The sequence below is a fragment of the Hyperolius riggenbachi genome, chromosome 7 (genome assembly GCF_040937935.1).
Source record: "Hyperolius riggenbachi isolate aHypRig1 chromosome 7, aHypRig1.pri, whole genome shotgun sequence".
Lineage (NCBI taxonomy): Eukaryota > Metazoa > Chordata > Amphibia > Anura > Hyperoliidae > Hyperolius > Hyperolius riggenbachi.
The window spans coordinates 324,381,520-324,525,698 of record NC_090652.1 but is presented as its reverse complement, the minus strand read 5'-3'; the positions used below and the strand labels follow the sequence as shown (position 1 = coordinate 324,525,698).

Below are 144,179 nucleotides of genomic sequence, written 5' to 3'. Positions count from 1 at the left end.
GCCCGCCTGCTCATGCACAGTAGCCCCCACATCGGCTCCACCTCCTTATTCACTGCCGTTGTGTAGCCGCGCTAGCCCGCCTGCTCATGCACAGTAGCACCACATCGGCTCCACCTTCTTATTCACTGCCGTGGTGTAGCCGCGCTAGCCTGCCTGCTCATGCACAGTAGCACCACATCGGCTCCACCTTCTTATTCACTGCCGTGGTGTAGCCGCGCTAGCCTGCCTGCTCATGCACAGTAGCACCACATCGGCTCCACCTCCTTATTTACTGCCGTGGTGTAGCCGCGCTAGCCCGCCTACTCATGCACAGTAGCCCCCACATCGGCTCCACCTCCTTATTCACTGCCGTGGTGTAGCCACGCTAGCCTGCCTGCTCATGCACAGTAGCACCACATCGGCTCCACCTCCTTATTCACTGCCGTGGTGTAGACGCGCTAGCCCGCCTGCTCATGCACAGTAGCACCACATCGGCTCCACCTCCTTATTCACTGCCGTGGTGTAGCCGCGCTAGCCCGCCTGCTCATGCACAGTAGCACCACATCGGCTCCACCTCCTTATTCACTGCCGTGGTGTAGCCGCGCTAGCCCGCCTGCTCATGCACAGTAGCACCACATCGGCTCCACCTCCTTATTCACTGCCGTGGTGTAGCCACGCTAGCCCGCCTGCTCATGCACAGTAGCCCCCACATCGGCTCCACCTCCTTATTCACTGCCGTGGTGTAGCCGCGCTAGCCCGCCTGCTCATGCACAGTAGCACCACATCGGCTCCACCTCCTTATTCACAGCCGTGGTGTAGCCGCGCTAGCCCGCCTACTCATGCACAGTAGCCCCCACATCGGCTCCACCTCCTTATTCACTGCCGTGGTGTAGCCACGCTAGCCCGCCTGCTCATGCACAGTAGCCCCCACATCGGCTCCACCTCCTTATTCACTGCCGTGGTGTAGCCGCACTAGCCTGCCTGCTCATGCACAGTAGCCCCCACATCGGCTCCACCTCCTTATTCACTGCCGTGGTGTAGCCGCGCTAGCCTGCCTGCTCATGCACAGTAGCCCCCACATCGGCTCCACCTCCTTATTCACTGCCGTGGTGTAGCCGCGCTAGCCTGCCTGCTCATGCACAGTAGCACCCACATCGGCTCCACCTCCTTATTCACTGCCGTGGTGTAGCCGCGCTAGCCTGCCTGCTCATGCACAGTAGCACCACATCGGCTCCACCTCCTTATTCACAGCCGTGGTGTAGCCGCGCTAGCCTGCCTGCTCATGCACAGTAGCCCCCACATCGGCTCCACCTCCTTATTCACTGCCGTGGTGTAGCCGCGCTAGCCCGCCTGCTCATGCACAGTAGCACCACATCGGCTCCACCTCCTTATTCACTGCCGTGGTGTAGCCGCGCTAGCCCGCCTGCTCATGCACAGTAGCACCACATCGGCACCACCTCCTTATTCACTGCCGTGGTGTAGCCGCGCTAGCCCGCCTGCTCATGCACAGTAGCCCCCACATCGGCTCCACCTCCTTATTCACTGCCGTTGTGTAGCCGCGCTAGCCCGCCTGCTCATGCACAGTAGCACCACATCGGCTCCACCTTCTTATTCACTGCCGTGGTGTAGCCGCGCTAGCCTGCCTGCTCATGCACAGTAGCACCACATCGGCTCCACCTTCTTATTCACTGCCGTGGTGTAGCCGCGCTAGCCTGCCTGCTCATGCACAGTAGCACCACATCGGCTCCACCTCCTTATTTACTGCCGTGGTGTAGCCGCGCTAGCCCGCCTACTCATGCACAGTAGCCCCCACATCGGCTCCACCTCCTTATTCACTGCCGTGGTGTAGCCACGCTAGCCTGCCTGCTCATGCACAGTAGCACCACATCGGCTCCACCTCCTTATTCACTGCCGTGGTGTAGACGCGCTAGCCCGCCTGCTCATGCACAGTAGCACCACATCGGCTCCACCTCCTTATTCACTGCCGTGGTGTAGCCGCGCTAGCCCGCCTGCTCATGCACAGTAGCACCACATCGGCTCCACCTCCTTATTCACTGCCGTGGTGTAGCCGCGCTAGCCCGCCTGCTCATGCACAGTAGCACCACATCGGCTCCACCTCCTTATTCACTGCCGTGGTGTAGCCACGCTAGCCCGCCTGCTCATGCACAGTAGCCCCCACATCGGCTCCACCTCCTTATTCACTGCCGTGGTGTAGCCGCGCTAGCCCGCCTGCTCATGCACAGTAGCACCACATCGGCTCCACCTCCTTATTCACAGCCGTGGTGTAGCCGCGCTAGCCCGCCTACTCATGCACAGTAGCCCCCACATCGGCTCCACCTCCTTATTCACTGCCGTGGTGTAGCCACGCTAGCCCGCCTGCTCATGCACAGTAGCCCCCACATCGGCTCCACCTCCTTATTCACTGCCGTGGTGTAGCCGCACTAGCCTGCCTGCTCATGCACAGTAGCCCCCACATCGGCTCCACCTCCTTATTCACTGCCGTGGTGTAGCCGCGCTAGCCTGCCTGCTCATGCACAGTAGCACCCACATCGGCTCCACCTCCTTATTCACTGCCGTGGTGTAGCCGCGCTAGCCTGCCTGCTCATGCACAGTAGCACCACATCGGCTCCACCTCCTTATTCACAGCCGTGGTGTAGCCGCGCTAGCCTGCCTGCTCATGCACAGTAGCCCCCACATCGGCTCCACCTCCTTATTCACTGCCGTGGTGTAGCCGCGCTAGCCCGCCTGCTCATGCACAGTAGCACCACATCGGCTCCACCTCCTTATTCACTGCCGTGGTGTAGCCGCGCTAGCCTGCCTGCTCATGCACAGTAGCACCACATCGGCTCCACCTCCTTATTCACTGCCGTGGTGTAGCCGCGCTAGCCCGCCTGCTCATGCACAGTAGCACCACATCGGCACCACCTCCTTATTCACTGCCGTGGTGTAGCCGCGCTAGCCTGCCTGCTCATGCACAGTAGCCCCCACATCGGCTCCACCTCCTTATTCACTGCCGTGGTGTAGCCGCGCTAGCCCGCCTGCTCATGCACAGTAGCACCACATCGGCACCACCTCCTTATTCACTGCCGTGGTGTAGCCGCGCTAGCCTGCCTGCTCATGCACAGTAGCACCACATCGGCACCACCTCCTTATTCACTGCCGTGGTGTAGCCGCGCTAGCCTGCCTGCTCATGCACAGTAGCACGGTGCGCGCAGCTCCGGCTCACTGCGCATGCGTGGGCGGGCTCAGTCCGCTACTGCTGGGCCATGAACAAGGAAGAGGAGCTGCGAGGCCCCAATCTAATTAGCAGCAATGCCTTGCCGCTAATCTTCCGGGGGGGAGGGGCATGCTCAGCGACGGGGGACAACATAATACAGAGGGAGGCCTCAATAGGATCCTGAAGCTTCCCTCATTTTAGGTACCAGGCTTCAACTCGAGTACTCTTTAACCTCCGAACACACGCTCAACTGCCATCACTTAAAACGAATGAGGAGCAATGAATTGTTTAAAAAAAAGTCCCCAGGATGATAACAGACAAAGATTGTCATCTATGTAGACCGGACGATAATCATTGATAGTCATTCCTATCCTACGATAACAAAAGATCGCTCCGTTCAAAGTACTTCAGCTTGGCTTGTTCTGCACTTCCGGGTCTTCATTTCAGTGCTTCCGATTGGCAGACTGTCATTGTGCCGTCACTGAATTCACACATCCTCAGACGTCACTTGTTTGTTGTTTATTCAATAGTCGAGGGTGTGTACTGAGCTTTGAACGCAGCTTCCATCGTGAAGACATTGAGAAGATGTCAAGTGTATGGATGTCAGTCCAAAAAGGAGGAGACCAGTTCCTGGATTGTCCATGAGTATCGTACATGAGGACCATTCCGGCCATTTCCATTCACCGGTGAGTGATCAGAAGTCCAGAAAGGAGGTGACCAGTTCCTGGATTGTCCATGAGTTTATCGTACATGAGGACCATTCCGGCCATTTCCATTCACCGGTGAGTGATCAGAAGTCCAGAAAGGAGGAGACCAGTTCCTGGATTGTCCATGAGTATCGTACATGAGGACCATTCCGGCCATTTCCATTCACCGGTGAGTGATCAGAAGTCCAGAAAGGAGGAGACCAGTTCCTGGATTGTCCATGAGTATCGTACATGAGGACCATTCCGGCCATTTCCATTCACCGGCGAGTGATCAGAAGTCCAGAAAGGAGGAGACCAGTTCCTGGATTGTCCATGAGTATCGTACATGAGGACCATTCCGGCCATTTCCATTCACCGGTGAGTGATCAGAAGTCCAGAAAGGAGGTGACCAGTTCCTGGATTGTCCTTCAGTATCGTACATGAGGACCATTCCGGCCATTTCCATTCACCGGTGAGTGATCAGAAGTCCAGAAAGGAGGAGACCAGTTCCTGGATTGTCCATGAGTATCGTACATGAGGACCATTCCGGCCATTTCCATTCACCGGTGAGTGATCAGAAGTCCAGAAAGGAGGTGACCAGTTCCTGGATTGTCCATGAGTATTGTACATGAGGACCATTCCGGCCATTTCCATTCACCGGTGAGTGATCAGAAGTCCAGAAAGGAGGTGACCAGTTCCTGGATTGTCCATGAGTATTGTACATGAGGACCATTCCGGCCATTTCCATTCACCGGTGAGTGATCAGAAGTCCAGAAAGGAGGTGACCAGTTCCTGGATTGTCCTTCAGTATCGTACATGAGGACCATTCCGGCCATTTCCATTCACCGGTGAGTGATCAGAAGTCCAGAAAGGAGGTGACCAGTTCCTGGATTGTCCATGAGTATTGTACATGAAGACCATTCCGGCCATTTCCATTCACCGGTGAGTGATCAGAAGTCCAGAAAGGAGGTGACCAGTTCCTGGATTGTCCATGAGTATTGTACATGAGGACCATTCCGGCCATTTCCATTCACCGGTGGGCGGCCAGAGCATATTCCTTTAGTCCGGGTATAAAATGAATCCAGAGAAAGTGCTGTATTTGTTGTTGTTTCCTCCATGGGCTTTCCCACCATCCAGTTTCACAAATATCTCATCTCCAGAGTCCAAATGGAGAACCACACTGTTACTGGCATAGTCATAGTTCTGATCGGCATCTTGAGCAATGGCACTGGCCCGCACCTGTGGACAGAACACAAAAATATTCCAATGAGGCACAAATCATATAACACAGCGCACCCTACAGTCATGTACTGCATACTACAAGACTGACAGAGGTCAGAGATTTCACACCAAGGGCTTGATTCACAAACCGGAGCTAACTGTTATCACGGGCGTGCTAAACAGTTAGCATGTGAAGTGCCACTCGTGGACTTTTGCACGCGCAAAGTTTGCTCACGATAACGCTGACTTTTGCGCGCGATTGCTGGCTGATCGTGCGCAAAAGTCTTCGGTATTGCGCATATGTCTGCAATTGCGTGATCGCGGGACTTTGCGCATGCAAAAGTGCACGAGCGGCACTTCACATGCTAACAGTTAGCTCAGGTTTGTGAATCAAGACCCAAGACTGAGATCAGAGGTTGAAGGTCAAAGATCAGAGATATAAGAGACAGAGGTCAAAGGTAGCAGACACAAAATGAGATCACAGGTAGCAGAGACAGGGATAGGAGAGACAGAGATCTGAGGTAACAGAGGCAAAGATTGGAGGTAGCAGAGTAAGAGATCAGAGGTAACAGAGGCAGAGACAGGGATAGGAGAGACAGAGATCTGAGGTAACAGAGGCAAAGATTGGAGGTAGCAGAGGAAGAGATCAGAGGTAACAGAGGCAGAGATTGGAGGTAGCAGAGGAAGAGATCAGAGGTAACAGAGGCAGAGATTGGAGGTAGCAGAGGAAGAGATCAGAGGTAACAGAGGCATAGATTGGAGGTAGCAGAGGAAGAGATCAGAGGTAACAGAGGCAGAGATTGGAGGTAACAGAGGCAGAGATTGGAGGTAGCAGAGGAAGAGATCAGAGGTAACAGAGGCAGAGATTGGAGGTAGCAGAGGAAGAGATCAGAGGTAGAGATCGGAGGTCGCAGAGAAAAAGATCTGAGGTAGCAGTGACAGAGATCAGAGGAAGCAGAGACAAAATCGGAGGCAACAGAGATGGAAGGTAACAGAGACAGAGAACAGAGGCAGCAGAGACAGAGATCAGAGGCAGCAGAAGCATATATTGGAGGCAGCAAAGACAGAGATTGGAGGCAGCAGAGATGGAGATTGAAGGAAGCAGAGGCAGATATTGAAGGCAACAGAGACAGAGATCGGAGGTAGCAGAGACAGAGCTCAGACGTAGCAGAGATAGAGATCGGAGGTAGCAGAGACAGAGAACATGGGTAGCAGAGACAGAAGGTAACAGAAAACAGAGACTGGTGGCAGCAGAGACAGAGCTCAGATGTAGCAGAGACAGAGGTCAAAAGTAGAAGAGGCAGAGATAGAAGGTAACAGAGACCAGATGCAGGAGAGATGGAGATCAGAGACAGAGATGAGGGGCCTCAGAGGCAGCTATTGAGGCAAAAGAGACAGATATCAGAGGTAGCAGAGACAGAGAACAGTGGTAGTAGAGGCATATATTGGAGATAACAGAGACAGATATCAGAGGCAGCAGGGAAATAGGTTGGAGGTAGCAAAGAAAGAGGTTGGAGGTAGCGGAGACAGAGATCAATGGTAGAAGAGGCAGAGATAGAGGCTAACAGAGACAGAGATCAGAGGCAGCAGAGACAGAGATCAGAGGCAGCAGAGAAAGAGATCTAATGTAACAGAGACAGAGATCGGAGGCAGCAGAGACAGATATCTAATGTAACAGAGACAGAGATCGGAGGCAGCAGAGACAGAGATCAGAGGCAGCAGAGACAGAGATCAGAGGCAGCAGAGAAAGAGATCTAATGTAACAGAGACAGAGATCGGAGGCAGCAGAGACAGATATCTAATGTAACAGAGACAGAGATCGGAGGCAGCAGAGACAGAGATCAGAGGCAGCAGAGACAGAGATCAGAGGCAGCAGAGACAGAGATCAGAGGCAGCAGAGACAGAGATCAGAGGCAGCAGAGAAAGAGATCTAATGTAACAGAGACAGAGATCGGAGGCAGCAGAGACAGATATCTAATGTAACAGAGACAGAGATCGGAGGCAGCAGAGACAGAGATCAGAGGCAGCAGAGACAGAGATCTAATGTAACAGAGACAGAGATCGGAGGCAGCAGAGACAGAGATCAGAGGCAGCAGAGACAGAGATCAGAGGCAGCAGAGAAAGAGATCTAATGTAACAGAGACAGAGATCGGAGGCAGCAGAGACAGATATCTAATGTAACAGAGACAGAGATCGGAGGCAGCAGAGACAGAGATCAGAGGCAGCAGAGACAGAGATCTAATGTAACAGAGACAGAGATCAGAGGCAGCAGAGACAGAGATCAGAGGCAGCAGAGACAGATATCTAATGTAACAGAGACAGAGATCGGAGGCAACAGAAACATAGATCAGAGGCAGCGGAGGCAGATATCAGAGTCAACAAAGACAGAGATTGGTGGCAACAAAAACAGAGATCAAAGGCAGCAAAGACAGAGATCAGAGGTCACAGAGACAGAGATCGGAGGCAGCAGAGACAGAGATCAAAGGCAGCAGAGACAGAGATCAGAGGTCACAGAGACAGATATCAGAGGCAGCAGAAGCAGATATCAGAGGTCACAGAGACAGAGATCAGAGGCAACAGAGACAGAGATCAGAGGTCACAGAGACAGAGATCAGAGGTCACAGAGACAGAGATCAGAGGTAGCAGAGACAGAGAACAGTGGTAGTAGAGGCATATATTGGACATAACAGAGACAGATATCAGAGGCAGCAGGGAAATAGGTTGGAGGTAGCGGAGACAGAGATCAGAGGCAGCAGAGACAGAGATCAGAGGCAGCAGAGACAGAGATCAGAGGCAGCAGAGACAGAGATCAGAGGCAGCAGAGACAGATATCTAATGTAACAGAGACAGAGATCGGAGGCAGCAGAGACAGAGATCAGAGGCAGCAGAGACAGAGATCTAATGTAACAGAGACAGAGATCAGAGGCAGCAGAGGCAGATATCTAATGTAACAGAGACAGAGATCAGAGGCAGCAGAGACAGAGATCAGAGGCAGCAGAGACAGAGATCTAATGTAACAGAGACAGCGATCGGAGGCAGCAGAGACAGAGATCAGAGGCAGCAGAGACAGAGATCTAATGTAACAGAGACAGAGATCAGAGGCAGCAGAGACAGAGATCTACTGTAACAGAGACAGAGATCGGAGGCAACAGAAACATAGATCAGAGGCAGCGGAGGCAGATATCAGAGTCAACAAAGACAGAGATTGGTGGCAACAAAAACAGAGATCAAAGGCAGCAAAGACAGAGATCAGAGGTCACAGAGACAGAGATCGGAGGCAGCAGAAACAGAGATCAGAGTTAGCAGAGACAGAAACTGGAGGTAGCAGAGACAGAAATCAGAGGTAGCAGAGACAGAGATTAAAGGTAAAGGAGGAAGAGATAGAAGGTAAAAGAGACAGAGATCAGAGTCAGCAGAGACAGAGATCAGAGGTAGCAGACACAGAGATAGAAGGCAGCAGAGACAGAGATCAGATGCAGCAGAGACAGAGATAGGAGGCAGCAGAGATCGGAGGCAGCAGATGCAGTGATCAGAGGCAGCAGAGACAGAGATCAGAGGCAGCAGAGACAGAGATCAGAGGCAGCAGAGACAGAGATCAGAGATAGCAGAGACAGAGATCAGAGGTAGCAGAGACAGAGATCAGAGGCAGCAGAAGCAGAGATCAGAGGCAGCAGAAGCAGAGATCAGAGTCAGCAGAGACAGAGATCAGAGGTAGCAGAGACAGAGATCAGAGGCAGCAGAGACAGAGATCAGAGGCAGCAGAAGCAGAGATCAGAGGCAGCAGAGACAGAGATCAGAGATAGCAGAGACAGAGATCAGAGGTAGCAGACACAGAGATAGAAGGCAGCAGAGACAGAGATCAGATGCAGCAGAGACAGAGATAGGAGGCAGCAGAGATCGGAGGCAGCAGAGACAGAGATCATAGGCAGCAGAGACAGAGATCAGAGGCAGCAGAGACAGAGATCAGAGGCAGCAGAGACAGAGATCAGAGGCAGCAGAGACAGAGATCAGAGGCAGCAGAGACAGAGATCAGAGGTAGCAGAGACAGAGATCAGAGGTAGCAGAGACAGAGATCAGAGGTAGCAGAGACAGAGATCAGAGGTAGCAGAGACAGAGATCAGAGGCAGCAGAGACAGAGATCAGAGATAGCAGAGACAGAGATCAGAGGTAGCAGACACAGAGATAGAAGGCAGCAGAGACAGAGATCAGATGCAGCAGAGACAGAGATAGGAGGCAGCAGAGATCGGAGGCAGCAGAGACAGAGATCAGAGGCAGCAGAGACAGAGATCAGAGGCAGCAGAGACAGAGATCAGAGGCAGCAGAGACAGAGATCAGAGGCAGCAGAGACAGAGATCAGAGGCAGCAGAGACAGAGATCAGAGGTAGCAGAGACAGAGATCAGAGGTAGCAGAGACAGAGATCAGAGGTAGCAGAGACAGAGATCAGATGCAGCAGAGACAGAGATAGGAGGCAGCAGAGATCGGAGGCAGCAGAGACAGAGATCAGAGGCAGCAGAGACAGAGATCAGAGGTAGCAGAGACAGAGATCAGAGGCAGCAGAGACAGAGATCAGAGATAGCAGAGACAGAGATCAGAGGCAGCAGAGACAGAGATCAGAGGTAGCAGAGACAGAGATCAGAGGCAGCAGAGACAGAGATCAGAGGCAGCAGAGACAGAGATCAGAGGCAGCAGAAGCAGATATCAGAGGCAGCAGAGACAGAGATAGAAGGTAATAGAGACAGATTGGCGCCAGCAGAGACAGAGATCAGAAGCAGCAGAGATCAGTGGCAGCAGAGATCAGAGACAAAGATCAGAGGCAGAAATTGGTTGCAGAAAAGATAGAGATAGAAGGCAGCAGAGACAGGGGTTGGAGGTATGAGAGACAGAGATCGGAGGCAGCACAGATTGGTGGAAGAAGAGACATAGATCATAGGCAGCAGAGACAGAGATCAGAGGCAGCAGAGACAGAGATCAGAGGCAGCAGAGACAGAGATCAGAGGCAGCAGAGACAGAGATCAGAGGCAGCAGAGACAGAGATCAGAGGCAGCAGAGACAGAGATCAGAGGCAGCAGAGACAGAGATCAGAGGCAGCAGATGCAGAGATCATAGGCAGCAGAGACAGAGATCAGAGGCAGCAGAGACAGAGATCAGAGGCAGCTGAGACAGAGATCGAAGGCAGCAGAGGCAAAGATTGGAGGCAGCAGAGGCAGAGATGGAAGGTGACAGAGATCGGAGGCAGCAGAGATCGGAGGCAGCAAAGATTAGAGGCAGCAGAAACAGAGATTGGGGGCAGCAGAGACAGAAGGTAACCGAGACAAAGATCGGAGGCAGCAGAGACAGAGTTCGGTGGCAGCAGAGATAGAGATCGGAGGCAGCAAAGACAAAGATCGGAGGCAACAAAAATCGGAGGCAGCAGAGACCAAATTTAAAGGCAGCAGAAATCAGAGGCAGCAGAGACAGAAGGTAACAAAGATCAGAGGCAGCAGAGGCAGAGATCGGAGGCAGCAGAGGCAAAGATGGAAGGTGACAGAGATAGAAGGAAGCTGGGGCAGAGATTGGAGGCAGCAGAGGCAGGGATGGAGGTGACAAAGATCGGAGTTAGAGATTGAAGGTAACAGAGATAGAAATCGGAGGCAGAGATCGGAGGCAGCAGAGACAGAATGTAAGAGAGACAGGGGTCAGAGACAGCAGAGACAGAGATCAGAGGCAGCAGAGATTGGAGGCAGCAGAGACAGAATGTAAGAGAGACAGGGGTCAGAGACAGCAGAGACAGAGATCAGAGGCAGCAGAGATTGGAGGCAGCAGAGACAGAGATCTGAGGCAGCAGAGGCAGAGATCAGAGTCAGCAAAGATCTGAGGCAGTAGAGATTGGAGGCAGCAGAAACAAAGACTGGTGGCAGCAGAGACAGAGATCGGAGGCAGCAGAGACAGAGATCAGAGGCAGCAGAGACAGAGATCGGAGGCAGCAGAGACAGAGATCAGAGGCAGCAGAGATCAGATGCAGAAAAGGCAGACATCGGTGGCAGCAGAGACAGAGATCAGAGGAAGCAGAGATGGTAGGCAGCAGAGACAGAGATTAGAGGCAGCAGAGATCAGAGGCAGCAGAGACAGAGATAGGAGGCAGCAGTTACATAGATCGGAGGCAGCAGTTACAGAGATCAGAGGCAGCAGATGAAGAGATTGGAAGCAGCAGAGATCATAGGCAGCAGAGACAGACATCAGATGCAGCAGAGATCTGAGGCAGCAGAGGCAGAGATAGGAGGGAGCAAAAAAAGAAATTGGAGGCAACAGAGATCAGAGGTAGCAGAGACAGAGATAGAAGGTAACAGAGACAAAGATCGGAGGCAGCAGAGATAGAGATCAAAGGCAGCAGTTACAGAGATCGGAGGAAGCAGATGCAGAGATCAGAGGCAGCAGAGATCGGCAGCAGCAGTTACAGAGATCGGAGGCAGCAGAGATCGGCAGCAGCAGAGACAGAGATCAGAGGCAGCAGAGATGGGAGGCGGCAGAGGCAGAGATCGGAGGGAGCAGAGATCAGAGGTAGCAGAGAGAGAGATAGAAGGTAACAGAGACAAAGATCTGATGCAGCAGAGGCAGAGATTGGGAGCAGCAGAGACCGAGATCGGAGGTATAATAGACACTGATCGAAGGTAATAGAGACATAGATCGTAGCCAGCAGAGACAGAGATCAGAGGCAGCAGAGATCGGCAGCAGCAGAGACAGAGATCAGAGGCAGCAGAGATCGGCAGCAGCAGAGACAGAGATCAGAGGCAGCAGAGATGGGAGGCGGCAGAGGCAGAGATCAGAGGGAGCAGAGATCAGAGGTAGCAGAGAGAGAGATAGAAGGTAACAGAGACAAAGATCTGATGCAGCAGAGGCAGAGATTGGGAGCAGCAGAGACCGAGATCGGAGGTATAATAGACACTGATCGAAGGTAATAGAGACATAGATCGTAGCCAGCAGAGACAGAGATCAGAGGCAGCAGAGACAGAGATCTAATGTAACAGAGACAGAGATCAGAGGCAGCAGAGACAGAGATCTACTGTAACAGAGACAGAGATCGGAGGCAACAGAAACATAGATCAGAGGCAGCGGAGGCAGATATCAGAGTCAACAAAGACAGAGATTGGTGGCAACAAAAACAGAGATCAAAGGCAGCAAAGACAGAGATCAGAGGTCACAGAGACAGAGATCGGAGGCAGCAGAAACAGAGATCAGAGTTAGCAGAGACAGAAACTGGAGGTAGCAGAGACAGAAATCAGAGGTAGCAGAGACAGAGATTAAAGGTAAAGGAGGAAGAGATAGAAGGTAAAAGAGACAGAGATCAGAGTCAGCAGAGACAGAGATCAGAGGTAGCAGACACAGAGATAGAAGGCAGCAGAGACAGAGATCAGATGCAGCAGAGACAGAGATAGGAGGCAGCAGAGATCGGAGGCAGCAGATGCAGTGATCAGAGGCAGCAGAGACAGAGATCAGAGGCAGCAGAGACAGAGATCAGAGGCAGCAGAGACAGAGATCAGAGATAGCAGAGACAGAGATCAGAGGTAGCAGAGACAGAGATCAGAGGCAGCAGAAGCAGAGATCAGAGGCAGCAGAAGCAGAGATCAGAGTCAGCAGAGACAGAGATCAGAGGTAGCAGAGACAGAGATCAGAGGCAGCAGAGACAGAGATCAGAGGCAGCAGAAGCAGAGATCAGAGGCAGCAGAGACAGAGATCAGAGATAGCAGAGACAGAGATCAGAGGTAGCAGACACAGAGATAGAAGGCAGCAGAGACAGAGATCAGATGCAGCAGAGACAGAGATAGGAGGCAGCAGAGATCGGAGGCAGCAGAGACAGAGATCATAGGCAGCAGAGACAGAGATCAGAGGCAGCAGAGACAGAGATCAGAGGCAGCAGAGACAGAGATCAGAGGCAGCAGAGACAGAGATCAGAGGCAGCAGAGACAGAGATCAGAGGTAGCAGAGACAGAGATCAGAGGTAGCAGAGACAGAGATCAGAGGTAGCAGAGACAGAGATCAGAGGTAGCAGAGACAGAGATCAGAGGCAGCAGAGACAGAGATCAGAGATAGCAGAGACAGAGATCAGAGGTAGCAGACACAGAGATAGAAGGCAGCAGAGACAGAGATCAGATGCAGCAGAGACAGAGATCAGAGGCAGCAGAGACAGAGATCAGAGGCAGCAGAGACAGAGATCAGAGGCAGCAGAGACAGAGATCAGAGGCAGCAGAGACAGAGATCAGAGGTAGCAGAGACAGAGATCAGAGGTAGCAGAGACAGAGATCAGATGCAGCAGAGACAGAGATAGGAGGCAGCAGAGATCGGAGGCAGCAGAGACAGAGATCAGAGGCAGCAGAGACAGAGATCAGAGGTAGCAGAGACAGAGATCAGAGGCAGCAGAGACAGAGATCAGAGATAGCAGAGACAGAGATCAGAGGCAGCAGAGACAGAGATCAGAGGTAGCAGAGACAGAGATCAGAGGCAGCAGAGACAGAGATCAGAGGCAGCAGAGACAGAGATCAGAGGCAGCAGAAGCAGATATCAGAGGCAGCAGAGACAGAGATAGAAGGTAATAGAGACAGATTGGCGCCAGCAGAGACAGAGATCAGAAGCAGCAGAGATCAGTGGCAGCAGAGATCAGAGACAAAGATCAGAGGCAGAAATTGGTTGCAGAAAAGATAGAGATAGAAGGCAGCAGAGACAGGGGTTGGAGGTATGAGAGACAGAGATCGGAGGCAGCACAGATTGGTGGAAGAAGAGACATAGATCATAGGCAGCAGAGACAGAGATCAGAGGCAGCAGAGACAGAGATCAGAGGCAGCAGAGACAGAGATCAGAGGCAGCAGAGACAGAGATCAGAGGCAGCAGAGACAGAGATCAGAGGCAGCAGAGACAGAGATCAGAGGCAGCAGAGACAGAGATCAGAGGCAGCAGAGACAGAGATCAGAGGCAGCAGATGCAGAGATCATAGGCAGCAGAGACAGAGATCAGAGGCAGCAGAGACAGAGATCAGAGGCAGCTGAGACAGAGATCGAAGGCAGCAGAGGCAAAGATTGGAGGCAGCAGAGGCAGAGATGGAAGGTGACAGAGATCGGAGGCAGCAGAGATCGGAGGCAGCAAAGATTAGAGGCAGCAGAAACAGAGATTGGGGGCAGCAGAGACAGAAGGTAACCGAGACAAAGATCGGAGGCAGCAGAGACAGAGTTCGGTGGCAGCAGAGATAGAGATCGGAGGCAGCAAAGACAAAGATCGGAGGCAACAAAAATCGGAGGCAGCAGAGACCAAATTTAAAGGCAGCAGAAATCAGAGGCAGCAGAGACAGAAGGTAACAAAGATCAGAGGCAGCAGAGGCAGAGATCGGAGGCAGCAGAGGCAAAGATGGAAGGTGACAGAGATAGAAGGAAGCTGGGGCAGAGATTGGAGGCAGCAGAGGCAGGGATGGAGGTGACAAAGATCGGAGTTAGAGATTGAAGGTAACAGAGATAGAAATCGGAGGCAGAGATCGGAGGCAGCAGAGACAGAATGTAAGAGAGACAGGGGTCAGAGACAGCAGAGACAGAGATCAGAGGCAGCAGAGATTGGAGGCAGCAGAGACAGAATGTAAGAGAGACAGGGGTCAGAGACAGCAGAGACAGAGATCAGAGGCAGCAGAGATTGGAGGCAGCAGAGACAGAGATCTGAGGCAGCAGAGGCAGAGATCAGAGTCAGCAAAGATCTGAGGCAGTAGAGATTGGAGGCAGCAGAAACAAAGACTGGTGGCAGCAGAGACAGAGATCGGAGGCAGCAGAGACAGAGATCAGAGGCAGCAGAGACAGAGATCGGAGGCAGCAGAGACAGAGATCAGAGGCAGCAGAGATCAGATGCAGAAAAGGCAGACATCGGTGGCAGCAGAGACAGAGATCAGAGGAAGCAGAGATGGTAGGCAGCAGAGACAGAGATTAGAGGCAGCAGAGATCAGAGGCAGCAGAGACAGAGATAGGAGGCAGCAGTTACATAGATCGGAGGCAGCAGTTACAGAGATCAGAGGCAGCAGATGAAGAGATTGGAAGCAGCAGAGATCATAGGCAGCAGAGACAGACATCAGATGCAGCAGAGATCTGAGGCAGCAGAGGCAGAGATAGGAGGGAGCAAAAAAAGAAATTGGAGGCAACAGAGATCAGAGGTAGCAGAGACAGAGATAGAAGGTAACAGAGACAAAGATCGGAGGCAGCAGAGATAGAGATCAAAGGCAGCAGTTACAGAGATCGGAGGAAGCAGATGCAGAGATCAGAGGCAGCAGAGATCGGCAGCAGCAGTTACAGAGATCGGAGGCAGCAGAGATCGGCAGCAGCAGAGACAGAGATCAGAGGCAGCAGAGATGGGAGGCGGCAGAGGCAGAGATCGGAGGGAGCAGAGATCAGAGGTAGCAGAGAGAGAGATAGAAGGTAACAGAGACAAAGATCTGATGCAGCAGAGGCAGAGATTGGGAGCAGCAGAGACCGAGATCGGAGGTATAATAGACACTGATCGAAGGTAATAGAGACATAGATCGTAGCCAGCAGAGACAGAGATCAGAGGCAGCAGAGATCGGCAGCAGCAGAGACAGAGATCAGAGGCAGCAGAGATCGGCAGCAGCAGAGACAGAGATCAGAGGCAGCAGAGATGGGAGGCGGCAGAGGCAGAGATCAGAGGGAGCAGAGATCAGAGGTAGCAGAGAGAGAGATAGAAGGTAACAGAGACAAAGATCTGATGCAGCAGAGGCAGAGATTGGGAGCAGCAGAGACCGAGATCGGAGGTATAATAGACACTGATCGAAGGTAATAGAGACATAGATCGTAGCCAGCAGAGACAGAGATCAGAGGCAGCAGAGACAGAGATAGAAGGAGACAGAGACTGGAGGCTGCAGAGACTGGAGGCAGTAGAGATCGGAGTCAGCAGAGACAGAGATAGGAGACAGCAGAGACAGAAGGTAACAGACAGAGAACAGAAGCAGCAGATGCAGAGATCGGAGTCAGCAGAGAGAGGGATCGGAGACAGCAGAGATCAGTGGCAGAAGAGACAGAGATTGGAGGCAAAAGAGACAGAAATTGGATGCAGCAGAAACAGGGGTTGGCGGTATAAGAGACAGAGATAGAAGGCAGCAGAGACAGAGATTAGAGGCAGCAGAGATCAGAGACAGCACAGACATAGATTGAAGGCAGAAGAGACAGAAACTGGCGTAAGAAGAGACAGAGATCAAAGGCAGCAGAGACAAGGGTTGGAGGTATAAGAGACAGAGATCGGAGGCAGCAGAGTCAGAGATCAGCGGTAGCAGAGGAAGAGATGGAAGGTGACAGAGAAAGAGATAGGAGGCAGCAGAGGCAGAGATCGGAGGCAGCAGAGACAGAAGGTAACAGAGACAGAGATCGGAGGCAGCAGAGGCAGAGACAGAAGATAACAGAGACAGAGATCGGAGGCAGCAGAGACAGAGATTGAAGGCAGCGGAGACAGATGATAACAGAGACAGAGATCGAAGGTAGCAGAGGCAGGGATGGAAGGTGACAGAGATCGGAGGCAGCTGAGGCAGAGATCGGAGGCAGCAGAGACAGAAGGTAACTGAGACAGAGATCGGAGATAGCAGAGACAGAGATCAGAGTCAGCATAGATTGGAGGCAGCAGAGACAGAGATTGGAGGCAGCAGAGACTGGATGCAGTAGAGATCGGAGTCAGCAGAGTCAAAGATCGGAGGCAGCAGAGACAGAGAGCAGAGGCAACAGAGATTGGAGGTAAGAGATCGGAGGCAGCAGAGATCAAAGGCAGTACAGATCAGAAGCAGCAGAGATCGGAGGTAGCAGAGATAGGAGGCAGCAGAGATCGGAAGCAGCAGATGCAGAGATCAGAGGTAGCAGAGACAGAGATCGGAGGCAGCAGAGATCAGAAGCAGCAGAGACAGAGATCGGAGGCAGCAGAGACAGAAATCGGTGGAAGCAGAGGTCGGAGACAGCAGAGGCAGAGATCGGAGGCAGCAGAGACAGAGATGGGAGGCAGCTGAGACAGAGATGGGAGGCAGCAGAGACAGAGATCAGAGGCAGCAGAGATTGGAGGCAGCAGAGACAGAGATGGGAGACAGCAGAGGCAGAGAGCGGGGAAGCAGAGACAGATATCGGAGGCAGCAGAGACAGAGATCAGAAGAAGCATAGACAGAGATCAGAGGCGGCAGAGATCGGAGGCAGGAGAGATCAGAGGCAGCAGAGACAGAGGTCGGAGGCAGCAGAGAAAAAGATTGGAAACAGCAGAGACAGAGATTGGAGGCAGCAGAGATCAGAGGCGGCAGAGATCAGAGGCAGCAGAGGCAGAGATCGGAGGCAGCAGAGATCAGAGGCAGGAGAGATCGGAGGCAGCAGAGGCAGAGGTCGGAGGCAGCAGAGAAAAAGATTGGAAACAGCAGAGACAGAGATTGGAGGCAGCAGAGATCAGAGGCGGCAGAGATCAGAGGCAGCAGAGGCAGCAGAGAAAGAGATTGGAAACAGCAGAGATTGAAGGCAGCAGAGACAGAAATCGGTGGCAGCAGAGGCAGAGATCGGAGGCAGCAGAGATCAGAGGCAGGAGAGATCGGCGGCAGCAGAGACAGATATCAGAGGCAGCAGAGAAAGCGATTGGAAACAGCAGAGACAGAGATAGGAGGCAGCAGAGGTCGGAGACAGCAGAGGCAGAGATGGGAGGTAATATGGATGGATGGACATTGGGTTATTGTCTATGTAGCAGTAGTATTTTCTGATTTCTCTTCACATGATCGGCAATATAAAATTATCCCCTGATCTGATTTCATCATGAAAGAAGGATTCACAAATTGCACCATCTTTCCACTTAATACGACACTTACAGCCCTCTTCCCTGTGTGATGAAGAATAATGCCTCCTCCACTCCCCTTCTCTTCCAGTAACCCCTCCCCCTTCTCCTCCAGTAACCCCTCCCCCATCCCATCTCTTCCAGGAGCCTCTCCCCCAGGCAATTCAGGAAAAAAGGGCACATGCGGCCTTAACAGAAAGAAAAGCTAAGCCGTAGGTGCCTATGATAAACGCCGCAATTTGCGGCAACGAAAGGAAATTTAGGCGCACGGTGGCGCCCGATAGCTTCTTTACCGCAAATCACAGCCTTTATAATAGGGGCCTATGTTGTCACATTTCTTTCCTGAATCGCCTGGGGGGAAGTGGGGGGGGGGCTTGGGGGTCTTAGGGTTAGGCACCACGGGGGGTTCTTAGGGTTAGGCACCACGGGGGGTTCTTAGGGTTAGGCACCACGGGGGGTTCTTAGGGTTAGGCACCACCAGGGAGGTCTTAGGGTTGGGCACCGCTAGGGGGGGTCTTAGGGTTAGGCACCACCAGGGAGGTCTTAGTGTTAGGCATCACAGGGGGTGTATGGTTAGGCACCACTAGGGGGAGTCTTAGAGCTAGACAGCACCATTTTGGTATTAGGGTTAGGCACCACCGGGGGGGGGGATGAAAGCGCCTGTTCTCACGTGCAAACGCTAAACGCTACCGATTAGTGCTACCATTTTGCACTGGTAATTTTACCGTTACTATCGCTGTAAAATCACTGTACACGCTCCCGATTTTTGAGTGATCGCGATTAGCACTTTTTTAGCATTGCAATAGCGATTGCTCAAAGGGTTAATCACCACCAGGGGGAGTCTTAGGGTTAATCAATCACCACTGGGGGCCTTAGGGTTAGGTACCACCAGGGAGGTCTTAGGGTTAATCAATCACCACTGGGGGGGGCCTCAGGGTTAGGCACCACAGGGGGGATTTAGGTTTAGGCACCACCAGGGAAGTGTTAGGGTTAGGCACCACCAGGGGGATTTAGGGTTCGGCACCACTGTGGGGGGGGGGGGGGGGGGGAGGGGGCTGCAGTCTTAGGGTTAGGCTCCACCAGGGGGGATTTAGGGTTAGGCACCACCAGGGAAGTGTTAGGGTTAGGCACCACCAGGGGGATTTAGGGTTAGGCACCACTGTGGGGGGGGGGGGGAGGGGGCTGCAGTCTTAGGGTTAGGCTCCACCAGGGGGGATTTAGGGTTAGGCACCACCAGGGAAGTGTTAGGGTTAGGCACCACCAGGGGGATTTAGGGTTAGGCACCACTGTGGGGGGGGGGGGGGGGAGGGGGCTGCAGTCTTAGGGTTAGGCTCCACCAGGGGGGATTTAGGGTTAGGCACCACCAGGGAAGTGTTAGGGTTAGGCACCACCAGGGGGATTTAGGGTTAGGCACCACCAGGGAAGTGTTAGGGTTAGGCACCACCAGGGGGATTTAGGGTTAGGCACCACCAGGGAAGTGTTAGGGTTAGGCACCACAGGGGGGGATTTAGGGTTAGGCACCACCAGGGAAGTGTTAGGGTTAGGCACCACAGGGGGGATTTAGGGTTAGGCACCACTGTGGGGGGGGGGGGGAGGGGGCTGCAGTCTTAGGGTTAGGCTCCACCAGGAAGGGGGGGGGTGTTAGGTGTCGGCTGAGGGAGGGTTCTGTGTGAGAGCAGGGTTAAGGTGGCCACACACTTACAATTTTTTAAATATCTGTTCAATTTAAAGAGAACCCGAGGTGTGTTTAAAGAATGTTATCTGCATACAGAGGCTGGATCTGCCTATACAGCCCAGCCTCTGTTGCTATCCCAAACCCCACTAAGGTCCCCCTGCACTCTGCAATCCCTCATAAATCACAGCCATGCTGTAAGGCTGTGTTTACATCTGTAGTGTCAGTCTCAGCTGCTCCCCCGCCTCCTGCATAGCTCCGGTCCCTGCCCCCGTCCCTTCCCTCCAATCAGCAGGGAGGGAAGGGATGCAGGCGGGGACTGGAGTTCTGCAAGAGGCGGGGAGAGCAGCAGACTGACACTATAGAGATAAACACAGCCAGCTCTGACAAGCTGTTTGTCAGCAGCGTGGCTGTGATTTATGAGGGATTGCAGAGTGAAGGGAGACCTTAGGGGGGTTTGGGATAGCAACAGAGGCTGGGCTGTATAGGCAGATCCAGCCTCTGTATGCAGATAATATTCTTCAAATCCACCTCGGGTTCTCTTTAAGAATTTCAATACATTTTTCTGACTGATTGTAACATTTCAAAAATCTGACCAATGTACCACAGACGTATGTTCAATCTTTCCCCAATTATGATAAAAATGATTGGAAACTCTGAGAAAATTGCTATGGTGTGTATATTAATAAATTGACAATCTAACACACACCATACAATCTTCAGAAAGATTGAAGAAAAATATCTTGCATTCCAAATCGATAAAAATCGAAGAAAACGAGAAAAAATCAGATTTTTCAGGCGAATAAAAAAAAAAGCTTTCGATTATTTCGGGAGATCCGATCGTTTTTATCGAATTGCTGTAAAATCGGATGATTTTATTGTATGGTGTGTGGCCACCTTTAGGGTTAGCCGTAGTACAGTATTTGTAGAGATTACCGATAGTTTACCATCAGAATTCACTAGTAGAATATCGATATATATTTTAGCGAAATTCTACTAGCGGCAATCCTTTTATTCATGTATGCGTCACCCCCCTCCCCCCATCAAAGTGTGCTAAATGAATTAGTAAGTGCCCCTCCGCCATATAATACCCCAGTAACAGTAGTATTTGCCCCCACATGTAATACCCCAGTAACAGTAGTATTTGCCCCCGCCATATAATACCCCAGTAACAGTAGTATTTGCCCCCACCATATAATACCCCAGTAACAGTAGTATTTGCCCCGCCATATAATACCCCAGTAACAGTAGTATTTGCCCCCACATGTAATACCCCAGTAACAGTAGTATTTGCCCCGCCATATAATACCCCAGTAACAGTAGTATTTGCCCCCACATGTAATACCCCAGTAACAGTAGTATTTGCCCCCGCCATATAATACCCCAGTAACAGTAGTATTTGCCCCCACATGTAATACCCCAGTAACAGTAGTATTTGCCCCCGCCATATAATACCCCAGTAACAGTAGTATTTGCCCCCACATGTAATACCCCAGTAACAGTAGTATTTGCCCCCGCCATATAATACCCCAGTAACAGTAGTATTTGCCCCCCATGTAATACCCCAGTAACAGTAGTATTTGCCCCCGCCATATAATACCCCAGTAACAGTAGTATTTGCCCCCACCATATAATACCCCAGTAACAGTAGTATTTGCCCCGCCATATAATACCCCAGTAACAGTAGTATTTGCCCCTACATGTAATACCCCAGTAACAGTAGTATTTGCCCCGCCATATAATACCCCAGTAACAGTAGTATTTGCCCCCGCCATATAATTCCTCAGTAACAGTAGTGTTTGCCCCGCCATATAATACCCCAGTAACAGTAGTATTTGCCTCCGCCATATAATACCCCAGTAACAGTATATTTGCCTCGCCATATAATACCCCAGTAACAGTAGTATTTGCCCCCGCCATATAATACCCCAGTAACAGTAGTATGTGCCCCCACCATATAATACCCCAGTAACAGTAGTATTTGCCCCCGCCATATAATACCCCAGTAACAGTAGTATTTGCCCCCCATGTAATACCCCAGTAACAGTAGTATTTGCCCCGCCATATAATACCCCAGTAACAGTAGTATTTGCCTCCACATGTAATACCCCAGTAAAAGTAGTATTTGCCCCCACATGTAATACCCCAGTACCATTCCCCCCCCCCCATGTAATACCCTTATAGTAATATTTGCCCCATGTAATACCCCAGTAGCAATTCCCCATGTAATAATCCCACTAGTATTTGCCCCATGTAATACCCCAGCAGTAGCAGGATTTGTCCCCATGTAATACCCCAGCAGTAGCAGGATTTGCCCGCCCCCCCCCCCCCCCCCAGCAGTAGCAGTAGAAGGATTTGCCCCCCTGTAATAACTCCAGCAGCAGAAGGACTTGCCCCCCCCCCCACCCGTAATACTCCAGCAGCAGCAGGATTTGCCCCCCAGTAATACTCCAACAGCAGCAGGATTTGCCCCCCAGTAATACCCCAGCAGCAGTAGGATTTGCCCCCATTTAATACCCCAGCAGCAGCAGGATTTGCCCCCCAGTAATACCCCAGCAGCAGCAGGATTTGCCCCCCCCAGTAATACCCCAGCAGCAGCAGCAGGATTTGCCTCCCAGCAATACCCCAGCAGCAGTAGGATTTGCCCCATGTAATACCCTAGCAGCAGCAGGAATTGCCCCCCAAGTAATACCCCAGCAGTAGCAGTAGTTACCCCCCCCCCCCCCCATGTAATACCCCAGCAGCGGCAGTAGTTTCCCCTCCATGCAATACCCCAGGAGCGGCAGCAGTTGCCCTCTCCCCCCATGTAATACCCCAGCAGTAGCAGTACAGTAATTGCACCCCCATGTAATACTAGTTGCCCCCCCCCCCCCCCCATGCAATACCCCAGCAGCAGCTGCCCCTCACCTGGCCGTTCTTGCACAGGTCCGCCCACATGCTGGTGCCATCGCCCCCGCGCATCAGGATGTGGTAGGTGAAGTAGTAGGTGCCGGGCACTTGGCAGGTGAATTTCCCGGTGGTCGGATCGTAGTGATTGCCCAGATTCGTCACCACATCGTCGAACTTGAGCAGCTCATACCCCTCATGGGGGCTCTTCAGGCCGACATAGAATGCGATGCGGGGCCCCTGGAGGGGCACTGAGGGGCCCCCAACCCTGCCGGGCTCCCCCTTCTCTCCTGGGGGGCCCCGGGCTCCTGGGGTTCCTGGCTCTCCTGGGGGGCCCCGAGCTCCCGGCTTCCCCGCTCTCCCTGGCTCCCCCCGGGGCCCCTGGATGAAGGGGGGAGGAGGCGCCCCGCTGAGGGCATCGCCGGGTAGGTGGGGAGGGGGGTGCCCCGTGTAGGGGTCGCAGATCATCCTGCAGGTGCCCAGCATCTCATAATGCCCCTCAGCCAGGGGGGGGAGGGCCAGCAGGGGCAACACGACCACCAGCACCAGCAGCATCACCACCCCCAGGGCAACCAGCAGCACCCTCCTCCAGCGCCGGGGCAACAGGGTGCCAACTGCTGCGACTCACTGCCGACTGCCACTGGATCCGACCGCAGCGCGTGCGGGACAGGAGGAAGCCCCGCCCCCGGCTCCACCCACGCCCATTACTGCATGGAAAGTCATATAGATTAACCCCTTCATCCCCACCATACAGTGTCCTGCAAAGAACTCCCCCCCCCCCCCCCCCCCCCAAATGACTGTAAGCAGGGAGGTGATACAAAGTATATCAGAAGATATTAACCCCCTCACCACCACAATGCAGTGGAGAACTGCCACCCCAACAACTGCCACCCCCCTCATCAACTGCCTCTCATACCCAATCAACTACAAACCCCCCTCCCCCCCCCTTTAACTGCAAGTAGAAAGTTGATACAAAGTATATCAGGAGATATTAACCCCCTCACCACCACAATGCAGTGTCCTGAAGAGAACTGACACCCCAAACTGCTCCTCCAACTGCCCCCCTACACACACACACACACACACACACACACACACACACACACACACACACACACACACACACACACACACACACACACACACACACACACACACACACACACACACACTGTATATACACACACACACACACACACACACACTGTACACACACACTGTACACACACACACACACACACACACACACTGTACACACACACACACACACACACACACACACACACACACACACACACACACTGTACACACACTGTACACACACACACACACACACTGTACACACAGCACACACACACACACTGTACACACACACACACACACACACACACACACACACACACTGTACACACACACACACACACACTGTACACACACTGTACACACACACACACACACTGTACACACAAACTGTACACACACACACACTGCACACACACACACACACTGTACACACACACTGTACACACACACACACACACACACACACACACACACACACACACACACTGTACACACACACACACACACACACTGTACACACACACACACACACACACACACACACACTGTACACACACACACACTGTACACACACACACACACACTGTACACACACACTGTACACACACACACACACACACACACACACACACACACACACACACACACACACACACACACACACACACACACACACACACACACACACACACACACACACACACACACACACACACACACACACACACACACACACACACACACACACACACGAATTATAGTGTTTTAAAAGTAACTTCAACACCACCCTCCTACTGCAGCGTCATAATATGCCCCGCCCCTGACACACCCCTCCACAGTATGCACCACTGCCAAGGTACCTTACCCCTCCTACTGCAGCGTCACAATGTGCCCCGCCCCTGACACACCCCTCCACAGTATACACCACTGCCAAGGTACCTTACCCCTCCTACTGCAGCGTCACAATGTGCCCCGCCCCTGACACACCCCTCCACAGTATACACCACTGCCAAAGTACCTTACCCCTCCTACTGCAGCGTCATAATATGCCCCGCCCCTGACACACCCCTCCACAGTATACACCACTGCCAAGGTACCTTACCCCTCCTACTGCAGCGTCATAATATGCCCTGCCCCTGACACACCCCTCCACAGTATACACCACTGCCAAAGTACCTTACCCCTCCTACTGCAGCGTCATAATATGCCCCGCCCCTGACACACCCCTCCACAGTATACACCACTGCCAAGGTACCTTACCCCTCCTACTGCAGCGTCATAATATGCCCTGCCCCTGACACACCCCTCCACAGTATACACCACTGCCAAAGTACCTTACCCCTCCTACTGCAGCGTCATAATATGCCCTGCCCCTGGCACACCCCTCCACAGTATACACCACTGCCAAGGTACCTTACCCCTCCTACTGCAGCGTCATAATATGCCCCGCCCCTGACACACCCCTCCACAGTATACACCACTGCCAAGGTACCTTACCCCCTGAACACATCCCTCCTCAATATATCCAGCATTCAGGGGCGTAGCAATAGGGGGTGCAGTGGTAGCGACCGCATCGGGGCCCTTGGGCCAGAGGGGCCCCGAAGGGCCCTTCCTCAACTACAGTATTAGTTCTCTATTGGTCCTGTGCTCATAATTATCACTTCTATATATACATTGAGTAGTGGTAAACATTAACAAGCTCTTCCCCATCCCCTTCTTGCACCTCTGACACTGTAGCTGCCATTGGCAGGTTTTGGTGCGCCGTATCAATTGTTATGTATAGAGTGCCTGGGGGGCCCCATTGTAAAACTCGCATCGGGGCCCACAGCTCCTTAGCTACACCACTGCCAGCATTCTCTACCCCCTCTCAATACCCCACCCCCTTAACATATCCTCAATATACCACCCACCCAGCATACCCCACCCCCTCAATATACCCCACCCCTAATTAACCACACCCCCTCAACATAACCATCCCTGATGCATGGAAAGACATCACTTCTCTTGAAAATATTGTCATATCTTCAGCTGTGGGAAGATTGCAGTGTATTCAGTGTAGCGGGCATCATGGCGGCGTAGTGGTTAGCGCTCTCGCCTTGCAGCGCTGGTTCCCTGGTTAAAATCCCAGCCAGTTCAACATCTCCAAGGGGTTTGTATGTTCTCCCCGTGCCTGCGTGGGTTTCCTCTGGGCACGCCATTTTCCTCCCACATCCCAATAACATACGAAACAGATAAGTTAATTGGCTTCCCCCTCAAATTGGCCCTAGACTACAATACATACACTACCCAATACATACATAGGCATAGGACTATGGTAGGGATTACATTGTGAGCCCCTCTGAGGGACAGTTAGTGACAAGACAATATACTCTGTACAGCGCTGCGTAATATTCCAGCGCTATATGAATACCTAAATAAATAAATTCAGATGAAGCTACAACATGAAATAACGCAGCCCCAGTACAGTAGATGCCACTCCCTGAACTGAAGGAGACTATGAGGTCCCAGGAACACCAGATCCTTCTCAGAACTGGAGGGAGAAGGTGGATGAAGAGTTGGTAACAGGTCTGGACTCCCATGCCGTCCCAGGACTCCTGGAGGTTGTACGGTCATACTATGCTGCTTAGTTTCAGGAATAAGCTTGGATAAAGGAAGGGAGGCCCAGTTCTTGCAGGCTGCTCCTGGCCAGTGATGGAATCAGATGAGATAAGGCCCTTGGCAAGGTGGTACCTCTGGTTTCCCCTTTGGTCCTTTTTGGTAATCTGAGATGGGAGAGAGGTCAAAGAAAGTGGTAGTTGGGCCCCTGACACCCATTAGGCCCTCGGTACCTGATAAAGAAGATAGAGGAAGTCAAAGAACCAAAAGAAAGCTGCAGGTCCTGACGGCATAACTGCTGAATTGTGTAAGATAAATGTCTAGAGAGGCATCTAATGGCTCTAGTCTCTATGAGGGTCATCAATGGTCTGGCTGTCTAAGGAGATGTTTGAGAGATGTAAAGCTGTTGGGTATGAGAAATACGTCGTTAGTCTGGACCAGGCCAAAGCCTCTGACAGGGTAGACCACGATTATCTATGGCTTGTTAATGGCTTTCCTGGGATCCTTGTTGATAACTTTATATAGAGAGGCTGAGAACACTGCTGAGGACCAACCAGTCTGTCTGCATGTTGGGTCATTGTGGCTCCATAATATTGCCGAGCTCACATCATTGCATTGCAGCGGATCTGGAGGTGGGCTCTGCAGGAGAGCTTGAGATGTCTCAATAGACGGAAATCACATGCGACAACTCTACCATGTAGCCTGCTTGCCTTGCATGGGAAAATGTTTGTTACGGGTAATGTAACATTCCTTCTGTCCCACAGGAATTGCTGTTTAAGTTGTAACCAGAAAGAATCCATGGAGCACTTTATGGTGGATTGATTGAGGAGGAGTCAGATCTGTGATGGAGTAGTGGCCAGGATCAGGATTCAGAGACTTTATGCTGGATTGATTGAGGCGGAGTCAGATCTCGGATGGAGTAGCGGCTAGGATCAGGATTCAGAGACATTATGGTGGATTGTTTGGGGCGGAGTCAGATCTGGGATGGAGTAGCGGCCAGGATCAGGATTCAGAGACATTATGGTGGATTGTTTGGGGCGGAGTCAGATCTCGGATGGAGTAACGGCTAGGATCAGGATTCAGAGACTTTATGGTGGATTGTTTGGGGCGGAGTCAGATCTGGGATGGAGTAGCGGCTAGGATCAGGATTCAGAGACTTTATGGTGGATTGTTTGAGGCGGAGTCAGATCTCGGATGGAGTAGCGGCTAGGATCAGGATTCAGAGACTTTATGGTGGATTGTTTGGGGCGGAGTCAGATCTGGGATGGAGTAGCGGCCAGGATCAGGATTCAGAGACATTATGGTGGATTGTTTGGGGCGGAGTCAGATCTCGGATGGAGTAGCGGCTAGGATCAGGATTCAGAGACTTTATGGTGGATTGATTGAGGCGGAGTCAGATCTCGGATGGAGTAGCGGCTAGGATCAGGATTCAGAGACTTTATGGTGGATTGTTTGGGGCGGAGTCAGATCTGGGATGGAGTAGCGGCCAGGATCAGGATTCAGAGACTTTATGGTGGATTGATTGAGCAGGAGTCAGATCTGGGATGGAGTAGCGGCCAGGATCAGGATTCAGAGACATTATGGTGGATTGTTTGGGGCGGAGTCAGATCTGGGATGGAGTAGCGGCCAGGATCAGGATTCAGAGACATTATGGTGGATTGATTGAGGCGGAGTCAGATCTGGGATGGAGTAGCGGCCAGGATCAGGATTCAGAGACATTATGGTGGATTGATTGAGGAGGAGTCAGATCTGGGATGGAGTAGCGGCCAGGATCAGGATTCAGAGACATTATGGTGGATTGTTTTAGGCGGAGTCAGATCTGGGATGAAGTAGCGGCCAGGATCAGGATTCAGAGACATTATGGTGGATTGATTGAGGCGGAGTCAGATCTGGGATGGAGTAGCGGCCAGGATCAGGATTCAGAGACATTATGATGGATTGATTGAGGAGGAGTCAGATCTGGGATGGAGTAGCGGCTAGGATCAGGATTCAGAGACTTTATGGTGGATTGTTTGAGGCGGAGTCAGATCTGGGATGGAGTTGCGGCTAGGATCAGGATTCAGAGACTTTATGGTGGATTGTTTGAGGCGGAGTCAGATCTGGGATGGAGTAGCGGCCAGGATCAGGATTCAGAGACATTATGGTGGATTGATTGAGGAGGAGTCAGATCTGGGATGGAGTAGCAGCCAGGATCAGGATTCAGAGACATTATGGTGGATTGTTTGAAGAGGGGTCAGATTGGGATAGAGTAGTGACCAGGATCAGGATTTAGAGACTTTATGGTGGATTGATTGAGGCGGAGTCAGATCTGGGATGGAGTAGCGGCTAGGATCAGGATTCAGAGACTTTATGGTGGATTGATTGAGGAGGAGTCAGATCTGGGATGGAGTAGCGGCCAGGATCAGGATTCAGAGACATTATGGTGGATTGATTGAGGAGGAGTCAGATCTGGGATGGAGTAGCGGCCAGGATCAGGATTCAGAGACATTATGGTGGATTGTTTGGGGCGGAGTCAGATTGGGATAGAGTAGTGACCAGGATCAGGATTTAGAGACTTTATGGTGGATTGATTGAGGAGGAGTCAGATCTGGGATGGAGTAACGGTCAGGATCAGGATTCAGAGACTTTATGGTGGATTGATTGAGGCGGGGTCAAATTTGGGATGGAGTAACAGCCAGGATCAGGATTCAGAGACTTTATGGTGGATGGAGTAGGGGCCAGGATCAGGATTCAGAGACATTATGGTGGATTGATTGAGGCGGAGTCAGATCTGGGATGGAGTAGCGGCCAGGATCAGGATTCAGAGACTTTATGGTGGATTGATTGAGGAGGAGTCAGATCTGGGATGGAGTAGCGGCCAGGATCAGGATTCAGAGACATTATGGTGGATTGTTTGGGGCGGAGTCAGATTGGGATAGAGTAGTGACCAGGATCAGGATTTAGAGACTTTATGGTGGATTGATTGAGGAGGAGTCAGATCTGGGATGGAGTAACGGTCAGGATCAGGATTCAGAGACTTTATGGTGGATGGAGTAGTGACCAGGATCAGGATTTAGAGACTTTATGGTGGATTGATTGAGGAGGAGTCAGATCTGGGATGGAGTAACGGTCAGGATCAGGATTCAGAGACTTTATGGTGGATTGTTTGAGGCGGAGTCAGATCTGGGATGGAGTAGCGGCCAGGATCAGGATTCAGAGACATTATGGTGGATTGTTTGAGGAGGGGTCAGATCTGGGATGGAGTAGCGGCCAGGATCAGGATTCAGAGACATTATGGTGGATTGATTGAGGAGGAGTCAGATCTGGGATGGAGTAACGGTCAGGATCAGGATTTAGAGACTTTATGGTGGATGGAGTAGCGGCTAGGATCAGGATTCAGAGACTTTATGGTGGATTGATTGAGGAGGAGTCAGATCTGGGATGGAGTAGCGGCCAGGATCAGGATTCAGAGACTTTATGGTGGATTGATTGAGGAGGAGTCAGATCTGGGATGGAGTAGCGGCCAGGATCAGGATTCAGAGACTTTATGGTGGATTGATTGAGGAGGAGTCAGATCTGGGATGGAGTAACGGTCAGGATCAGGATTCAGAGACTTTATGGTGGATTGATTGAGGCGGAGTCAGATCTGGGATGGAGTAACGGCCAGGATCAGGATTCAGAGACATTATGGTGGATTGTTTGGGGCGGAGTCAGATTGGGATAGAGTAGTGACCAGGATCAGGATTTAGAGACTTTATGGTGGATTGATTGAGGAGGAGTCAGATCTGGGATGGAGTAGCGGCCAGGATCAGGATTCAGAGACTTTATGGTGGATTGATTGAGGAGGAGTCAGATCTGGGATGGAGTAACGGTCAGGATCAGGATTCAGAGACTTTATGGTGGATTGATTGAGGCGGAGTCAGATCTGGGATGGAGTAACGGCCAGGATCAGGATTCAGAGACATTATGGTGGATTGTTTGGGGCGGAGTCAGATTGGGATAGAGTAGTGACCAGGATCAGGATTTAGAGACTTTATGGTGGATTGATTGAGGAGGAGTCAGATCTGGGATGGAGTAGCGGCCAGGATCAGGATTCAGAGACTTTATGGTGGATTGATTGAGGAGGAGTCAGATCTGGGATGGAGTAACGGTCAGGATCAGGATTCAGAGACTTTATGGTGGATTGATTGAGGCGGAGTCAGATCTGGGATGGAGTAACGGCCAGGATCAGGATTCAGAGACATTATGGTGGATTGTTTGGGGCGGAGTCAGATTGGGATAGAGTAGTGACCAGGATCAGGATTTAGAGACTTTATGGTGGATGGAGTAGGGGCCAGGATCAGGATTCAGAGACTTTATGGTGGATGGAGTAGCGGCCAGGATCAGGATTCAGAGACATTATGGTGGATTGATTGAGGAGGAGTCAGATCTGGGATGGAGTAGCGGCCAGGATCAGGATTCAAAGACTTTATGGTGGATTGATTGAGGCGGGGTCAAATTTGGGATGGAGTAACAGCCAGGATCAGGATTCAGAGACTTTATGGTGGATGGAGTAGGGGCCAGGATCAGGATTCAGAGACATTATGGTGGATTGATTGAGGCGGAGTCAGATCTGGGATGGAGTAGCGGCCAGGATCAGGATTCAGAGACTTTATGGTGGATTGATTGAGGAGGAGTCAGATCTGGGATGGAGTAGCGGCCAGGATCAGGATTCAGAGACTTTATGGTGGATTGATTGAGCAGGAGTCAGATCTGGGATGGAGTAACGGTCAGGATCAGGATTTAGAGGCTGACGGTTTTGAGCTACTCAGACAGAGTGTATGGTGTCCTCAAACAACTCACAACATAGACAGCGAGACCATGTATATCGATATTACAGCAGTGAAGTATTCCCCCTGGCAGGCAAGGACCAGCTGGGCACAGCAAGCTATGTATCCCTGGAAAGGTGATCGATTGAAATACTTCTACATTAAAACCACTTCAGCCTTCAGGCTACAGAAGAAGTCATACTGTGCAGCCTCCATACACGCAGAGCAGGTACTGAGAGCTACAGTCATACTGTGCAGCCTCCATGCATATAGGACAGAAGAAGTCATACTGTGCAGCCTCCATACACGCAGAGCAGGTACTGAGAGCTACAGTCATACTGTGCAGCCTCCATGCATATAGGACAGAAGAAGTCATACTGTGCAGCCTCCATACACGCAGAGCAGGTACTGAGAGCTACAGTCATACTGTGCAGCCTCCATGCATATAGGACAGAAGAAGTCATACTGTGCAGCCTCCATACACGCAGAGCAGGTACTGAGAGTTACAGTCATACTGTGCAGCCTCCATGCATATAGGACAGAAGAAGTCATACTGTGCAGCCTCCATACACGCAGAGCAGGTACTGAGAGTTACAGTCATACTGTGCAGCCTCCATGCATATAGGACAGAAGAAGTCATACTGTGCAGCCTCCATACACGCAGAGCAGGTACTGAGAGCTACAGTCATACTGTGCAGCCTCCATGCATATAGGACAGAAGAAGTCATACTGTGCAGCCACCATACACACAGAGCAGGTACTGAGAGTTACAGTCATACTGTGCAGCCTCCATGCATATAGGACAGAAGAAGTCATACTGTGCAGCCTCCATACACGCAGAGCAGGTACTGAGAGCTACAGTCATACTGTGCAGCCTCCATGCATATAGGACAGAAGAAGTCATACTGTGCAGCCTCCATACACGCAGAGCAGGTACTGAGAGTTACAGTCATACTGTGCAGCCTCCATGCATATAGGACAGAAGAAGTCATACTGTGCAGCCTCCATACACGCAGAGCAGGTATTGAGAGTTACAGTCATACTGTGCAGCCTTCATGCATATAGGACAGAAGAAGTCATACTGTGCAGCCTCCATACACGCAGAGCAGGTACTGAGAGTTACAGTCATACTGTGCAGCCTCCATGCATATAGGACAGAAGAAGAAGTCATACTGTACAGCCTCCATACATACAGGGCAGATACTGAGAGTTACAGTCATACTGTGCAGCCTCCATGCATATAGGACAGAAGAAGAAGTCATACTGTACAGCCTCCATACATACAGGGCAGATACTGAGAGTTACAGTCATACTGTACAGCCTCCATACATACAGGGCAGATACTGAGAGTTACAGTCATACTGTGTAGCCCCATACATACAGAATAAGAGCAGATACTGAGAATTACACCCAGCATACAGGACAAGAGAAGCCATACTGTGCAGCCTCCATACATACAGGGCAGATACTGAGAGTTACAGTCATACTGTGCAGCCTCCATGCATATAGGACAGGTACTGAGAGTTACAGTCATACTGTGCAGCCTTCACACATACAGGGCAGATACTGAGAGTTACAGTCATACTGTGCAGCCTCCATGCATACAGGACAGGAGAAATCATACTGTGCAGCCTCCATACATACAGGGCAGGTACTGAGAGTTATAGTCATACTGTGCAACCTCCTTACATACAGGACAGGAGAAGTCATACTGTGCTGCCTTCATACACACAGAGCCGGTACTGAGAGTTATAGTCATACTGTGCAACCTCCTTACATACAGGACAGGAGAAGTCATACTGTGCAGCCTCCATGCACACAGAGCAGGTACTGAGAGTTATAGTCATACTGTGCAGCCTCCTTACATACAGGACAGGAGAAGTCATACTGTGCAGCCTCCATGCACACAGAGCAGGTACTGAGAGTTATAGTCATACTGTGCAGCCTCCTTACATACAGGACAGGAGAAGTCATACTGTGCTGCCTTCATACACACAGAGCAGGTACTGAGAGTTATAGTCATACTGTGCAGCCTCCTTACATACAGGACAGGAGAAGTCATACTGTGCAGCCTCCATGCACACAGAGCAGGTACTGAGAGTTATAGTCATACTGTGCAGCCTCCTTACATACAGGACAGGAGAAGTCATACTGTGCTGCCTTCATACACACAGAGCCGGTACTGAGAGTTATAGTCATACTGTGCAGCCTCCATACATACAGGACAGGAGAAGTCATACTGTGCAGCCTCCATACACGCAGAGCAGGTACTGAGAGTTATAGTCATACTGTGCAGCCTCCATGCATATAGGACAGGAGAAGTCATACTGTGCAGCCTCCATGCACACAGAGCCGGTACTGAGAGTTATAGTCATACTGTGCAGCCTCCATGCACACAGAGCCGGTACTGAGAGTTACAGTCATACTGTGCAGCCTCCATGCACACAGAGCCGGTACTGAGAGTTATAGTCATACTGTGCAGCCTCCTTACATACAGGACAGGAGAAGTCATACTGTGCTGCCTTCATACACACAGAGCAGGTACTGAGAGTTATAGTCATACTGTGCAGCCTCCTTACATACAGGACAGAAGAAGTCATACTGTGCAGCCTCCTTACATACAGGGCAGGTACTGAGAGTTATAGTCATACTGTGCAGCCTCCTTACATACAGGACAGGAGAAGTCATACTGTGCTGCCTTCATACACACAGAGCCGGTACTGAGAGTTATAGTCATACTGTGCAGCCTCCATGCATATAGGACAGAAGAAGTCATACTGTGCAGCCTCCATGCACACAGAGCAGGTACTGAGAGTTATAGTCATACTGTGCAGCCTCCTTACATACAGGACAGGAGAAGTCATACTGTGCAGCCTCCATGCACACAGAGCCGGTACTGAGAGTTATAGTCATACTGTGCAGCCTCCTTACATACAGGACAGGAGCAATCATACTGTGCAGCCTCCATGCACACAGAGCAGGTACTGAGAGTTATAGTCATACTGTGCAGCCTCCTTACATACAGGACAGGAGAAGCCATACTGTGCAGCCTCCATACATACAGGGCAGGTACTGAGAGTTACAGTCATACTGTGCAGCCTCCTTACATACAGGACAGGAGAAGTCATACTGTGCTGCCTTCATGCACACAGAGCCGGTACTGAGAGTTATAGTCATACTGTGCAGCCTCCTTACATACAGGACAGGAGAAGTCATACTGTGCAGCCTCCATGCACACAGAGCAGGTACTGAGAGTTATAGTCATACTGTGCAGCCTCCTTACATACAGGACAGGAGAAGTCATACTGTGCTGCCTTCATGCACACAGAGCCGGTACTGAGAGTTATAGTCATACTGTGCAGCCTCCTTACATACAGGACAGGAGAAGTCATACTGTGCAGCCTCCATGCACACAGAGCCGGTACTGAGAGTTATAGTCATACTGTGCAGCCTCCTTACATACAGGACAGGAGAAGTCATACTGTGCAGCCTCCATACATACAGGGCAGGTACTGAGAGTTATAGTCATACTGTGCAGCCTCCTTACATACAGGACAGGAGAAGTCATACTGTGCTGCCTTCATGCACACAGAGCCGGTACTGAGAGTTATAGTCATACTGTGCAGCCTCCATACATACAGGACAGGAGAAGTCATACTGTGCAGCCTCCATACATACAGGGCAGGTACTGAGAGTTACAGTCATACTGTGCAGCCTCCTTACATACAGGACAGGAGAAGTCATACTGTGCAGCCTCCATACATACAGGGCAGGTACTGAGAGTTATAGTCATACTGTGCAGCCTCCTTACATACAGGACAGGAGAAGTCATACTGTGCAGCCTCCATGCACACAGAGCAGGTACTGAGAGTTATAGTCATACTGTGCAGCCTCCTTACATACAGGACAGGAGAAGTCATACTGTGCAGCCTCCATGCACACAGAGCAGGTACTGAGAGTTATAGTCATACTGTGCAGCCTCCATGCATATAGGACAGGAGAAGTCATACTGTGCAGCCTCCATGCATTTAGGACAGGAGAAGTTATACTGTGCAGCCTCCATGCACACAGAGCAGGTACTGAGAGTAAGGCACAGTGATGAGGCGTCTGTGGGGATGGGAGAGGCTTTCATCTGACAGCTCTATAGAAGATGTTTAGCTGATTGTAGATAATTTTGGGGGTACACACAGGGAATAACATCTTGTATGATTAATGGATGCCCCCCTTCCCTTGCAGCGCTCTTTCCTGGCCTCTCCGGGGGGATTTCTGCGATTCCGCGACTCTTTATTCCGCTCTCACTTCTGAGATCTCTTTCTAGAAGAAACAATAGAGGAGAGACTGTCTTTCATCTCCTCATCTGCAGCTTAATTAAAACTTTCTCTGAGAATTAGCAAGGTCAGAGTGTGAGTCAAGTGCTGGAGAGCGCCCCCTGCTGTCCAATGCAGAGTATAACCACTGCTGAGAATGAAGGGGTCCCCCCTCTATTCCTGCACCCTACAGAGGAGCACTTCTAATCACAGGGCCAGGTAAGGACACGGTTATGTCACCGGCTTATTAAAAAATGTACACCCGGACAGGAATGGATAGTACTGGAGATTGGGCATGGATTGTACAGGGGAGCGGGCGTAGATTGTACAGGGGACCAGACGTGGATTGTACAGGGTATCGGGCGTGGATTGTACAGGGGAACAGGCATGGATTGTACAGGGGAGCAGACGTGGATTGTACAGGGGACCATGCATGGATTGTACAGGGGATTGGGTGTGGACTGTACAGGGGAGCGGGCGTGGATTGTACAGGGGATCGGGCGTGGATTGTACAGGGGAGCAGACGTGGATTGTACAGGGGATCGGGCATGGATTGTACAGGGGACCGGGTGTGGATTATACAGGGAAGCAGGCGTAGATTGTACAGGGGACCGGGCGTGGACTGTACAGGGGACCAGACGTGGATTGTACAGGGGATCGGGCGTGGATTGTACAGGGGATCGGGCGTGGATTGTACAGGGGATCGGGCATGGATTGTACAGGGGATCGGGCGTGGATTGTACAGGGGATCGGGAGTGGATTGTACAGGGCATCAGACGTGGATTGTACAGGGGACCAGACGTGGATTGTACAGGGGATCGGGCGTGGATTGTACAGGGGATCGGGCGTGGATTGTACAGGGGACCAGACGTGGATTGTACAGGGGATCGGGCATGGATTGTACAGGGGATTGGGCGTGGATTGTACAGGGGACCAGACGTGGATTGTACAGGGGATCGGGCGTGGATTGTACAGAGGATCGGGCGTGGATTGTACAGGGGAGCGGGCGTGGATTGTACAGGGGAACAGGCGTGGATTGTACAGGGGATCAGGCATGGATTGTACAGGGGATCGAGCGTGGATTGTACAGAGGATCGGGCGTGGACTGTAAAGGGGACCAGACGTGGATTGTACAGGGGATCAGGCATGGATTGTACAGGGGACCAGACGTGGACTGTACAGGGGATCGGGCGTGGACTGTAAAGGGGACCAGACGTGGACTGTACAGGGGATCGGGCGTGGATTGTACAGGGGATCGGGCGTGGATTGTACAGGGGACCAGACGTGGATTGTACAGGGAATCAGTCGTGGATTGTACAGGGGATCGAGCGTGGATTGTACAGGGGATCGAGCGTGGATTGTACAGGGGACCAGACGTGGATTGTACAGGGGACAAGACGTGGATTGTACAGGGGACAAGACGTGGATTGTACAGGGGAGCGGGCGTGGATTGTACAGGGGATCGGGCGTGGATTGTACAGGGGACCGGGCATGGATTGTACAGGGGATTGGGAGTGGATTGTACATGGGGCCAGACGTGGATTGTACAGGGGATCGGGAGTGGATTGTACAGGGGAGCTGGCGTGGATTGTACAGGGGATCGGGCATGGATTGTACAGGGGATCGGGCGTGGATTGTACAGGGGATCGGGCGTGGATTGTACAGGGGATCGGGCGTGGATTGTACAGGGGATCGGGAGTGGATTGTACAGGGGATCAGACGTGGATTGTACAGGGGATCAGACGTGGATTGTACAGGGGACCAGACGTGGATTGCACAGGGGATCGGGCGTGGATTGTACAGGGGATCGGGCGTGGATTGTACAGGGGACCAGACGTGGATTGTACAGGGGACCAGACGTGGATTGTACAGGGGATCGGGCGTGGATTGTACAGAGGATCGGGCGTGGATTGTACAGGGGAGCGGGCGTGGATTGTACAGGGGATCGGGCGTGGATTGTACAGGGGACCGGACGTGGATTGTACAGGGGACCAGACGTGGATTGTACAGGGGACCAGACGTGGATTGTACAGGGGATCAGTCGTGGATTGTACAGGGGATCGAGCGTGGATTGTACAGGGGACCAGACGTGGATTGTACAGGGGACCAGACGTGGATTGTACAGGGGACCAGACGTGGATTGTACAGGGGATCGGGCGTGGATTGTACAGGGGATTGGGAGTGGATTGTACAGGGGACCAGACGTGGATTGTACAGGGGAGCGGGCGTGGATTGTACAGGGGATCGGGCGTGGATTGTACAGGGGACCGGGCGTGGATTGTACAGGGGATTGGGAGTGGATTGTACAGGGGACCAGACGTGGATTGTACAGGGGATCAGGCGTGGATTGTACAGGGGATCAGGCGTGGATTGTACAGGGGATCAGGCGTGGATTGTACAGGGGACGAGACGTGGATTGTACAGGGGAACAGGCGTGGATTGTACAGGGGAACAGACGTGGATTGTACAGGGGAGCAGACGTGGATTGTACAGGGGACCGGGCGTGGATTGTACAGGGGATCGAGAGTGGATTGTACAGGGGAGCAGGCGCGGATTGTACAGGGTATCGGGCGTGGATTGTACAGGGGACCGGGCGTGGATTGTACAGGGGATCGGGCGTGGATTGTACAGGGGATCGGGAGTGGATTGTACAGGGGATCGGGCGTGGATTGTACAGGGGATCGAGCGTGGATTGTACAGGGGAGCAGACGTGGATTGTACAGGGGAGCAGACGTGGATAGTACAGGGGAGCAGACGTGGATTGTACAGGGGAGCAGACGTGGATAGTACAGGGGAGCAGACGTGGATTGTACAGGGGATCAGTCGTGGATTGTACAGGGGATCAGACGTGGACTGTACAGGGGATCGGGCGTGGACTGTAAAGGGGACCAGACGTGGATTGTACAGGGGAACAGGCATGGATTGTACAGGGGACCAGACGTGGATTGTACAGGGGATCAGACGTGGATTGTACAGGGGATCGAGCGTGGATTGTACAGGGGACCAGACGTGGATAGTACAGGGGATCGGGCGTGGATTGTACAGGGGATCAGGCGTGGATTGTACAGGGGATCGGGCGTGGATTGTACAGGGGATCGGGCGTGGATTGTACAGGGGATCGGGCGTGGATTGTACAGGGGATCAGGCATGGATTGTAGAGGGGACCAGACGTGGATTGTACAGGGGACCAGACGTGGATTGTACAGGGGACCAGACGTGGATTGTACAGGGGATCGGGCGTGGATTGTACAGAGGATCGGGCGTGGATTGTACAGGGGAACAGGCGTGGATTGTACAGGGGAGCAGACGTGGATTGTACAGGGGACCGGGCGTGGATTGTACAGGGGACTGGGCTTGGATTGTACAGGAGACTGGGCTTGGATTGTACAGGAGACTGGGCGTGGATTGTACAGGGGAACAGGCGTGGATTGTACAGGGGAGCAGACGTGGATTGTACAGGGGACCGGGCGTGGATTGTACAGGGGAGCAGGCGTGGATTGTACAGGGGATCAGGCATGGATTGTACAGGGGACCAGACGTGGATTGTACAGGGGATCAGGCATGGATTGTACAGGGGACCAGACGTGGACTGTACAGGGGATCGGGCGTGGACTGTAAAGGGGACCAGACGTGGATTGTACAGGGGACAAGACGTGGATTGTACAGGGGAGCGGGCGTGGATTGTACAGGTGGCGGGTGTGGATTGTACAGGTGACCGGGCGTGGTTTGTACAGGTGGCAGGTGTGGATTGTACGTGGGGGGCTTGGATTGTACAGGAGACCGGGTGTGAATTGTACAGGGTATCGGGCGTGGATTGTACAGGGGATCGGGCGTGGATTGTACAGGGGATCGGGCGTGGATTGTACAGGGGATCGGGCGTGGATTGTACAGGGGACCAGACGTGGATTGTACAGGGGACCAGACGTGGATTGTACAGGGGATCGGGCATGGATTGTACAGGGGACCGGGTGTGGATTATACAGGGAAGCAGGCGTAGATTGTACAGGGGACCGGGCGTGGATTGTACAGGGGACCAGACGTGGATTGTACAGGGGATCAGACGTGGATTGTACAGGGGATCGAGCGTGGATTGTACAGGGGATCGAGCGTGGATTGTACAGGGGACCAGACATGGATAGTACAGGGGATCGGGCGTGGATTGTACAGGGGATCGGGAGTGGATTGTACAGGGGATCGGGAGTGGATTGTACAGGGGATCGGGTGTGGATTGTACAGGGGATCAGGCGTGGATTGTACAGGGGATCGGGAGTGGATTGTACAGGGGATCGGGAGTGGATTGTACAGGAGGCCGGGCGTGGATTGTACAGGGGATCGGGCGTGGATTGTACAGGGGATCGGGAGTGGATTGTACAGGGGATCGGGAGTGGATTGTACAGGGGATCGGGCGTGGATTGTACAGGGGATCGGGAGTGGATTGTACAGGGGATCGGGAGTGGATTGTACAGGGGATCGGGTGATTGTACAGGGGACTGGGTGTGGATAATACAGGTGGCTGGCGTGGTTTGCACGGTGGGGGGGGCGTGGATTATACAGGGGACTGGGCTTGGATTGTACAGGAGACCGGGCGTGGATTGTACAGGGAAGCGGGCGTGGATAGTAGAGGGGAGTGGGCGTGGTTTGTACAGGTGGGGGGGCGTGGATTGTACAGGGGAGCGGGCGTGGATTGTACAGGGGAGCGGGCGTGGATTGTACAGGGGAGCGGATGTGGATAGTACAGGGGAGTGGGCGTGGATTGTACAGGGGAGTGGGCGTGGATAGTACAGGGGAGCGGACGTGGATTGTACAGGGGAGCGGATGTGGATAGTACAGGGGAGTGGGCGTGGATTGTACGTGGGGGGCTTGGATTGTACAGGAGACCGGGTGTGGATTGTACAGGGGAGCGGACGTGGATTGTACAGGGGAGCGGATGTGGATAGTACAGGGGAGTGGGTGTGGATTGTACGTGGGGGGCTTGGATTGTACAGGAGACCGGGTGTGGATAGTACAGGGGAGTGGGCGTGGATTGTACAGGGGAGCGGACGTGGATTGTACAGGGGAGCGGATGTGGATAGTACAGGGGATCGGGAGTGGATTGTACAGGAGGCCGGGCGTGGATTGTACAGGGGATCGGGCGTGGATTGTACAGGGGATCGGGAGTGGATTGTACAGGGGAGCGGACGTGGATTGTACAGGGGAGTGGATGTGGATTGTACAGGGGAGTGGGCGTGGATAGTACAGGTGGCGGGTGTGGATTGTACAGGTGACCGGGCGTGGTTTGTACAGGTGGCAGGTGTGGATTGTACGTGGGGGGCTTGGATTGTACAGGAGACCGGGTGTGGATTGTACAGGGGAGCGGACGTGGATTGTACAGGGGATCGGGCGTGGATTGTACAGGGGATCGGGCGTGGATTGTACAGGGGATCAGGCGTGGATTGTACAGGGGATCGGGAGTGGATTGTACAGGGGATCGGGTGATTGTACAGGGGACTGGGTGTGGATAATACAGGTGGCTGGCGTGGTTTGCACGGTGGGGGGGGCGTGGATTATACAGGGGACTGGGCTTGGATTGTACAGGAGACCGGGCGTGGATTGTACAGGGAAGCAGGCGTGGATTGTACAGGGGAGCGGATGTGGATAGTACAGGGGAGTGGGCGTGGATTGTACAGGGGAGTGGGCGTGGATAGTACAGGGGAGCGGATGTGGATAGTACTGGGGAGTGGGCGTGGATAGTACAGGTGGCGGGTGTGGATTGTACGTGGGGGGCTTGGATTGTACAGGAGACCGGGTGTGGATTGTACAGGGGAGCGGACGTGGATTGTACAGGGGAGCGGATGTGGATAGTACAGGGGAGCGGGCGTGGATTGTACAGGGGAGCGGACGTGGATTGTACAGGGGAGCGGATGTGGATAGTACAGGGGAGTGGGCGTGGATAGTACAGGTGGCGGGTGTGGATTGTACGTGGGGGGCTTGGATTGTACAGGAGACCGGGTGTGGATAGTACAGGGGAGTGGGCGTGGATTGTACAGGGGAGCGGACGTGGATTGTACAGGGGAGCGGATGTGGATAGTACAGGGGAGTGGGCGTGGATAGTACAGGTGGCGGGTGTGGATTGTACGTGGGGGGCTTGGATTGTACAGGGGATCGGGAGTGGATTGTACAGGGGATCGGGAGTGGATTGTACAGGGGATCGGGCGTGGATTGTACAGGGGATCGGGAGTGGATTGTACAGGGGATCGGGAGTGGATTGTACAGGGGATCGGGTGATTGTACAGGGGACTGGGTGTGGATAATACAGGTGGCTGGCGTGGTTTGCACGGTGGGGGGGGCGTGGATTATACAGGGGACTGGGCTTGGATTGTACAGGAGACCGGGCGTGGATTGTACAGGGAAGCGGGCGTGGATTGTACGTGGGGGGCTTGGATTGTACAGGAGACCGGGTGTGGATTGTACAGGAGACCGGGTGTGGATAGTAGAGGGGAGTGGGCGTGGTTTGTACAGGTGGGGGGGCGTGGATTGTACAGGGGAGCGGGCGTGGATTGTACAGGGGAGCGGGCGTGGATTGTACAGGGGAGCGGATGTGGATAGTACAGGGGAGTGGGCGTGGATTGTACAGGGGAGTGGGCGTGGATAGTACAGGGGAGCGGACGTGGATTGTACAGGGGAGTGGGCGTGGATTGTACGTGGGGGGCTTGGATTGTACAGGAGACCGGGTGTGGATTGTACAGGGGAGTGGGCGTGGATTGTACAGGGGAGCGGACGTGGATTGTACAGGGGAGCGGATGTGGATAGTACAGGGGAGTGGGTGTGGATTGTACGTGGGGGGCTTGGATTGTACAGGAGACCGGGTGTGGATAGTACAGGGGAGTGGGCGTGGATTGTACAGGGGAGCGGACGTGGATTGTACAGGGGAGCGGATGTGGATAGTACAGGGGATCGGGAGTGGATTGTACAGGAGGCCGGGCGTGGATTGTACAGGGGATCGGGCGTGGATTGTACAGGGGATCGGGAGTGGATTGTACAGGGGATCGGGCGTGGATTGTACAGGGGATCGGGAGTGGATTGTACAGGGGATCGGGAGTGGATTGTACAGGGGATCGGGTGATTGTACAGGGGACTGGGTGTGGATAATACAGGTGGCTGGCGTGGTTTGCACGGTGGGGGGGGCGTGGATTATACAGGGGACTGGGCTTGGATTGTACAGGAGACCGGGCGTGGATTGTACAGGGAAGCGGGCGTGGATTGTACGTGGGGGGCTTGGATTGTACAGGAGACCGGGTGTGGATTGTACAGGAGACCGGGTGTGGATAGTAGAGGGGAGTGGGCGTGGTTTGTACAGGTGGGGGGGCGTGGATTGTACAGGGGAGCGGGCGTGGATTGTACAGGGGAGCGGGCGTGGATTGTACAGGGGAGCGGATGTGGATAGTACAGGGGAGTGGGCGTGGATTGTACAGGGGAGTGGGCGTGGATAGTACAGGGGAGCGGACGTGGATTGTACAGGAGAGCGGATGTGGATAGTACAGGGGAGTGGGCGTGGATTGTACGTGGGGGGCTTGGATTGTACAGGAGACCGGGTGTGGATTGTACAGGGGAGCGGACGTGGATTGTACAGGGGAGCGGATGTGGATAGTACAGGGGAGTGGGTGTGGATTGTACGTGGGGGGCTTGGATTGTACAGGAGACCGGGTGTGGATAGTACAGGGGAGTGGGCGTGGATTGTACAGGGGAGCGGACGTGGATTGTACAGGGGAGCGGATGTGGATAGTACAGGGGAGTGGGCGTGGATAGTACAGGTGGCGGGTGTGGATTGTACGTGGGGGGCTTGGATTGTACAGGAGACCGGGTGTGGATTGTACAGGGGAGCGGACGTGGATTGTACAGGGGAGCGGATGTGGATAGTACAGGGGAGTGGGCGTGGTTTGTACAGGTGGCAGGTGTGGATTGTACGTGGGGGGCTTGGATTGTACAGGAGACCGGGTGTGGATTGTACAGGAGACCGGGTGTGGATAGTAGAGGGGAGTGGGCGTGGTTTGTACAGGTGGGGGGGGCGTGGATTGTACAGGGGAGCGGGCGTGGATAGTACAGGGGAGCGGACGTGGATTGTACAGGGGAGTGGATGTGGATTGTACAGGGGAGTGGGCGTGGATAGTACAGGTGGCGGGTGTGGATTGTACAGGTGACCGGGCGTGGTTTGTACAGGTGGCAGGTGTGGATTGTACGTGGGGGGCTTGGATTGTACAGGAGACCGGGTGTGGATTGTACAGGGGAGCGGACGTGGATTGTACAGGGGATCGGGCGTGGATTGTACAGGGGATCGGGCGTGGATTGTACAGGGGATCAGGCGTGGATTGTACAGGGGATCGGGAGTGGATTGTACAGGGGATCGGGTGATTGTACAGGGGACTGGGTGTGGATAATACAGGTGGCTGGCGTGGTTTGCACGGTGGGGGGGGCGTGGATTATACAGGGGACTGGGCTTGGATTGTACAGGAGACCGGGCGTGGATTGTACAGGGAAGCAGGCGTGGATTGTACAGGGGAGCGGATGTGGATAGTACAGGGGAGTGGGCGTGGATTGTACAGGGGAGTGGGCGTGGATAGTACAGGGGAGCGGATGTGGATAGTACTGGGGAGTGGGCGTGGATAGTACAGGTGGCGGGTGTGGATTGTACGTGGGGGGCTTGGATTGTACAGGAGACCGGGTGTGGATTGTACAGGGGAGCGGACGTGGATTGTACAGGGGAGCGGATGTGGATAGTACAGGGGAGCGGGCGTGGATTGTACAGGGGAGCGGACGTGGATTGTACAGGGGAGCGGATGTGGATAGTACAGGGGAGTGGGCGTGGATAGTACAGGTGGCGGGTGTGGATTGTACGTGGGGGGCTTGGATTGTACAGGAGACCGGGTGTGGATAGTACAGGGGAGTGGGCGTGGATTGTACAGGGGAGCGGACGTGGATTGTACAGGGGAGCGGATGTGGATAGTACAGGGGAGTGGGCGTGGATAGTACAGGTGGCGGGTGTGGATTGTACGTGGGGGGCTTGGATTGTACAGGAGACCGGGTGTGGATTGTACAGGAGACCGGGTGTATATAGTAGAGGGGAGTGGGCGTGGTTTGTACAGGTGAGGGGGCGTGGATTGTACAGGGGAGTGGGCGTGGATAGTACAGGGGAGCGGACGTGGATTGTACAGGGGAGCGGATGTGGATTGTACAGGGGAGTGGGCGTGGATTGTACAGGTGACCGGGCGTGGTTTGTACAGGTGGCAGGTGTGGATTGTACGTGGGGGGCTTGGATTGTACAGGAGACCGGGTGTGGATAGTACAGGGGAGCGGACGTGGATAGTAGAGGGGAGTGGGCGTGGTTTGTACAGGTGGGGGGGCGTGGATAGTATAAGGGACGGGGCAATTTGACGCTCTTTAGGCGGATGTGAAGAGTTGGCTCCCCAGTGACATACATCCAAAAACAGCGCCGGTAAATTTGAGTGCAGTGCAGGGCTCCTGCACAAGTCCCGGCGGTGGTAATTACTATTCCCCCTCCAGTCCCTGTGCAATTCGGCTGTAAGCTATTGCTGGCAGCCAAATTCGTTATTTTCGTAATTTGGGTTCCATCTTTTGACGGCACTCAAATTACCTTCTGAGCACCTCTATAGCCATAATTCTCATTATAGCCTATGGCCACGCCCAAATGCTCGGTGCCCTTCTTGCCAGCCTCTTTCCCAGTGTCCTCAGTATACGTGGCCTGCAGGGATTTAACCCTACAGCTAGGTGGCAGAAGAGGACAGTTGGGTGAGCCTGCTCTATCTATAGTAGAATTTGCCTGCAGAGCTAACTCTCTATAGCTGGGTGGCATGAAGGGTGGATGGGGCTGGTGTATGTGCAGCCCCGGGAGGGTGAGGTGGTCTGTAGAGGCCTCTGCAGTCCCCCCCGCAGGGAGCTGTGACCTCATTCTGTCAGGAACAGTCTCCATATTACCAGGGGAGACACAAACATCCAAATCACTTGTGACATTTGTGTTTTACATCTGAGGGATCTGAGCGGCAGTCTGGCCTCAGGTCTTCTGCGATCATTAGAGTCACTATCATGTGTGGTGGAGGGGGGTCCTCAGAACACTGGAGAGTGGTGGCTGTGTGCAGTACAGACAGTTCACGCTGCAGGCACCTGGTGATCAGCTGAGTGATTGTGTGTGATCGGACATCTTGGTGTGAGCAGCTGGAGGAGAGATGGACACATCGCAAGGCTCAGGGCCGAGCAGGAGTAGGCGGTTAGGTGTAGAATGAATCACTAGCCAATCTATTTCTGATCCCGGAGAGACCAATAAGCTTGGTCACGCGACGTACACGGCGGCACAAGCCAGACTTCCAGCTATTACGGTACTTTGCGTGGGGTCGTCAAGGATCTTAAAGGTCCGATCCGCCATGTCAGTCTTTTGTCATCATGCGATGCTAAGCAAAGTTTGCAATCGTGCGCCTGTACCCACCTCGCAACGTTGTGTAAAAATCGCCGGTTGTCGGGTAATTCGCCGGGTGGGCACACAATTTTAGGTAGCGACACTGACTGACAATCAGTTTCACATGGAGCTGTTCTGCAAATGGAATAGACAACAGGGGGAAATTCTAGAATTAGCAAGACATCCCCGATGAAGGAGTGGTTCTGCAGGTGGTGACCACAGACCACTTCTGCTTCTCAGCTCCTGTTTTCTGGCTGGTGTTTTGGTCACTTGTGAATGCTGGCGGTGCTGTCACTCTAGTGGTAACATGGGACGGAGTCTACAACCCACACAAGTGGCTCAGGTAGTGCAGCTCATCCAGGATGGCACATCAATGCGAGCTGTGGCAAGAAGGTTTGCTGTGTCTGTCAGCGTAGTGTCCAGAGCATGGAGGTGCTACCAGGAGACAGGCCAGTACATCAGGAGACATGGAGGCGCTACCAGGAGACAGGCCTGTACATCAGGAGACGTGGAGGCGCTACCAGGAGACAGGCCAGTACAGTGTGAGTTTAGGTGGATGGCCTTGTCTTGGTAGGTTTACAGTTGTGCCATACTCCTTCCATTTCTGAATGATCGCTTGAACAGTGCTCCGTGGGATGTTCAAGGCTTCAGAAATCTTTTTGTAGCCTAAGCCTGCTTTAAATTTCTCAATAACTTTATCCCTGACCTGTCTTGTGTGTTCTTTGGACTTCACGGTGTTGTTGCTCCCAATATTCTCTTAGACAACCTCTGAGGCCCTCACAGAGCAGCTGTATTTGTACTGACATTAGATTACACACAGGTGCTCTCTAGTCATTAGCTTTTGTGTATAGAGCCCATTGTAACAAGAAAGAGAGCATCTCAGTAGGCCAGGGCCGGATTTGCCATAAGGCAGTATAGGCACGTACCTACAGGCGCCTGAGGATGAAAAGGCACCTCCCTCGTTAGCTTCCTATGCAGAGTCCTGAGCAGAGTGTAAGGGCCTGTTTCCACTACACGCAGATTCTGCATGCAGAAAACTGACTCCAATGAATGCCTATGGGGAAATCTGCATCAGAAATATCGCGTTCAGTGGAAACAGGCCCATAGGCATTCATAGGAGTCAGTTTTCTGCATGCAGAATCTGCGTGTCGTGGAAACAAGACCTAAATGAGAGGTTACTCACCCTGCTCTCTGCATTCCACTGATGAGATCTCCACTCAGTTAGGGGCACCTCTAGCTATTTGGTACTGAGGGATACGTCTGGCTACCTAATACTAAGGGGCACCTGTATCTACCTATGAAAGGCCAGAGAAGTAGAAGGCTCCCCCTCCAGCACCCCCCAACCAGTGAGGTCCGCCAGCATTCTCTGTCTCTCTTCTGTAGTCCCGCTGGTGGCTCCGGTAATCCGCGCACCATCACACCAGTCCCCATTAGAGTCCGGGACATGCGCGCTGTAGTCTTTAGAGAACTGCGCATGTGCGAGACCCTTGCAGCGACCGGCGGGATGATGCAGAGGGGGGGGGGCGTCGTGCGCCCGCGATGTCAAAGTCACTGGTTTCCAGAGCCACCAGCGTGACCACGGAAGAGAGGAAGAAGATGTCGGAGACCCTCGGGGGCTGGAGGAAGCCCCAGATAAGGCAGATTTACATTTAGCCCACTACTCAGAGTCCCTTGAATTAGATTATTTCATTCCATCAGATCTACGGTGTCTTATTTTTGTGTCCCCTTTATTTTTTTGAAGTGTATATATAAGAAAATGTAAAAGGCTGCCATTGTCACAGTAATAAAGTCCCCACACCTGGCACAGGTGGTCACTTGCTGACTGCGGTTAAAAAATTTAGGGAAAGTAGGCGGAGCATAAAACAGCCAATCAGATTATAGTCATTAATTTTACATGGGAAAATATAAACTGCAGCCATTCTTACACTGCTATTGGCAGGGGTCTCAAACTTTGCACAGTTGGTCACTGGGTGACTGGGATTAATATTCAGGAAAGTGGGTGGGGCCTTCAACAGCCAATCAAAATTCACCTATTGGTTTTGAAGGGGAATATTTAAACTTCTGCCATTCTTTACACTTCAATGGCAGAAACCTCAAACCTGCTGCAATCGGTCATTGGGTGACTGCAGTATAATTTCAATTGTAAGGGCGGAGCCATACACAGCCAATTTGTTTGATTGATTTCAATGGGAATATTTAATCTGCTTCAATTCACACATTTTTGATGCCAGGAACCTGAAAGCTCACAAACTTGGTCATTGAGTGACTGTGTGTCCAGGTTACAGAAAGTGGGCGGAGCCAATACCAAATACGTACCCGAGCAACGCCAGGCCATCAGTTAGGGCGTGTATATATTTGTAATGCAGGATGTGACAAGTATTTCTGAGCTGCTCGAGGAGGGCCAAAGAAATATTCAACCTACAGCTGGGATGCGTTTACTGGAGGACCCGGCAGAGGAAGGAGAGCAGAGGGAGGGCCGGGAACTCTCTATGGCAGAGCCTCCCTCTACATAGGTGAGTATAGAGCTCTTTTTAGGTCACTTCATGGTTGCTTTATGGGAAAGGGCTGTTTGGAGCCGGAAGCCTCATCCCCTCTGGCGTTGCCTCAGTCTCTGGGTTTGGACATCGGTCTGTGTCTCAGACTCTATTTCCAGGTTCTGAGTTCTCAGTCTGTGGCAGCCACATATGAATTATACAGGTCTAGTGGCTGGTTAGCTGCGTTAAGCACTGGTTATGTGTAAGTAGCCCCAGAACCTGCATAATTTAGATCTGTTGGTATTTACAGGAATGATCAGCGCTGCGTAATATGTTGGCGCTTTATAAATACAGTAAATAAATGAATGATTTGACAAGCTTGCTCTGTAGACACTCAGGATTTTCCAGGTATGGGGCAGTTTATATTCTCTCTGTAGGGACTGGTGTACGGTTAGCTTGTGTGACGGTTTTATTTCACTCCTCCATCCCCCCACATAGTCCTCTCTGCTCCTGGCTGGGGAGTGCAGCATCTGCAGAGGGCTTCCTTCAGGGCACCTGCCTATTCTTGGTCCTCATTGTGCTTTGTAGTAGGGTGAGAAAAACAAAAAATTGCTTTCCTAAAACAGAAAGAATTTAGGACCATTGTAGTCCCTTACACACTCCAATGAGTTCTGGGTCACCATGAGCTTGCTGGTTAGTCTGTACCTCTCAGTAGTAGGGTGAGGCAGGGCTGCTGCTCTGTAGGTGGGCCCAGTAGGGCAGCACTCTCTTCTGTAGGTGGGCCCAGTAGGGCAGCATTCTCTTCTGTAGGTGGGCCCAGTAGGGAAGCACTCTCTTCTGTAGGTGGGCCCAGTAGGGCAGCACTCTCTTCTGTAGGTGGGCCTAGTAGGGCAGCACTCTCTTCTGTAGGTGGGCCCAGTAGGGCAGCACTCTCTTCTGTAGGTGGGCCCAGTAGGGCAGCATTCTCTTCTGTAGGTGGGCCCAGTAGGGCAGCACTCTCTTCTGTAGGTGGGCCCAGTAGGGCAGCACTCTCTTCTGTAGGTGGGCCCAGTAGGGCAGCACTCTCTTCTGTAGGTGGGCCCAGTAGGGCAGCACTCTCTTCTGTAGGTGGGCCCAGTAGGGCAGCACTCTCTTCTGTAGGTGGGCCCAGTAGGGCAGCATTCTCTTCTGTAGGTGGGCCCAGTAGGGCAGCACTCTCTTCTGTAGGTGGGCCCAATAGGACAGCACTCTTCTGTAGGTGGGCCCAGTAGGACAGCACTCTCTTCTGTAGATGGGCCCAGTAGAGCAGCACTCTCTTCTGTAGATGGGCCCAGTAGAGCAGCACTCTCTTCTGTAGATGGGCCCAGTAGAGCAGCACTCTCTTCTGTAGGTGGGCCCAGTAGGACAGCACTCTCTTCTGTAGGTGGGCCCAGTAGGACAGCACTCTCTTCTGTAGGTGGGCCCAGTAGGACAGCATTCTCTTCTGTAGGTGGGCCCAGTAGGACAGCACTCTTCTGTAGATGGGCCCAGTAGGGCAGCACTCTCTTCTGTAGGTGGGCCCAGTAGGGCAGCATTCTCTTCTGTAGGTGGGCCCAGTAGGGCAGCACTCTTCTGTAGGTGGGCCCAGTAGGACAGCACTCTCTTCTGTAGGTGGGCCCAGTAGGGCAGCACTCTTCTGTAGGTGGGCCCAGTAGGGCAGCATTCTCTTCTGTAGGTGGGCCCAGTAGGGCAGCACTCTCTTCTGTAGGTGGGCCCAGTAGGGCAGCATTCTCTTCTGTAGGTGGGCCCAGTAGGGCAGCACTCTCTTCTGTAGGTGGGCCCAGTAGGGCAGCACTCTTCTGTAGGTGACCCAGTAGGGCAGCACTCTCTTCTGTAGGTGGGCCCAGTAGGGCAGCACTCTTCTGTAGGTGGGCCCAGTAGGGAAGCACTCTCTTCTGTAGGTGGGCCCAGTAGGGCAGCACTCTCCTGTAGGTGGGCCCAGTAGGGCAGCACTCTCTTCTGTAGGTGGGCCCAGTAGGGCAGCACTCTCTTCTGTAGGGGGGCCCAGTAGGGCAGCACTCTCTTCTGTAGGTGGGCCCAGTAGGACAGCACTCTCTTCTGTAGGTGGTCCCAGTAGGGCAGCACTCCTCTGTAGGTGGGCCCAGTAGGGCAGCACTCTCCTGTAGGTGGGCCCAGTAGGACAGCACTCTCTTCTGTAGGTGGGCCCAGTAGGACAGCACTGTCTTCTGTAGGTGGGCCCAGTAGGGCAGCACTCTCTTCTGTAGGTGGGCCCAGTAGGGCAGCACTCTCTTCTGTAGGTGGGCCCAGTAGGGCAGCACTCTTCTGTAGGTGGGCCCAGTAGGGCAGCACTCTTCTGTAGGTGGGCAAAGTAGGGCAGCATTCTCTTCTGTAGGTGGGCCCAGTAGGGCAGCACTCTCTTCTGTAGGTGGGCCCAGTAGGACAGCACTCTTCTGTAGGTGGGCCCAGTAGGACAGCATTCTCTTCTGTAGGTGGGCCCAGTAGGACAGCACTTTCTTCTGTAGGTGGGCCCAATAGGGCAGCACTCTTCTGTAGATGGGCCCAGTAGGGCAGCACTCTTCTGTAGATGGGCCCAGTAGGGCAGCACTCTCTTATGTAGGTGGGCCCAGTAGGACAGCACTCTCTTCTGTAGGTGGGCCCAGTAGGGCAGCATTCTTGTGTAGGTGGGCCCAGTAGGGCAGCCCTCTTCTGTAGGTGGGCCCAGTAGGGCAGCACTCTTCTGTAGGTGGGCCCAGTAGGGCAGCACTCTTCTGTAGGTGGGCCCAGTAGGGCAGCACTCTTCTGTAGGTGGGCCCAGTAGGGCAGCACTCTCTTCTGTAGGTGGGCCCAGTAGGGCAGCATTCTCTTCTGTAGGTGGGCCCAGTAGGGCAGCACTCTCTTCTGTAGGTGGGCCCAGTAGGACAGCACTCTCTTCTGTAGGTGGGCCCAGTAGGGCAGCACTCTTCTGTAGGTGGGCCCAGTAGGGCAGCATTCTCTTCTGTAGGTGGGCCCAGTAGGGCAGCACTCTCTTCTGTAGGTGGGCCCAGTAGGGCAGCATTCTCTTCTGTAGGTGGGCCCAGTAGGGCAGCACTCTCTTCTGTAGGTGGGCCCAGTAGGGCAGCACTCTCTTCTGTAGGTGGGCCCAGTAGGGCAGCACTCTCTTCTGTAGGTGGGCCCAGTAGGGCAGCACTCTTCTGTAGGTGGGCCCAGTAGGGCAGCACTCTTCTGTAGGTGGGCCCAGTAGGGCAGCACTCTTCTGTAGGTGGGCCCAGTAGGGCAGCACTCTCTTCTGTAGGTGGACCCAGTAGGGCAGCACTCTCTTCTGTAGGTGGGCCCAGTAGGGCAGCACTCTCTTCTGTAGGTGGGCCCAGTAGGGCAGCACTCTCTTCTGTAGGTGGGCCCAGTAGGGCAGCACTCTCTTCTGTAGGTGGGCCCAGTAGGACAGCACTCTCTTCTGTAGGTGGGCCCAGTAGGACAGCACTGTCTTCTGTAGATGGGCCCAGTAGGGCAGCACTCTCTTCTGTAGGTGGGCCCAGTAGGGCAGCACTCTTCTGTAGATGGGCCCAGTAGGGCAGCACTCTTATGTAGGTGGGCCCAGTAGGACAGCACTCTCTTCTGTAGGTGGGCCCAGTAGGGCAGCACTCTCTTCTGTAGGTGGGCCCAGTAGGGCAGCACTCTTCTGTAGGTGGGCCCAGTAGGGCAGCACTCTTCTGTAGGTGGGCCCAGTAGGGCAGCACTCTTCTGTAGGTGGGCCCAGTAGGGCAGCACTCTTCTGTAGGTGGGCCCAGTAGGGCAGCATTCTCTTCTGTAGGTGGGCCCAGTAGGGCAGCACTCTCTTCTGTAGGTAGGCCCAGTAGGACAGCACTCTCTTCTGTAGGTGGGCCCAGTAGGACAGCATTCTCTTCTGTAGGTGGGCCCAGTAGGACAGCACTTTCTTCTGTAGGTGGGCCCAATAGGGCAGCACTCTTCTGTAGATGGGCCCAGTAGGGCAGCACTCTTCTGTAGGTGGGCCCAGTAGGGCAGCACTCTTCTGTAGGTGGGCCCAGTAGGGCAGCACTCTCTTCTGTAGGTGGGCCCAGTAGGGCAGCACTCTCTTCTGTAGGTGGGCCCAGTAGGGCAGCACTCTCTTCTGTAGGTGGGCCCAGTAGGGCAGCACTCTCTTCTGTAGGTGGGCCCAGTAGGGCAGCACTCTCTTCTGTAGGTGGGCCCAGTAGGGCAGCACTCTCTTCTGTAGGTGGGCCCAGTAGGGCAGCACTCTTCTGTAGGTGGGCCCAGTAGGGCAGCACTCTTCTGTAGGTGGGCCCAGTAGGGCAGCACTCTCTTCTGTAGGTGGACCCAGTAGGGCAGCATTCTCTTCTGTAGGTGGGCCCAGTAGGGCAGCACTCTTCTGTAGGTGGGCCCAGTAGGACAGCACTCTCTTCTGTAGGTGGGCCCAGTAGGACAGCACTGTCTTCTGTAGATGGGCCCAGTAGGGCAGCACTCTTCTGTAGGTGGGCCCAGTAGGGCAGCACTCTTCTGTAGGTGGGCCCAGTAGGGCAGCACTCTTCTGTAGATGGGCCCAGTAGGGCAGCACTCTCTTATGTAGGTGGGCCCAGTAGGACAGCACTCTCTTCTGTAGGTGGGCCCAGTAGGGCAGCACTCTTCTGTAGGTGGGCCCAGTAGGACAGCACTCTTCTGTAGGTGGGCCCAGTAGGGCAGCACTCTTCTGTAGGTGGGCCCAGTAGGGCAGCACTCTTCTGTAGGTGGGCCCAGTAGGGCAGCACTCTCTTCTGTAGGTGGGCCCAGTAGGGCAGTACTCTCTTCTGTAGGTGGGCCCAGTAGGGCAGCACTCTCTTCTGTAGGTGGGCCCAGTAGGGCAGCACTCTCTTCTGTAGGTGGGCCCAGTAGGGCAGTACTCTCTTCTGTAGGTGGGCCCAGTAGGGCAGCACTCTCTTCTGTAGGTGGGCCCAGTAGGGCAGCATTCTCTTCTGTAGGTGGGCCCAGTAGGGCAGCATTCTCTTCTGTAGGTGGGCCCAGTAGGGCAGCATTCTCTTCTGTAAGTGGGCCCAGTAGGACAGCATGCTCTACTGTAGCTGGGCCCAGTATGACAGCATGCTCTACTGTAGCTGGGCCCAGTAGGGCAGCACTCTCTACTGTAGCTGGGCCCAGTAGGGCAGCACTCTTCTGTAGGTGTGCCCAGTAGGGCAACACTCTTCAGTAGGTGGGACCAGTAGGACAGCACTCTTCTGTAGGTGGGCCCAGTAGGGCAGCACTCTTCTGTAGATGGGCCCAGTAGGGCAGCACTCTCTTCTGTAGGTGGGCCCAGTAGGGCAGCACTCTTCTGTAGGTGGGCCCAGTAGGGCAGCACTCAGTAGGACAGCACTCTCTTCTGTAGGTGGGCCCAGTAGGGCAGCACTTACTTCTGTAGGTGGGCCCAGTAGGGCAGCACTCTTATGTAGGTGGCCCAGTAGGACTACACTCTCTTCTGTAGGTGGGCCCAGTAGGGCAGCACTCTCTTCTGTAGGTGGGCCCAGTAGGGCAGCACTCTCTTCTGTAGGTGGGCCCAGTAGGGCAGCACTCTCTTCTGTAGGTGGGCCCAGTAGGGCAGCACTCTCTTCTGTAGGTGGGCCCAGTAGGGCAGCACTCTCTACTGTAGGTGGGCCCAGTAGGGCAGCACTCTCTACTGTAGGTGGGCCCAGTAGGGCAGCACTCTTCTGTAGGTGGGCCCAGTAGGGCAGCATTCTCTTCTGTAGGTGGGCCCAGTAGGACAGCATCTCTTCTGTAGGTGGGCCTAGTAGGGCAGCACTCTCTACTGTAGCTGGGACCAGTAGGGCTGCACTCTCTTCTGTAGGTGGGCCCAGTAGGGCAGCACTCTTCTGTAGGTGGGTCCAGTAGGGCAGCACTCAGTAGGACAGCACTCTCTCCTGTAGGTGGGCCCAGTAGGGCAGCACTCTCTTCTGTAGGTGGGCCCAGTAGGGCAGCACTCTTCTGTAGGTGGGCCCAGTAGGACAGCACTCTTCTGTAGGTGGGCCCAGTAGGGAAGCACTCTTCTGTAGGTGGGCCCAGTAGGGCAGCACTCTCTTCTGTAGGTGGGCCCAGTAGGGCAGCACTCTTCTGTAGGTGGGCCCAGTAGGGCAGCATTCTCTTCTGTAAGTGGGCCTAGTAGGGCAGCATTCTCTTCTGTAGGTGGGCCCAGTAGGACAGCATTCTCTACTGTAGCTGGGCCCAGTAGGGCAGCACTCTCTACTGTAGCTGGGCCCAGTAGGGAAGCACTCACTTCTGTAGGTGGGCCCAGTAGGGCAGCACTCTTCTGTAGGTGGGCCCAGTAGGGCAGCACTCTCTTCTGTAGGTGGGCCCAGTAGGGCAGCACTCTTCTGTAGGTGGGCCCAGTAGGGCAGCACTCTCTCCTGTAGGTGGGCCCAGTAGGGCAGCACTCTTCTGTAGGTGGGCCCAGTAGGGCAGCACTCAGTAGGACAGCACTCTCTTCTGTAGGTGGGCCCAGTAGAACTGCACTCTCTTCTGTAGGTGGGCCCAGTAGGGCAGCACTCTCTTCTGTAGGTGGGCCCAGTAGGGAAGCACTCTTCTGTAGGTGGGCCCAGTAGGGCAGCACTCTTCTGTAGGTGGGCCCAGTAGGGCAGCACTCTTCTGTAGGTGGGCCCAGTAGGGCAGCATTCTCTTCTGTAGGTGGGCCCAGTAGGACAGCATTCTCTACTGTAGCTGGGCCCAGTAGGGCAGCACTCTACTGTAGCTGGGCCCAGTAGGGCAGCACTCTACTGTAGCTGGGCCCAGTAGGGCAGCACTCTTCTGTAGGTGGGCCCAGTAGGGCAGCACTCTTCTGTAGGTGGGTCCAGTAGGGCAGCACTCAGGACAGCACTCTCTTCTGTAGGTGGGCCCAGTAGGGCAGCACTCTCTTCTGTAGGTGGGCCCAGTAGGGCAGCACTCTCTTCTGTAGGTGGGCCCAGTAGGACAGCACTCTCTTCTGTAGGTGGGCCCAGTAGGGCAGCACTCTTCTGTAGGTGGGCCCAGTAGGGCAGCACTCTTCTGTAGGTGGGCCCAGTAGGGCAGCATTCTCTTCTGTAAGTGGGCCTAGTAGGGCAGCATTCTCTTCTGTAAGTGGGCCTAGTAGGGCAGCATTCTCTTCTGTAGGTGGGCCCAGTAGGACAGCATTCTCTACTGTAGCTGGGCCCAGTAGGGCAGCACTCACTTCTGTAGGTGGGCCCAGTAGGGAAGCACTCACTTCTGTAGGTGGGCCCAGTAGGACAGCACTCTCTTCTGTAGGTGGGCCCAGTAGGGCAGCACTCTCCTGTAGGTGGGCCCAGTAGGGCAGCACTCTCTTCTGTAGATGGGCCCAGTAGGGCAGCACTCTTCTGTAGGTGGGCCCAGTAGGGCAGCACTCTTCTGTAGGTGGGCCCAGTAGGGCAGCACTCTTCTGTAGGTGGGCCCAGTAGGGCAGCATTCTCTACTGTAGCTGGGCCCAGTAGGGCAGCACTCTCTACTGTAGCTGGGCCCAGTACGGCAGCACTCACTTCTGTAGGTGGGCCCAGTAGGGAAGCACTCACTTCGTAGGTGGGCCCAGTAGGGCAGCACTCTCTTCTGTAGGTGGGCCCAGTAGGGCAGCACTCTTCTGTAGGTGGGCTCAGTAGGACAGCACTCTCTTTTGTAGGTGGGCCCAGTAGGACAGCACTCTCTTCTGTAGGAGGGCCCAGTAGGACAGCACTCTCTTCTGTAGGTGGGCCCAGTAGGGCAGCACTCTCTTCTGTAGGTGGGCCCAGTAGGGCAGCACTCTCTTCTGTAGGTGGGCCCAGTAGGGCAGCACTCTCTTCTGTAGGTGGGCCCAGTAGGGCAGCACTCTTCTGTAGATGGGCCCAGTAGGGCAGCACTCTTCTGTAAGTGGGCCCAGTAGGGCAGCACTCTCTTCTGTAGGTGGGCCCAGTAGGACAGCACTCTCTTCTGTAGGTGGGCCCAGTAGGACAGCACTCTCTTCTGTAGGTGGGCCCAGTAGGACAGCACTCTCGCCTGTAGGTGGGCTCAGTAGGACAGCACTCTCTTTTGTAGGTGGGCCCAGTAGGACAGCACTCTCTTCTGTAGGAGGGCCCAGTAGGACAGCACTCTCTTCTGTAGGTGGGCCCAGTAGGGCAGCACTCTCTTCTGTAGGTGGGCCCAGTAGGGCAGCACTCTCTTCTGTAGGTGGGCCCAGTAGGGCAGCACTCTCTTCTGTAGGTGGGCCCAGTAGGGCAGCACTCTCTTCTGTAGGTGGGCCCAGTAGGGCAGCACTCTCTTCTGTAGGTGGGCCCAGTAGGGCAGCACTCTCTTCTGTAGGTGAGCCCAGTAGGGCAGCACTCTTCTGTAGGTGGGCCCAGTAGGGCAGCACTCTTCTGTAGGTGGGCCCAGTAGGGCAGCACTCTTCTGTAGGTGGGCCCAGTAGGACAGCACTCTCGCCTGTATCCCCAGCAGTAGTGGGAATCTCCCCAGCTCGGCAGGCAATGTTTGAGGCGCTCCGGTGGACCTGGAGGAGGAGTTTGCAGAATTCCAGGTGGAATATTTCTGTTGGGTTCGATTTTATTTACCTGTCTTCTCTCTACCTCCTCTGTCTTCCCCTCTCCCCACCTTACCTCTGTCTCTCTCCCCCTCCGTCTTCCTCTCTCTCGTTTCTACCATCTGTCTCTCTCTCTCCCTCTCCTCTGTCTCTCTCCTGTCTCCCTTTTCTCTCTCTCTCCTCTGTCTCTCTCTCCCCTCTCTGTCTCTCTCCCCTCTCTCTCCTCTCTGTCTCGCACAGAGGGCCTGGTGGGGGCAGCTGCGGTGTCCTTCATTGGAAGGGCCCCCCGGTCAGTGTGGGCAGAGGGCAGGGAAGGTCTCAGTTGTTTGTATGGGGAGATGGTGATAGCAGCCGACATGTTGCCAGCGGATGAAGATATAAATAGCGGATCCTGAAGAATGACATTAACCTGCCATCTGCCAAAGCTTTTCCTAGAGATCAGTAGCACCCGCTGCACACAGCACCCCAGGGTGCTCATTGCTGCCCCCCCCCCCCCCAGTTATACAGAGCTGGGAGTCACTCCTGTGTGTCTGCATTCAGCGCTGACCTCTGCTGGAGGCTCCACAGAAGCTGGACTGAGCGGGAGGGGGTCTGTCCCTCCATCTGCAGATCTGTCCTCGGCCCTCATTGTGTCACAATGTCATCCCATAACAGATACAATGTGACATAACAACACAGAGTACTGCAGTATAGAAAGCAATGTCCAGGCCAAGAAAACCAAGACTTCCAACACCCCAGAACCTGCAGTCCTTCCAGAACCTCCAGAACCTGCAGCACTTCCAGAACCTGCAGCACCCCCAGAACCTGCAGTACTTCCAGAACCTCCAGCACCCCCAGAACCTGCAGCACCCCCAAAACCTGCAGTCCTTCCAGAACCTCCAGCACCCCCAGAACCTGCAGCACTTCCAGAACCTGCAGCACTTTCAGAACCTCCAGCACCCCCAGAACCTGCAGTACTTCCAGAACCTCCAGCACCCCCAGAACCTGCAGCACTTCCAGAACCTCCAGCACCCCCAGAACCTGCAGTACTTCCAGAACCCCCAGCACCCCAGAAACTGCAGTACTTCCAGAACCTCCAGCACCCCAGAACCTGCAGCACTTCCAGAACCTGCAGCACTTCCAGAACCTGCAGCACTTCCAGAACCTGCAGCACCCCCAGAACCTGCAGTACCTCCAGCACCCCAGAACCTGCAGTACTTCCAGAACCTCCAGCACCCCAGAACCTGCAGCACTTCCAGAACCTCCAGCACCCAGAACCTGCAGCACTTCCAGAACCTCCAGCACCCCAGAACCTGCAGCACTTCCAGAACCTCCAGCACCCCAGAACCTGCAGCACTTCCAGAACCTGCAGCACTTCCAGAACCTGCAGCACTTCCAGAACCTCCAGCACCCCCAGAACCTGCAGCACTTCCAGAACCTGTAGCACTTCCAGAACCTCCAGCACCCCAGAACCTGCAGCACTTCCAGAACCTGCAGCACCCCCAGAACCTGCAGTACTTCCAGAACCTGCAGCATCCACAGAATCTCCAGCACCCCAGAACCTGCAGTACCTCCAGCACCCCAGAACCTGCAGTACTTCCAGAACCTCCAGCACCCCAGAACCTGCAGTACTTCCAGAACCTCCAGCACCCAGAACCTGCAGCACTTCCAGAACCTCCAGCACCCCAGAACCTGCAGCACTTCCAGAACCTGCAGCACTTCCAGAACCTGCAGCACTTCCAGAACCTCCAGCACCCCCAGAACCTGCAGTACTTCCAGAACCCCCAGCACCCTAGAAACTGCAGTACTTCCAGAACCTGCAGCATCCACAGAATCTCCAGCACCCCAGAACCTGCAGTACCTCCAGCACCCCAGAACCTGCAGTACTTCCAGAACCTCCAGCACCCCAGAACCTGCAGTACTTCCAGAACCTCCAGCACCCAGAACCTGCAGTACTTCCAGAACCTCCAGCACCCCAGAACCTGCAGCACTTCCAGAACCTGCAGCACTTCCAGAACCTCCAGCACCCCAGAACCTGCAGCACTCCCAGAACCTGCAGCACCCCCAGAACCTGCAGTACTTCCAGAACCTCCAGCACCCCCAAAACCTGCAGTACTTCCAGAACCCCCAGCACCCCAGAAACTGCAGTACTTCCAGAACCTGCAGCACCCACAGAATCTCCAGCACCCCAGAACCTGCAGTACCTCCAGCACCCCAGAACCTCCAGCACCCCCAGAAACTGCAGCACCCACAGAATCTCCAGAACCCCAGAACCTGCAGCACCCACATAATCTCCAGCACCCCAGAACCTTCAGTACTTCCAGAACCCCCAGCACCCCAGAACCTCCAGTACTTCCAGAACCCCCAGCACTTCCAGAACCTCCAGCACCCCAGAACCTGCAGTACCTCCAGCACCCCAGAACCTGCAGTACTTCCAGAACCTCCAGCACCCCAGAACCTGCAGCACCCACAGAACCTCCAGCACCCACAGAACCTGCAGCACCCACAGAATCTCCAGCACCCCAGAACCTGCAGTACATCCAGAACCTCCAGCACCCCAGAACCTGCAGTACTTCCAGAACCTCCAGCACCCCAGAACCTGCAGCACCCACAGAACCTCCAGCACCCCAGAACCTGCAGCACCCACAGAATCTCCAGCACCCCAGAAGCTGCAGCACCCACAGAATCTCCAGCACCCCAGAACCTGCAGCACCTGCAGTACTTCCAGCATCTCTGCAACTTCCAGCACTTCTGGAATTACCAGCACCCCTGGAGATTCCAGCACCCGCAGAACTTCTTGAACTTCCAACACCCACAAAATTACCATCATCTCCAGAATTTCCAGCACTTCTTGGATTACCAGCACCCCAGAAGTACAGCACCCCCACAACTTCCTGAACTTTCAGGAAGTCTCTGGAGATGTTTGGGAAGATGGTATTTCAGGAAGTTCTGCGGGTGCTGAAATTTGTGGGGATGCTGTACCCCGGGGATGCTGGTATTTCAGGAAGTTCTGAGGGTGCTGGAATCTGTGGGGGTGCTGTTAATTCTGGAAATGCTGGAGGTTTAGGGGTTGCTGTCCCAGGACACCTCCCCATACATCTCCAGAGACTGCTCTGTCCCAGGACACCTCCCCATACATCTCCAAAGACTGCTCTGTCCCAGGACACCTCCCCATACATCTCCAGAGACTGCTCTGTCGGATGACACTTCCCCATACATCCTCAGAGACTCCTCTGTCCCAGGACACCTCCCCAGAGACTCCTCTGTCCTAGGGAACTCCCTCCCCCCCCCCATATATCCCCAGAGACTCCTCTGTCCTAGGACACCTCCCCACACATCTCCAGAGACTCCTCTGTCCCAGGACACCTCCCCACACATCCAGAGACTCCTCTGTCCCAGGGCACCTCCCCACACATCTCCAGAGACTGCTATGACCCAGGACATCTCCTTATACATATCTAGAGGCCCCTCTGTCCCAGGACACATCCCCAGAGACTCCTCTGTCCCAGGACACCTTCCCATACATCCCTAGAGACTCCTCTGTCCCAGGACACCTCCCCATACATCCCTAGAGACTTCTCTGTCCCAGGACACCTCCCCATACATCTCCAAAGACTCCTTTGTCCCAGGACACCTCTCCATACATCCCCAGAGACTCCTCCGCATTTGTCCCCAGAGACGCCTCTGTCCCAGGACACCTCCCCATACATCCTTAGAGACTCCTTTGTCCCAGGACACCTCCCCATACATCTCCAAAGACTCCTTTGTCCCAGGACACCTCCCCATACATCCCCAGAGACTCCTTTGTCCCAGGACATCTTCCCATACATCCCCAGAGGCTCATCTGTCCCAGGACACCTCCCCATTCGTCCCCAGAGACTCCTCTGTCCCAGGACACCTCTGTATGATTTGTATTTTTGCCTGAGACCCCACCGGGGAGAGTCCCAGGTTCCTGTTTCTGAGGGGTAGTGGGGAAACAGACAACGATACCAATCCTGCAGAAGGCCTAACACATTGGGATTGGTTGATGCAGGGAGATCTGCCTGTGTGTAGACCTTATCTCACATCCATTCTCTCATCCAGACTAGGCAAATACTGGACAATGATATGCAGTTTATTAAGGCACAAATTCCAGATTGTCACAGATAGCTGATATACAATACAATGTAAGGCAATAAGGCACCACATATACAAATAATATTGTGCTTAAATATCAGTAACTAAACCCAGAAACAGTCTGTAGGTAACAGGCACCCATGTCTCTGACTTACCTACGAGTTCTGGCCACTCACCCTGTCAGCTCCCTGATCTCCTGCTAGAGAGAAGACAGGATGAGTCATCAGGAGGGCAGAGCAAGCATGGGAGCAGGCGGAGTCTAGCCTGCCTGCTGCAGCCTTCCACATGATCACTGTTCACTCCTCCCCCTGACGACTCATCCTGTCAGCTCGCTGATCTCCTGCTAGAGAGAAGACAGGATGAGTCATCAGGAGGGCGGAGCAAGCAGGGGAGCAGGCTGAGTCTAGCCTGCCTGCTACCGCCTCCCCCATAATCACTGCTCACTCCTCCCCCTGATGACTCATCCCCCTGATCTCCTGCTATAGAGAAGACAGGATGAGTAATCTGGAAGGTGGAGTGAGCAGGGGAGCAGGCTGAGTCTAGCCTGCCTGCTACCGCCTCCCCCATAATCACTGCTCACTCCTCCCCCTGATGACTCATCCTGTCATCTCCCTGATCTCCTGCTATAGAGAAGACAGGATGAATCATCTGGAAGGCGGAGCGAGCAGGGGAGCAGGCTGAGTCTAGCCTGGCTACTGCCGCCTCCCCCATAATCACTGCACACGCCTCCCCCTGATGACTCATCCTGTCATCTCCCTGATCTCCTGCTATAGAGAAGACAGGATGAATCATCTGGAAGGCGGAGCGAGCAGGGGAGCAGGCTGAGTCTAGCCTGGCTACTGCCGCCTCCCCCATAATCACTGCTCACTCCTCCCCCTGACTCCTCATCCTGTCAGCTCCCTGATCTCCTGCTAGAGAAAAGACAGGATGAGTCATCAGGAGGGCGGGGCGAGCAGGCAGAGTTGAGCTTCACAGTTTCAATAGAGAAAAGAATACATTTTAGGGCTTTCATAAAAAAATAAAAAAAAGTTATTGGATAGAGCAGTTGATGCCCCGCCCCTCAGGTGATGTCACAGGAATGCTGAGCCTGTAGGCTGCAATAGGGTGGCATTAGGGGAAGCCTGATCGGTGGTGATTGATTGGAGAATCCCGTGCTGGCTGAACTCACCCCTGCTGGCATCTGTGGGAAGACTTTTTATCAGCAGAGGACTCTGAAGGTCATGTGACTGGCAGCATAGGCCGTAATCTCATTATGTAGCTTAGGGCCCTTTTGGCATTGTGCAGCAGTGCTGAAGGAAGCGGGGGATGGGGGGACAGGCTGGTATCTCATGGCAACCAGTTACATTTGGAGGCCACGGCAGGGAGAAGTGGCTGCTGATTGGTTAGAATGTATACTGCGCTCTTCTCTGTGCACAGCAGCCAATCAGGTCTCCTCAGGTCCGTACACACGCCCAACAAAAGTTGCCGAAAACACCGATGTCGCAGAAATGATTTTACCGAAGACGTCGTATGAAAGACTTGTTTCCGCACACCGAACCGCAAACGACCAACTCACTTAAACACCGCGTACGCAAGCGGAGACGGCATCATACACGACATGCGCGTTCGGTATAACAACGTCTTTCCCATGACACTGTACACACGTGGTCGATGGACGATATCCGCCCAACAGTCGTGAGTGGGCACAATGCCCGATGTCGTTCAATCGTCGTTTGGCCACATTATTGCAGACAATTGTCATCTGATGCAACGATCTGTTTAGCGTGTGTATGAGGCTTCAGGACCGGTGGGTGGGTCAGCACTGCGGCGGTGGGATTTCTCTCTCCCGCAAACCCTCTGCCAGTCACAGGTTGCTGCATTCGGTGGATCTGTTGGCTTCAGGTCCGGTGGGCGGTTCAGCGCTGCGGCGGTGACACTATGAGGCCTGTGTGTGAAGTCCATGCTGGGAGCCTCCGCTGGTCACAGGTTGCTGCATTCAGTGGAGTCGTCGCTGAGATCCGATCCCGAGAACTTGGCGTCTTTCTTCTCCCAGCCGCGGCGGATCCGCGTGAGTCGCTGGCGGAGGCAGGGCAGGAGGAAGAGCGTCCGTGCGAGGAGGATAGGGATGGGCAGCACCAGGGTCAGGGTGAAGGTTGGCGGCAGGTAGAACTTGTAGCGGTTTCCATCGAAGGCGCGTTTCCAGCCGAACGTGAGCGTGTGGAGCGTGCTGAGCACCAGGGCCACCATTCCCAGCTTGGACTGCAAAGACAAGAGAGCGGTGGCTGATTAAGCTGCTCGGAGATTGAGATTTGTGGAGAAGCGGTGAGCCGGGAGACGCGGGAATTAAACTGTCACAATTTCCTCACGCTTTGCCTCTTCCGCAGCTTCTCAGACAAATCGGGAGATAATTGGAGAAGTGGCAGAAGTCGTTACTGCAACTTTCAGACGAGTCCCGGCACAGAATAAACGCTACTATAGTTTTCCAATAACACAACCGGAGGGGACCCCGGGGGGACGGGAAGGGGGACAGCAGAGAGCGCGTCACAGCACTGCGGACACAGGAAGGGCACGATATTCACTGCAGAGGCTTCTGTGCGGGGCTGCAGGTAAACATCCACACAGGAAATAAACACCAGCACCATTGTACAGGAATTACTGGCTGCTGCCCCACACTGACAGACCTCTCCTACTGGCACTGACTGATGTCTTCTAATGTCACTGGCTCTGACTGCCATCTACTGGCACTGACTGCCATCTTCTACTGACATCTCCTACTGTCACTGACTGCCATCTCCTACTGTCACTGACTGCCATCTCCTACTGTCACTGACTGCCATCTCCTACTGTAACCAACTGCCATCTCCTACTGTCACTGACTGCCATCTCCTACTGGCACTGACTGCCATCTTCTACTGACATCTCCTACTGGCACTGACTGCCATCTCCTACTGTAACCGACTGCCATCTCCTACTGTCACTGACTGCCATCTCCTACTGGCACTGACTGCCATCTTCTACTGACATCTCCTACTGGCACTGACTGCCATCTTCTACTGGCATCTCCTACTGTCACTGGCACTGACAGACATCTCCTACTGTCACCGACTGCCATCTCCTACTGTCACCGACTGCCATCTCCTACTGGCACTGACTGATGTCTCCTAATGTCACTGGCTCTGACTGACATCTCCTACTGGCACTGACTGGCATGTCCTACTTGCACTGACTGGCATCTTCTACTGTCACCGATTCCCATCCCATTCCCAACGGCTGCCATTTTCTACTGGCACTGACTGGTATCTTCTACTGGCACTGACTGGCATCTCCTACTGGCACTGACTGGCATCTCCTACTGGCACTGGCTCTGACTGGCATCTTCTACTGGCACTGACTGGCATCTCCTACTGGAACTGACTGGCATCTCCTAATGTCACTGGCTCTGACTGGTATCTCCTACTGGCACTGACTGGCATCTCCTACTGTCTCTGGCACTGACTGGCATCTACTAATATCACCGGCTCTGATTGGTATCTCCTACTGGCACTGACTGGCATCTTCTACTGTCACTGGCTCTGACTGACATCTCCTACTGTCACTGGCACTGACTGGCATCTCCTGTCACTGGCTCTGACTGGTATCTCCTACTGGCACTGACTGGCATCTACTAATATCACCGGCTCTGATTGGTATCTCCTACTGGCACTGACTGGCATCTTCTAATATCACCAGCTCTCACTGACATCTCCTACTGTCACTGACTGGCATCTCCTATTGTCACTGACTGGCATGTCCTACTGTCACCGGCACTAACTGACACCTACTATCACTGGCTCTGACTAGCCTCTGCTAATGTCACTGGCTCTGACTGGCATCTCCCGTCACTGGCTCTGATTGACATCTCCTACTGTCACTGGCTCTGACTGGCGTCTCCTACTGTCACTGGCTCTGACTGGCATCTCCCGTCACTGGCTCTGATTAACATCTCCTACTGTCACTGGCTCTGACTGGCGTCTCCTAATGTCACTGACTGACTAACATCTCCAACTGTCACTAGCACTGACTGGCAGCTCTTACTGGCTCTGACTGGCATCTCCTAAGGTCACTGACTGACTAACATCTCCAACTGTCATTAGCACTGATTGGCATCTCTTACTGGCATCTCCAACTGGCACTGACTCTGACTGGCATCTCCAACTGGCACTGACTGGCATCTCCTACCGGCACTGACTGGCATCTCCTACTGGCACTGACTGGCATCTCCTACTGGCACTGACTGGCATCTCCTACTGGCACTGGCTCTGACTGGCATCTCCTACTGGCACTGACTGGCATCTACTAAGATCAGTGGCTGACTGGCATCTCCTGTCACTGGCACTGACTGGCATTTTCAACTGGTATCTCCTACTATCACTGGCACTGACTGGCATCACCTACCTGCACTGACTGGCATCTCCTACTGGCACTGACTGGCATCTACTAAGATCAGTGGCTGACTGGCATCTCCTGTCACTGACTGGCATTTTCAACTGGTATCCTACTGTCACTAGCACTGACTGGCATCTCTTACTGGCACTGACTGGCATCTCCAACTGGCACTGACTGGCATCTCCTACTGGCACTGACTGGCATCTCCTGGTGATGTCACTGACACGTCTTGGTGATGTCACACTGGCAGTGGCGGGCATTTTCCAATGATTCCTATGGTGGGGAAATTACTAGTTACCACTACTAACAGCTGACTGCAGGATTTCTGGGGCCTCTGTTAGAGCAAGGAAGGTTCACCAGTGTCGGCAGTTTGCTGGAGCTCTGAGGTCTCACTGGATACCTACAGGCCTTGGTTAGTATAGAGAGTCTCATCTGATTGGCCAGTATGGGCAGCCCCTTCTGATTGGCCGGTATGGACAGCCCCCTCTGATTGGCCGGTATGGACAGCCCCCTCTGATTGGTCCGGTATGGACAGCCCCCTCTGATTGGTCCGGTATGGACAGCCCCCTCTGATTGGTCCGGTATGGACAGCCCCCTCTGATTGGCCGGTATGGACAGCCCCCTCTGATTGGCCGGTATGGACAGCCCCCTCTGATTGGCCAGTATGGACAGCCCCCTCTGATTGGCCGGTATGGACAGCCCCCTCTGATTGGCCGGTATGGACAGCCCCCTCTGGCCGGTATGGACAGTCCCCTCTGATTGGCCGGTATGGACAGCCCCCTCTGATTGGCCGGTATGGACAGACCGCTCTGATTGGCCAGTATGGACAGACCCCTCTGATTGGCCAGTATGGACAGACCCCTCTGATTGGCCAGTATGGACAGACCCCTCTGATTGGCCGGTATAGACAGCCCCCTCTGATTGGCCGGTATGGACAGCCCCCTCTGATTGGTCCGGTATGGACAGCCCCCTCTGATTGGTCCGGTATGGACAGCCCCCTCTGATTGGTCCGGTATGGACAGCCCCCTCTGATTGGCCGGTATGGACAGCCCCCTCTGATTGGCCGGTATGGACAGCCCCCTCTGATTGGCCAGTATGGACAGCCCCCTCTGATTGGCCGGTATGGACAGCCCCCTCTGATTGGCCGGTATGGACAGCCCCCTCTGATTGGCCGGTATGGACAGTCCCCTCTGATTGGCCGGTATGGACAGCCCCCTCTGATTGGCCGGTATGGACAGCCCCCTCTGATTGGCCAGTATGGACAGACCCCTCTGATTGGCCAGTATGGACAGACCCCTCTGATTGGCCAGTATGGACAGACCCCTCTGATTGGCCAGTATGGACAGACCCCTCTGATTGGCCAGTATGGACAGACCCCTCTGATTGGCCAGTATGGACAGACCCCTCTGATTGGCCAGTATGGATAGACCCCTCTGATTGGCCAGTATGGACAGCCCCCTCTGATTGGCCAGTATGGACAGCCCCCTCTGATTGGCCAGTATGGACAGACCCCTCTGATTGGCCAGTATGGACAGACCCCTCTGATTGGCCAGTATGGACAGACCCCTCTGATTGGCCAGTATGGACAGACCCCTCTGATTGGCCAGTATGGACAGACCCCTCTGATTGGCCAGTATGGACAGACCCCTCTGATTGGCCAGTATGGACAGACCCCTCTGATTGGCCAGTATGGACAGACCCCTCTGATTGGCCAGTATGGACAGACCCCTCTGATTGGCCAGTATGGACAGACCCCTCTGATTGGCCAGTATGGACAGACCCCTCTGATTGGCCAGTATGGACAGACCCCTCTGATTGGCCAGTATGGACAGCCCCTCCCCTCCATCCCCCGGGTACATTACTGCTGGTTGGAGAGTCCCGCCTCTCTGCAGTCTGTGGTCAGAGCCTCACCTGGATGAAGGTAAATTCTCTCCAGTTCAGAGCATTTCCCACAGATGGTAACGATGAGACCGCGAGGAGGGAGAGCATGCCCAGCGCCATAATCCCCACCGAGAGGTAAATCTCCATCCGCCACACCTCTTCCTCCACCCACGAGCTGCTCACATTCTGCTTCACCTGAAATACAAAGACCACGCCCATCAGCAGATCCCGGAACATCTCCACTGTAATACCGTCCAAAGACCACGCCCATCAGCAGACCCCGGAACATCTCCACTGTAATACCGTCCAAAGACCACGCCCATCAGCTGACCCCGGAACATCTCCACTGTAATACCGTCCAAAGACCACGCCCATCAGCAGACCCCGGAACATCTCCACTGTAATACCGTCCAAAGACCACGCCCATCAGCAGACCCCGGAACATCTCCACTGTAATACCGTCCAAAGACCACGCCCATCAGCAGACCCAGGAACATCTCCACTGTAATACCGTCCAAAGACCACGCCCATCAGCAGACCCAGGAACATCTCCACTGTGATACCGTCCAAAGACCACGCCCATCAGCAGACCCAGGAACATCTCCACTGTAATACCGTCCAAAGACCACGCCCATCAGCAGACCCAGGAACATCACCACGGTGATAACGTCCACGCCCATCAACAGACTCCCGCACATCTCCATGGTAATACCGTCCAAAGACCACAACCATCAGCTGACCCCACACATCTCCACGGTAATACCTTCCAAAGACCACGCCCATCAACAGACTCCCACACATCTCCACGGTGATAACGTCCAAAGACCACGCCCATCAACAGACTCCCACACATCTCCACGGTGATACCATCCAAAGACCACATCCATCAGCAGACCCCGGAACATCTCCACGGTAATAACATTCAAAGACCACGCCCATCAGCAGACCCCGGAACATCTCCACTGTAATACCGGCCAAAGACCACCCCCATCAGCAGACCCCGGAACATCTCCACTGTAATAACGTCCAAAGACCACGCCCATCAGCAGACCCAGGAACATCTCCACTGTAATACCGTCCAAAGACCACGCCCATCAGCAGACCCCGGAACATCTCCACTGTAATAACGTCCAAAGACCACGCCTATCAGCAGACCCAGGAACATCTCCACTGTAATACCGTCCAAAGACCACGCCCATCAGCAGACCCCGGAACATCTCCACGGTGATACCGTCCAAAGACCACGCCCATCAGCAGACCCCGGAACATCTCCACTGTAATACCGTCCAAAGACCACGCCCATCAGCAGACCCCGGAACATCTCCACGGTGATACCGTCCAAAGACCACGCCCATCAGCAGACCCCGAAACATCTCCACTGTAATACCGTCCAAAGACCACGCCCATCAGCAGACCCAGGAACATCTCCACTGTAATACCGTCCAAAGACCACGCCCATCAGCAGACCCCGGAACATCTCCACTGTAATAACGTCCAAAGACCACGCCCATCAGCAGACCCCGGAACATCACCACGGTGATAACGTCCACGCCCATCAACAGACTCCCGCACATCTCCATGGTAATACCGTCCAAAGACCACAACCATCAGCTGACCCCACACATCTCCACGGTAATACCTTCCAAAGACCACGCCCATCAACAGACTCCCACACATCTCCACGGTGATAACGTCCAAAGACCACATCCATCAGCAGACCCCGGAACATCTCCACGGTAATAACATTTAAAGACCACGCCCATCAGCAGACCCCGGAACATCTCCACTGTAATACCGTCCAAAGACCACGCCCATCAGCAGACCCAGGAACATCTCCACTGTAATACTGTCCAAAGACCACGCCCATCAGCAGACCCAGGAACATCTCCACGGTAATACCGTCCAAAGACCACGCCAATCATCAGACTCCTGCACATCTCCATGGTAATACCGTCCAAAGACCACACCCATCAGCAGAACCCACACATCTCCACAGGGATAACGTCCAAAGACCACGCCCATCAACAGACTCCCACACATCTCCGCGGTAATACCGTCCAAGGACCACACCCATCAGCTGACCCCACACATCTCCACGGTAATACTGTATAAAGACCACACCCATCAGCTGACCCCACACATCTCCACGGTAATAACATTTAAAGACCACACCCATCAGCCGACCCGGAACATCTCCATGGTGATGCCATCCGAAGACCACGCCCATCAGCAGACCCTCACAAATCTTCAAGGCAATACCGTCCAATCTGGTGATACTAAGACCACGCCCATCATCAGACCCCCACACATCTCCATGGAAATACCATTCACTCTGGTGTGAAACAAAGACCACCCCCATCAGCAGACCCCTGCACAAGAGTTAAAAAACTTGAGTTATCTATGCAAAATAACTTGTTGACAGCTTGTCTAATTCAGTCTGGATTTCCTGAACAGTGAATAGAAGTCAAAACAGCTGAGAAACCGAGATAAGTATTCTAATGAAGAGGAAAGTTCAAAGGGTCCTTAGTTCTGGATCCTGTGGATTCTAAACGGCAGCAGGGATAATCTGATGCAACCTTACAAATAAAGTTATAAAACTGAAAATAACAATATGGAGACTCTTCTCTTTGCTACTAATGTTATATTTCTCATCCACACTACACATATGATTCATTATCTCAGAAGTTTACTTCCACTTCAGGTTTACTGTAATCAGTACACTATCCAGCAAAACCTTCCCGGTCCAATAGGAAGCCCCTGCTGGGCACACATACTACACAATACAAACAACCACTCAATATACTACTCCCACTCGATATACTCCTCCCAGCCGATATACTCCTCCCAGCCGATATACTCCTCCCAGCCGATATACTCCTCCCAGCCGATAAACTCCTCCCAGCCGATATACTCCTCCCACTAAATATACTCCTCACAACCGATATACTCCTCCTACTCAATATACTCCTCCCAGTCGATATACTCCTCCCACTCGATATACTCCTCCCAGCCGATATACTCCTCCCAGCCGATATACTCCTCCCAGCCGATATACTCCTCCCACTAAATATACTCCTCACAACCGATATACTCCTCCTACTCAATATACTCCTCCCAGCCGATCTACTCCTCCCAGCCGATATACTCCTCCCAGCCGATATACTCCTCCCAGCCGATATACTCCTCCCAGCCGATATACTCCTCCCAGCCGATATACTCCTCCCAGCCACACACAGAGGTCATACAGCCCACAAAACGGAAGGAATTCCGGCACATGGGGGAAACCCACACAGACGGGAACATACAGACCCAATGTACAGTGGGTTGCAAAAGTATTCGGCCCCCTTGAAGTTTTCCACATTTTGTCTTATTACTGCCACAAACATGAATCAATTTTATTGTAATTCCACGTGAAAGACCAATACAAAGTGGTGTACACGTGAGAAGTGGAACGACAATCATACATGATTCCAAACATTTTTTACAAATCAATAACTGCAAAGTGGGGTGTGCATAATTATTCGGCCCCCTGAGTCAATACTTTGTAGAACCACCTTTTGCTGCAATTACAGCTGCCAGTCTTTTAGGATATGTCTCTACCAGCTTTGCACATCTACAGACTGAAATCCTTGCCCATTATTCTTTGCAAAACAGCTCCAGCTCAGTCAGATTAGATGGACAGCGTTTGTGAACAGCAGTTTTCAGATCTTGCCACAGATTCTCGATTGGATTTAGATCTGGACTGGGCCATTCTAACACAGTTATTGATTTGTAAAAAATTGTTTGGACTCATGTATGATTTTTGATCCACTTCTCACATGTACACCACTTTGTATTGGGTCTTTCACGTGGAATTCCAATAAAATTGATTCATGTTTGTGGCAGTAATGTGACAAAATGTGGAAAACTTCAAGGGGGCTGAATACTTTTGCAAGCCACTGTACCTGCTGCCATGGGTGGGATTCCAACACAGGTCTCCAAAACTGCAAGGCCAGAGTCACCTCTCATTGTGAAGCTCCAGCCTGGAACCCCCCCCCCCCCATCCTTGCACAGTGCTGATATGACCCGGCCGGGGCCCCTCACACACCTGTTTGTAGGCGTTGTCCAGCATCTCATAGCGGGCGGACCTCCGCATGGGCAGGCACAGGCTGTAGATGGCGTGCAGCACGGCGAAGAAGAAACTGACCAGACCGATCTGCTTGCGGTGAACCAACCACTCATCCAGCCAGTGAGGGAAGCGGCGGTATTTGGTGCCGTTCCGCAGCTGGTAACAGGCAGCCAGGACCCCCGGCATGTAGACCAGTGAGAGCATGACATACGCCACGCAGGGCACAGTCACGTTCACCACATCGATGGGCATCTTGTAGAACTTGTTCTTATTCTCCACCAGGTACGGGTGCAGCACCAGCCGCAGGAAGTTATACAGGTAGAAGAACAGGAAGAGACAGGTGGCCAGGATTGCCGGAACCTTCCAGAGCGGCAGAAGGCGGAGGGGGACATTCTCAATCTCCCGAGCGGCACACAGCGCCCCCATATCCACCGGGATGAATCCCATAGCGCGGGAGAGATTGGCCACATGGCTTCTGGCCTCCAGACTGTCAGAGCAGATCAGGACCTGCAGGAGACAAAGGAAGACAGAGGCAGGCATCAGCGTTATCCTCATCACATCCTCATCCTCACTACATCCTCGTCCTCACTACAGCCTCGTCCTCACTACATCCTCATAACATCCTCGTCCTCACTACATCCTCATAACATCCTCATCACATCCTCATCCTCATTACATCCTCGTCCTCACTACAGCCTCGTCCTCACTACATCCTCATAACATCCTCATCAAATCCTGTATACCACATATTAACATCCTGCTAGTTCCATCTCACAAAACACCTCCAGAATTATCCCTTCCTTACACCAGCGGGTACTAAAATGCCAGAACATGCTCTAATCATCTCCTGTCTTGACTACTGTAACACCCTACTCTGTGGTTTACCAAAGACCAGACTGTCACCTCTCCAGTCCCTACTGACCTCTGCTGCCCATCTCATCCCCCTCTCCTCCCGCTCCTCTGATGCTGCCCCTCTCTGCTAATCCCTACTGACCTCTGCTGCCTGCCTCACCCACCTCTCCTCTGATTCCTCTGATGCTGTTCCTCTCTGCCACTCCCTACTGACCTCTGCTGCCAGCCTCATCCACCTCTCCTCCCGCTCCTCTGACGCTGCTCCTCTCTGCCAAGCCTTACTGACCTCTGCTGCCAGCCTCATCCACCTCTCCTCCCGCTCCTCTGACGCTGCCCCTCTCTGCCAATCCCTACTGACCTCTGCTGCCTGCCTCATCCACTTCTCCTCCCACTCCTCTGATGCTGCCCCTCTCTGCCAATCTCTACTGACCTCTGCTGCTCGCCTCATCCACCTCTCCCCCCGCCCCTCTGATGCTGCCTCCTCTGCCAATCCCTACTGACCTCTGCTGCCTGCCTCATCCACCTCTCCTCTGATTCCTCTGATGCTGTCCCTCTCTGCCACTCCCTACTGACCTCTGCTGCCAGCCTCATCCACCTCTCCTCCCGCTCCTCTGATGCTGCCCCTCTCTGCTAATCCCTACTGACCTCTGCTGCCCGCCTCATCCACCTCTCCTCCCACTCCTCTGATGCTGCCCCTCTCTGCTAATCCCTACTGACCTCTGCTGCCCGCCTCATCCACCTCTCCTCCCACTCTTTTGATGCTGCCCCTCTCTACTGACCTCTGCTGCCCATATCATCCACCTGTCCTCCCGCTCCTCTGCTGCTGCCCGTCTCTGCCAATCCCTACTGACCTCTGCTGCCTGCCTCATCCACCTCTCTTCTCGCTCCTCTGATGCTGCTCCTCTCTGCCAATCCCTACTGACCTCTGCTGCCCACATATCCACCTCTCCTCCCACTCCTCTGATGCTGCCCCTCTCTGCTAATCCCTACGGACCTCTGCTGCCCGCCTCATCCACCTCTCCTCCCACTCCTCTGATGCTGCCCCTCTCTGCCACTCCCTACTGACCTCTGCTGCCTACCTCATCCACCTCCCCTCCCGCTCCTCTGATGCTGCCTCTCTCTGCCAATCCATACTGACCTCTGCTGCCCACCTCATCCACCTCTCCTCCCGCTCCTCTGATGCTGCTCCTCTCTGCCAATCCCTACTGACCTCTGCTGCCTGCCTCATCCACCTCTCCTCCCACTCCTCTGATGCTGGCCCTCTCTGCCAATCCCTACTGACCTCTGCTGCCCACCATATCCACCTCTCCTCCCACTCCTCTGATGCTGCCCCTCTCTGCTAATCCCTACTGACCTCTGCTGCCCGCCTCATCCACCTCTCCTCGCTCCTCTGATGTTGCCCCTCTCTGCCAATCCTTACTGACCTCTGCTGTCCATCTCATCCACCTCTCCTCCCGGTCCTCTGATGCTGCCCCTCTCTGCCAATCCCTACTGACGTCTGCTGCCTGTCTCATCCACCCCTCCTCCCACTCCTCTGATGCTGCTCCTCTCTGCCAATCCCTACTGACCTATGCTGCCCACCTCATCCACCTCTCCTCCCACTCCTCTGATGCTGCCCCTCTCTGCTAATCCCTACTGACCTCTGCTGCCCGCCTCATCCACCTCTCCTCCCGCTCCTCTGATGCTGCCCCTCTCTGCCACTCCCTACTGACCTCTGCTGCCTACCTCATCCACCTCCCCTCCCGCTCCTCTGATGCTGCCTCTCTCTGCCAATCCATACTGACCTCTGCTGCCCACCTCATCCACCTCTCCTCCCGCTCCTCTGATGCTGCTCCTCTCTGCCAATCCCTACTGACCTCTGCTGCCTGCCTCATCCACCTCTCCTCCCACTCCTCTGATGCTGGCCCTCTCTGCCAATCCCTACTGACCTCTGCTGCCCACCATATCCACCTCTCCTCCCACTCCTCTGATGCTGCCCCTCTCTGCTAATCCCTACTGACCTCTGCTGCCCGCCTCATCCACCTCTCCTCACTCCTCTGATGTTGCCCCTCTCTGCCAATCCTTACTGACCTCTGCTGTCCATCTCATCCACCTCTCCTCCCGGTCCTCTGATGCTGCCCCTCTCTGCCAATCCCTACTGACGTCTGCTGCCTGTCTCATCCACCCCTCCTCCCACTCCTCTGATGCTGCTCATCTCTGCCAATCCCTACTGACCTATGCTGCCCACCTCATCCACCTCTCCTCCCACTCCTCTGATGCTGCCCCTCTCTGCTAATCCCTACTGACCTCTGCTGCCCGCCTCATCCACCTCTCCTCGCTCCTCTGATGCTGCTCCTCTCTGCTAATCCCTACTGACCTCTGCTGCCCGCCTCATCCACCTCTCCTCGCTCCTCTGATGCTGCTCCTCTCTGCCAATTCTTACGGATCTCTGCTGTCCATCTCATCCCCCTCTCCTCCCGCTCCTCTGATGCTGCCCCTCTCTGCCAATCCCTACTGACCTCTGCTGCCCGCCTCATCCACCTCTCCTCCCGCTCCTCTGATGCTGCCCCTCTCTGCTAATCCCTACTGACCTCTGCTGCCCGCCTCATCCACCTCTCCTCGCTCCTCTGATGCTGCCCCTCACTGCTAATCCCTACTGACCTCTGCTGCTCGCCTCATCCACCTCTCCTCCTGTTCCTCTGATGCTGCCCCTCTCTGCCAATCCCTACTGACCTCTGCTGCCCGCCTCATCCACCTCTCCTGGCTCCTCTGATGCTGCCCCTCTCTGCCAATCCTTACTGACCTCTGCTGTCCACCTCATCCACCTCTCCTCCCGCTCCTCTGATGCTGCTCCTCTCTGCTAATCCCTACTGACCTCTGCTGCCCACCTCATCCACCTCTCCTCCCGCTCCTCTGATGCAGCTCCTCTCTGCCAGTCCCTACTGACGTCTGCTGCCCGTCTCATCCACCTCTCCTCCCACTCCTTTGATGCAGCTCCTCTCTGCCAGTCCCTACTGACGTCTGCTGCCCGTCTCATCCACCTCTCTTCCCACTCCTCTGATGCTGCCCCTCTCTGCCAATCCCTACTGACCTCTGCTGCCCACCTCATCCACCTCTCCTCCCACTCCTCTGATGCTGCCCCTCTCTGCTAATCCCTACTGACCTCTGCTGCCCACCTCATCCACCTCTCCTCCCACTCCTCTGATGCTGGCCCTCTCTGCCAATCCCTACTGACCTCTGCTGCCCACCTCATCCACCTCTCCTCCCGCTCCTCTGATGCTGCCCCTCTCTGCCAATCCCTACTGACGTCTGCTGCCCGTCTCATCCCCCTCTCCTCCCGCTCCTCTGATGCTGCCCCTGTCTGCCAATCCCTACTGACCTCTGCTGCCCGTCTCATCCACCTCTCCTCCCTCTCCTCCAATGCTGCCCCTCTCTGCCAATCCCTACTGACCTCTGCTGCCCGCCTCATCCACCTCTCCTCCCACTCCTCTGATGCTGCTCCTCTCTGCCAATCCCTACTGACCTATGCTGCCCATCTCATCCACCTCTCCTCCCGCCTCCTCCGATGCTGCCCCTCTCTGCCAATCCCTACTGACCTCTGCTGTCCATCTCATCCACCTCTCCTCCAGCTCCTCTGATGATGCCCCTCTCTGCCAATCCCTACTGACCTCTGCTGCCCATCTCATCCACCCCTCCTCCCGCTCCTCTGATGCTGCCCCTCACTGCCAATCCCTACTGACCTCTGCTGCCCATCTCATCCACCTCTCCTCCCGCTCCTCTGATGCTGCCCCTCTCTGCCAAGCTCTACTGACCTCTGCTGCCTGCCTCATCCACCTCTCCTCCCGGTCCTCTGATGCTGCCCCTCTCTGCCAATCCCTACTGACCTCTGCTGCCCGCCTCATCCACCTCTCCTCCTCTGATGCTGCCCCTCTCTGCCAATCCTTACTAACCTCTGCTGCCTACCTCATCCACCTCTCCTCCCGCTCCTCTGATGCTGCCCCTCTCTGCCAATCCTTACTGACCTCTGCTGCCCGTCTCATCCACCTCTCCTCCTGCTCCTCTGATGCTGCCCCTCTCTGCCAATCCCTACTGACCTCTGCTGCCCGTCTCATCCACCTCTCCTTCCGCTCCTCTGATGCTGCTCCTCTCTGCCAATCCCTACTGACCTCTGCTGTCCATCTCATCCACCTCTCCTCCCGCTCCTCTGATGCTGCCCCTCTCTGCCAATCCTTACTGACCTCTGCTGTCCATCTCATCCACCTCTCCTCCCGCTCCTCTGATGCTGCCCCTCTTGTCAATCCCTACTGACCTCTGCTGCCCGCCTCATCCACCTCTCCTCTGATGCTGCCCCCCTCTGCCAATCCCTACTGACCTCTGCTGCCCGCCTCATCCACCTCTCCTCTGATGCTGCCCCTCTCTGCCAATCTCTACTGACCTCTGCTGCTCGCCTCATCCACCTCTCCCCCCGCTTCTCTGATGCTGCCTCCTCTGCCAATCCCTACTGACCTCTGCTGCCTGCCTCATCCACCTCTCCTCTGATTCCTCTGATGCTGTCCCTCTCTGCCACTCCCTACTGACCTCTGCTGCCAGCCTCATCCACCTCTCCTCCCGCTCCTCTGATGCTGCCCCTCTCTGCTAATCCCTACTGACCTCTGCTGCCCGCCTCATCCACCTCTCCTCCCACTCCTCTGATGCTGCCCCTCTCTGCTAATCCCTACTGACCTCTGCTGCCCGCCTCATCCACCTCTCCTCCCACTCCTCTGATGCTGCCCCTCTCTACTGAACTGCTGCCCATATCATCCACCTGTCCTCCCGCTCCTCTGCTGCTGCCCGTCTCTGCCAATCCCTACTGACCTCTGCTGCCTGCCTCATCCACCTCTCTTCTCGCTCCTCTGATGCTGCTCCTCTCTGCCAATCCCTACTGACCTCTGCTGCCCACATATCCACCTCTCCTCCCACTCCTCTGATGCTGCCCCTCTCTGCTAATCCCTACGGACCTCTGCTGCCCGCCTCATCCACCTCTCCTCCCACTCCTCTGATGCTGCCCCTCTCTGCCACTCCCTACTGACCTCTGCTGCCTACCTCATCCACCTCCCCTCCCGCTCCTCTGATGCTGCCTCTCTCTGCCAATCCATACTGACCTCTGCTGCCCACCTCATCCACCTCTCCTCCCGCTCCTCTGATGCTGCTCCTCTCTGCCAATCCCTACTGACCTCTGCTGCCTGCCTCATCCACCTCTCCTCCCACTCCTCTGATGCTGGCCCTCTCTGCCAATCCCTACTGACCTCTGCTGCCCACCATATCCACCTCTCCTCCCACTCCTCTGATGCTGCCCCTCTCTGCTAATCCCTACTGACCTCTGCTGCCCGCCTCATCCACCTCTCCTCGCTCCTCTGATGTTGCCCCTCTCTGCCAATCCTTACTGACCTCTGCTGTCCATCTCATCCACCTCTCCTCCCGGTCCTCTGATGCTGCCCCTCTCTGCCAATCCCTACTGACGTCTGCTGCCTGTCTCATCCACCCCTCCTCCCACTCCTCTGATGCTGCTCCTCTCTGCCAATCCCTACTGACCTATGCTGCCCACCTCATCCACCTCTCCTCCCACTCCTCTGATGCTGCCCCTCTCTGCTAATCCCTACTGACCTCTGCTGCCCGCCTCATCCACCTCTCCTCCCGCTCCTCTGATGCTGCCCCTCTCTGCCACTCCCTACTGACCTCTGCTGCCTACCTCATCCACCTCCCCTCCCGCTCCTCTAATGCTGCCTCTCTCTGCCAATCCATACTGACCTCTGCTGCCCACCTCATCCACCTCTCCTCCTGCTCCTCTGATGCTGCTCCTCTCTGCCAATCCCTACTGACCTCTGCTGCCTGCCTCATCCACCTCTCCTCCCACTCCTCTGATGCTGGCCCTCTCTGCCAATCCCTACTGACCTCTGCTGCCCACCATATCCACCTCTCCTCCCACTCCTCTGATGCTGCCCCTCTCTGCTAATCCCTACTGACCTCTGCTGCCCGCCTCATCCACCTCTCCTCGCTCCTCTGATGTTGCCCCTCTCTGCCAATCCTTACTGACCTCTGCTGTCCATCTCATCCACCTCTCCTCCCGGTCCTCTGATGCTGCCCCTCTCTGCCAATCCCTACTGACGTCTGCTGCCTGTCTCATCCACCCCTCCTCCCACTCCTCTGATGCTGCTCCTCTCTGCCAATCCCTACTGACCTATGCTGCCCACCTCATCCACCTCTCCTCCCACTCCTCTGATGCTGCCCCTCTCTGCTAATCCCTACTGACCTCTGCTGCCCGCCTCATCCACCTCTCCTCCCGCTCCTCTGATGCTGCTCCTCTCTGCTAATCCCTACTGACCTCTGCTGCCCGCCTCATCCACCTCTCCTCGCTCCTCTGATGCTGCTCCTCTCTGCCAATTCTTACGGATCTCTGCTGTCCATCTCATCCCCCTCTCCTCCCGCTCCTCTGATGCTGCCCCTCTCTGCCAATCCCTACTGACCTCTGCTGCCCGCCTCATCCACCTCTCCTCCCGCTCCTCTGATGCTGCCCCTCTCTGCTAATCCCTACTGACCTCTGCTGCCCGCCTCATCCACCTCTCCTCGCTCCTCTGATGCTGCCCCTCACTGCTAATCCCTACTGACCTCTGCTGCTCGCCTCATCCACCTCTCCTCCTGTTCCTCTGATGCTGCCCCTCTCTGCCAATCCCTACTGACCTCTGCTGCCCGCCTCATCCACCTCTCCTCGCTCCTCTGATGCTGCCCCTCTCTGCCAATCCTTACTGACCTCTGCTGTCCACCTCATCCACCTCTCCTACCTCTCCTCTGATGCTGCTCCTCTCTGCTAATCCCTACTGACCTCTGCTGCCCACCTCATCCACCTCTCCTCCCGCTCCTCTGATGCAGCTCCTCTCTGCCAGTCCCTACTGACGTCTGCTGCCCGTCTCATCCACCTCTCCTCCCACTCCTCTGATGCAGCTCCTCTCTGCCAGTCCCTACTGACCTCTGCTGCCCATCTCATCCACCTCTCCTCCCACTCCTCTGATGCTGCCCCTCTCTGCCAATCCCTACTGACGTCTGCTGCCCGTCTCATCCACCTCTCTTCCCACTCCTCTGATGCTGCCCCTCTCTGCCAATCCCTACTGACCTCTGCTGCCCACCTCATCCACCTCTCCTCCCGCTCCTCTGATGCTGCCCCTCTCTGCTAATCCCTACTGACCTCTGCTGCCCGTCTCATCCCCCTCTCCTCCCGCTCCTCTGATGCTGCCCCTCTCTGCCAATCCCTACTGACGTCTGCTGCCCGTCTCATCCACCTCTCTTCCCACTCCTCTGATGCTGCCCCTCTCTGCCAATCCCTACTGACCTCTGCTGCCCACCTCATCCACCTCTCCTCCCGCTCCTCTGATGCTGCCCCTCTCTGCCAATCCCTACTGACGTCTGCTGCCCGTCTCATCCCCCTCTCCTCCCGCTCCTCTGATGCTGCCCCTCTCTGCCAATCCCTACTGACCTCTGCTGCCCGTCTCATCCACCTCTCCTCCCTCTCCTCCAATGCTGCCCCTCTCTGCCAATCCCTACTGACCTCTGCTGCCCGCCTCATCCACCTCTCCTCCCACTCCTCTGATGCTGCTCCTCTCTGCCAATCCCTACTGACCTATGCTGCCCATCTCATCCACCTCTCCTCCCGCCTCCTCCGATGCTGCCCCTCTCTGCCAATCCCTACTGACCTCTGCTGTCCATCTCATCCACCTCTCCTCCAGCTCCTCTGATGCTGCCCCTCTCTGCCAATCCCTACTGACCTCTGCTGCCCATCTCATCCACATTCCTCCCGCTCCTCTGATGCTGCCCCTCACTGCCAATCCCTACTGACCTCTGCTGCCCATCTCATCCACCTCTCCTCCCGCTCCTCTGATGCTGCCCCTCTCTGCCAATCTCTACTGACCTCTGCTGCCTGCCTCATCCACCTCTCCCCCCGGTCCTCTGATGCTGCCCCTCTCTGCCAATCTCTACTGACCTCTGCTGCCCATCTCATCCATCTCTCCTCCCGCTCCTCTGATGCTGCCCCTCACTGCCAATCCCTACTGACCTCTGCTGCCCATCTCATCCACCTCTCCTCCCGCTCCTCTGATGCTGCCCCTCTCTGCCAATCTCTACTGACCTCTGCTGCCCGCCTCATCCACCTCTCCTCCTCTGATGCTGCCCCTCTCTGCCAATCCTTACTAACCTCTGCTGCCTACCTCATCCACCTCTCCTCCCGCTCCTCTGATGCTGCCCCTCTCTGCCAATCCTTACTGACCTCTGCTGCCCGTCTCATCCACCTCTCCTCCCGCTCCTCTGATGCTGCTCCTCTCTGCCAATCCCTACTGACCTCTGCTGTCCATCTCATCCACCTCTCCTCCCGCTCCTCTGATGCTGCCCCTCTCTGCCAATCCTTACTGACCTCTGCTGTCCATCTCATCCACCTCTCCTCCCGCTCCTCTGATGCTGCCCCTCTGTCAATCCCTACTGACCTCTGCTGCCCGCCTCATCCACCTCTCCTCTGATGCTGCCCCCCTCTGCCAATCCCTACTGACCTCTGCTGCCCGCCTCATCCACCTCTCCTCTGATGCTGCCCCCCTCTGCCAATCCCTACTGACCTCTGCTGCCTGCCTCATCCACCTCTCCTCTCGCTCCTCTGATGCTGCCCCTCTCTGCCAATCCCTACTGACCTCTGCTGCCTGCCTCATCCACCTCTCCTCCCTCTCCTCTGAGGCAGCCCCTCTCTGCCAATCCCTACTGACGTCTGCTGTCCATCTCATCCCCCTCTCCTCCAGCTCCTCTGATGCTGCCCCTCTCTGCCAATCCCTACTGACCTCTGCTGCCTGCCTCATCCACCTCTCCTCCCGCTTCTCTGATGCTGCCCCTCTCTGCCAATCCCTACTGATCTCTGCTGCCCGCCTCATCCACCTCTCCTCCTGCACCTCTGATGCTGTTCCTCTCTGCCAATCCTTACTGACCTCTGCTGCCTGCCTCATCCACCTCTCCTCCCTCTCCTCTGATGCTGCCCCTCTCTGCCAATCCCTACTGACCTCTGCTGCCTGCCTCATCCACCTCTCCTCCCGCTTCTCTGATGCTGCCCCTCTCTGCCAATCCCTACTGACCTCTGCTGCCTGCCTCATCCACCTCTCCTCTCGCTCCTCTGATGCTGCCCTCTCTACCAATCCCTACTGACCTCTGCTGCCCACCTCGTCCATCTCTCCTCCCGCTCCTCTGATGCTGCCCCTCTCTGCCAATCCCTACTGACCTCTGCTGCCTGCCTCATCCACCTCTCCTCTCGCTCCTCTGATGCTGCCCCTCTCTACTAATCCCTACTGACCTCTGCTGCCCACCTCGTCCATCTCTCCTCCCGCTCCTCTGATGCTGCCCCTCTCTGCCAATCCCTACTGACCTCTGCTGCCTGCCTCATCCACCTCTCCTCGCTCCTCTGATGCTGCCCCTCTCTGCTAATCCCTTCATTGGCTACTAACCACCCAAAGTATCCTGTTTAAACACCTCATCCTTTCATAAAAAGTTCTACATAAGTTGTTACCTCCTTACATTTTCTCACTAATGTCCAGGTATTATCCCGCCCCAAAGCCTTTGCTCCTCCCAGGAGACCCTCCTGTTCTCTAGTTCAGTCACCTCCTCCCACATGCAGGACTTCTCACAAGCATCACCCCTCCTTTGGAACTCTCTCCCTAGACTGTTTGTCATGCTCCGAGCCAGGGAACCCTATAATCTGCTATAGGTAGCATTGGAGGTCACTGCCTCATCCGCTAACCCCTGTATCTCCCCCCTAATGTCACCACCCCACTATCCTCTAGATTGTAAGCTCACAAGGCAGCCAGGCTCTCCCCCTAGTGTCTCCACCACACTATCCTATAGATTGTAAGCTCACAAGGCAGCCAGGCTCTCCCCCTAGTGTCTCCACCCCACTATCCTCTAGATTGTAAGCTCACAAGGCCAGACTCTACCCTTAGTGTCTCCAACCCACTACCCTCTAGACTGTAAGCTCACAAGGGCAGGCTCCTCCTCCTAGTATTTCTTATTCTGCTGTAATGTATCATACAGACATGTACCGGTATTCACCACCATCATCACCCCACACCTCATCTATGTATTTGTAGAACGCCTCATGTATCTACAGAGCTACGGAAGATGTTGGCGATGTATAAATAAATAAATAATAATAATTTATTCTCACCTGCTTGTTGCCGTCTTTGGGGCCAGACTGCAGCGCCCAGGCCGAGACCACGTTAAACGCTTTCACCACAGTGCATTGTGGGAAGAGACTTGCCAGGTACTCTGCATTCGATTCCTGGTTGACATTGATCTGCAGATTATTACTGACGTCCACCAACATTTTCCCCGCCAGCCCGTCGGCTAGCGTGCTCAGTGAGGAGTAATGTTCCCTGAAAATGGCCACAAACAGCAGATCTGAGCGTTTCACGGCCTCCGCCTGGACGATGACCTCGGCATTCGCGGGGAACAGTCCGACACTGCGCTTCGGGTTCCGACTGCCAACCACAACCTTAAATCCCGAACACAGCAGGCGCGTCGCCAGAGAACGGGCAAAGTCTCCGCTACCCAGAATCCCGATGGTGTCCCCACATGGCAAGACTCCGGAGGTGGAGCCACCATGATCTCCACCCAATAAAGGCTTCGCCATGTCCGATTTCACCATACCTGCAACAAGAATAATAATAACAGTGTGTGAAGAGTGTAAGCTTCTCTGGTGCAGAGACTGATGGGAATAGATCAGTGATCTCTGTACAGCGCTGAGGTATATGTCAGAGCTATATAAATGTATAATATTAATAGTGTGACTGTGGTGAGGACATTAGAGTGTAAGCTCCTCTGGTGCAGAGACTGATGGGAATGGATCAGTGATCTCTGTACAGTGCTGTGGTATATGTCAGAGCTATATAAATGTATAATATTAATAGTGTGACTGTGGTGAGGACATTAGAGTGTAAGCTCCTCTGGTGCAGAGACTGATGGGAATAGATCAGTGATCTCTGTACAGCGCTGTGGTATATGTCAGAGCTATATAATGTATAATAATAATAGTGTGACTGTGGTGAGGACATTAGAGTGTAAGCTCCTCTGGTGCAGAGACTGATGGGAATAGATCAGTGATCTCTGTACAGCGCTGTGGTATATGTCAGAGCTATATAAATGTATAATAATAATAATAATAGTGTGTGACTGTGGTGAGGACATTAGAGCGTAAGCTCCTCTGGTGCAGAGGCTGATGGGAATGGATCAGTGATCTCTGTACAGTGCTGTGGTATATGTCAGAGCTATATCAATGTATAATAATAATAGTGTGTGTGACTGTGGTGATGACAGAGTGTAAGCTCCTCTGGTGCAGAGGCTGATGGGAATGGATCAGTGATCTCTGTACAGCGCTGTGGCATATGTCAGAGCTATATAAATGTATAATAATAATAGTGTGTGACTGTGGTGAGGACATTAGAGTGTAAGCTCCTCTGGTGCAGAGACTGATGGGAATGGAGCAGTGATCTCTGTACAGTGCTGTGGAATATGTCAGAGCTATATAAATGTATAATAAAAATAATAGTGTGTGAATGTGGTGAGGACATTAGAGTGTAAGCTCCTCTGGTGCAGAGACTGATGGGAATGGAGCAGTGATCTCTGTACAGCGCTGTGGTATATGTCAGGGCTATATAAATGTATAATAATAATAGTGTGTGACTGTGGTGAGGACATTAGAGTGTAAGCTCCTCTGGTGCAGAGACTGATGGGAATGGAGCAGTGATCTCTGTACAGTGCTGTGGAATATGTCAGAGCTATATAAATGTATAATAAAAATAATAGTGTGTGAATGTGGTGAGGACATTAGAGTGCAAGCTCCTCTGGTGCAGAGACTGATGGGAATGGAGCAGTGATCTCTGTACAGCGCTGTGGCATATGTCAGAGCTATATAAATGTATAATAATAATAGTGTGTGACTGTGGTGAGGACATTAGAGTGTAAGCTCCTCTGGTGCAGAGACTGATGGGAATAGATCAGTGATCTCTGTACAGTGCTGTGGAATATGTCAGAGCTATATAAATGTATAATAATAGTGTGTGACTGTGGTGAGGACATTAGAGTGTAAGCTCCTCTGGTGCAGAGACTGATGGGAATGGGCCAGTGATCTCTGTACAGCGCTGTGGAATATGTCAGAGCTATATAAATGTATAATAATAGTGTGTGACTGTGGTGAGGACACTAGAGTGTAAGCTCCTCTGGTAAGGGGTGATGCTGTGGGTCTTACCATATCTGCAGGCGGAGGAGTAGCAGGCAGTAGCAGTGGCGGGAGTGCAGTGTGTGCAGTTTATATCTCCTGTGCACAGTCACTGCTGACAGCATGCCTCTGTGCTGGGTGTGGCCCCTCTGTCACTGGCTGGGGGTCCTGTGTACAGATAATAGTCAGGGGGTGTGGCCCCTCTGTCACTGGCTGGGGGTCCTGTGTACAGATAATAGTCAGGGGGTGTGGCCCTTCTGTCACTGGCTGGGGGTCCTGTGTACAGATAATAGTCAGGATCTCTTATGTTGTAGTAAAGTGTGGAAGGGACAAGCAGCCAACGACAAGCTAATCATTTATAGTTGCATGAAAATATAATGTAAATTGATGCGTCTCCAATCATTGTATGTGTAGGACGTGATTGCACCGTATTACACCGATTAGTGTAAGGACCCCTCTGTGAGATTGGCGCTGGCTGAGGGGTCTCCTGCATGTCTGGGGTATTCATGCCAGCTGCACTGATCAGTATCCTGAATTCTAATTGTGTGTAATGTGTTTAACCTAAAGTCCAATCTACACAATACGATTTTTTGTACAATTCGATTACGATTCTATTTACGATCCAATCAAATCCGACATGTCCAATCGGGAGTCGATTCAATTCGATTTGCCATTGTTTTGCAATGGGAAATCGAATTGAATCGAATCCCGATCGGACATGTCGGATTTAGGGCTCTTTTCCACTATGAAATGCGATCGCGATTGCGATCGCAATCGCGTTTCAATTTCCACCATGCGATTGCGATTGCGATTGAGCTACTATACTCATTATAGTACAGCTCAATCGCATACAAAACGCGGCAGGACGACGATTGCGCTTTGACCAAAATCGCATCGCAATCGGATCGCACTAATGGAAATTGCTGCTGCAGTTTCCATTAGTTTAATGTACCTTGCGATTTGCGATTAGAAGCAAATCGCAAATCGCAGGGTAGTGGAAAAAGGCCCTTAATCAGATCGTAAATAGAATCGTAATCAAATCGTACAAAGGGCTCGATTCACAAAGCGGTGATAACCCAGTTATCACGCCTAAAAGACTTTAGGCGTGATGACCTTTTCACCACTGAGTTATCACCGATTTTTCCTGCTCTTCGCGCGAAGTTACTGCGCGTAAGCGCGTTCGCGCGTACGCGCGTAAGAGCGCGCGCAAAGTCACATAGGGTTTAATGGGAGCTTCGCGCGAAGCGTCGGGTGTTGCGCGCGCACTTACGCACGTACGCGCGTACGCGCGTACGCGCGGCAACTTCGCGCGAGTTTCTTCTTATCATGCCTAAAGTGACTTTAGGCGTGATAAGGGCCTTTTCACCATGGTGCTAACACTTTGCACCGCTTTGTGAATCGAGCCCCAAGAATCGTATCGTGTAGATTGGGCTTTAAGCGTGTAATGTACTGTTTGGGCCTGATTCACAAAGCGGTGCTAACAGTTAGCACGCTGGTGAAAAGCCCTTTATCACGCCAAAACTCAGTTTAGGCATGATAAGTTTAGGTGTGATAAGTTTAGGTGTGATAAGTTTAGGCGTGATAAGTTTAGGCATGATAAGTTTAGGTGTGATAAGTTTAGGCATGATAAGTTTTGGCGTGATAAGTTTAGGCATGATAAGTTTAGGCGTGATAAGTTTAGGCGTGATAAGTTTAGGCGTGATAAGTTTAGGCGTGATGGGCTCGATTCACAAAGTGGTGCTAACCCAGTTAGAGACTTTAGGCGTGATAACCATTGCACCACGCTGGTGAAAAGCCAGTTTAGGCGTGATAAGTTTAGGGACTTGATTCACAAAGCGGTGCTAACAGTTAGCACGCTGGTGAAAAGCCCTTTATCATGCCTAAACTCAGTTTAGGCATGATAAGTTTAGGTGTGATAAGTTTAGGTGTGATAAGTTTAGGCATGATAAGTTTAGGTGTGATAAGTTTAGGCATGCTAAGTTTAAGCGCCAACTGCGTTAGCACCGCAGTGCACAGCTGATCAAAAGTTTTACGCTAGCAAAGACTGGTGCACTTTGTATAAAGTTTAATGGCGCTGCTTTGCGTGCGGGACTTTGCAAGCGATCTAAACTTATCTAAACTTATCATGCCTAAACTTATCACACCTAAACTTATCACACCTAAACTTATCACGCCTAAACTGGCTTTTCACCAGCATGGTGCAATGGTTATCATGCCTAAAGTCTTTTAGGCATGCTAACTGGGTTAGCACCGCTTTGTGAATCGAGCCCTAGGTGTGATAAGTTTAGGTGTGATAAGTTTAGGCATGCTAAGTTTAGATAAGTGTAGATAGCGTGCAAAGTCCCGCACGCAAAGCAGCGCCATTAAACTTTATGCGAAGTGCACCAGACTTTGCTAGCGCAACACGTTTGATCAGCTGTGCACTGCGGTGCTAACGCAGTTGGTGCTTAAACTTATCATGCCTAAACTTATCACACCTAAACTTATCATGCCTAAACTTATCACACCTAAACTTATCATGCCTAAACTTATCATGCCTAAACTTATGATGCCTAAACTTATCACACCTAAACTTATCACACCTAAACTTATGCCTAAACTGAGTTTAGGCATGATAAAGGGCTTTTCATCAGCGTGCTAACTGTTAGCACCGCTTTGTGGGCTCGATTCACAAAGCGGTGATAACCCAGTTATCACGCCTAAAAGACTTTAGGCGTGATGACCTTTTCACCACTGAGTTATCACCGCTTTTTCCTGCTCTTCGCGCGAAGTTACCGCGCGTTCGCGCGTGAGAGCGCGCGCAAAGTCCCATAGGGCTTAATGGGAGCTTCGCGCGAAGCGGGGACGCTGCGCGCGCACGCGCGCGGTTGCGCGCGCAAAACTTTGCGCGCGGCAACTTCGCGCGAGTTTCTACTTATCATGCCTAAAGTGACTTTAGGCGTGATAAGGGCCTTTTCACCACGGTGCTAACACTTTGCACCGCTTGGTGAATCGAGCCCTGTGAATCAGGCCCCATAAGTTTTGGCGTGATAAGTTTAGGCATGATAAGTTTAGGCATGATAAGTTTAGGCGTGATAAGTTTAGGCGTGATAAGTTTAGGCGTGATAAGTTTAGGCGTGATAAGTTTAGGCGTGATAAGTTTAGGCGTGATAAGTTTAGGCGTGATAAGTTGAGGCGTGATAAGTTGAGGCGTGATAAGCTAAGGCGTGATAAGTTGAGGCGTGATAAGTTGAGGCGTGATAAGTTGAGGCGTGATAAGTTGAGGCGTGATAAGTTTAGGTGTGATAAGTTTTTAGGCGTGATAAGTTTAGGTGTGGTAAGTTTAGGCATGATAAGTTTAAGCACCAACTGGGTTAGCACCGCAGTGCACAGCTGATCAAAAGTTTTGCGCTAGCAAAGTCTGGTGCACTTCGCATAGAGTTTAATGGCGCTGCTTTGCGTGCGGGACTTTGCGTGCGATCTAAACTTATCTAAACTTATCACGCCTAAACTTATCACGCCTAAACTTATCACACCTAAACTTATCACACCTAAACTTATCATGCCTAAACTGAGTTTAGGCATGATAAAGGGCTTTTTATCAGCGTGCTAACTGTTAGCACCGCTTTGTGAATCAGGCCCCATAAGTTTTGGCGTGATAAGTTTAGGCATGATAAGTTTAGGCATGATAAGTTTAGGCGTGATAAGTTTAGGTGTGATAAGTTTAGGCGTGATAAGTTTAGGCGTGATAAGTTTAGGCGTGATAAGTTTAGGCGTGATAAGTTTAGGCGTGATAAGTTTAGGCGTGATAAGTTTAGGCGTGATAAGTTTAGGTGTGATAAGTTTAGGCATGATGGCCTCGATTCACAAAGCGGTGATAACCCAGTTATCACGCCTAAAAGACTTTAGGCGTGATGACCTTTTCACCACTGAGTTATCACCGATTTTTCCTGCTCTTCGCGCGAAGTTACCGCGCGTAAGCGCGTTCACGCGTACGCGCGTGAGCGCGCGCGCAAAGTCCCATAGGGCTTAATGGGAGCTTCGCGCGAAGCGTCGGGTGTTGCGCGCGCACTTACGCGCGTACGCGCGGCAACTTCGCGCGAGTTTCTTCTTATCATGCCTAAAGAGACTTTAGGCGTGATAAGGGCCTTTTCACCACGGTGCTAACACTTTGCACCGCTTGGTGAATCGAGCCCGATAAGTTTAGGCGTGATTAGTTTAGGCGTGATAAGTTTAGGCGTGATAAGTTTAGGTGTGGTAAGTTTAGGCGTGATAAGTTTAGGGGCTCGATTCACAAAGCGGTGCTAACCCAATTAGAGACTTTAGGGGCTCGATTCACAAAGCGGTGCAAAGTGTTAGCACCGTGGTGAAAAGGCCCTTATCACGCCTAAAGTCACTTTAGGCATGATAAGAAGAAACTCGCGCGAAGTTGCCGCGCGCAAAGTTTTGCGCGCGCAACCGCGCGCGTGCGCGCGCAGCGTCCCCGCTTCGCGCGAAGCTCCCATTAAGCCCTATGGGACTTTGCGCGCGCTCTCACGCGCGAACGCGCGAACGCGCGTACGCGCAGTAACTTCGCGCGAAGAGCAGGAAAAAGCGGTGATAACTCAGTGGTGAAAAGGTCATCACGCCTAAAGTCTTTTAGGCGTGATAACTGGGTTATCACCGCTTTGTGAATCGAGGCCTAGGCATGATAACCATTGCACCACTCTGGTGAAAAGCCAGTTTAGGTGTGATAAGTTTAGGCATGATAAGTTTAGGTGTGATAAGTTTAGGTGTGATAAGTTTAGGCATGCTAAGTTTAGATAAGTTTAGATCGCTTGCAAAGTCCTGCACGCAAAGCAGCGCCATTAAACTTTATACGAAGTGCACCAGTCTTTGCTAGCGTAAAACTTTTGATCAGCTTTGCACTGCGGTGCTAACGCAGTTGGCGCTTAAACTTATCATGCCTAAACTTATCACACCTAAACTTATCATGCCTAAACTTATCACACCTAAACTTATCACACCTAAACTTATCATGCCTAAACTGAGTTTAGGCATGATAAAGGGCTTTTCACCAGGGTGCTAACTGTTAGCACCGCTTTGTGAATCAGGCCCTAGGTGTGGTAAGTTTAGGCGTGATAAGTTTAAGCACCAACTGGGTTAGCACCGCAGTGCACAGCTGATCAAAAGTTTTGCGCTAGCAAAGTCTGGTGCACTTCGCATAGAGTTTAATGGCGCCGCTTTGCGTGCGGGACTTTGCGTGCGATCTAAACTTATCATGCCTAAACTTATCACGCCTAAACTTATCATGCCTAAACTTATCACGCCTAAACTTATCACGCCTAAACTTATCACGCCTAAACTTATCACACCTTGGGCTCGATTCACCAAGCGGTGCAAAGTGTTAGCACCATGGTGAAAAGGCCCTTATCACGCCTAAAGTCACTTTAGGCATGATAAGAAGAAACTCGCGCGAAGTTGCCGCGCGTACGCGCGTACGTGCGTAAGTGCGCGCGCAACACCCGACGCTTCGCGCGAAGCTCCCATTAAGCCCTATGGGACTTTGCGCGCGCTCTCACGCGCGTACGCGCGAACGCGCTTGCGCGCGGTAACTTCGCGCGAAGAGCAGGAAAAATCGGTGATAACTCAGTGGTGAAAAGGTCATCACGCCTAAAGTCTTTTAGGCGTGATAACTGGGTTATCACCGCTTGGTGAATCGAGCCCCTTGGGCTCGATTCAGTAAACCGTGCTAAGTGTTAGCACGCCTGTGAAAAACCCTATATCATGCCTAAAGTTAGTTTAGGCATGATAAATTCACATCTAAAGACTTTAGGCCTGATAACTAGGGTGCTAACTGGTTTAGCACCCTTTACTAAATTCAAATCGCGCACAAAGCCCCGTGCGCAAAACTTTGCGCGCGCACCGTGAAAACAGCGCACCCGATGCGCCTATAAGGTTGCATTGGGTGCGATCTTAACATTGCACCATGTGACGATAAAGTTGCACCCAATGCGACCTTATAGGCACATCAACGCACCATTTTCGTCGCACCGCGATGCGACATTTCGCACACACCGCGCTGTGCGCACGCAAAGTTTTCAGTGTGGGACTTTGCGCGCGATGTAAATTTAGTAAAAACAGTGTTAACCCAGTTAGCACCCTAGTTATCACGCCCAAAGTCTTTAGGCGTGCTAACTGGGTTAGCACCGTTTACTGAATCAAGCCCCTAAACTTATGCCTAAACTGGCTTTTCACCAGCGTGGTGCAATGGTTATCACGCCTAAAGTCTCTAACTGGGTTAGCACCGCTTTGTGAATCGAGCCCATGGTGCTAACCTACTTAGCACCCTGGTTAGCACGTCTAAAGACTTTAGGGGCTTGATTCACAAAGCGGTGCTAACTGTTAGCACGCCTGTGAAAACCCCCTTAGCACGTCTAAACAAGCTTTTCGCGCATAAAATTTTACGCGCGCAAAACTTTATGCGCATAAAACTTTACGCGCGTACTGCACAGAGCGCAGGGCGTTTTGCGCGAAGTGCCCATTAAAGCCTATGGGACGTAGCGTGCGTAAAACTTTGCGCGCGCAAAGTTAGCGCGCGATCTGATTGAGAAATCCGGTGCTAACCTACTTAGCACCATGGTTAGCGTGTCTAAAGACTTTAGACGTGCTAAGTAGGTTAGCACCGCTTTGTGAATCAAGCCCAAAGGGCTCGATTCACAAAGCGGTGCTAACCCAGTTAGAGACTTTAGGCGTGATAACCATTTTTATCATGCCTAAACTCAGTTTAGGCATGATAAGTTTAGGCATGATAAGTTTAGGCATGATAAGTTTAGATAAGTTTAGATCGCATGCAAAGTCCCACACGCAAAGCAGCGCCATTAAACTCTATGCAAAGTGCACCAGACTTTGCTAGCGCAAAACTTTTGATCAGCTGTGCACTGCGGTGCTAACCCAGTTGGTGCTTAAACTTATCACGCCTAAAAACTTATCACACCTAAACTTATCATGCCTAAACAGAGTTTAGGCGTGATAAAGGGCTTTTCACCAGGGTGCTAACTGTTAGCACCGCTTTGTGAATCAGGCCCAAAGTCTCTAACTGGGTTAGCACCGCTTTGTGAGCCCATAGTGTGTGATGTATAGCGTGTAATATATGGGGCCTGATTCACAAAGCGGTGCTAACAGTTAGCACGCTGGTGAAAAGCCCTTTATCACGCCTAAACTCAGTTTAGGCATGATAAGTTTAGGTGTGATAAGTTTAGGCATGATAAGTTTAGGTGTGATAAGTTTAGGCATGATAAGTTTAGGTGTGATAAGTTTAGGCATGATAAGTTTAGGCATGATAAGTTTAGGCGTGATAAGTTTAGGCGTGATAAGTTTAGGCGTGATAAGTTTAGGCGTGATAAGTTTAGGCGTGATAAGTTTAGGCATGATAAGTTTAGGCATGATAAGTTTAGGTGTGATAAGTTTAGGCATGATAAGTTTAGGCGTGATAAGTTTAGGTGTGATAAGTTTAGGTGTGATAAGTTTAGGCATGATAAGTTTAGGTGTGATAAGTTTAGGCATGATAAGTTTAGGTGTGATAAGTTTAGGTGTGATAAGTTTAGGCATTATAAGTTTAGGTGTGATAAGTTTAGGTGTAATAAGTTTAGGTGTGATAAGTTTAGGCGTGATAAGTTTAGGGGCTTGATTCAGTAAACGGTGCTAACCCAGTTAGCATACCTAAAGACTTTGGGCGTGATAACTAGGGTGCTAACTGGGTCAGCACCGTTTACTAAATTTACATCGCGTGCAAAGTCCCACACTGAAAACTTTGCGTGCCCACAGCGCGGTGTGCGCGAAATGTCGCATCGTGGTGCGACGAAAACGGTGCGTTGATGTGCCTATAAGGTCGCATTGCGTGCGACTTTAACGTCACATGATGCGACATTAAGGTCGCACCCAATGCAACCTTATAGGCGCATCGGGTGCGCTGTTTTCGCGGTGCGCGTGCAAAGTTTTGCGTGCGGGACTGTGCGCGCGATGTGAATTTAGTAAAGGGTGCTAACCCAGTTAGCACCCTAGTTATCACGCCTAAAGTCTTTAGATGTGAATTTATCATGCCTAAACTAACTTTAGGCATGATATAGGGCTTTTCACAGGCGTGCTAACACTTAGCACGGTTTACTGAATCGAGCCCAAGGTGTGATAAGTTTAGGCGTGATAAGTTTAGGTGTGATAAGTTTAGATCGCACGGTAAGTTTAGGCATTATGGGCTCGATTCACAAAGCGGTGCTAACCCAGTTAGCATGCCTAAAAGACTTTAGGCATGATAACCATTGCACCATGCTGGTGAAAAGCCAGTTTAGGCGTGATAAGTTTAGGTGTGATAAGTTTAGGTGTGATAAGTTTAGGCATGCTAAGTTTAGATAAGTTTAGATCGCTTGCAAAGTCCCGCACGCAAAGCAGCGCCATTAAACTTTATACAAAGTGCACCAGTCTTTGCTAGCGTAAAACTTTTGATCAGCTGTGCACTGCGGTGCTAACGCAGTTGGCGCTTAAACTTAGCATGCCTAAACTTATCACACCTAAACTTATCATGCCTAAACTTATCACACCTAAACTTATCACACCTAAACTTATCATGCCTAAACTGAGTTTAGGCATGATAAAGGGCTTTTCACCAGCGTGCTAACTGTTAGCACCGCTTTGTGAATCAAGCCCTATAAGTTTAGGTGTGATAAGTTTAGGCATTATGGGCTCGATTCACCAAGCAGTGCAAAGTGTTAGCACCGTGGTGAAAAGGCCCTTATCACGCCTAAACTCAGTAAGTGCGCGCGCAGCACCCGACGCTTCGCGCGAAGCTCCCATTAAACCCTATGGGACTTTGCGCGCGCTCTCACGCGCGTACGCGCGAACGCGCTTACGCGCGGTAACTTCGCGCGAAGAGCAGGAAAAATCGGTGATAACTCAGTGGTGAAAAGGTCATCACGCCTAAAGTCTTTTAGGCGTGATAACTGGGTTATCACCGCTTTGTGAATCGAGGCCTATAAGTTTAGGGGCTCGATTCACAAAGCGGTGCTAACAGTTAGCACGCTGGTGAAAAGCCCTTTATCATGCCTAAACTCAGTTTAGGCATGATAAGTTTAGGTGTGATAAGTTTAGGTGTGATAAGTTTAGGCATGATAAGTTTAGGTGTGATAAGTTTAGGCATGCTAAGTTTAAGCGCCAACTGCGTTAGCACCGCAGTGCACAGCTGATCAAAAGTTTTACGCTAGCAAAGACTGGTGCACTTTGTATAAAGTTTAATGTCGCTGCTTTGCGTGCGGGACTTTGCAAGCGATCTAAACTTATCTAAACTTAGCATGCCTAAACTTATCACACCTAAACTTATCACACCTAAACTTATCACGCCTAAACTGGCTTTTCACCAGCATGGTGCAATGGTTATCATGCCTAAAGTCTTTTAGGCATGCTAACTGGGTTAGCACCGCTTTGTGAATCGAGCCCTAGGTGTGATAAGTTTAGGCATGATAAGTTTAAGGGCTCGATTCACAAAGCGGTGCTAACCCAGTTAGAGACTTTAGGCATGATAACCATTGCACCACGCTGGTGAAAAGCCAGTTTAGGTGTGATAAGTTTAGGCATGCTAAGTTTAGATAAGTTTAGATCACTTGCAAAGTCCCGCACGCAAAGCAGCGCCATTAAACTTTATACGAAGTGCACCAGTCTTTGCTAGCGTAAAACTTTTGATCAGCTGTGCACTGTGGTGCTAACGCAGTTGGCGCCTAAACTTATCATGCCTAAACTTATCACACCTAAACTTATCATGCCTAAACTTATCATGCCTAAACTTATCATGCCTAAACTTATCACACCTAAACTTATCATGCCTAAACTTATCATGCCTAAACTGAGTTTAGGCGTGATAAAGGGCTTTTCACCATCGTGCTAACTGTTAGCACCGCTTTGTGAATCAGGCCCTAGGTGTGATAAGTTTAGGCATGATAAGTTAAGGCGTGATAAGTTTAGGCGTGATAAGTTTAGGCGTGATAAGTTTAGGCGTGATAAGTTTAGGCATGATAAGTTTAAGCACCAACTTGGTTAGCACCGCAGTGCACAGTTGATCAAAAGTTTTGCGCTGGTAATGTCTGGTGCACTTCGCATAGAGTTTATTGGCACTGCTTTGCACGCGATCTAAACTTATCACGCCTAAACTGGCTTTTCACCAGCGTGGTGCAATGGTTATCACGCCTAAAGTCTCTAACTGGGTTAGCACCGCTTTGTGAATCGAGCCCATGGTGTGTAATGTATAGCGTGTGATGTATAGTGTGTAATATATGGTGTGTAATGTATAGTGTACACGGTGTGAGTGCGGTCAGGAAAGGCAGTGCCAGATGCCGGACGTTGAACAATGGTCAGAGGTCTTCCTGTCTGGGGGAAGGGCTGGCAATTATAGAGCTATAAGCTGTAACTCTATTTACTGTGATTGTACATTTATACAATTGGGGGAAGAGGGGGGGGGGGCAGGAGGGAATGTATGAGAAGTAGTGGAGATTACACTATTTATATCATCACTGGATCAGGGATGGAAACATTCTACACGCAGCTTGGACGTTTTAGTTTTGCTTAAAAAGAATGTTTGTCAGAGATTGCAGGCCTGCTATAGGAGGTGGCTGTATACTGGGGGGGTGAGCTCTGATCTACAAGACGTGTGTATTCTGCCTCTATAGAGTAGTGCTATATAGCAATAACACTATCCTCTCCAGCAGGACTACAGATCCGACTTTCAGAGACTGAGATAAAGTCAGGAAACCCGACCTCAACAGAAAACATTTACTGGCAAAGCAACATCCACCTAGGTTAATATATATTGCTAGATCCTTCTAGGGCTAGCTGGGAGTTAGATCTGGTTATGCCAATTAGTGAGAGCTTTCCCGATCTGTATACAAGATCGCAGAATGAATCGATTGTACATCCAATGGAAATTGTATTGTGTGTGGACTCACCAACCAATCCTAAGGGATACTTTGCAGGATTCCCTCAGGGTCTGAGGCTGAATCATACACTGCGGTACTAATACTCCTAGATCTGTCCTCCGCGTTTGACACTGTTGATCATACCCTACTTCTCCAAACCCTCTCAACACTGGGAATCAAGGGCTTAGCACACTCCTGGCTCAACTCCTACCTGTCTGGATGTTCTTTCATAGTCTCCTATGGCAATACCAACTCCTCTCTGTGCCCACTGTCTGTGGGAGTACCACAAGGCTCCGTCCCTGGACCCCTCCTCTTTTCCATTTACACTCATGGCCTGGGACAGATAATAAGCTCTTTTGGGTTTCAATACCACCTCTAAGCTGATGACACCCAAATTTATTGTCCAGCCCCAGAACCTCTCCACACTACTATCAAAAGTCCCCGAATGTCTATCCGCTGTATCTACATTCAGGTCATCCTGCTTCCTTAAAGGATACCCGAAGTGACATGTGACATGATGAGATAGACATGTGTATGTACAGTGCCTAGCACACTAATTACTATGCTGTGTTCCATTTTTTTCTTTCTCTGCCTGAAAGAGTTAAATATCAGGTATGTAAGTGGCGGACTCAGTCCTGACTCAGACAGGAAGTGACTACAGTGTGACCCTCACTGATAAGAAATTCCAACTATAAAACACATTCCTGGACAGAAATGGTGGCATACTCCTGGGTTCAACTCCACCCCCTGAACCCGATTGGACAGATATCATAATAAATTAAAAGAATCCAACCAAAGCCCTTACCCCCCCATAATTCTCCTTTTTTATGTCCTCGTGGACAAGGTCTCTGCTATTTTTATTTTTGGGTGACCGTTTTTAATTTACTTTTTTGTTTATTGGCGCCCGTTTTCCATCTCTTTTTTGTATGCAGGTTCAGCCTCTCCCGCATTATATACATTGCGCCGCTTAAATAGTGGTTATAAGGCGCCCAGGATTACGGAAGTCTGCCTTCTGGCATATTACACGACCTGAGGAAGCGGTTTATCCGCGAAACGCGTTGTCTTTTAAAAGTGCCAAATAAACCGTTTCTCTTTCTATATTGAGTGAAGGGTCCACTTTAATAAGGTAGGACCAACTGATTTTCTACTATACTCTATTATTTAAATACCATTTAGTACCATCCAATTACAATTAATACATATACTCCGGGCGCCTCCTTTTCCACCCTACTGATTATAAATGTTGTTACCAGTGATACTAGCGTGATCTTCTTCCTGCAGGACGCTGTTATTCGCTCCTCTTCCGCCCGTCCTCTCACTAAAGCAGGCGAAGTCTCGTGGTATTCTGCGAGAGCATCCGGAGTGGCCGGCGGGGTCAGTTGACGTCATTTCCGGCTAGCGTGACTTTTTAGCGCCAGATTGTGGTGACAGCAGGGCTCGCTGTTGGAACCGCTCTAGGATACCGGCACGGCGTGCAGAGGAGGAAAGCTTGGCGTGGAGGAGATCCGCATATATATATTCACTTACTGCAGGAGCAGGTATGAGTGGGATTTTTTCTAATACGGGGAAATGTTGTATATTGTGCAGCAAGTCGAGACAAGCATCAGAATCTAATGCATGCATACACATTGCAGGATGGAGGAATTGGTGGAAGTGGAATGCAGTATTAAAGAGACACTGAAGCGAAAAAAAAATGATGATAATATGATTTGTATGTGTAGTACAGCTAAGAAATAGAACATTAAGATCAGATATATCAGTCTAATTGTTTCCAGTACAGGAAGAGTTAAGAAACTCCAGTTGTTATCTCTATACAAAAAAGCCCTTAAGCTCTACACTTTCAAAGTCGTGGAGAGGGCTGTCTTCTGACTTTTATTATCTCAAGTGTAAGTGAAATATTTACTTTTTCTCTGCCAGAGGAGAGGTCATTAGTTCACAGACTGCTCTGAAAGACTCATTTTGAATGCTGAGTGTTGTGTAATGTGCACATATTATAGAATGATGCAATGTTAGAAAACACACTATATACCTGAAAATAAAAGCATGAGAATATTTTGTTTGCTGCTAATCTTCTAGTAATTATTCATAGTACACAACCAATTCATTATACCATATTTTTTTTCCGCTTCAGTGTCTCTTTAAGGAGGAGGGAAGGTAACTGGTGTCTAAATGACGCCTTTGATTTATCCCTCACATTTTGGGTGTCCTTTATAATACTATCACTGGTGTTAGCTTTACTAAAAAAGAGTGCCATCTCTTCTCGAAGATGCGGATGTTCTTAGTGGAACATATCTATTTTCTTATTATGTCTCCGCAGTCCGCAAGAGAGAGAGGAAGAGCGTAATGTGTCTAAACGACGCAAATCCTCATCCAAAGTACGGTCAAGATCAAAATCCAGGGTAGATTCATCTTCACGGGATGCCAGGTCATCAAGAAGAGAGTCCCCTAAAGAACATAAAAAGTCATCAGACAAAAGGAGGAAACACTCATCTAGAAGGGACTCTCCCCAGTGGTATTCCTCCCGCCAGGGGTGGAAGATCTAATGATAGACACTATTACTACTGTAGTCCGCACAGGAGCAGATCTCCTAGGAGAAGGCACTACTCAAGTAATAGATATTACTCTCCAGACAGACAGTATAGGTCAGAGAGACATTATTCTCCAATGCATTCAAGAGCATATCAGCAACCTGCAAAACCTTTATGCTGGTCATGTGCTCAGCCGGCATTACCGGATAACATGGTGTGCGAGTCTCATGCTTTGCCGAATTAGGAAGGGATAAGGAGCAGGGCAATCAATAGGTCATGACCTTTATACATTTTGCAAAAAGGGTGTGTGCATCAATCACCAAGTGAACCCTTATATACCTGGCTTAGCAGATGAGGCCTAATTACCTTATTCATGAGAAACGGCTCCAGCAAATCGCTGCCTTGGCCTTCGCATGCCAGGATATGCAGGGTTTTGCCAACTAATTCACCGCAAAATGTTTGGGATTAGTTCTCGCAGCATTTAGCACCTATCCAGGATCCCACTAATTTTGCGGTGAATTAGTTGGCAAAACCCTGCATATCCTGGCATGCGAAAGCCAATGCAGATTTGCTGGAGCCGTGTCTCATGAATAAGGTAATTAGGCCTCATCTGGAAAGCCAGGTATATAAGGGTTCACTTGGTGTTTGATGCACACACCCTTTTTGCAATACGTTTTCAGTTTCTTTCTTCTGGAAGCAGGTGGTGGATGACCCTTTCTATATGGGCTGTCTGCAGCCTGTTTCCCCATTGGGGTGTGGAGCTGTAGAGTCACCCTTGAGCTTTACCGGGTTTTGGGTGACCTATGCTTCACTCCCCCCCTTTCATAGTGCTCCCAAGTCGCGCACATTTGGCCTGGCATAATAATGCACTTGGACGCAATACGAAATAAGGTAGGTCCTATCCTTTGGGAGGTGGGGGCAGGCGGCCCTCCCTGGCGGTGGCAGTGCTCGGGGGGGGGGGGGGGGGGGGGAGCACTTCTTAACCTCCTCCCAGGGGGGCGGTTACAGGGTCTCTGAGCAGTAAGTGTGCTTGGAGTGCCTTGTTAGCCCCCCCTTTCCCTGGGATCCTGGGGGGGCCTCCACGTGGCGATCCTGGATAAGTGCTAATTTATGCGCAAACTAATCCCCCGCAGAGCAAACATTTTGCGGTGAATTAGTTGGCAAAACCCTGCATATCCTGGCATGCGAAAGCCAAGGCAGATTTGCTTGAGCAGTGTCTCATGAATAAGGTAATTAGGCCTCATCTGGAAAGCCAGGTATATAAGGGTTCACTTGGTGTTTGATGCACACACCCTTTTTGCAAAATGTCCTTTATACAGCAGGCGGTACAAGAAACCTTTACTAAAATGGCAGCCGCGCAATCGATATCATCATCTCAACCAGGGACCATAGATGAAACATCACTGCAAGAGGGAACTACAGCCCTAGGCACCAGGGCCGGCCTTAGGTTTCACAGCGCCCTGAGCAGAACCAGATTTTGGTGCCCCCCCCAAATTCATCCTCTTCGCGTGTGAGCGCACCACACACATACACTAATAGGGGGGGGGATCTGCTGCCTAAATACACTAAAAGGGGATCTGCGACTGTTAGACTAGTAGCCTAAGCCTATATACACTAAAGGGGAGATCTGCCTACAGTAAAGGTTAGATAGGTAGCTGCCCCCAGTATAGATTAGATAGGTAGCTGCCCCCAGTATAGGTTAGATAGGTAGCTGCCCCCAGTATAGTTTAGATAGGTAGCTGCCCCCAGTATAGATTAGATAGGTAGCTGCTGCCCCCAGTATAGATTAGATAGGTAGCTGCTGCCCCCAGTATAGATTAGATAGGTAGCTGCTGCCCCAGTATAGATTAGATAGGTAGCTGCCCCCCCCCAGTATAGATTAGATAGGTAGCTGCCCCCCCCCCCAGTATAGGTTAGATAGGTAGCTGCCCCCCCCCCCCCAGTATAGGTTAGATAGGTAGGTTCCCTCAGTATAGTATAGATAGGTAGCTGCCCCCAGTATAGGTTAGATAGGTAGCTGCCCCCAGTATAGGTTAGATAGGTAGCTGCCCCCAGTATAGGTTAGATAGGTAGCTGCCCCCAGTATAGATTAGATAAGTAGCTGCCCCCAGCATAGGTTAGATAGGTAGCTGCCCCCAGTATAGGTTAGATAGGTAGCTGCCCCCAGTATAGGTTAGATAGGTAGGTGCCCCCAGTATAGATTAGATAGGTAGGTGCCCCCAGTATAGATTAGATAGGTAGCTGCCCCCCCCAGTATAGGTTACAACAACAACAAATAACATTTGTAAAGCGCTTTTCTCCCGTGGGACTCAAAGCGCATAAGCATGGCTCCGACCATCGTGGTACAGGGGAAGAATTTTATAAGTCCGGAAATGCCAGGCTAAACAGGTGGCTTTTCAGTCTGGATTTGAATAGCTCCAGGGATGGTGCTTTCTTTACTGGGTGTGGTAGGGAGTTCCAAAGAGTAGGGGCAGCATGACAGAAGGCTCTGTCTCCAGATTTTTTGAGGTGCACTCTGGGAGTGACCAAGTTTATAGAACTTGCTGATCTGAGGTTGTGAGAGGTGTGGTGCAGCTTCAGCAAGTCCTTCATGTATCCAGGGCGCAGATTGTGCAGGGATTTGAATGTCAGCAGTCCAATCTTGAAGAGTATTCTCCATTGTACTGGTAGCCAGTGCAGTGAGCGAAGGATCGGTGTAATGTGACAGTGGTGAGGCTGGTTTGTTAGCAATCTGGCAGCAGCATTCTGCACTAATTGCAGGCGACGCAAGTCTTTTTTGGGGAGGCCAGCATAAAGGGCATTGCAGTAGTCCAGCCGTGATGTGATGAAGGCGTGGACTAGGGTTTGAAGATCCTCTGGGGGAATCAGATGTTTAATCTTTGCAATGTTCTTCAGATGAAAGAAGGAAGATTTAACTACAGATGAAATTTGGTTTCTGAAACTCAATTCCCCATCGATTAGTACGCCAAGGCTGCGCACAAGGTTGGAGCTGTTTATGTCTGAATTCCCAATCCTGATTGGTGTTGCCTTAGGACAGAGCTGTTTTGATGGCGAGCACTGGCTTTGGACAAACAGGACCTCAGTTTTGTCAGCATTCAGTTTCAACCAGTTATCATTCATCCATGCCTGAAGCTCAGCTAAGCAAGAGTTTATTTTTGGGGTAGGGTCTGTTCCACCAGGTTTGAAGGACAGGTATAGCTGTGTGTCATCGGCGTAGCAGTGGTACGTCAGGCCATGTCGTTGGATAAGTGTACCGAGTGGCAACATGTAGATTGCAAACAGCAGAGGGGATAGGATTGATCCTTGTGGCACTCCGAATTGTAGAGGTGCAGGTTTGGACATTATAGGTCCTAGGGATACTCTCTGTGTTCTGTCAGTCAGGAATGATCTGAACCACTGGAGGACTGATCCACTGATGCCACAGTACTCCTGCAGTCTGTTAAGCAGGATTTCATGGTCAACTGTATCAAAAGCAGCTGAGAGATCCAACAGGATTAGGATGGAGCATTCCCCTCTGTCCCTTGCCATGAGCAGATCGTTGCAGACTTGGATGAGGGCTGTTTCACAGCTGTGGTGTTTCTTAAAGCCAGATTGTAGAGGGTCCAGGATGTTGTTTACTGACAGCCTGGTTTCAAGTTGCAGACAGACAGCCTTTTCAATAACTTTACCTAAGAAGGGGAGGTTGGAGACAGGTCTGTAGCTGCTCATAGCATCTGGATCCATGGAAGGTTTTTTGAGAAGGGGGTTGATGATTCCTTCTTTTAGAGAGGTAGGAAACCTCCCTGCTTGCAGAGAGCAATTTACTATTTTGTGAAATGCTGGACCAAGCAGGTCAGGGCATTTCAGCATATGTTTAGTTGGTCCAGGGTCCAGGTCGCAGGTTGTCTGGCGGAGACGACAGAGGATGTCTGAGATCTCTTCCTCACTAATACTTTTGAAGTCAGTCCAGGGTGTTAGGTTGTTTTTGCAGCTATTTCCATTAGTTGCATGAGTCTTGGGTGCTGTGGACTGAATGAGAGACCGAATAGAAGATACTTTGTCAGCAAAGTAGCAGGCAAATGTCTCACATAGCTCCTTTGAGGGAGTTATAGTGGGTTTTAGACAGGATGGATTACATAGTCTATCAACTGTGCGGAATAGTTGGGCTGGTCTGTTGGCGGCCTTTGCGATCTCCTGTGATAGGTAGGAGGATTTTTTCTTGGTGATCGCATTTTGGTAGCTTTCCAGGTGAGAGACAAGGGTGTGTTTATCTTTTGAATTCTGAGATTTTCGCCACTTCCTTTCTAGTCTGCGCACTTCTTTCTTTAGGTCCTTTAGTGAGCTGTCAAACCACCGTGCATGGTGAAGTGGTGTAGATCGTTTGATGCGAACTGGAGCGAGGGCGTCATAGGCAGATGACACTGCATGGTTGTAAATCAGGACCATGGAGTCTGGGTCTGCGCAATGATTGGTTAATGCGTCGAAGTTGAGGATATTCTGAACGTGCTGGGGTGAGACATCTTTCAGTGAACGGTATTTTATGAGTTCTTTCCCTCTGTGTTTTATCGCTGGTGCTGTCAGAGAGAAGTGGATGGTGTGGTGGTCTGACCATACCACTGGGTTTATATCCATGTGTGATATTAAAAGTCCGGAATGAAATATAAGATCCAGGGTGTGCCCTTTCGTATGGGTGGGGAGGTTGACAGCCTGAGAGAGACCCAGTTCATTCATTATGAGAAGTAGTTCACTTCCTAGCTGGGAGTCGTGATCATCCACCCATGCATTGAAGTCTCCCAGGATGATCCATCTAGGGTGTTCCACTGTTACGCAGGATAAGAGTTCAGATATTTCCTTAAGAAAGGCTGGACCATTTTTTGGGGGGCGGTATATGAGCAATATGTTGATGTTTACTTCTGCTGACAGTTGAGCTGCAATACATTCAAAGGTTTCAGTGGGGCCTATGGGCAGGGGCCTTATGTTCAACGAGGATCTGAAGTATATGGCAACCCCCCCACCCTTGCCGACTTGTCTCTCACAGTGCAAGATTGAATAATTGGCCGGCACGGTTGCTTCAAGAGTTGGGCCTGCATGTTTCCCAAGCCAGGTCTCTGTCAAAAAGGTCAAATCAGAGAGCTCTATTAGGTCATGTATAGTTGCAGTCTTATTATTTATCGATCTGGCATTGCAGAGTGTAGCTGTGATTAAGCTTTTCTGAGGGCAAATATGTTTTTTATACTTGGATCCACTACCTCTCCGCCCCCTTCTGCATTTCCTGAGGTTAGATAGGTAGGTGCCCCCAGTATAGATTAGATAGGTAGCTGCCCCCCCCAGTACAGGCTAGATAGGTAGGTGCCCCCAGTATAGATTAGGTAGGTAGGTAGGTGCTCCCCTCCCCTCATACTGGAGGGGGAGCCGCGGGGAGGGCAGCCCGACCTCTCCCTCCCTTCCTCTCCGGGCCACCCTCCGTGCTCCCCCCTCCGATGCTGCTGCAGACTGCAGAGAGAACAACTCACCTCCCTGGTTCCGATCGCCGGCGCCTCTCACGGTGTATCACTTGCCGCTGGTCTCCTCTTGTACATTGACACTGATACACAGTAAACTTCCTGTTAAGCAGGAAGTTTATTGTGCATCAGTGACAATGTACAAGAGGAGACCAGCGGCAAGTGAGAGGCGCCGGCGATCGGAACCAGGAAGGTGAGTTGTTGTTCTCACTGCTGCAATCCGCATCGGAGGGGGGAGCACGGAGGGTGGCCCGGAGAGGAAGGGAGGGAGAGGTCGGGCTGCCCTCCCCGCGGCTCCCCCTACATCACGGTGGCCGCACGGGGGGGGGGAGGAGCGGAGCGAGACGGTCACAGCCAGCTTCCAAATTAAAACACATGCGGCCAGGCGGCAGGAGCGCCCCCTGGAAGCCGGCGCCCTGAGCGATCGCACAGGTCGCTCAGGTCAAAGGCCGGCCCTGCTAGGCACTGATTTTGCCTTAGTACCGGCATTTGTATCTGCAATAAAAGCAGCAATAGCATCGGAAGAGGATAAAGAAACGGCACAGGAACCGGATAAATATTATCCACACTTAAATAAGCAGCTCAATAACTTTCCATTTATGTCTGTTATCAAAGATATCTTTCTTAAAGAATGGGCCAAAGTGGACCAGAAGCCTTCATTGTCCAATCGCTTCTGGAAATTATATCCATTAAGTACAGAGGATGCTAAAAAAATGGACTCCGCTCCCGTAGTTGATGCTTCAATAATGAGACTAGCGCGTCATGTGACTTTACCTATGGATGGTGCTTTTTATCAGCCGGAGCAGCCGCCAGGCCGGCAGTGGCCCTGACATCGTTAGCCAAAGCAGTCAAGGTCTGGGTGGAAAACTTAGAAACCGCCATTAACTCGGACACAGGTAAGTCAGAAATCATAAAAGCGTTAGATGAACTTAAATTGGCTGGAGATTTCAGTGGTGAAGCAGCTATTGACACAATTAGATCTTCAGCCAGATCTATGCTTCACAATATAACTGCCAAAAGAGCCTTATGGCTGAAGCCCTGGTCAGCTGACCAATCCTCGAGAAACAATTGGTGTCGTATTCCATATGATGGTGTCCATCTCTTCGGAAGCAAAATGGATGGAGCGATAGCCAAAGTAACGGGGAAAATTGGGTCTAATTCCCCAAGATAAGAAAACACGACCCTTTATTCAACAGAATCCAAAGAAATCTTTTCCTAATGAATTCCAGCAAGCTAAATCCTATAAGCCAGGAAGACAATAAAACAGAAACTGGAGAGGGACCCAGTCATTCTTTCTCAAGAATAATAAGTCCAGGCCAACATTGGGAACCCAACAGAAACCCAAACCCTTTTGAATGTACGCCCACTCAGGCACCACCAGTGGGGGCAAGACTACATGCCTTCTGGAATGTCTGGGTGGAAGCGATACAAGACCAGTGGGTAATAAGGACTTTACAAAAATGCCATGCCTGGAAATTCAAAAGGTCGCCTCCCTTATCAAGTTTTCGGGAAACTCGTCTTCCACAAGACCCCTCAGAAGCTCCAGGTTCTTCTGGAATACATCGATTCATTGATAAAGATAAAGGCAGTGGTTCCTGTTCCACAGGATCAGAAAAAGGTTGGAATTTATTCACCACTATTCTTACTTCCCAAAATGTCAGGCGGCTGGCGCCCAGTACTAGACCTAACATTTCTGAACAAATTCATAAAAATTCAACATTTCAAGATGGAGTCCCTGCAAACAATTATAAATATGATAAGCGTAGGAGACTGGATGGCGACGTTGGATCTTATGCTGGGCATTCACGGTTAGTTTTTGCAGCGGTATCGAGCCAGCCGCTCGATGCCGGTACGTCACCGCTCGTCCGCGTAGATCGATTCCCGCTCGTCCCCGCGGGCGCTGCTAATCAGCCACTCGTTTCTTCCCATTGTTCTCCCTGCCAGTATCGAGCGCAATATCGATCCGGCGAGGTATCGGACAGTTTGGATCTTATCAATCGAGCCATCAGCGGCTCGATTGATAAGAATTATCTGACCGTGTATGCCCAGAATTACAGATGCATACCTGCACATACCAATAAGAGAACGTTGTCAACTAACAACACTTCCAGTTTCAAAGTCTCCAGTTTGGGTTTCAACGGCTCCGCGGACTTTCTCAAAAATTCAGTCATTGCCAATCTCAGAGAGCAAGGTCTAATGCTGGGCATACACGGACAGGAGGGAGGCTTATCAATCGAGCCTGATGGCTCGATTGATAAGATCCAATCTGTCCGATACCCCGCCGGATCGATACTGCGCTCGATACCGGCGGGGAGAACAATGGGAAAAACAAGCGGCTGATTAGCAGCCGACCGGGGATCGATCCGCGCGCACGAGCAGGGCTGCGCCAGCATCGAGCCAGCGGCCCGATCCGGGCATAATCTATGTCGTGTATACTAAATCATCTAGTAGCAAAAAAGTTGCACTGGCTCCAGGCTGCTAATCACCTGACACCTAACGGATAAACAGTAACCAGCACAACTGTCATCTTTGTGTTTACCATTTACCTGCATCAGTGTTTTACTTCAGCTAACATCTGGAAATATGCCTGAAGAAGGGGACTAGATCCCAGAAAGCTTAAGCTTGCATCATTTAACTCTATTAGTTAGCCATTAAAAGGTAATATTTTTTACAAAACGTTTTTTTCTACCTGTACTAAATCATCTACAAATCTTGCTGACCGAACTAGAGAGGTTAGTTAGGTTGGATAATAAATTATCAAAAGAGCCAGTTGATACCGTCACAAGATATGATTTTTTTAGGGGCCCGGTTCATATCCCATCAAAACAAAGATAACAGAATACAAAAGAAAGTGAAACTGATGTTATCACAAAGAACATTGTCAGCCAGACAAACTTTAAGCTTGTTGGGGACTTTTTCATCAACCATCCCACTCGTCAAATGGGCCCATTGGCACCTGAGGAAGTTACAAACATTTTTTCTTCATCATTGGAACAAGAGGAACATGTTTCAAAAGTTTATACTACCAATAGAAGGGAGAAGTTCACTGCAATGGCGGCTTCAGAAGTCCCATTTTCAGAACTGTCATCAAATCCAACAGGAGGTTCCAATTTTTGTGACGACAGATGCAAGCCTGACAGGTTGGGGTGCGCACTGCCAGAACTCGTGAATCCAGGAAAAATGGAAGCTTTCACAGATGGGAGTTCCCTCAAACATTCTGCAATTGAGGGCATCCTTTCTTGCCTTGAGGGCATTCAAACATCTAGTCTTCCGGAAATCAGTTATTCTGCAAATAGACAACACAACAGCGGTGTCTTACATAAGGAGACAGGGGGGACCAGAAGTTGGTCACTCCTCAGGGAAACAGATCAGATGAGGTCTTGGGCTCAGAAGAACCTGCAGAATATTTCGGCTGTATATCTACCAGGAGTACAGAATGGACTGGCAAATTGCCTCAGCAGGAGATTTGCAGACCCCACGAATGGGCACTGAACCGCAGTTTTTGAGGAGATAGTCCAAAAGTGGGAAAATCCACAGATAGATCTTTGTGCCTCGATACGGAACATGAAAACTCAGAGATTCTTCACAAGATATCCTCACCTCTTATCGGAGTGGACGGACTGTCCGGCACAGCAATGGAATTTCAGTCTCTGATATGCGTTTCCCCCATTCCCGCTGATCACAAATCTATTGCTCAAGTTGTTAAAGGAGCTTTGCACGATCATCCTTATACTACCTTATTGGCCGAGAAGACCATGGTTCACACTGGTGAAAGAAATGAGTGTGGAGGAAACATTCATATTACCAAAGATTCCGGACTTTCTAAATCAGGGGAAATTATTACATCCAGAAGTCAACAAATTAAATTTGATGGCCTAGAAATTGAAAGGAGGAAATTGCTAACATTGGGTTGCTCAGAGGAAGTTGTTTCAACCATGTTAAAGGCCAGAAAGATTTCAACCAATACAACATATCACCGAATATGGGAAAAATTCATTTCTTATGCAGCACATAAAAACATAAATATAGTTTCTCCTCAAGTCCAAGATTTATTAAGTTTTCTACAAACCGAAGTCGAGAAGGGACTGAGTTTATCCGCAATCAAGGCGCAGGTATCAGCACTATCAGCACTAACAAATGAAAAGTGGGCTGTTCACCCTATTAGTAATTCAGTTCCTGCAAGCAGTTTAGAAAATGACACCCTCCAGAAAGCCATTTTTTCCTCAGTGGGACTTTGTTGTATTAGGAGGTACTTTCAGTCCTCCTTTTCATCCTGTGGAATCTGCTTCATTATGGAATGTAGCTTTAAAAACGCTGCTATCTCATCGGCTAAAAAAGTCTCGGACTTGCAGGCTTTAGGTTGTTCTGAAAACTTGTTGCAATTTTTTCCAGACAGAGTGGTGATTAGACCAGTATTATCGCACATCCCAAAGGTTGCTTCAGCCTTCCATATTAACCAAGAGCTAACTTTACCTACTTTTTCTTCAGAAAATGGAACTCACCCACTGGATGTGGGAAACGGCATTAAAACCTACCTGAATAAGACTGCTTCCTTTAGATTATTGGATCATCTCTTTATTAATATTCAGGGAGCAAGGAAGGGTCAGCCACTGGCGACCAGGACAATTGCCAACTGGTTGGTCAAACTGATACAGTTAAGCTACAAGCTAAAAGGGTTAGATGTGCCGAGAGAGGTCAATGTCCATCCTGGGCTTCATTCTGCAAAGTCTCTGAAACGATCTGTAGGGTGGCTAGTTGGTCTTCACCTCACACCTTTTTGTCACATTATCATGTTACCCAGCATGTTTCACTTCTTTGGATTTCGGAAGAGCTGTTTTGTCTGCTTTTTGTAAATACATTTTGTGTTATTGCATTCCCTCCCTCTACTACTGATTTGTTATGTCCCAGGAGTATGTCGCCATTTCTGTCCAGGAATCCGGAAAATTGTATACTTACCTTCCGTAATTTTCCTTTCCTGGATCAGATAATGGCGGCATACGAATCCCTCCCTCTTGTCCATTCGAGGACTGGTTTTCACGAGAATGGCGGGGGGGGAGGGGGGGGGGGGCTGGATTCTTTTAATTTATTATGAGATCTGTCCAGTCGGGTTCAGGGGGTGGAGTTGAACCCAGGAGTATGCCACCATTATCTGATCCAGGAAAGGAAAATTACGTAAGGAAAGTATACAATTTTCCGGTTTCCTAGCAGAAAATGGCTTCTTATGGCCCATACTCACGGGCTACAATTGTCGCCGCAACCACGTGGCGCGAGTGTGTGTTGCGGCGACAGGTCGCGCGCATGGCGCGCGCACCCCGAACCGTCGCTATTGTCGCCGCAACTGTCGCTAGTCCGCGTGTATGCAGACTAGCGACAGCAACCTCTATGCAGAACACGGAGCTTCCGGCGGGTGGGAGGAACGTCGGCGACAGCTTCCGTCGCACCGCTGATCCCTCTTCCGCGGTGTGTATGCGGAGGGACCTGGCGACCAGCTGTCGCCGAACTGTTGCGCACACACTCCCGTGTGCTAGCCACCAGCTACATTTGTAGCTGGTGTGTTTGGGCCATTAGTGCAAGAAAGAGATAAAAGGGGAGTTTCTTATCAGTGAGGGTCACACTGTAGTCACTTCCTGTCTGAGTCAGGACTGAGTCAGCCACTTACATATCTGATATTTAACTCTTTCAGGCAGAGAAAGAAACAAAGGAACACAGCATAGTAATTTGTGTGCTAGGCACTGTACATACCCATGTCTATCTCATCATGTCACATGACACCTCGGGTATCCTTTAAACTCAATGGCCTCAATTCACTAAGCTTATCTCCTGTCTTTAATAACGTTTCTAGAGTTATCACCATGGTGATGAGGCATGTCCTATTCAGGAATCATTTTACCTCAGGCAAACCTAAAGTTACCTCTTCTGTCTTTAAGTGAACTCTTCAATCCTTAAAATAACTCCAGAATTCTAAAGTTAAAATGTGAAAATAACTACAGAGGAGGTAACTTAAGGAATGAAGAGATAAGATAGCTCTATCACTGTGCCGTGGTACGTTTTCTCTTGCCTTATTATCTCCAGCACGATCTTAGTGAATTGAGGTCAATATGAGCGAAACGGAGATTGTGATATTTCCACCTTCGCTCTCTGTTCCACCTCCCATTGTCACAATCAATGTAGAGAACACCCCAATAGCATCAACCCCCAAAGCTTGTTGCCTAGGGGTAACTCTGGACTCTGAGCTCTCCTTTAAACCACATATTAACACTTTAACTACCTCCTGCTACTTCCATCTCAAAAACATCTCCAGAATCCGTCCCTTCCTTTCACAAGAAGCAACTAAAATGCTTGTGCATGCCCTAATCATCTCCCGTCTTGACTACTGCAACACCCTACTCTGTGGTCTACCAAAAAGCAGACTGGCACCTCTCCAATCCCTACTAAACTCTGCGGCCCGTCTCATCCACCTCTCTTCTAGATCCTCTGAGGCAGCCCCTCTCTGCCAATCCCTCTGTTGGTTACCAGTTGCCCAAAGGATCCAGTTTAAACTTCTCACACTTGCATACAAAGCTCTACACAAGCTGTCGCCTCCATACATTTCCTCTTTAATCTCCAGATACCTCCCCGCCCGGACCCTCCGTTCCTCACAGGAGACCCTTTTGTCCTCCAGCCTAGTCACCTCCTCTCACTCTCGCATCCAAGACTTCTCACGGGCGGTCCCTCTCCTTTGGAACTCCCTCCCTCAGCCGGTTCGTCATGCCACGAGTCTGGAAACATTCAAACGTACTCTGAAAACACACCTGTTCAGACAAGCCTATAATTTGCTATAGGCAGCACTGAAGGCACACTGGCTCACCCACTAATCCTGGTGTTTCCTTCCCTTTTGTTTCATACCCACTACCCTCTAGATTGTAAGCCTGCAAGGGCAGGGACCTCCTCCTAGTGTTTCCTCCCCACTACCCTCTAGATTGTAAGCTCACAAGGGCAGGGACCTCCTCCTAGTGTTTCCTCCCCACTACCCTCTAGATTGTAAGCTCGCAAGGGCAGGGACCTCCTCCTAGTGTTTCCTCCCCACTACCCTCTAGATAAGGGGACCCCAAACGAGCTGAAAAGTTATGTTCTATAGAAGATGCACATTTATCTCCTATGAGAAAACTCCAGAGAAGTAGTGAATTGCATATGGCCACGTCTCTGACCCCTTCAGCTTCAGAGGAGTTCCCCCGCGAGGACCGTTATGCTGATCCTCAGATTTGTTCCGCTATTGCCGAGTCTCTGCATGAAGGAGCTGCACTCTACAGACCTGAGGAAGGGCTCCGCACACATATGGCCACGTCTCTGACCCCTTCAGCTTCAGAGGAGTTCCCCCGCGAGGACCGTTATGCTGATCCTCAGATTTGTGCCGCTATTGCCGAGTCTCTGCATGAAGGAGCTGCACTCTACAGACCTGAGGAAGGGCTCCGCACACATATGGCCACGTCTCTGACCCCTTCAGCTTCAGAGGCGTTCCCCCGCGAGGATCGTTATGCTGATCCTCAGATTTGTGCCGCTATTGCCGAGTCTCTGCATGAAGGAGCTGCACTCTACAGACCTGAGGAAGGGCTCCGCACACATATGGCCACGTCTCTGACCCCTTCAGCTTCAGAGGAGTTCCCCCGCGAGGACCGTTATGCTGATCCTCAGATTTGTGCCGCTATTGCCGAGTCTCTGCATGAAGAAGCTGCACTCTACAGACCTGAGGAAGGGCTCCGCACACATATGGCCACGTCTCTGACCCCTTCAGCTTCAGAGGAGTTCCCCCGCGAGGATCGTTATGCTGATCCTCAGATTTGTGCCGCTATTGCCGAGTCTCTGCATGAAGAAGCTGCACTCTACAGACCTGAGGAAGGGCTCCGCACACATATGGCCACGTCTCTGACCCCTTCAGCTTCAGAGGAGTTCCCCCGCGAGGACCGTTATGCTAATCCTCAGATTTGTGCCGCTATTGCCGAGTCTCTGCATGAAGGAGCTGCACTCTACAGACCTGAGGAAGGGCTCCGCACACATATGGCCACGTCTCTGACCCCTTCAGCTTCAGAGGCGTTCCCCCGCGAGGATCGTTATGCTGATCCTCAGATTTGTGCCGCTATTGCCGAGTCTCTGCATGAAGGAGCTGCACTCTACAGACCTGAGGAAGGGCTCCGCACACATATGGCCACGTCTCTGACCCCTTCAGCTTCAGAGGAGTTCCCCCGCGAGGACCGTTATGCTGATCCTCAGATTTGTGCCGCTATTGCCGAGTCTCTGCATGAAGAAGCTGCACTCTACAGACCTGAGGAAGGGCTCCGCACACATATGGCCACGTCTCTGACCCCTTCAGCTTCAGAGGAGTTCCCCCGCGAGGATCGTTATGCTGATCCTCAGATTTGTGCCGCTATTGCCGAGTCTCTGCATGAAGAAGCTGCACTCTACAGACCTGAGGAAGGGCTCCGCACACATATGGCCACGTCTCTGACCCCTTCAGCTTCAGAGGAGTTCCCCCGCGAGGACCGTTATGCTGATCCTCAGATTTGTTCCGCTATTGCCGAGTCTCTGCATGAAGACGCTGCACTCTACAGACCTGAGGAAGGGCTCCGCACACATATGGCCACGTCTCTGACCCCTTCAGCTTCAGGAGTTCCCCCGCGAGGACCGTTATGCTGATCCTCAGATTTGTGCCGCTATTGCCGAGTCTCTGCATGAAGAAGCTGCACTCTACAGACCTGAGGAAGGGCTCCGCACACATATGGCCACGTCTCTGACCCCTTCAGCTTCAGAGGAGTTCCCCCGCGAGGATCGTTATGCTGATCCTCAGATTTGTGCCGCTATTGCTGAGTCTCTGCATGAAGGAGCTGCACTCTACAGACCTGAGATAGGGCTCCGCACACATATGGCCACGTCTCTGACCCCTTCAGCTTCAGAGGCGTTCCCCCGCGAGGACCGTTATGCTGATCCTCAGATTTGTTCCGCTATTGCTGAGTCTCTGCATGAAGGAGCTGCACTCTACAGACCTGAGGAAGGGCTCCGCACACATATGGCCACGTCTCTGACCCCTTCAGCTTCAGAGGAGTTCCCCCGCGAGGACCGTTATGCTGATCCTCAGATTTGTGCCGCTATTGCCGAGTCTCTGCATGAAGAAGCTGCACTCTACAGACCTGAGGAAGGGCTCCGCACACATATGGCCACGTCTCTGACCCCTTCAGCTTCAGAGGAGTTCCCCCGCGAGGATCGTTATGCTGATCCTCAGATTTGTGCCGCTATTGCCGAGTCTCTGCATGAAGGAGCTGCACTCTACAGACCTGAGGAAGGGCTCCGCACACATATGGCCACGTCTCTGACCCCTTCAGCTTCAGAGGAGTTCCCCCGCGAGGACCGTTATGCTGATCCTCAGATTTGTGCCGCTATTGCCGAGTCTCTGCATGAAGAAGCTGCACTCTACAGACCTGAGGAAGGGCTCCGCACACATATGGCCACGTCTCTGACCCCTTCAGCTTCAGAGGAGTTCCCCCGCGAGGATCGTTATGCTGATCCTCAGATTTGTGCCGCTATTGCCGAGTCTCTGCATGAAGAAGCTGCACTCTACAGACCTGAGGAAGGGCTCCGCACACATATGGCCACGTCTCTGACCCCTTCAGCTTCAGAGGAGTTCCCCCGCGAGGACCGTTATGCTAATCCTCAGATTTGTGCCGCTATTGCCGAGTCTCTGCATGAAGGAGCTGCACTGTACAGACCTGAGGAAGGGCTCCGCACACATATGGCCACGTCTCTGACCCCTTCAGCTTCAGAGGCGTTCCCCCGCGAGGATCGTTATGCTGATCCTCAGATTTGTGCCGCTATTGCCGAGTCTCTGCATGAAGGAGCTGCACTCTACAGACCTGAGGAAGGGCTCCGCACACATATGGCCACGTCTCTGACCCCTTCAGCTTCAGAGGAGTTCCCCCGCGAGGACCGTTATGCTGATCCTCAGATTTGTGCCGCTATTGCCGAGTCTCTGCATGAAGGAGCTGCACTCTACAGACCTGAGGAAGGGCTCCGCACACATATGGCCACGTCTCTGACCCCTTCAGCTTCAGAGGAGTTCCCCCGCGAGGATCGTTATGCTGATCCTCAGATTTGTGCCGCTATTGCCGAGTCTCTGCATGAAGAAGCTGCACTCTACAGACCTGAGGAAGGGCTCCGCACACATATGGCCACGTCTCTGACCCCTTCAGCTTCAGAGGAGTTCCCCCGCGAGGACCGTTATGCTGATCCTCAGATTTGTTCCGCTATTGCCGAGTCTCTGCATGAAGACGCTGCACTCTACAGACCTGAGGAAGGGCTCCGCACACATATGGCCACGTCTCTGACCCCTTCAGCTTCAGGAGTTCCCCCGCGAGGACCGTTATGCTGATCCTCAGATTTGTGCCGCTATTGCCGAGTCTCTGCATGAAGAAGCTGCACTCTACAGACCTGAGGAAGGGCTCCGCACACATATGGCCACGTCTCTGACCCCTTCAGCTTCAGAGGAGTTCCCCCGCGAGGATCGTTATGCTGATCCTCAGATTTGTGCCGCTATTGCTGAGTCTCTGCATGAAGGAGCTGCACTCTACAGACCTGAGGAAGGGCTCCGCACACATATGGCCACGTCTCTGACCCCTTCAGCTTCAGAGGCGTTCCCCCGCGAGGACCGTTATGCTGATCCTCAGATTTGTTCCGCTATTGCTGAGTCTCTGCATGAAGGAGCTGCACTCTACAGACCTGAGGAAGGGCTCCGCACACATATGGCCACGTCTCTGACCCCTTCAGCTTCAGAGGAGTTCCCCCGCGAGGATCGTTATGCTGATCCTCAGATTTGTGCCGCTATTGCCGAGTCTCTGCATGAAGAAGCTGCACTCTACAGACCTGAGGAAGGGCTCCGCACACATATGGCTACGTCTCTGACCCCTTCAGCTTCAGAGGCGTTCCCTCGCGAGGATCGTTATGCTGATCCTCAGATTTGTTCCGCTATTGCCGAGTCTCTGCATGAAGGAGCTGCACTCTACAGACCTGAGGAAGGGCTCCGCACACATATGGCCACGTCTCTGACCCCTTCAGCTTCAGAGGAGTTCCCCCGCGAGGACCGTTATGCTGATCCTCAGATTTGTTCCGCTATTGCCGAGTCTCTGCATGAAGGAGCTGCACTCTACAGACCTGAGGAAGGGCTCCGCACACATATGGCCACGTCTCTGACCCCTTCAGCTTCAGAGGCGTTCCCCCGCGAGGATCGTTATGCTGATCCTCAGATTTGTGCCGCTATTGCCGAGTCTCTGCATGAAGAAGCTGCACTCTACAGACCTGAGGAAGGGCTCCGCACACATATGGCCACGTCTCTGACCCCTTCAGCTTCAGAGGAGTTCCCCCGCGAGGATCGTTATGCTGATCCTCAGATTTGTTCCGCTATTGCCGAGTCTCTGCATGAAGAAGCTGCACTCTACAGACCTGAGGAAGGGCTCCGCACACATATGGCCACGTCTCTGACCCCTTCAGCTTCAGAGGAGTTCCCCCGCGAGGATCGTTATGCTGATCCTCAGATTTGTGCCGCTATTGCCGAGTCTCTGCATGAAGAAGCTGCACTCTACAGACCTGAGGAAGGGCTCCGCACACATATGGCCACGTCTCTGACCCCTTCAGCTTCAGAGGAGTTCCCCCGCGAGGATCGTTATGCTGATCCTCAGATTTGTGCCGCTATTGCCGAGTCTCTGCATGAAGAAGCTGCACTCTACAGACCTGAGGAAGGGCTCCGCACACATATGGCCACGTCTCTGACCCCTTCAGCTTCAGAGGAGTTCCCCCGCGAGGACCGTTATGCTGATCCTCAGATTTGTTCCGCTATTGCCGAGTCTCTGCATGAAGACGCTGCACTCTACAGACCTGAGGAAGGGCTCCGCACACATATGGCCACGTCTCTGACCCCTTCAGCTTCAGAGGAGTTCCCCCGCGAGGATCGTTATGCTGATCCTCAGATTTGTTCCGCTATTGCCGAGTCTCTGCATGAAGAAGCTGCACTCTACAGACCTGAGGAAGGGCTCCGCACACATATGGCCACGTCTCTGACCCCTTCAGCTTCAGGAGTTCCCCCGCGAGGACCGTTATGCTGATCCTCAGATTTGTGCCGCTATTGCCGAGTCTCTGCATGAAGGAGCTGCACTCTACAGACCTGAGGAAGGGCTCCGCACACATATGGCCACGTCTCTGACCCCTTCAGCTTCAGAGGCGTTCCCCCGCGAGGATCGTTATGCTGATCCTCAGATTTGTTCCGCTATTGCCGAGTCTCTGCATGAAGAAGCTGCACTCTACAGACCTGAGGAAGGGCTCCGCACACATATGGCCACGTCTCTGACCCCTTCAGCTTCAGAGGAGTTCCCCCGCGAGGATCGTTATGCTGATCCTCAGATTTGTTCCGCTATTGCCGAGTCTCTGCATGAAGGAGCTGCACTCTACAGACCTGAGGAAGGGCTCCGCACACATATGGCCACGTCTCTGACCCCTTCAGCTTCAGAGGAGTTCCCCCGCGAGGACCGTTATGCTGATCCTCAGATTTGATCCGCTATTGCCGAGTCTCTGCATGAAGAAGCTGCACTCTACAGACCTGAGGAAGGGCTCCGCACACATATGGCCACGTCTCTGACCCCTTCAGCTTCAGAGGCGTTCCCTCGCGAGGATCGTTATGCTGATCCTCAGATTTGATCCGCTATTGCCGAGTCTCTGCATGAAGGAGCTGCACTCTACAGACCTGAGGAAGGGCTCCGCACACATATGGCCACGTCTCTGACCCCTTCAACTTCAGAGGCGTTCCCCCGCGAGGACCGTTATGCTGATCCTCAGATTTGTTCCGCTATTGCCGAGTCTCTGCATGAAGGAGCTGCACTCTACAGACCTGAGGAAGGGCTCCGCACACATATGGCCACGTCTCTGACCCCTTCAGCTTCAGAGGAGTTCCCCCGCGAGGATCGTTATGCTGATCCTCAGATTTGTGCCGCTATTGCCGAGTCACTGCATGAAGAAGCTGCACTCTACAGACCTGAGGAAGGGCTCCGCACACATATGGCCACGTCTCTGACCCCTTCAGCATCAGAGGAGTTCCCCCGCGAGGACCGTTATGCTGATCCTCAGATTTGTGCCGCTATTGCCGAGTCTCTGCATGAAGGAGCTGCACTCTACAGACCTGAGGAAGGGCTCCGCACACATATGGCCACGTCTCTGACCCCTTCAGCTTCAGAGGCGTTCCCCCGCGAGGACCGTTATGCTGATCCTCAGATTTGTTCCGCTATTGCCGAGTCTCTGCATGAAGAAGCTGCACTCTACAGACCTGAGGAAGGGCTCCGCACACATATGGCCACGTCTCTGACCCCTTCAGCTTCAGAGGAGTTCCCCCGCGAGGATCGTTATGCTGATCCTCAGATTTGTGCCGCTATTGCCGAGTCTCTGCATGAAGAAGCTGCACTCTACAGACCTGAGGAAGGGCTCCGCACACATATGGCCACGTCTCTGACCCCTTCAGCTTCAGGAGTTCCCCCGCGAGGACCGTTATGCTGATCCTCAGATTTGTTCCGCTATTGCCGAGTCTCTGCATGAAGGAGCTGCACTCTACAGACCTGAGGAAGGGCTCCGCACACATATGGCCACGTCTCTGACCCCTTCAGCTTCAGAGGAGTTCCCCCGCGAGGACCGTTATGCTGATCCTCAGATTTGTGCCGCTATTGCCGAGTCTCTGCATGAAGAAGCTGCACTCTACAGACCTGAGGAAGGGCTCCGCACACATATGGCCACGTCTCTGACCCCTTCAGCTTCAGGAGTTCCCCCGCGAGGATCGTTATGCTGATCCTCAGATTTGTTCCGCTATTGCTGAGTCTCTGCATGAAGGAGCTGCACTCTACAGACCTGAGGAAGGCCTCCGCACACATATGGCCACGTCTCTGACCCCTTCAGCTTCAGAGGCGTTCCCCCGCGAGGACCGTTATGCTGATCCTCAGATTTGTTCCGCTATTGCCGAGTCTCTGCATGAAGGAGCTGCACTCTACAGACCTGAGGAAGGCCTCCGCACACATATGGCCACGTCTCTGACCCCTTCAGCTTCAGAGGCGTTCCCCCGCGAGGACCGTTATGCTGATCCTCAGATTTGTTCCGCTATTGCCGAGTCTCTGCATGAAGGAGCTGCACTCTACAGACCTGAGGAAGGGCTCCGCACGCATATGGCCACGTCTCTGACCCCTTCAGCTTCAGAGGAGTTCCCCCGCGAGGATCGTTATGCTGATCCTCAGATTTGTTCCGCTATTGCCGAGTCTCTGCATGAAGGAGCTGCACTCTACAGACCTGAGGAAGGGCTCCGCACACATATGGCCACGTCTCTGACCCCTTCAGCTTCAGAGGAGTTCCCCCGCGAGGACCGTTATGCTGATCCTCAGATTTGTTCCGCTATTGCCGAGTCTCTGCATGAAGAAGCTGCACTCTACAGACCTGAGGAAGGGCTCCGCACACATATGGCCACGTCTCTGACCCCTTCAGCTTCAGGAGTTCCCCCGCGAGGACCGTTATGCTGATCCTCAGATTTGTTCCGCTATTGCCGAGTCTCTGCATGAAGAAGCTGCACTCTACAGACCTGAGGAAGGGCTCCGCACACATATGGCCACGTCTCTGACCCCTTCAGCTTCAGAGGAGTTCCCCCGCGAGGATCGTTATGCTGATCCTCAGATTTGTTCCGCTATTGCCGAGTCTCTGCATGAAGGAGCTGCACTCTACAGACCTGAGGAAGGGCTCCGCACACATATGGCCACGTCTCTGACCCCTTCAGCTTCAGAGGAGTTCCCCCGCGAGGATCGTTATGCTGATCCTCAGATTTGTTCCGCTATTGCCGAGTCTCTGCATGAAGGAGCTGCACTCTACAGACCTGAGGAAGGGCTCCGCACACATATGGCCACGTCTCTGACCCCTTCAGCTTCAGAGGAGTTCCCCCGCGAGGATCGTTATGCTGATCCTCAGATTTGTTCCGCTATTGCCGAGTCTCTGCATGAAGGAGCTGCACTCTACAGACCCGAGGAAGGGCTCCGCACACATATGGCCACGTCTCTGACCCCTTCAGCTTCAGAGGAGTTCCCCCGCGAGGACCGTTATGCTGATCCTCAGATTTGTGCCGCTATTGCCGAGTCTCTGCATGAAGGAGCTGCACTCTACAGACCTGAGGAAGGCCTCCGCACACATATGGCCATGTCTCTGACCCCTTCAGCTTCAGAGGAGTTCCCCCGCGAGGATCGTTATGCTGATCCTCAGATTTGTTCCGCTATTGCCGAGTCTCTGCATGAAGGAGCTGCACTCTACAGACCTGAGGAAGGGCTCCGCACACATATGGCCACGTCTCTGACCCCTTCAGCTTCAGAGGAGTTCCCCCGCAAGGATCGTTATGCTGATCCTCAGATTTGTTCCGCTATTGCTGAGTCTCTGCATGAAGGAGCTGCACTCTACAGACCTGAGGAAGGCCTCCGCACACATATGGCCACGTCTCTGACCCCTTCAGCTTCAGAGGAGTTCCCCCGCGAGGATCGTTATGCTGATCCTCAGATTTGTTCCGCTATTGCTGAGTCTCTGCATGAAGAAGCTGCACTCTACAGACCTGAGGAAGGGCTCCGCACACATATGGCCACGTCTCTGACCCCTTCAGCTTCAGAGGAGTTCCCCCGCGAGGATCGTTATGCTGATCCTCAGATTTGTTCCGCTATTGCTGAGTCTCTGCATGAAGAAGCTGCACTCTACAGACCTGAGGAAGGGCTCCGCACACATATGGCCACGTCTCTGACCCCTTCAGCTTCAGAGGCGTTCCCCCGCGAGGACCGTTATGCTGATCCTCAGATTTGTTCCGCTATTGCTGAGTCTCTGCATGAAGGAGCTGCACTCTACAGACCTGAGGAAGGGCTCCGCACACATATGGCCACGTCTCTGACCCCTTCAGCTTCAGAGGAGTTCCCCCGCGAGGATCGTTATGCTGATCCTCAGATTTGATCCGCTATTGCCGAGTCTCTGCATGAAGGAGCTGCACTCTACAGACCTGAGGAAGGGCTCCGCACACATATGGCCACGTCTCTGACCCCTTCAGCTTCAGAGGCGTTCCCTCGCGAGGATCGTTATGCTGATCCTCAGATTTGTGCCGCTATTGCTGAGTCTCTGCATGAAGAAGCTGCACTCTACAGACCTGAGGAAGGGCTCCGCACACATATGGCCACGTCTCTGACCCCTTCAGCTTCAGAGGAGTTCCCCCGCGAGGATCGTTATGCTGATCCTCAGATTTGTTCCGCTATTGCCGAGTCTCTGCATGAAGGAGCTGCACTCTACAGACCTGAGGAATGGCTCCGCACACATATGGCCACGTCTCTGACCCCTTCAGCTTCAGAGGAGTTCCCCCGCGAGGATCATTATGCTGATCCTCAGATTTGTTCCGCTATTGCCGAGTCTCTGCATGAAGGAGCTGCACTCTACAGACCTGAGGAAGGGCTCCGCACACATATGGCCACGTCTCTGACCCCTTCAGCTTCAGAGGAGTTCCCCCGCGAGGACCGTTATGCTGATCCTCAGATTTGTTCCGCTATTGCCGAGTCTCTGCATGAAGGAGCTGCACTCTACAGACCTGAGGAAGGGCTCCGCACACATATGGCCACGTCTCTGACCCCTTCAGCTTCAGAGGAGTTCCCCCGCGAGGATCGTTATGCTGATCCTCAGATTTGTTCCGCTATTGCCGAGTCTCTGCATGAAGAAGCTGCACTCTACAGACCTGAGGAAGGGCTCCGCACACATATGGCCACGTCTCTGACCCCTTCAGCTTCAGAGGAGTTCCCCCGCGAGGATCGTTATGCTGATCCTCAGATTTGTTCCGCTATTGCTGAGTCTCTGCATGAACACGCTGCACTCTACAGACCTGAGGAAGGGCTCCGCACACATATGGCCACGTCTCTGACCCCTTCAGCTTCAGAGGCGTTCCCCCACGAGGACCGTTATGCTGATCCTCAGATTTGTGCCGCTATTGCCGAGTCTCTGCATGAAGAAGCTGCACTCTACAGACCTGAGGAAGGGCTCCGCACACATATGGCCACGTCTCTGACCCCTTCAGCTTCAGAGGAGTTCCCCCGCGAGGATCGTTATGCTGATCCTCAGATTTGTTCCGCTATTGCCGAGTCTCTGCATGAAGAAGCTGCACTCTACAGACCTGAGGAAGGGCTCCGCACACATATGGCCACGTCTCTGACCCCTTCAGCTTCAGAGGAGTACCCCCGCGAGGATCGTTATGCTGATCCTCAGATTTGTTCCGCTATTGCCGAGTCTCTGCATGAAGAAGCTGCACTCTACAGACCTGAGGAAGGGCTCCGCACACATATGGCCACGTCTCTGACCCCTTCAGCTTCAGAGGCGTTCCCCCGCGAGGATCGTTATGCTGATCCTCAGATTTGTTCCGCTATTGCTGAGTCTCTGCATGAAGAAGCTGCACTCTACAGACCTGAGGAAGGGCTCCGCACACATATGGCCACGTCTCTGACCCCTTCAGCTTCAGAGGCGTTCCCCCGCGAGGACCGTTATGCTGATCCTCAGATTTGTTCCGCTATTGCCGAGTCTCTGCATGAAGGAGCTGCACTCTACAGACCTGAGGAAGGGCTCCGCACACATATGGCCACGTCTCTGACCCCTTCAGCTTCAGAGGAGTTCCCCCGCGAGGATCGTTATGCTGATCCTCAGATTTGTTCCGCTATTGCCGAGTCTCTGCATGAAGAAGCTGCACTCTACAGACCTGAGGAAGGGCTCCGCACACATATGGCCACGTCTCTGACCCCTTCAGCTTCAGAGGAGTTCCCCCGCGAGGATCGTTATGCTGATCCTCAGATTTGTTCCGCTATTGCCGAGTCTCTGCATGAAGGAGCTGCACTCTACAGACCTGAGGAAGGGCTCCGCACACATATGGCCACGTCTCTGACCCCTTCAGCTTCAGAGGAGTTCCCCCGCGAGGATCGTTATGCTGATCCTCAGATTTGTTCCGCTATTGCCGAGTCTGTGCATGAAGAAGCTGCACTCTACAGACCTGAGGAAGGGCTCCGCACACATATGGCCACGTCTCTGACCCCTTCAGCTTCAGAGGAGTTCCCCCGCGAGGATCGTTATGCTGATCCTCAGATTTGTTCCGCTATTGCCGAGTCTCTGCATGAAGAAGCTGCACTCTACAGACCTGAGGAAGGGCTCCGCACACATATGGCCACGTCTCTGACCCCTTCAGCTTCAGGAGTTCCCCCGCGAGGACCGTTATGCTGATCCTCAGATTTGTTCCGCTATTGCCGAGTCTCTGCATGAAGAAGCTGCACTCTACAGACCTGAGGAAGGGCTCCGCACACATATGGCCACGTCTCTGACCCCTTCAGCTTCAGAGGAGTTCCCCCGCGAGGACCGTTATGCTGATCCTCAGATTTGTGCCGCTATTGCCGAGTCTCTGCATGAAGAAGCTGCACTCTACAGACCTGAGGAAGGGCTCCGCACACATATCTCCACGTCTCTGACCCCTTCAGCTTCAGAGGAGTTCCCCCGCGAGGACCGTTATGCTGATCCTCAGATTTGTTCCGCTATTGCCGAGTCTCTGCATGAAGACGCTGCACTCTACAGACCTGAGGAAGGGCTCCGCACACATATGGCCACGTCTCTGACCCCTTCAGCTTCAGAGGAGTTCCCCCGCGAGGATCGTTATGCTGATCCTCAGATTTGTGCCGCTATTGCTGAGTCTCTGCATGAAGAAGCTGCACTCTACAGACCTGAGGAAGGGCTCCGCACACATATGGCCACGTCTCTGACCCCTTCAGCTTCAGAGGAGTTCCCCCGCGAGGATCGTTATGCTGATCCTCAGATTTGTTCCGCTATTGCCGAGTCTCTGCATGAAGAAGCTGCACTCTACAGACCTGAGGAAGGGCTCCGCACACATATGGCCACGTCTCTGACCCCTTCAGCTTCAGAGGAGTTCCCCCGCGAGGATCGTTATGCTGATCCTCAGATTTGTGCCGCTATTGCCGAGTCTCTGCATGAAGGAGCTGCACTCTACAGACCTGAGGAAGGGCTCCGCACACATATGGCCACGTCTCTGACCCCTTCAGCTTCAGAGGAGTTCCCCCGCGAGGATCGTTATGCTGATCCTCAGATTTGTTCCGCTATTGCCGAGTCTCTGCATGAAGGAGCTGCACTCTACAGACCTGAGGAAGGGCTCCGCACACATATGGCCACGTCTCTGACCCCTTCAGCTTCAGAGGAGTTCCCCCGCGAGGATCGTTATGCTGATCCTCAGATTTGTGCCGCTATTGCCGAGTCTCTGCATGAAGGAGCTGCACTCTACAGACCTGAGGAAGGGCTCCGCACACATATGGCCACGTCTCTGACCCCTTCAGCTTCAGAGGAGTTCCCCCGCGAGGATCGTTATGCTGATCCTCAGATTTGTTCCGCTATTGCCGAGTCTCTGCATGAAGGAGCTGCACTCTACAGACCTGAGGAAGGGCTCCGCACACATATGGCCACGTCTCTGACCCCTTCAGCTTCAGAGGCGTTCCCCCGCGAGGATCGTTATGCTGATCCTCAGATTTGTTCCGCTATTGCCGAGTCTCTGCATGAAGGAGCTGCACTCTACAGACCTGAGGAAGGGCTCCGCACACATATGGCCACGTCTCTGACCCCTTCAGCTTCAGAGGCGTTCCCCCGCGAGGATCGTTATGCTGATCCTCAGATTTGTTCCGCTATTGCCGAGTCTCTGCATGAAGAAGCTGCACTCTACAGACCTGAGGAAGGGCTCCGCACACATATGGCCACGTCTCTGACCCCTTCAGCTTCAGAGGAGTTCCCCCGCGAGGACCGTTATGCTGATCCTCAGATTTGTTCCGCTATTGCTGAGTCTCTGCATGAAGGAGCTGCACTCTACAGACCTGAGGAAGGGCTCCGCACACATATGGCCACGTCTCTGACCCCTTCAGCTTCAGAGGAGTTCCCCCGCGAGGATCGTTATGCTGATCCTCAGATTTGTTCCGCTATTGCTGAGTCTCTGCATGAAGGAGCTGCACTCTACAGACCTGAGGAAGGGCTCCGCACACATATGGCCACGTCTCTGACCCCTTCAGCTTCAGAGGAGTTCCCCCGCGAGGATCGTTATGCTGATCCTCAGATTTGTTCCGCTATTGCCGAGTCTCTGCATGAAGGAGCTGCACTCTAGAGACCTGAGGAAGGGCTCCGCACACATATGGCCACGTCTCTGACCCCTTCAGCTTCAGAGGAGTTCCCCCGCGAGGATCGTTATGCTGATCCTCAGATTTGTTCCGCTATTGCTGAGTCTCTGCATGAAGGAGCTGCACTCTACAGACCTGAGGAAGGGCTCCGCACACATATGGCCACGTCTCTGACCCCTTCAGCTTCAGAGGAGTTCCCCCGCGAGGATCGTTATGCTGATCCTCAGATTTGTTCCGCTATTGCTGAGTCTCTGCATGAAGGAGCTGCACTCTACAGACCTGAGGAAGGGCTCCGCACACATATGGCCACGTCTCTGACCCCTTCAGCTTCAGAGGAGTTCCCCCGCGAGGACCGTTATGCTGATCCTCAGATTTGTGCCGCTATTGCCGAGTCTCTGCATGAAGGAGCTGCACTCTACAGACCTGAGGAAGGGCTCCGCACACATATGGCCACGTCTCTGACCCCTTCAGCTTCAGGAGTTCCCCCGCGAGGATCGTTATGCTGATCCTCAGATTTGTGCCGCTATTGCCGAGTCTCTGCATGAAGAAGCTGCACTCTACAGACCTGAGGAAGGGCTCCGCACGCATATGGCCACGTCTCTGACCCCTTCAGCTTCAGAGGCGTTCCCTCGCGAGGATCGTTATGCTGATCCTCAGATTTGATCCGCTATTGCTGAGTCTCTGCATGAAGGAGCTGCACTCTACAGACCTGAGGAAGGGCTCCGCACACATATGGCCACGTCTCTGACCCCTTCAGCTTCAGAGGAGTTCCCCCGCGAGGATCGTTATGCTGATCCTCAGATTTGATCCGCTATTGCCGAGTCTCTGCATGAAGGAGCTGCACTCTACAGACCTGAGGAAGGGCTCCGCACACATATGGCCACGTCTCTGACCCCTTCAGCTTCAGAGGCGTTCCCCCGCGAGGATCGTTATGCTGATCCTCAGATTTGTTCCGCTATTGCCGAGTCTCTGCATGAAGGAGCTGCACTCTACAGACCTGAGGAAGGGCTCCGCACACATATGGCCACGTCTCTGACCCCTTCAGCTTCAGAGGCGTTCCCCCGCGAGGATCGTTATGCTGATCCTCAGATTTGTTCCGCTATTGCCGAGTCTCTGCATGAAGGAGCTGCACTCTACAGACCTGAGGAAGGGCTCCGCACACATATGGCCACGTCTCTGACCCCTTCAGCTTCAGAGGAGTTCCCCCGCGAGGATCGTTATGCTGATCCTCAGATTTGATCCGCTATTGCCGAGTCTCTGCATGAAGAAGCTGCACTCTACAGACCTGAGGAAGGGCTCCGCACACATATGGCCACGTCTCTGACCCCTTCAGCTTCAGAGGCGTTCCCTCGCGAGGATCGTTATGCTGATCCTCAGATTTGATCCGCTATTGCTGAGTCTCTGCATGAAGGAGCTGCACTCTACAGACCTGAGGAAGGGCTCCGCACACATATGGCCACGTCTCTGACCCCTTCAGCTTCAGAGGAGTTCCCCCGCGAGGATCGTTATGCTGATCCTCAGATTTGTTCCGCTATTGCCGAGTCTCTGCATGAAGAAGCTGCACTCTACAGACCTGAGGAAGGGCTCCGCACACATATGGCCACGTCTCTGACCCCTTCAGCTTCAGAGGCGTTCCCCCGCGAGGATCGTTATGCTGATCCTCAGATTTGTTCCGCTATTGCTGAGTCTCTGCATGAAGAAGCTGCACTCTACAGACCTGAGGAAGGGCTCCGCACACATATGGCTACGTCTCTGACCCCTTCAGCTTCAGAGGAGTTCCCCCGCGAGGACCGTTATGCTGATCCGCAGATTTGATCCGCTATTGCCGAGTCTCTGCATGAAGAAGCTGCACTCTACAGACCTGAGGAAGGGCTCCGCACACATATGGCCACGTCTCTGACCCCTTCAGCTTCAGGAGTTCCCCCGCGAGGATCGTTATGCTGATCCTCAGATTTGTTCCGCTATTGCCGAGTCTCTGCATGAAGGAGCTGCACTCTACAGACCTGAGGAAGGGCTCCGCACACATATGGCCACGTCTCTGACCCCTTCAGCTTCAGAGGCGTTCCCCCGCGAGGATCGTTATGCTGATCCTCAGATTTGTTCCGCTATTGCCGAGTCTCTGCATGAAGGAGCTGCACTCTACAGACCTGAGGAAGGGCTCCGCACACATATGGCCACGTCTCTGACCCCTTCAGCTTCAGAGGAGTTCCCCCGCGAGGATCGTTATGCTGATCCTCAGATTTGATCCGCTATTGCCGAGTCTCTGCATGAAGAAGCTGCACTCTACAAACCTGAGGAAGGGCTCCGCACACATATGGCCACGTCTCTGACCCCTTCAGCTTCAGAGGCGTTCCCCCGCGAGGATCGTTATGCTGATCCTCAGATTTGTGCCGCTATTGCCGAGTCTCTGCATGAAGGAGCTGCACTTTACAGACCTGAGGAAGGGCTCCGCACACATATGGCCACGTCTCTGACCCCTTCAGCTTCAGAGGCGTTCCCCCGCGAGGATCGTTATGCTGATCCTCAGATTTGATCCGCTATTGCCGAGTCTCTGCATGAAGAAGCTGCACTCTACAGACCTGAGGAAGGGCTCCGCACACATATGGCCACGTCTCTGACCCCTTCAGCTTCAGAGGAGTTCCCCCGCGAGGATCGTTATGCTGATCCTCAGATTTGATCCGCTATTGCCGAGTCTCTGCATGAAGAAGCTGCACTCTACAGACCTGAGGAAGGGCTCCGCACACAACGGATTGTCAGACTCGGGCTCACCCTCCAATTCCTGTTCCTTTTATTATTATTATTTTATTGACAAGTTTAAAAATATGCCCAGGATAAAAAGTGAATGTGGGTCAGTGTGTGTCAGGATAGCTGTAGAGTAATGCGGTCTACACACGTTACGGTTTACAGCTAGATTCTGCGCTCAATTCTATTATCTTCCGCTCATTTATCTTATCTTTTTCCATTCACGTCTATGAGAAATCGAGCGCGGAATCGATCGGAAGGAATATCGGACCTGTCGGAAATTATCTATTGAATCCATCTATCGAGAGGAAAAACGTATGGTGTGTACCCGGCTGCACCAATTATCATTCAGCAGCTGAATTTGGGATGAAAGCTTCCCTAAATCTCTCCAAAAATTAAAGCTACTGTATGTATAATGGATCACCCCAAACAGCACTCTAACTTTTAAGGTTAAACATTGGGGGGGGGGGGGGGGGGGGGCAGTTATGGTTAGGTAGGAAGTTTGGGGGAGGAGGAGTTAGGCGTCAGGTGGGGTGTTTGTACAAGGGTCGGGGAAGGGGGAGGTTCTGCATGAGAGTAGGGTTAGGTTTAGCCATAGTAACATCTCAGCATTTAAAGGGATACTGTAGGGGGGTTGGGGGAAAATGAGTTGAAGTTACCCGGGGCTTCTAATGGTCCCCCGCAGACATTCTGTGCCCGCGCAGCCACTCACCGATGCTCCGCCCCCTGCAGACATCCTGTGCCCGCGCAGCCACTCACCGATACTCCGCTCCCCCGCAGACATCCTGTGCCCGCGCAGCCACTCACCGATGCTCCGCCCCCCTGCAGACATTCTGTGCCCGCGCAGCCACTCACCGATACTCCGCCCCCCCACAGACGTCCTGTGCCCACGCAGCCACTCACCGATACTCTGCCCCCCCCCCCCCCCCCCGCAGACATCCTGTGCCCATGCAGCCACTCACCGATGCTCCGCCCCCCCTGCAGACATCCTGTGCCCACGCAGCCACTCACCGATGCTCCGTCCCCCTGCAGACATCCTGTACCCGCGCAGCCACTCACCGATGCTCCAGCCCCCCGTAGACATCCTGTGCACGCGCAGCCACTCACCGATGCTCCGCCCCCCTGCAGACATCCTGTACCCGCGCAGCCACTTACCGATGCTCCGCCCCCTCGCAGACATCCTGTGCCCGCGCAGCCACTCACCGATGCTCCGCCCCCTCGCAGACATCCTGTACCCGCGCAGCCACTCACCGATGCTCTGGTCCCCCGCAGACATCATGTGCCCGCGCAGCCACTCGCCGATGCTCCGACCCCGCCTCCGGTTCACTTCTGGAATTTCAGACTTTAACATATGAAAACCACTGCGCCTGCGTTGCCGTGTCCTCGCTCCCGCATATGTCACCAGGAGTGTACTGCGCATACACAGACCATACGGGCTTGTGCTATACACTCCTGGTGACATCAGCGGGATCGAGGACCTGGCAACGCAGGCACAGTGGTTTTAATATGTTAAAGTCTGAAATTCCAGAAGTGAACCGGAGGCGGGGCCGGAGCATCGGCGAGTGGCTGCGCGGGCACAGGATGTCTGGGGGGCGGAGCATCAGTGAGTGGCTGCGTGGGCACAGGATGTCTGCGGGGGGCGGAGCATCAGTGAGTGGCTGCGCGGGCACAGGATGTCTGCAGGGGGCGGAGCATCGGTGAGTGGCTGCGTGGGCACAGAATGTCTGCGGGGGGCGGAGCATCAGTGAGTGGCTGCGTGTGCACAGGATGTCTGCGGGGGGCGGAGCATCAGTGAGTGGCTGCATGGGCACAGGACGTCTGCGGGGGCCGGAGTATCGGTGAGTGGCTGCGCGGACAGAGGATGTCTGCGGGGGGGTGGAGCATCGGTGAGTGGCTGCGCGAGCACAGGATGTCTGCGGGGGGCGGAGCATCGGTGAGTGACTACGCGGACAAAGGATGTCTGCGGGGGGTGAAGCATCGGTGAGTGCCTGCGCGGGCACAGGACGTCTGTGGGGGAGGCGGGACCAGAGCATCGGTGAGTGGCTGCGCGAGCACAGGATGTCTGCGGGGGGTGGAGCATCGGTGAGTGCCTGCGCGGGCACAGGACGTCTGTGGGGGAGGCGGGACCAGAGCATCGGTGAGTGGATGCGCGAGCACAGGATGTCTGTGGGGGGCGGAGCATCGGTGAGTGGCTGCGCGGGCACAGGATGTCTACGGGGAGCGGAGCATCGGTGAGTGGCTGCGCGGGCACATGATGTCTGCGGGGGGCGGAGCATTGGTGAATGGCTGCGCGGGCAAAGCACATCTGCGGGGACTGGAGCGGCTGCGCGGGCACAGGATGTCTGCGGGGGCGGAGCATGGGTGAGTGGCTGCGCGGGCACAGGATGTCTGCGGAGGGCGGAGCATCGGTGAGTGGCTGCGCGGGCACAGGATGTCTGCGGGGGCGGAGCATCGGAGAGTGGCTGCGCGGGCACAGGATGTCTGCAGGGGGCGGAGCATCGGTGAGTGGCTGCGCGGGCACAGGATGTCTGCGGGGGCGGAGCATCGGTGAGTGGCTGCGCGGGCACAGGATGTCTGCAGGGGGCGGAGCATCGGTGAGTGGCTGCGCGGGCACACCGCACGGACACAGGAGGACGCCACGCATGCGCACCAGGCACACCGCACGGACACAGGACGCCACGCATGCGCGCCAGGCAAACCGCACGGACACAGGACGCCACGCATGCGCGCCAGGCACACCGCACGGACACAGGACGCCACGCATGCGCGCCAGAGACACCGCACGGACACAGGACGCCACGCATGCGCGCCAGGCACACCGCACGGACACAGGATGCCACGTATGGGGGCCGGGCACACCGCACGGACACAGAATGCCACGCATGCACGCCAGGCACACCGCACGGACACAGGACGCCACGCATGCGCGCCAGGCACACCGCACGGACACAGGAAGCCACGCATGCGCGCCAGGCACACCGCACGGACACAGGATGCCACGCATGCACGCCAGGCACACCGCACGGACACAGGACACCACGCATGCGCGCCAGGCACACCGCACGGACACAGGATGCCACGCATGCGCGCCAGGCACACCGCACGGACACAGGACGCCACGCATGCGCGATAGGTACACCGCACGGACACAGGACGCCACACATGTGCGCCAGGCACACCACACGGACACAGGACGCCACGCATGCGCGCCAGGCACACCGCACGGACACAGGACGCCACGCATGCACGCCAGGAACTCCGCACGGACACAGGAGGACGCTACGCATGCGCGCCAGGCACACCGCACGGACACAGGAGGACGCTACGCATGCGTGCCAGGCCCACCGCACGGACACAGGACGCCACGCATGCGCACCAGGAACACCACAGACACAGGACGCCACGCATGCGCGCCAGGCACACCGCACTGACACAGGAGGACGCTACGCATGCGCGCCAGGCACACCGCACGGACACCACGCATGCGCGCCAGGCCCACCGCACGGACACAGGACGCCACGCATGCGCGCCAGGCACACCGCACGGACACAGGACGCCACACTTGCGCGCCAGGCACACCGCACGGACACAGGAGGATGCCACGCATGCGCGCCAGGCACACTGCACGGACACAGGCGGACGCCACACATGCGCGCCAGGCACACCGCACGGACACAGTAAGACGCTACGCATGCGCGCCAGGCACACCGCACGGACACAGGACGCCCCGCATGCGCGCACCGCACAGACACATGACGCCACGCATGCGCGCCAGGCACACCGCACGGACACAGGACTCCACGCATGCGCGCCAGGCACTCCGCACGGACACAGGAGGACGCTACGCATGCGCACCAAGCACACCGCACGGACACAGGACGCCACGCATGCGCGCCAGGGCACACTGCATGGACACAGGAGGACGCCACGCATGCGCGCCAGGCACACCGCACGAACACAGGAGGACGCCACGCATGCGCGCCAGGCACACCGCACGGACACAGGACACCACGCATGCGCGCCAGGAACACCGCACGGACACAGGACGCCACGAATGCGCGCCGGGCACACCGCACGGACACAGGACGCCACGCATGCGCGCCAGGCAAACCGCACAGACACAGGAGGACGCGACGCATGCGCACCAGGCACACTGCATGGACACAGAAGGACGCTACGCATGCGCGCCAGGAAAACTGCACGGACACAGGAGGACGCTACGCATGCGCGCCAGGCACACCGCACGAACACAGGACGCCACGCATGTGCGCCAGGCACACCGCACGGACACAGGACGCCACGCATGCGCGCCAGGCACACCGCACGGACACAGGAGGACGCTACGCATGCGCACCAAGCACACCACACGGACACAGGACGCCACGCATGCGCGCCAGGCACACCGCACGGACACAGGAGGACGCTACGCATGCGCACCAGGCACACCGCACGGACACAGGACGCCACGCATGCGCGCCAGGCAAACCGCACAGACACAGGAGGACGCGACGCATGCGCACCAGGCACACTGCATGGACACAGAAGGACGCTACGCATGCGCGCCAGGCAAACTGCACGGACACAGGAGGACGCTACGCATGCGCGCCAGGCACACCGCACGAACACAGGACGCCACGCATGCGCGCCAGGCACACCGCACGGACACAGGACGCCACGCATGCGCGCCAGGCACACCGCACGGACACAGGAGGACGCTACGCATGCGCACCAAGCACACCACACGGACACAGGACGCCACGCATGCGCGCCAGGCACACCGCACGGACACAGGAGGACGCTACGCATGCGCACCAAGCACACCGCACGGACACAGGACGCCACGCATGCGCGCCAGGCACACCGCAGGGCCACAGGAGGACGCTACGCATGCGCGCCAGGCACACCACACGGACACAGGGCGCCACGCATGCGCGCCAGGCACACCGCACGGACACAGGGCGCCACGCATGCGCGCCAGGCACACCGCACGGACACAGGAGGACGCTACGCATGCGCACCAGGCACACCGCACGGACACAGGAGGACGCCACGCATGCGCGCCAGGCACACCGCAGGGACACAGGACGCCACGCATGCGCGCCAGGCACACCGCACGGACACAGGAGGACGCCACGCATGCGCGCCAGGCACACCGCAGGGACACAGGAGGACGCCACGCATGCGCGCCAGGCACACCGCACGGACACAGGGCGCTACGCATGCGCGCCAGGTACACCGCACAGACACAGGAGGACGCTACGCATGCGCACCAAGCACTCCACACGGACACAGGACGCCACGCATGCGCGCCAGGCACACCGCACAGACACAGGAGGACGCCACGCATGCGCGCCAGGCACACTGCACGGACACAGGGCGCCACGCATGCGCACCAAGCACACCGCACGGACACAGGAGGACGCCACGCATGCGCACCAAGCACACCGCACGGACACAGGAGGACGCTACGCATGCGCGCCAGGCACACCACACGGACACAGGGCGCCACGCATGCGCACCAGGACCACCACAGACACAGGACGCCACGCATGCGCGCCAGGCACACCGCACGGACACAGGAGGACGCCACGCATGCGCGCCAGGCACACCGCAGGGACACAGGACGCCACGCATGCGCGCCAGGCACACCGCACGGACACAGGAGGACGCCACGCATGCGCGCCAGGCACACCGCAGGGACACAGGAGGACGCCACGCATGCGCGCCAGGCACACCGCACGGACACAGGGCGCTACGCATGCGCGCCAGGTACACCGCACAGACACAGGAGGACGCTACGCATGCGCACCAAGCACTCCACACGGACACAGGACGCCACGCATGCGCGCCAGGCACACCGCACGGACACAGGAGGACGCCACGCATGCGCGCCAGGCACACTGCACGGACACAGGAGGACGCCACGCATGCGCACCAAGCACACCGCACGGACACAGGAGGACGCCACGCATGCGCACCAAGCACACCGCACGGACACAGGAGGACGCTACGCATGCGCGCCAGGCACACCACACGGACACAGGGCGCCACGCATGCGCACCAGGACCACCACAGACACAGGACGCCACGCATGCGTGCCAGGCACACCGCACGGACACAGGAGGACGCTACGCATGCTCACCAGGCACACCGCACAGACACCGGGCGCCACGCATGCGTGCCAGGCCCACTGCACGGACACAGGACGCCACGCATGCGCGCCAGGCACACCGCACGGACACAGGAGGACACTACGCATGCGCGCCAGGCACACCGCACGGACACAGGACGTTACGCATGCGCGCCAGGCACACCGCACGGACACAGGACGCCACGCATGCGCGCCAGGCACACCGCACGGACACAGGACGCCACGCATGCGTGCCAGGCACACCGCACGGACACAGGAGGACGCTACGCATGCTCACCAGGCACACCGCACGGACACCGGGCGCCACGCATGCGTGCCAGGCCCACTGCACGGACACAGGACGCCACGCATGCGCGCCAGGCACACCGCACGGACACAGGAGGACACTACGCATGCGCGCCAGGCACACCGCACGGACACAGGACGCCACGCATGCGCGCCAGGCACACCGCAGGGACACAGGACGCCACGCATGCGCGCCAGGCACACCGCACGGACACAGGAGGACGCCACGCATGCGCGCCAGGCACACCGCAGGGACACAGGAGGACGCCACGCATGCGCGCCAGGCACACCGCACGGACACAGGGCGCTACGCATGCGCGCCAGGTACACCGCACAGACACAGGAGGACGCTACGCATGCGCACCAAGCACTCCACACGGACACAGGACGCCACGCATGCGCGCCAGGCACACCGCACGGACACAGGAGGACGCCACGCATGCGCGCCAGGCACACTGCACGGACACAGGAGGACGCCACGCATGCGCACCAAGCACACCGCACGGACACAGGAGGACGCCACGCATGCGCACCAAGCACACCGCACGGACACAGGAGGACGCTACGCATGCGCGCCAGGCACACCACACGGACACAGGGCGCCACGCATGCGCACCAGGACCACCACAGACACAGGACGCCACGCATGCGTGCCAGGCACACCGCACGGACACAGGAGGACGCTACGCATGCTCACCAGGCACACCGCACGGACACCGGGCGCCACGCATGCGTGCCAGGCCCACTGCACGGACACAGGACGCCACGCATGCGCGCCAGGCACACCGCACGGACACAGGAGGACACTACGCATGCGCGCCAGGCACACCGCACGGACACAGGACGTTACGCATGCGCGCCAGGCACACCGCACGGACACAGGACGCCACGCATGCGCGCCAGGCACACCGCACGGACACAGGACGCCACGCATGCGCGCCAGGCACACCGCACGGACACAGGACGCTACGCATGCGCGCCAGGCACACCTCACGGACACAGGACGCTACGCATGCGCGCCAGGCACACCACACGGGCACAGGACGCCACGCATGCGTGCCAGGCACACTGCACGGACACAGGAGGATGCCACGCATGCGCGCCAGGCACACCGCACGGACACAGGAGGACGTTACGCATGCGCACCAAGCACACCACACGGACACAGGACGCCACGCATGCGCGCCAGGCACACTGCATGGACACAGGAGGACGCCACGCATGCGCGCCAGGCACACTGCACGGACACAGGAGGACGCCACGCATGCGGGCCAGGCACACTGCATGGACACAGGAGGACGCTACGCATGCGCGCCAGGCACACCGCAGGGACGCAGGAGGACGCCACGCATGCGCGCCAGGCACACCGCACGGACACGGGACGCCACGCATGCGCGCCAGGCACTCCGCACGGACACAGGACGCCACGCATGCGCGCCAGGCACACCGCACGGACACAGGAGGACGCTACGCATGCGCGCCAGGCACACCGCACGGACACAGGGCGCCACGCATGCGCGCCAGGCACACCGCACGGACACAGGAGGACGCCACGCATGCGCGCCAGGCACACCGCACGAACACAGGACGCCACGCATGCGCACCAGGCACACTGCATGGACACAGGAGGACGCTACGCATGCGCGCCAGGCACACCGCAGGGACGCAGGAGGACGCCACGCATGAGCGCCAGGCACACCGCACGGACACAGGAGGACGTTACGCATGCGTGCCAGGCCCACCGCACGGACACAGGACGCCACGCATGCGCGCCAGGCACACCGCACGGACACAGGAGGAGGCCACGCATGCGCACCAGGCACACCGCACGGACACAGGAGGACGCTACGCATGCACGCCAGGCACACCGCACGGACACAGGAGGACGCTACGCATGCGCACCAAGCACACCGCACGGACACAGGAGGACGCCACGCATGCACGCCAGGCACTCCGCACGGACACAGGAGGACGCTACGCATGCGCGCCAGACACACCGCACGGACACAGGACGCTACGCATGCTCGCCAGGCACACCGCACGGACACAGGAGGACGCTACGCATGCGCGCCAGGCACACCGCACAGACACAGGACGCTACGCATGCGCGCCAGGCACACCGCACGGACACAGGAGGACGCAGGGACAGGGCTTGTATTATATGGGGTGATCAGTAACACATGGGGGATATACACTGCTGGAGGGGACATTATATTATACTATAACAGGTGTTCCAACATTTTAGCATACCCGACAGAATAGCATACAAATGCTACTGAGCATGTGCAAAGTCAATACTCTGCTATGACCCATACAGGGTAGATCGTAGCCCCGCCCACCCGTACAGCGCTGACCCCAGGAGCTGACACTCTATGGCAGAAGCATTACCGGCAGTGACTGATCTCTCCTCCCCCTCCTCCTCTCACCCGCTCGGGTCACTCGCTGCAGTTCCGGGAACACGTGACTACAAACTCCCGACACACCCGGGGGGCGGATCCCGGGAAGGGGCGGGGCGGCAGTCTGACCTCCAGATAACACCGGCCTCAGCCCCGCCCCCTCCGCGTGCTGCTCCCGCGCGTGCATAACCCCTCCCCCCATATATAACTCCTCCAGTCCTATATCTGGCTCTATAATAATGATGATAATAATAATGTACCCCCTCCTATATCAAGCTGTATAGTAATAATAATAATATACCACCTTATATACCTCTTCCTATATCTGGCTATATAATAATAATATATCACCTTTTGTAACTCATATATATATATATATACTCTACAGCGCTGCGTAAGATATTGGCGCTATACTAAATAATAATAATATTAATATATATACCTCCTCCTGTGTATAGCTGTATCTATACAATCTAATCTGTATCTACAATCTAATCCTACCATATTCATAGTCTAATCTCCTACCATATCATTATTGTATATTTATGTAGCACTGCCATCTTCTGCAGCACATTACAGAGTACATAGTCATGTCACTGTCCTCAGAGGAGCTCACACTCTAACCCTACCATAGTCATAGTCTAATGTCCTACCATATTATTATTATGTATTTATATAGCACTGACATCTCCTGCAGCACTGTACAGAGTACATAGTCATGTCACTGACTGTCCTCAGAGGAGCTCACACTCTAATCCTACCATAGTCATAATCTAATGTCCTACCATATCATTATTGTATATTTATGTAGCACTGCCATCTTCTGCAGCACATTACAGAGTACATAGTCATGTCACTGACTGTCCTCAGAGGAGCTCACACTCTAATCCTACTATAGTGATAGTCTAATGTCCTACCGTATTATTATTATGTATTTATATAGCACTGACATCTCCTGCAGCACTGTACAGAGTACATAGTCATGTCACTGACTGTCCTCAGAGGAGCTCACAATCTAATCCTACCATAGTCATAGTGTAATGTCCTACCATATTATTATTATGTATTTATATAGCACTGACATCTTCTGCAGCACATTACAGAGTACATAGTCATGTCACTGACTGTCCTCAGAGGAGCTCACAATCTAATCCTACCATAGTCATAGTGTAATGTCCTACCATATTATTATTATGTTTTTATATAGCACTGACATCTTCTGCAGCACATTACAGAGTACATAGTCATGTCACTGACTTTCCTCAGAGGAGCTCACAATCTAATCCTACCATAGTCATAGTCCAATGTCCTACCATATTATTATTATGTATTTATATAGCACTGACATCTTCTGCAGCACATTACAGAGTACATAGCCATGTCACTAACTGTCCTTAGAGGAGCTCACACTCTAATCCTACCATAGTCATAGTCTAATGTCCTACCATATTATTATTATGTATTTATACAGCACTGACATCTTCTGCAGCACATTACAGAGTACACAGTCATGTCACTGACTGTCCTCAGAGGAGCTCACACTCTAATCCTACCATAGTCATAGTCTAATGTCCTACCATATTATTATTATGTATTTATATAGCACTGACATCTTCTGCAGCAGTTTACAGAGTACATAGTCATGTCACTGACTGTCCTCAGAGGAGCTCACACTCTAATCCTACCATAGTCATAGTGTAATGTCCTACCATATTATTATTATGTATTTATATAGCACTGACATCTCCTGCAGCACATTACAGAGTACATAGTCATGTCACTGACTGTCCTCAGAGGAGCTCACACTCTAATCCTACCATAGTCATAGTCTAATGTCCTACCATATTATTATTATGTATTTATATAGCACTGACATCTTCTGCAGCATATTACAGAGTACATAGTCATGTGTCTGACTGTCCTCAGAGGAGCTTACACTCTAATCCTACAATAGTCATAGCCTAATGTCCTACCATATTATTATTATGTATTTATATAGCACTGACATCTCCTGCAGCACTTTACAGAGTACATAGTCATGTCACTGACTGCCCTCAGAGGAGCTCACACTCTAATCCTACCATAGTCATAGTCTAATGTCCTACCATATTATTATTATGTATTTATATAGCACTGACATCTCCTGCAGCACTTTACAGAGTACATAGTCATGTCACTGACTGTCCTCAGAGGAGCTCACACTTCAATCCTACGATAGTCATAGTCTAATGTCCTACCATATTATTATTATTATTATGTATTTATATAGCAGTGACATCTTCTGCAGCACATTACAGAGTACATAGTCATGTCACTGACTGTCCTCAGAGGAGCTCACACTCCAATCCTACCATAGTCATAGTGTAATGTCCTAACATATTATTATTATGTATTTATATAGCACTGACATCTTCTGCAGCACATTACAGAGTACATAGTCATGTCACTGACTGTCCTCAGAGGAGCTCACACTCCAATCCTACCATAGTCATAGTCTAATGTCCTACCATATTATTATTATTATTATGTATTTATATAGCAGTGACATCTCCTGCTGTCCTGCAGCACATTACAGAGTACATAGTCATGTCACTGACTGTCCTCAGAGGAGCTCACACTCTAATCCTACCATAGTCATAGTCTAATGTCCTACCATATTATTATTATGTATTTATATAGCACTGACATCTTCTGCAGCATATTACAGAGTACATAGTCATGTGTCTGACTGTCCTCAGAGGAGCTTACACTCTAATCCTACAATAGTCATAGCCTAATGTCCTACCATATTATTATTATGTATTTATATAGCACTGACATCTCCTGCAGCACTTTACAGAGTACATAGTCATGTCACTGACTGCCCTCAGAGGAGCTCACACTCTAATCCTACCATAGTCATAGTCTAATGTCCTACCATATTATTATTATGTATTTATATAGCACTGACATCTCCTGCAGCACTTTACAGAGTACATAGTCATGTCACTGACTGTCCTCAGAGGAGCTCACACTCCAATCCTACCATAGTCATAGTCTAATGTCCTACCATATTATTATTATTATTATGTATTTATATAGCAGTGACATCTTCTGCAGCACATTACAGAGTACATAGTCATGTCACTGACTGTCCTCAGAGGAGCTCACACTCCAATCCTACCATAGTCATAGTGTAATGTCCTACCATATTATTATTATGTATTTATATAGCACTGACATCTTCTGCAGCACATTACAGAGTACATAGTCATGTCACTGACTGTCCTCAGAGGAGCTCACACTCCAATCCTACCATAGTCATAGTCTAATGTCCTACCATATTATTATTATTATTATTATGTATTTATATAGCAGTGACATCTTCTGCAGCACATTACAGAGTACATAGTCATGTCACTGACGGTCCTCAGAGGAGCTCACACTCCAATCCTACCATAGTCATAGTGTAATGTCCTACCATATTATTATTATGTATTTATATAGCACTGACATCTTCTGCAGCACATTACAGAGTACATAGTCATGTCACTGACTGTCCTCAGAGGAGCTCACACTCTAATCCTACCATAGTCATAGTCTAATATCCTACCATATTATTATTATGTATTTATATAGCACTGACATCTCCTGCAGCACATTACAGAGTACATAGTCATGTCACTGACTGTCCTCAGAGGAGCTCACACTCCAATCCTACCATAGTCATAGTCTAATGTCCTACCATATTATTATTATTATTATTATGTATTTATATAGCAGTGACATCTTCTGCAGCACATTACAGAGTACATAGTCATGTCACTGACTGTCCTCAGAGGAGCTCACACTCTAATCCTACCATAGTCATAGTCTAATGTCCTACCATATTATTATTATGTATTTATATAGCACTGACATCTTCTGCAGCACATTACAGAGTACATTGTCATGTCACTGCCTGTCCTCAGAGGAGCTCACACTCTAATCCTGCCATAGTCATAGTGTAATGTCCTACCATATTATTATTATGTATTTATATAGCACTGACATCTTCTGCAGCACATTACAGAGTACATAGTCATGTCACTGACTGTCCTCAGAGGAGCTCACACTCTAATCCTACCATAGTCATAGCCTAATGTCCTACCATATTATTATTATGTATTTATATAGCACTGACATCTTCTGCAGCACTGTACAGAGTACATAGTCATGTCACTGACTGTCCTCAGAGGAGCTCACACTCTAATCCTACCATAGTCATAATCTAATGTCCTACCATATTATTATTATGTATTTATATAGCACTGACATCTTCTGCAGCACTGTACAGAGTACATAGTCATGTCACTGACTGTCCTCAGAGGAGCTCACACTCTAATCCTACCATAGCCATAGTCTAATGTCCTACCATATTATTATTATGTATTTATATAGCACTGACCTCTCCTGCAGCACATTACAGAGTACATAGTCATGTTACTGACTGTCCTCAGAAGATCTCACACTCTAATCCTACCATAGTCATAGTCTAATGTCCTACCATATTATTATTCTGTATTTATATAACACTGACATCTCCTGCAGCACATTACAGAGTACATAGTCATGTCACTGACTGTCCTCAGAGGAGCTCACACTCTAATCCTACCATAGTCATAGTCTAATGTCCTACCATATTATTATTATGTATTTATACAGCACTGACATCTTCTGCAGCACATTACAGAGTACACAGTCATGTCACTGACTGTCCTCCGAGGAGCTCACACTCTAATCCTACCATAGTCATAGTCTAATGTCCTACCATATTATTATTATGTATTTATATAGCACTGACATCTTCTGCAGCAGTTTACAGAGTACATAGTCATGCCACTGACTGTCCTCAGAGGAGCTCACAATCTAATCCTACCATAGTCATAGTCTAATGTCCTACCGTATTATTATTATGTATTTATATAGCACTGACATCTCCTGCAGCACATTACAGAGTACATAGTCATGTCACTGACTGTCCTCAGAGGAGCTCACTATCTAATCCTACCATAGTCATAGTCTAATGTCCTACCATATTATTATTATTATTATTATGTATTTATATAGCAGTGACATCTTCTGCAGCACATTACAGAGTACATAGTCATGTCACTGACTGTCCTCAGAGGAGCTTACACTCTCATCCTACAATAGTCATAGCCTAATGTCCTACCATATTATTATTATGTATTTATATAGCACTGACATCTCCTGCAGCACTTTACAGAGTACATAGTCATGTCACTGACTGCCCTCAGAGGAGCTCACACTCTAATCCTACCATAGTCATAGTCTAATGTCCTACCATATTATTATTATGTATTTATATAGCACTGACATCTCCTGCAGCACTTTACAGAGTACATAGTCATGTCACTGACTGTCCTCAGAGGAGCTCACACTCTAATCCTACCATAGTCATAGTCTAATGTCCTACCATATTATTATTATTATTATTATGTATTTATATAGCAGTGACATCTTCTGCAGCACATTACAGAGTACATAGTCATGTCACTGACTGTCCTCAGAGGAGCTCACACTCCAATCCTACCATAGTCATAGTGTAATGTCCTACCATATTATTATTATGTATTTATATAGCACTGACATCTTCTGCAGCACATTACAGAGTACATAGTCATGTCACTGACTGTCCTCAGAGGAGCTCACACTCTAATCCTACCATAGTCATAGTGTAATGTCCTACCATAATATTATTTTGTATTTATATAGCAGTGACATCTTCTGCAGCACATTACAGAGTACATAGTCATGTCACTGACTGTCCTCAGAGGAGCTCACACTCTAATCCTACCATAGTCATAGTGTAATGTCCTACCATATTATTATTATTATTATGTATTTATATAGCAGTGACATCTTCTGCAGCACATTACAGAGTACATAGTCATGTCACTGACTGTCCTCAGAGGAGCTCACACTCTAATCCTACCATAGTCATAGTGTAATGTCCTACCATATTATTATTATGTATTTATATAGCACTGACATCTTCTGCAGCACATTACAGAGTACATAGTCATGTCACTGACTGTCCTCAGAGGAGCTCACACTCTAATCCTACCATAGTCATAGTCTAATGTCCTACCATATTATTATTATTATTATTATTATTATTATGTATTTATATAGCAGTGACATCTTCTGCAGCACATTACAGAGTACATAGTCATGTCTCTGACTGTCCTCAGAGGAGCTCACACTCTAATCCTGCCATAGTCATAGTGTAATGTCCTACCATATTATTATTATGTATTTATATAGCACTGACATCTTCTGCAGCACATTACAGAGTACATAGTCATGTCACTGACTGTCCTCAGAGGAGCTCACACTCTAATCCTACCATAGTCATAGTCTAATGTCCTACCATATTATTATTATGTATTTATATAGCACTGACATCTTCTGCAGCACATTACAGAGTACATTGTCATGTCACTGCCTGTCCTCAGAGGAGCTCACACTCTAATCCTGCCATAGTCATAGTGTAATGTCCTACCATATTATTATTATGTATTTATATAGCACTGACATCTCCTGCAGCACATTACAGAGTACATAGTCATGTCACTGACTGTCCTCAGAGGAGCTCACACTCTAATCCTACCATAGTCATAGCCTAATGTCCTACCATATTATTATTATGTATTTATATAGCACTGACATCTTCTGCAGCACTGTACAGAGTACATAGTCATGTCACTGACTGTCCTCAGAGGAGCTCACACTCTAATCCTACCATAGCCCTGGTCTAATGTCCTACCATATTATTATTATGTATTTATATAGCAGTGACATCTTCTGCAGCACTGTACAGAGTACATAGTCATGTCACTGACTGTCCTCAGAGGAGCTAACACTCTAATGCTACCATAGTCATAGTCTAATGTCCCACCATATTATTATTATGTATTTATATAGCACTGACATCTTCTGCAGCACTGTACAGAGTACATAGCCATGTCACTGACTGTCCTCAGAGGAGCTCACACTCTAATCCTACCATAGTCATAGTCTAATGTCCTACCATATTATTATTATGTATTTATATAGCACTGACGTCTCCTGCAGCACATTACAGAGCACATAGTCATGTCACTGACTGTCCTCAGAGGAGCTCACACTCTAATCCTGCCATAGTCATAGTCTAATGTCCCACCATATTATTATTATGTATTTATATAGCACTGACATCTTCTGCAGCACATTACAGAGTACATAGCCATGTCACTGACTGTCCTCAGAGGAGCTCACAATCTAATCCTACCATAGTCATAGTCTAATGTCCTACCATATTATTATTATGTATTTATATAGCACTGACACCTTCTGCAGCACATTACAGAGTACATAGTCATGTCACTGACTGTCCTCAGAGGAGCTCACACTCTAATCCTCCAATATTATTATTATGTATTTATATAGCACTGACATCTCCAGCAGCACATTACAGAGTACATAGTCATGTCACTGACTGTCCTCAGAGGAGCTCACACTCTAATCCCTACCATAGTCATAGTCTAATGTCCTACCATATTATTATTATGTATTTATATAGCAGTGACATCTTCTGCAGCACTGTACAGAGCACATAGTCATGTCACTGACTGTCCTCAGAAGAGCTCACACTCTAATCCTACCATAGTCATAGTCTAATGTCCTACCATATTATTATTATGTATTTATATAGCACTGACATCTTCTGCAGCACTGTACAGAGTACATAGTCATGTCACTGACTGTCCTCAGAGGAGCTCACACTCTAATCCTACCATAGTCATAGTGTAATGTCCTACCATATTATTATTATGTATTTATATAGCACTGACATCTTCTGCATCACATTACAGAGTACATAGTCATGTCACTGACTGTCCTCAGAGGAGCTCACACTCTAATCCTACCATAGCCATGGTCTAATGTCCTACCATATTAGCATTATGTATTTATATAGCACTGACATCTTCTGCAGCACATTACGGAGTACATAGTCATGTCACTGACTGTCCTCAGAGGAGCTCACACTCTAATCCTACCATATTATTATTATGTATTTATATAGCACTGGCATCTTCTGCAGCACATTACAGAGTACACAGTCATGTCACTGACTGTCCTCAGAGGAGCTCACAATCTAATCCTACCATAGTCATAGTCTAATGTCCTACCATATTATTATTATGTATTTATATAGCACTGCCATCTTCTGCAGCACTTTACAGAGTACATAGTCATGTCACTGACTGTCCTCAGAGGAGCTCACAATCTAATCCTACCATAGTCATAGTCTAATGTCCTACCATATTATTATTATGTATTTATATAGCACTGCCATCTTCTGCAGCACATTACAGAGTACATAGTCATGTCACTGACTGTCCCTAGAGGAGCTCACACTCTAATCCTACCATAGTCATAGTGTAATGTCCTACCATATTATTATTATGTATTTATATAGCAGTGACATCTTCTGCAGCACATTACAGAGTACATAATCATGTCACTGACTGTCCTCAGAGGAGCTCACACTCTAATCCTATCATAGTTATAGTATATAGTCCTACCATATTATTATTATGTATTTATATAGCACTGACATTTTCTGCAGCACATTACTGAGTACATAGTGATGTCACTGACTGTCCCCAGAGGAGCTCACACTCTAATCCTACCATAGTCATAGTCTAATGTCCTACCATATTATTATTATGTATTTATACAGCACTGACATCTTCTGCAGCACATTACAGAGTACATAGTCATGTCACTGACTGTCCTCAAAGGAGCTCACACTCTAATCCTACCATAGTCATAGTCTAATGTCCTACCATATTATTATTATGTATTTATATAGCACTGGCATCTTCTGCAGCACATTACAGAGTACATAGTCATGTCACTGACTGTCCCCAGAGTAGCTCACACTCTAATCCTACCATAGTCATAGTGTAATGTCCTACCATATTATTATTATGTATTTATATAGCACTGACATCTCCTGCAGCACACAGAGTACATAGTCCTGTCACTGACTGTCCTCAGAGGAGCTCACACTCTAATCCTGCCATAGTCATAGTCTAATGTCCTACCATATTATTATTATGTATTTATATAGCACTGCCATCTTCTGCAGCACATTACAGAGTACATAGTCAT

The 144,179-nt window shown here is 52.5% G+C and overlaps 2 protein-coding genes across 4 annotated transcripts; both read right to left on the bottom strand.

Annotated features, from left to right (window-relative positions):
* Positions 1-3,112: 3,112 nt before the first annotated feature.
* C1QL2 (complement C1q like 2) lies at positions 3,113-23,086 on the bottom strand. The gene is made up of 2 exons (XM_068247134.1): positions 22,485-23,086; positions 3,113-5,121 (listed from the first exon to the last, which is right to left on the bottom strand). Exons 1-2 carry the CDS (start codon positions 23,016-23,018, stop codon positions 4,942-4,944), a joined length of 714 nt encoding a protein of 237 aa, XP_068103235.1. The 5' UTR covers positions 23,019-23,086; the 3' UTR covers positions 3,113-4,941.
* Positions 23,087-60,716: 37,630 nt separating this feature from the next.
* Positions 60,717-135,059, bottom strand: STEAP3 (STEAP3 metalloreductase). 3 transcript variants are annotated; one of them, XM_068246334.1, is made up of 5 exons: positions 135,006-135,059; positions 82,183-82,664; positions 71,112-71,639; positions 67,055-67,219; positions 60,717-62,977 (listed from the first exon to the last, which is right to left on the bottom strand). In XM_068246334.1, the coding sequence occupies exons 2-5, from the start codon at positions 82,660-82,662 to the stop codon at positions 62,699-62,701; spliced, it is 1,452 nt and encodes a 483-aa protein (XP_068102435.1). In that variant the 5' UTR covers positions 82,663-82,664; positions 135,006-135,059; the 3' UTR covers positions 60,717-62,698. The 3 variants fall into 3 exon arrangements, with proteins under 3 accessions (XP_068102435.1, XP_068102434.1, XP_068102433.1); XM_068246333.1 differs by having other exon boundaries at positions 134,968-135,050; XM_068246332.1 differs by lacking the exon at positions 135,006-135,059 and adding an exon at positions 96,398-97,111.
* Between the last annotated feature and the right edge of the window lie 9,120 nt (positions 135,060-144,179).

Bases quoted from the DNA above. Each gene is read 5' to 3' on its own strand.
- C1QL2 (XM_068247134.1), bottom strand. From the start codon at position 23,018: ATGCTGCTGGTGCTGGTGGTCGTGTTGCCCCTGCTGGCCCTCCCCCCC. The intron at 5,122-22,484 runs GTGAGGGGCAGC...TTCTGTCCACAG, and splicing joins ACCTGTGCAAGAACGGCCAG to GTGCGGGCCAGTGCCATTGC.
- STEAP3 (XM_068246332.1), bottom strand. From the start codon at position 96,536: ATGACGTCAACTGACCCCGCCGGCCACTCCGGATGCTCTCGCAGAATA. The intron at 67,220-71,111 runs GTGTGTGAGGGG...TTTGTATTTCAG, and splicing joins TGGACAACGCCTACAAACAG to GTGAAGCAGAATGTGAGCAG. The intron at 62,978-67,054 runs GTGAGGCTCTGA...TTGTCTTTGCAG, and splicing joins GAGAATTTACCTTCATCCAG to TCCAAGCTGGGAATGGTGGC.